A 144,179-nucleotide genomic window follows, 5' to 3' on the forward strand; every position below is an offset into this window, starting at 1 on the left:
ATTTACTGCAATTTTGGAAACAAAATAAATGGCAGTTTATTACATTACGTATAGCTTCCAAATAAAAAAGACCCCTCTGATTTTCATGCTAGACATGCCTTACATGCCATTTTATGATCAATGCAATTTGATTGTCCACAACTGACTATCCATATATTCCATCAGTTTAATTTCTTACCAAAACTAAAAAATGCATGCATGTTAGTTTTTACTTTTTCCCCATGTATAGCATATTTGTAATCTCTTGTCTGTCAAATTATGATTTTCACATAACAACCTAATTCTAACCTGTAATTGGTAGTTTAGAGATATAAATCGGGTCAATATGGATGATGAAAATGCTTGATAATAGCTTGTCTTCTAAAATGTTCTTGTACAACCTAAAGCTACTTCTCACACTAATTAGATGATAAAATATGTGTCTCAAAACCTAAATACAGTTTAGATTTTACCATGATAGTCCTCATACTATGAATCTCAAGAGTTTTTAGGATAACTTCACCTTAAAGTTTCTAAACATTCAATCACTTTGAAATAAATAGCTTGGATTTTGCCAAATCATCAACATTTCAACAAAATGTTTTCTATTACCATTTTTTTTTAGCATTTATTGAAATTATTAATGATGAGTAAAATTTTAATTCACAGTCCTATCACTACGCACCATTGGAGTGGTAGTCACTCTACAAGTATAAGTTCTTATGGGCAAGGACGGACTCAGGATTTTAAGATAGCGGGGTCCGGAGTATAAAGGAAAAAAAAATTCAAATAGGCATCCATTTAGTATTAAAAAATTATAAATACTCTCCATAAAAAAAATTATAAATACTCAAAATTGTTGTTTCTAAATACATTAAGATGCAATCATTTACCAACAAAGACAAACAAAAATAAAATAATGTCTTTTTTTAATACTAGGCTAGCTAAGATTTTTTTTTTTTTTTTTTTTTGATTGAAGTTAGAGCATTCACATTGATTGTGCTAAAAATTTTGGCTTTTAGCACATCAAAAAGTTACTTTATCTATTTTACCACCTCACTTTATACAATACACTTAATAGCAAATGTTCTATTTTTTTTTTTATATAACTTCATTTAAAATAATATAAACAATTCAATAAAATAATAAAAGAAGCGAGGGAATTTGATTTTTTCAATTGAAGGAAGAGATATAATCTTAATAACATATTGTATTTTATTTTTAACAACTTGCTATAGTCAACTAATATTTATACCAATTTACTGTAGTTGCGCAAAAAAATTGGTTTTAGCTTCCCCAATAACACATAATATTTTGATTTTTTGGTGGTAAAATAGTGTTTTTTGCTAAAATACAATCACCATTTTGAATATTTTTATTTATTTTGTTAAAATTTTTGGCTAGATAGTTGCTATTTGGGTGAGGGTAGTTAGGCTTATCATGGAGAAAGGTAACCTAAGATTTTGAAAGGGACCTAATTACAAAAATAAAAAATATTATAACTAAAAAAAAAAAATGGACCCAGGGGGCCCAGGCCACCATGTGGGTCTGTCCCTGCTTGTGGGGGTAGGGGTAGAGGGACAAAGACTAGAATTCAAATTTTCATAAAGGCATTTCACATACCTATACACTTAGATTAAATTAGAGGATGATTTATATATTAATTTTTTATATAAAAAAAAAAAAAAAAAAAACACAGTCCTCATAGCCAATTGATTAGAATAGAGGTTGTCTTTAATTGCTTGAAAATGACAGCATCATCAATAAGTTAGCAGAATAAATTTATTGATAAATTTGGTTAACTTGTCAAAATTGGAATCAAACTTATTAACACACCTGAATTCGAAATATATAGATAAGGGATATTTGGATCCATAAAAAAGGGCCAACCAATATCCAACTTGTTAAAACAACGGTTGGATTAGGTTGACATGTGGGCCATATGGATAAACCCATTTTCTTTTTATTTTCTTCTCCATTTAAAAAAAAAACTCAATTTCCTAAATTTTGGACTTTTTTTTTAGAAGGCCTTACTTTTAGACTTGGGGTAATATTTAGTAATTAACTTACAGAACAATCAGCCTTCTCAAAAAAAAAAAAAAAAAAAACTAACAGAACAATCATAGTCATAAAATTTAAAAAATTCATTGATGCATTTCTTTCACATTTATTAATTCTCACTTTAATTGTTTCTCCATTTCAGTATTTCACTAATATGATATCTCTCTCTCTCTCTCTCTCTCTCTCTCTCAATGTTGTCTTTTAGCATCGAACCCAAAACCCTCCTCTCTTCCTACAATTCTTCACTTTAGTCAATAAGTGATGTGAATGATATTACAAATTTTATAATATTAGCTTTATAAACTAAGATTGTTTCTTTTAAACATATGACTAAAAATGTAGTTAAAAATGTACTTATTATATTTAATTACATTATTGATGTGGTTCCAATAATAATCATTATTGCATCCCTTTGTAAGTATGTTTATAGTTTTTTCTTTTTCTTTTTGAGAGGAAGATGTTTTTATAGTTAAACCATTAATATCTTTATTCTTTAACATTTCCCCATGGTTTTAAAAACAAGAATGGACAAAAAATTGTTTTTGTCCCTGGTTTTTGACCGATTTTGCTGGACCGAACTAGTGCCCAGTACCTAATTGAACCAGTTAAACTAACAAGTTCAGTTTGATTTTTAAAATAGTGAGTTTTCCATCGTCAAACACATAACCATCCCATCTCATCTAATCTCCACATGCCACTACAAGTATATGAGTCCACTTGGGTTAAGTCATCACTTAAGTAAATTCAGCTCATCATTACTATTATTGAATGTTTTCATATATAAACACTACAAACTAGTGTTAAAATTATTCTAAGTAACATTTTTAAAACGAGTTGAAAGGTATTTGTATCTATATCACTCAAATATAAGAGTACTCATATTAATCAATGTATAATAGCAGAAAAAGTAAATTTTGCACATCCAACTTAAAAAATAACCCAAAGCAATCCATATAAAATTGTATAAATTTAGATTGTTGTTATAGTATCACGTTTCTCATTCGAGTTGAAAATTAAAAATTGGTAACATATGTATTAACCCAACATGATAAATATGTCAAGCATGTTATGCAGTGTCGTGTTCATAGTTATTAAACTCGGACCGGCCCAACCAGTTAGACCGAAAACCCAATGACCCACCCAACCTTCATGTAATCGAGTACCTCTACCCACAAAACAAAACCCAACCCGACAACATCGTACAGCGCACGTGATTGTTACTCCTCAAACTTTACTCCGGTCGCCACTGACTTCACTCAAAAGCCACGCCTAACACTTTGTGTTGTTTTGGCGGTTCTTCTTTCTCTTCTTTAGACCATGGTGCTGCTAACCTGCGCCCGTCCCTGCTTAACGTACGCACCCTCCTCCGATGAAGCCAGCATTGCAATTTGGGCTTAAGACTTCCATGATTCTTCCTGGGTTTGTCTTTCCCTTTTCTTTTTTCTTTACTTTTATTAATATATCACACTGAATATTTTTTTTTTTTCTCTTATCTTTATTGGGTAGGTTTCAGTTTTCATATATGATAAAATTATAAAAATTAAGAAAAAAAAGGTCTGAAATTTGAGTTTTCGTTCCTCAAGTTTTTAAAAAAAGTTAATAATTTTGTCAATAAAAATTTCAAAATATATTAGTTTCGTTTGAGAAAGTATATGGGCACAACATTTTAACATGAAGCTGAGGTGGCTTGTGAGTTGTGGTGGCCATGGGTTTGTGAAACATTGCTATGAACACAACAAAGTTAGTAACTTTTTCACAACTTGTTAAGGTGACAGATTGTGATCAGTGTAACATCAGTTTTGTCAAATTACCGATTTTTCCAAAAGCTTAAGCTTTCAAGAGATGGTGAATTTATTTATTTAATCTAACAAGTTTCACTGGTATCAACATGTTTATTGTGCACAAATCATAACCTGCTGCCTAAGCAGTAATGAGAAATATTGTGAAATTTATTGTGTCTTTGGACTTATTCAGGTGTGTGTGAGTGTGAGGTGATGGGCCCGGGTGTGCGATGAGCCCTAGTGTGTGAGGTGCCAGGACGCCTCAACTTGTGAAAATGTTGTGCACATAGAAGAACTCATTTTGTTATTCCGTCTATTTGTCCTTCAATTAGTTTATTATAGACCATTTCAAATTTTTAACATGTCTTTTATCACTTGGTATGTCTTCATTTGAGAACAAGGATCCTCTCCATTTGAAATGGAACACTCCATTTAGAGTTAAGATTTTATTTCTTCTTATAATGGGAATATGTCATCTAAAATTTTAAATGACGCAATGAAACTACTTTATATTTGCAATATTTAATTTGGATCTTAAAATGTTTTCATTCAAAATGTAGAGGATTTCCTCTGGAAGATAAAATTGGTATCTTTTGAATTTTTCAGAGATGAATTTTAATTTGAGGAGTAAAAATATAACTTGGACTACATTTTAGGGACAAGAAGTATATTCTAGCCTTTAAGAGAAGAGAAAAAGAAAAAAGAGCTAAATTCCTAGGAGAAGAAAGATTTACAGCTGAACTGACTCAGGAAATTGTAGCATTGCAGTACTTCCAAGGAATTTGAGAATTGGAACATTGGTTTCTTTTAGAGTAAGTGCAATGGGGTCTAAACGATCCCTCTTGAATTCATCAGTGCCTGTCTCATCTTCGATAGTTGAGGACAAGAAAGATAAGAAACTGAAAGGGTCAATCAGTACAAACCAAGATTTGGAGAAGGGTGCTGTCAAGGTTGTTTATTTTTGCCTTTGTTCTCTGTAATATGTCTTATGGTCATTCTGAATTTGTATTGATTAAGATTTGTTTGATATGTAGGAAATTGGTGTTAAAAGCTCTTTAGGTGAGATTCAGAGATTTAAGGATGACCCGGCAAAAATTGAGACAATGACAGTTCAAGAGCTTCGAAGTACATTGAGGTAAGTAGAAGTTTATGTGCTTTGTGAGTGAAATGTGGTTCATTGTATTTTTGAGAGTTATTGACTTTTGGAAATGGTCTCTATTAGTATGCTTTCCTGTGGATGATGATATTAGAAATGGGTTATTGATAAATTGGAGGAGGTACATTTCAGCTGTATGTCTTGTAATTTTAAGTGATTTATTATGATTTTGATTTGTCAGGAGTGTAGGAGTTCCTGCTAAAGGATGTAAACGCGACCTTGTGTATGCTTTGAAGTGTTTCGTGGACACGAAAATAGATGGTATTCCTACACTTTATACTGGCATCATGTATTGTGGGTGTTGAGGACATGTAACAAAAACAAGAGATTTTTTCTAGATAATCAACTAGTTATTCCAAGCTTTCTAATCTATTCATCGTTGTTCTCTAAACCCTATTGGTGTGCATAGGCAATTTGCTTATTTATAATGGTTAGAAGTTTCTTACATTTGCAGGTGAAAATTCTCTGGCGGTAGAAGGACATGTATCCTGCGTTTCTGCTGAAAGTATGTCCATACAAAGTAAGGTTAAAAATTTATCTGAGGAAGAACATGTTGAAAATGTCAACACTGATTTGGAGGTTCCCTCTCTTCCACGGCACAAGGGAAGAATAAAGAAATCTGTAGCTAAGGGAAATGCAGTTAAAGTTGATGCTAAAATGGTCACTACGAAACAAAAGCTGTCAATCAAATCTGATGGGGTTTCAGGTGCTGTAGAATTTATAAATTTTTTTTCCCTATCGAGTCTAGTAATGCTATGAAATGATAAAGATTTTTGGAGCTTATCTCTCTCTCTCTCTCTTGCCCTTGACCCTCTCAATGGTGTGCTTTATTGTTACTCTGCGCCTTCAATTCATTTAACTTAGATGGTGTGATTATGCTGGGGTTATTGTTGCTAGGTGGGAAGTTCTCACAGGCAAAGAGAACTTCAGAGATTGTTACTGAAGTTGTTAACGGTGATGAAGTTAATTTGCCCATTGTAAAGACTGAACCATGGACAATTCTTGCCCACAAGAAGCCTCAGAAAGGTTGGATCCCTTATAATCCGAGAACCATGAGGCCTCCACGTCTTACCAGGGATACAAAGTATGTGAAGCTTATGTCTTGGAATGTCAATGGATTAAGGGCTTTATTGAAGTTAGAGGGGTTTTCTGCACTGCAACTTGCTCAAAGGGAAGATTTTGATGTGTTGTGCTTGCAAGAGACCAAATTGCAGGCAAGTTTATAAATGCGTATTTTGTTTCTTGAGGTTAAAAACTTCATGTAAAAGATAAATCAAGGCCGGTATGTTCATTAGAACAAATGATATGTTTCAGTAAGTTTGAGTTTTTGGTTAATTTGCCCCTTAGATAGCTATTAAACTACCACTTATCCCAAACTTTAAGAGTTGATAGGAAATGGTGAATTTAATCACATAACCACTATTTTTTGACATTCTCCCTTACACGTGGGTCCAGACTTCCCCTTAAAATGGTGTCCTACACATGGAATTTTTGAACTTTTTAAATGGAGGTAGAGTAGAGACATGGTTTGATTTGGGACTATTTCTTTAATACCATAATAAATTACCACTTGTACTAAAAGCTTAAACTAATAGAAATGATGAATTCAATCACTTAATCATTATTTTTCTAACAATAAACATTGCAGAACATATATGCTAAGAATTTGAATTGATTACATTAACATTTTCTTGTATATAGAGGATTCACTTAGGGTAGAAGGCAGAAAGATGGGAGAAAGAATTAAGTTATGTGAATCTTAATTTACTTTCAAATTGTGAGCCATACTAATTCCTCCCCCCCCCCCCCCCCTTCCACCCACTCTCTTTCTCTGGATGGTGGTTAGATTATCAGGAACAGTTCTGAAGCTATCCAACTGTTACCAATACGTAGTACTAAGACTATTTTTGGGCACATATTTAAGGTGATAACACAAATGCACGCTTGAAAGGAGTGGTAATGGTTAATCTATTATTGGAAGAGCCAGCCAGATTAAATTTGATTAGTTCTTAATGCACGAGCTAAAAGTCTTGACTGGGCCCCTAATTAATGGCCTTTAATAGTTAAGTCATGTGTTGACTGGAGCGCCCCCCCCCAAAAAAAAAAATTTTCTGGTAAAAGCAAGCAAGGAAATGTTTAAGCACCTTATGGTGCACTGCCATGTCCTACTAGAATTAGATGAAGTATTGGCAAGTAATTCCCATATCATATGTTAGATCCATGTCAGAGCCTGAGCTTGGTAGTTAAGAGGCAGTTTCTCTTTAGGGGAACTAGAGTTTTTTCAAAAAATTTCTTACCAAAGCTTGTGTTCGTCTGATTTAATTTTGAAGTATTTGTTTGGCTCATAATTTGTTTGTAATGTATATAAATTGAAGTTTGAAAAGTAGTGAACATTATTCAGACACTTGGTGGTCTTCATTACCTCTACATCTTTCTTTAAATTCACTAAAAAAGTAAAATTGTGCTACCCTAGTAGACGGGATGTATACAAGAGAAAGCCCCAATTTTCTTTAATAAAAAAAAATTGTTATCTAAAGTTCATAATATCACAAAATTCCAAATATTTTGAGAAGAAATTAAAAAATTAGTTGACATCCACTCTTAGAGCAATCTCAAAGATAAAAACTTCAATTTCCTTACTGACAGCTCATTCCTTTCAAAAGTTCTCGCATTCCCTTTCTCTTCAAATACTCCACATTAAACCCAAAGGAATGAACTTCTTTTTTTTTTGATAAGTCCCAAAGGAATGAACTTTCAAAGTTTGATGTTATGCCATTTGCCAAAATGTCCTTTCCAGCTCACCAGTAGATCAACCTCGGTTCTTGGTGTCACTCACTTAACTCCAAATACACAATATACAAGGGTTCTCATTTCCCAAGCAATGTAAACGTAAGAAAAAATGATTATTTTATTTACCTCTACATCTTTATTTGATTGTCTCCCTTTTTAACTGCACTTTCATGGAACAGGAGAAGGATGTTGAGGAAATCAAGTATCTCATAGATGGCTATGACAATACCTTCTGGACTTGTAGTGTTTCCAAACTTGGTTATTCTGGAACAGCAATTATATCAAGGGTATGGCTTTTCTTTTCCAAGAACAGGTTGTCAATTTATTTCTTTAGGACTTCAAGTAGATTGCTATATATGTGATTTTACATTGTGCATTCCTTCTTTTAAATTTTATTATTTTAAATGATTTCCTAAGTGAATAAAATTAAATTGAAAAAAAAAATTAATAGATAACAATGAGTTTGATGATAACCTGGAAATTTCTTTTGTCAATTTGAGGTTATCATGATAAAGCTGTGACCTTGAGAAAAGAACCATGGTCTCCACTGCTGCATAGTATATAATTTTTCTGCAACCAAGGTCTTGCACACCAGTCGTTTTTTACTAAACCTGTTTGTAAATGCTAATAAATAATTAACTGGATTTATGAATGATGTTAATCATTCTTCCATTTCATGAATATCTGCTGCCTCTCTATATAAATTGCAAGAAAACCTTTTGCTTTTAATAATAATCTTTGTTTGTTGGTTTCTGATAAATTATCACTTTTCTGACAGGTAAAGCCACTTTCAGTCAGATATGGCCTAGGCATATCGGATCATGATAGTGAAGGGCGGCTTGTGACAGCAGAGTTTGATTCATTTTATCTGTTAAATGGATATGTCCCCAATTCTGGAGATGGCTTGAAAAGACTGGTATTTGACCTCAAGCATTATATCACTCGTAGTTGTTTTCTTTTCTGGACTAATGACTGTTCTTCTGATTCTAGTCATACAGGGTTACAGAATGGGACCTGTCTCTGAGCAATTACATGAAAGTAAGCATGCTTTTATGTGTCCTCTCTCTCTCTCTCTCTTATAAATATTTTTTATGTCATTCGCTGTATGCTCCATTTCCATGTCTCCTAGTTTGTTTATTCATGCCGCTCTCAGATTTTTGTTTTTGTATTTTCCTGCTTTTAGATACAAGCAGATTCCTTTGTTGTTCATGTTGGATGTATCTCACTCTGTCATAAAAATAAAATAATCCAAAAAGTAAAGTTTTTTGGCAGCATACACTAGTAGATTGAATGATGGGGATTGATTTCTCTACTGAAAGCTTAGTGCTCAACAATCATACAACAACATAGTTTTACATGTCTTGATGAGTTTTAATCAGATAAGAGTTTACCTAAGATATAGTTTTAAACAGCCTATGAGCTTAAAAGCAACAATGCATGAAATGCATACATGTGTGTAAGTGTATTATTATTGAGGTCCAAAGTTCTTTGTTGTTAACTATTATTTTACTTAGTTTTATGGTAAAACTTAATGCTTATGGTGTTTTTCATGCTTGACACAGGAGCTGGAAAAGTCAAAGCCTGTCATTTTGACTGGTGATCTGAATTGTGCTCATGAAGAGATAGACATATTTAACCCTGCTGTAAGTGATCCAGATTTTCATGTTGTGTATGAATCCCCCCTGCCTGGTATTGAAACCTTGGAAAATGGATGCAGACCAAGAAAATATTCCAAAAACACTCTAGTAATTTTAACCCCAGGCTGTCAAAAGTAGAAAATAAGGATAAAGAGATGATGTTAATAAGAGCAAGAGCCTGTATTAAAGATGCAGATAGTTCTATCTTTCTCACTCCCATGTGGTGTTTAACCTTTTAAGGGGTTGTTTCTTTAAAAGCCTGAGGCTTTTGATTTTCTTCCTCCTGTATTTGCAGTGTTTACATGTTAAATGAAGATTTCTATGATTATTTATTCATATATTTATTTAAGTTTATGACAAGTGAAAACTTGTAGGGCAAGAAGAGCTGTTTTGAAGAATTTCAAAATTAGCATATTTATTTAAGTTTATGACAAGTGAAAACTTGTAGAGCTAGAAGAGCTGTTTTGAAGAATTTCAAAATTAGCCAGAAGAGATGAGAAATATCTGTAACATCGTGCCATGAGATATATAACCTTTGGAGTACCTAAGATATATATTCCAAAATGCAGCCCAAGGGTGATTTTCAGTTTTGGTTCTTCTTTGATATGATAAACAGCAGTTACAGTCTCAACCAACTAGAAAAAGTTTGTCTCCAAACCACTTCAGAGGAAAATTCCTTCAACCCACAACATGGTGATTGATAAATCATCCACATGTACTTTTAGTCATATGACCTATTTAATGAGTTATGTAACTTGTTTAATAGAATACACATAGATGGTTTTATGTTTTGCCACGTAATGGGTTGGAGGAGATTCCTTCAAACCAGTTTGGATGAGTTTTTGTCCCATAACTATGTTGTAAACTTGCTGTGGTTGGCTTATTCTTGCATTCAGTGTCAGTTTCAATTCCAGAGTTACAATTTCTTTATTTTTGCATCAATCCATAGGGAAATAAAAGAAGTGCTGGGTTTACCGATGAAGAAAGGAAATCATTTGGAACAAACTTCTTATCAAGGGGCTTTGTGGATACATTTAGAAGGCAACACCCAGGCGTTGTTGGCTATACTTACTGGGGTTATCGGCATGGTTTACGCAAAACAAACAAAGGTATTCCTCAGCCAACATTCATAAATCTAGTTGCTATTTTTTTCTCATTGACTTTGATATTTCAGGAGTACATAACTCCATCCCTCTATGATTACATTTTGTGCGAACACATTGTTATTTCATTCCGAGGATACATATATCCTTACAAAAGTATTTTGAAACCAAATCACGGAGGTCGGGTTTCAATCTTTTGTTGCATTGAACAATGAACCTATAGCTTTGTAAAGATTCCTCAAGGTTTAATTTTTAATGTGTTTAAATCAGTATTCCTATTGTCAGTATTCCTCTAGTTAATGTGTTTAAATCAGTGTTCCTATTGTCCCAAGCCCCTTGAAAAAATTATTTTTGTTCTTGCATTTAACTGGATTGTATTTTGATACAGGGTGGCGGCTAGACTACTTCCTTGTCTCAGAATCCATTGCAGACAAGGCTTATGACTCATACATTCTCCCCGATGTTGGCGGTAGTGATCATTGTCCTATTGGCCTTATCCTTAAGCTTTAGCTCACCCTGATGGTAGGAGGGCTAGTAGCAACTGTTGCCCGCTTGGCACTTGGCCTCGTATTCAAACTTTTAGTTTTTCCGACCTGTTAAAGCCAATATTTTGGGGATGTTAATATTCTTTTGGGCTTAAGATTATGTGATCAACCTAAATCAGAACAAACAGAACTAGTAAGTAGTTAATGGTGGAGGAGTACAAGTGAAAATTTTGTAGAGCTTGTTTTGCCACTGTGCTAACAAAATTTCAGGTGTTCTAATGGTTTTTACATTAATCTAGTTTTGTCAAGAAGCTTTTATTATTATTATTATTATTATTAAGGTTGCTGTAATTTATACAGGAGGTTGAATTATGGAATATTTGTAGTGGGTGGAAATTGAAAAGTCATGAAAATTTGAGATTTCCTACTGTAGAAACCATTCATTGACAATACTTGTATCGCCCAAAAATAAACCCAGCATCTTTTGAAGTACCTTGAGAACTTGACCCAAGTGAGATCTTAAACCTAAAAAGGGGCATATTCTATGCGGTTGGTGTATGCTTTACTCTCAAGCTAGTTAATAATATACTAGCAATAATTATGTCTAAGTACCATGGTTTCCTTTCACTTTTGAAGTTGTCAAAAGTCCATTTTTTAGTGTTAACAGTTAACAACATTGTTGAGCATTCACAAAATGGCCATGTTTTCTATTATCAGATTATGCATGATTCTCTTGTTATTATTATATAAACCAAAGCCTTTGAAATTATTAATTATATGTTTTTTTTTATTTAGAATCATTTTAAATTATATGTCAAGTGTATTATTTACATGTCGAAATGAGGTAGACATGTTTTATGTATGATTGTGATTATTCTTAATCACACTTGTGCATATATAAGGAATTATAAGTTAGGCGTTGTTTTTTTTTTTTTTGTTGGAGGAAAGGAATTATAAGTTAGTTTGAATGGAAACAAGTTTTAAGCATAAAATATTGGGCAAATTACACTTTTGGACCTCCAATAATACAAGTTTCATCCTTATATAATTAAAGTGTCATCCTTATATAATTAATTTTGTTTCTCAACTATTAATTGTATTTATCTTGTTTCTTGGCAAGGAATATTTTGATTCTACTTTCAAATTCAAGTCCTTTTTAAAGATGATTGAGTGGTACATATCAAAATCTCACAATATTTTCACAACACCCTTATTTCGAGTTGTGGTGAGTTTTGATATTATCTATTTTTATTTTATTTTATTTTATTTTATTTTGAATATAATAAATAGACAAATTAACTTGTTGTAAAAATGTTATGAAATTTTGTTATTATTGTAAAAGAACTCAAATTGATGAATGAAATTTCAAAAGTTGAAATACGGAATTTAATGTATAGAGATGAAATTGAAGTCATGACAAGTGAATGGAGTATCAAAAATTGTATTTTGGCTTACAAGTATTTTGACAATTTTTTTGTTAGTCATGTATTTTGTAATAAATATTTGACTTTTTGTTAATTTTGACAGATATCCTAATGATGTGAGATAAAACAGTTATCATTATTTTTTTTTTCTTGAAAAAGCAGTTATCATTATTATTATTATTATTTTGATAACCAGCAATTATCATTAATTGTTAAGAGTGACATTGCTGATTTTTATAGTCTAAGTTACTACCTTGCAAGTACACCATATTTAATGGGAGAAAGTGACTCTAAAACCATATTTAATGGGGAAAAAGTGAATATAGAATGATACTTAGTAGTGCTCACTAAGCATTAGCAATGGCATAATAAAAATTCTATAAACACCATAACTTTTTTTTTATAAAAAAACCCATATCTAATTATTGTGATAGATTATTAGTAGTAGATAAAAAAGTAATGTTAATAGTAAGTACAAATAAAAATTAATAAAAATTTGCCAACTCAACTATTGTGAAATTTTTTATATATATAGTATTGCTTATGAAATAACAATAGTTAGTGGGTGAAAGATGACATATAATGTATTGAGCATATGTAATCATTTTCTTGTAAGAGAGGCAATATCATGTATTCTAATATGTAACATTTCTTTTACATTGTGTCAATTAGGTGGATGGTAATAAGAAAAATATATTACATATTGTGGGGAGTAAAAGGACCCAAGTGGGCATATGGGCCTTTGGACTGTAGCATGGAGGGCCGACCTGCTCCAGAGTTAAGAATTTGTTAACTCTGCGAATTGGCCCATCCGCCGAGGGTCCGAGGATACAGCCGAGGGCGAACTTCTCCTCGGACAGATCCAAGAGAACTCAAAGTTTCATTATGAAGGTCAAGGCACAGCTCTGGAAAGACTAATGGTTAAAGGGGGAAACCCTGAATCTTCGAGGTACATCGGTGTTAGAAAAATACCAAAAGAAAAGGCTACCACCTCCACATTAAAGACTCTGCACCTATCTCCCTAACCGCATTAATGGGGAAGTGACCCCTGAACAGTAGAATTGAAACTTCTGGTCATTATTCAAAGGCACTAAGAAAAGAAATATCTAGGGGAGAGGAGGTTGGAGCAACACGTGGATAAAGTATCAGAAAAGAAGTATTTAAGGGGGATGAACGCCAGAAAAAAGGGGGCGGTCGGTAACTAAGAAAGAAATTAAGAATTGTAACTTTTAAGAGAGAAAGAGAAATAATACAGAAGTAGTCCTCAGCTTACGTCCGAGGAGGTCTATTTGCAATTATCATTTGTTATTTACAAGTGTTTGTAACTCTTAGCCTGTTATCAAGTTCTCAGTACCTCTAACCTAGATTTCAAGCCCACACTCTACAAATTTTATTGTTTAAGGCTCATTGGACCTGAGCTCGTAATTGTCTTTGGATCCAGGTGCAATTGTGCACTTACAATTAGCGCCATCTGTGGGAAATCTAGTCTAGAAGGAGTTGGGATACTATGGCAGGCCTGGGTTCTCACCATGCAGAGTCACAGGGATCACAACCGGAGGATCTTTTTGAGCGTCTTGAGCGTCGAAGGAATCGTGAGAGAAGTGTCCATACAGAATACCCCGCGGCTAGCCATACTCATGTAGGGGGTAGCACCACCCATGAGGATGGTGCTAAAGCCATGCAGAAGGAGATTAATCGTTTGAAGAGAAAGCTACGCCGCGCCAGACGTAGGTCTTCACTATCCTCATCTAATCCTTCCTCAGAGGAGGTCCGAGGAGGTAGCCACAGTTCAAGATCATACTCACCCCCCAGTGCAATGTCCTCTGGTGAGGAGGACGACCAGCCAGCTCGCAGACGCAAGAAGCTTCCTTCTAGGGGCTTAGGGAATGATGCTATGAGCCGGGCGTTGCACCAACTCTCCAAATCTCCATTCTTACAGAGGATTGAGAAAAGGAGGCTTCACAGGAGGTTTACCCAGCCCACCTTTACCATCTACAATGGTCGAACTGATCCGGTGGAGCACGTGAGCCACTTTAACCAGAGGATGGCGGTGCACTCTCATAATGAGACTCTGATGTGTAAAGTTTTCTCCTCTAGCTTGGGACCTGTTGCTATGAGGTGGTTCAACGGCCTTAAATCAGGGTCTATAGGTTCGTTTGGGGAGCTCACTAGAGCATTTGCTTCGTGGTTCATTACGTGTAGCAGAGTACCTCGGCCATTGGACTCGTTGCTATCCATGACCATGAGGGAAGGGGAGACGTTGAAAGCATATTCCGACCGGTACTGGGAAATGTTTAATGAAATAGATGGTGACTTTGATGAGGTGGCGCTCAACACCTTTAAGGTAGGCCTTCCTATTGATCATGACTTGAAAAAGTCTTTGACTAAAAAGCCCGTCCGCAGCGTACGCCGCCTCATGGATCGTATTGATGAATACAAAAGGGTAGAGGAAGACCAGCAGCAAGGAAAGGGTAAGGAGAAGGTTATCCCGCAGGAGAGAAGGGATTTCAGGTCGGACAGATACCATAACAACAAGCCGAGGAGAGATTATGTCGGGCAGTTCGGCTCGGTAGCACCTCAGGCCGTGAACACTGTGTTCCGAGAACCAGTGCACCAACTGCTGGAGAAGGTTCGTAAGGAGCCCTTCTTCAGGTGGCCTAGTAAGATGGTAGGAGACCCCGCGAAGAGGAATCAGAACCTCTTTTGTCAGTACCATTAGGACGTGGGCCACACTACCGAGAACTGTCGGACCCTTTGGAACCACTTGGAGCAGTTGGTCAGTGAAGGAAAACTAAAGCAGCACTTGTGTCAACCTGGTGGATAGGGCAGCCAATCTGGCTCGAACAATCAGAAGAATAATCCATCTCGGCCGGCATTGGGAACAATTAACATTATCTTCGCTGCACCTAGCAGGACTGGCTCAGGTCCCACTAGGGTGATGGCGGTTTCCCATTCTCAGGCCGAGGAGGCAGGCTGGAGGCCGAAGAAGTTGAAGGTGACTTTACCCGTCTTGGGATTTTCGGAGGAGGATAAGGTTGGTACCATTCAACCCCATGACGATGCTCTTGTGGTCACTCTCAGGATAGGGAGCTACGATGTGAAGAGAGTGATGATTGATCGTGCGCGGTGCGGTATATCATGTACCCTTATTTATATAAGGGGCTAAGGCTGAAGTTGGAAGATCTTACCCCTTATGACTCGCCACTCATAAGCTTCGAAGGAAGGGCCGTTGTGCCGAAGGGACAAATTCGTTGCCCGTCCAATCCGGCCGAAACGGCCGAGGTGGATTTCATTGTGGTCGACGCGTACTCCCCATATACGCCATCCTCGCCAGCCGTGGCCGCACGCTCCGGAGCCGTCTCCTCTACCTTGCATGTTAAGGTTAAGTTCCCCTCGGGGGAGTATGTTGAGGAGATCCTCGGCAGCCAATTGGTGGCCAGGCAATGCATATCGGCCGCAGTGCTTCATCAGACAGAAGCCGAGTCATCAGCTTTGTCCATCCAAGAGTCATAGCAATTAACAACTCCGGATGCACCTCGGAGCGGTGACGGGGAGAGGAGGCATTTGTCGCGAGGAGTTGCAGAAGTTTTGATAGCAGATGACCCAGAGAGGTTCTTCCAAGTTGGCATACGTTTGCCACACCAGGAGAAGATGGAGTTGTTGGAATTTCTGAAGGACAATATTGATGTTTTTGCGTGGGAACCTTATGAGGCTCCAAGCGTAGATCCGAGCTTCATTTGTCATCGTTTAAACGTCAACCCTGCCATTATTCCGAGAAGGCAGCCACCTCGGTGTTCTTCCAAAGAACATTTCGAGGCTGTGAAGGAAGAGATGCTCAAACTCAAGAGGGCTGGGGCTATTAAAGAAGTTTTCTACCCCGAATGGTTGGCGCATACGGTTGTGGTTAAAAAGAAGAATGGAACGTGGAGAATATGTGTGGACTTCACAGATTTGAACAAGGCCTTCCCCAAGGATTCGTTCCCAATGCCGCGTATTGATCAACTGGTGGATGCCACTATCGGACATCCTCGAATGAGTTTTTTGGATGCCTTCCAGGGTTACCATCAGATTCCATTAGCATTGGAGGATCAGGAGAAGACTGCTTTCATTACTCCAACGGGGAACTACCACTATAAGGTCATGCCATTTGGGTTGAAGAATGCTGGGGCTACCTACCAAAGAATGATGACCAGAATGTTTGAACAGCAACTAGGGAAGACCATTGAGGTGTATGTAGATGATATGGTGGTGAAGAGCAAAACAATAACTTCACACGTCAAAGATCTAGCCGACACCTTCCAGATGCTAAGAAAATATAAGCTGCGCCTTAACGCCTCAAAGTGCTCTTTTGGCGTGGGGTCTGGAAAGTTCTTGGGATATATGATTACTCATAGAGGCATAGAGGTAAACCCAGCACAGGTTAAGGCTATTCAGGATTTGCAGCCGCCTCGGAACCCAAAAGAGATCCAGAAATTGACCGGAATGATTGCTGCATTGAATAGGTTTATCTCTCGGTTAGCCGACCGATGCCGTCCTTTCTTCCAATTGTTGAATAAGTGGAAAGGGTTTCAATGGACCGAGGACTGCGTGTTAGCTTTCCAACAGCTTAAGCAATATCTTTCTCGGCCACCCATTTTGTCTCGCCCCGAGGCAGACGAGGTCTTGTTTGCTTATCTGGTAGTGGCCGTCCACGCGGTCAGCCTGGTCCTTATAAGGAATGAAAGCGGGGTGCAAAGACCGGTTTACTACGTTAGTAAGTCTTTGAATGAGGCCGAGGTATGCCATTCCGTTTCACGGAGAAAGCACTTCGGCCATAATTCATGCCACGCACAAGCTTCCTCATTATTTTCGGTCTCACCGTGGTGGTTCTCGACCCAATTGCCTCTCAAGGCGGTGTTGCAGGCGCGGATTACTCCGGTAGGGTGGCAAAGTGGGAACCATTTTAGGAGCTTTTGACGTTAAATACAGCCTTGCACCTCGATGAAGGGGCAGTCCTCGCCGACTTGGTAGCGAGTTTACCGAACCATTGCTAGAAGAAACTCCGAAAGAGGCGCGCATGGATGAAAAATCGAGTTGGTGTGATCACGCCACCGGCATGATTCGACTTGGAAAGTGTATGTGGATGGGGCAGCTAATCAGAGAGGGTCTGGTGTTGGACTTGTTCTAATGTCCCCTGAGGGGATTGTCTTCGAAAAATCTTTGAGATTGGCGTTCTCGGCTACTAATAATGAGGCCGAGTATGAAGCAGTCTTGGTGGGCATGAAGATGGTATGTAGGATGGGTGGAAAGGACATCCATGTGTTCTAGGACTCTCAGTTAGTGGTCGGCCAAGTCATGGGGACCATGGAGGCTAGAGACCCCAGAATGCAGGAATATTTGGCCCAGGTCAAGCGTCAGCAAGCTGAATTTGACTCCTTCGTCTTAGCTCACATTTCTAGGAGTGGAAACACCCATGTAGATTCTTTGGCTACGTTAGCAACGTCTTCGGCTCAGGTTTTGCCCAGGATTATCATCGTGGAGGATTTGCTAAAGCCAACTCTTACCATTGTTAGCGCAGTTCGCATTCATCTGATAAGGCTTGGACCTAGTTAGATTGACCCGGTTATATCTTTTCTTAAGAATGACATCCTTCCTGAGGACAAATCTGAAGCAGATAAGATACGTCGAAAGGCGCCACGTTTCTGGTTGTCCGAAGACCAGAAACTGTATAAACGGTCATTCTCTGGACCATACTTGTTGTGTGTGCATCCTGAATCAACGGAGGCACTTCTGGAAGAACTGCATGAAGGGATTTGTGGGAGCCACACCGGGGGAAGGTCCTTAGCCCACAGAGCTCTGACTCAGGGTTATTGGTGGCCTAATATGCAGAGGGGGGCTCAAGATTATGCTCGAAAGTGTGATCAATGCCAGAGGTTCGCCCCTAATATTCATCAACCAAGAGGGGCTCTCAACCCTCTCTCCAGTCCTTGGCTTTTTGCACAATGGGGATTGGACATAGTGGGGCCATTTCCGAGGGCTGCAGGAAACAAAAGATGGCTTCTCGTGGGAACAGACTATTTCACTAAATGGGTTGAGGCCGAGCCCTTAGCAAATATCAGAGATGTTGATTCCAAGAAGTTTGTCTGGAAAAACATCGTCACTAGATTCGATATACTACACACACTTATCTCAGACAATAGCGTTCAATTCGACAGCAAGGCTTTTAGGAAATATTGTGGTGACATGGGCATCATAAATAGATACTCCACCCCAGCTTATCATCAGGGAAATGGGCAAGCCGAGGCCGTTAACAAGGTCATAGTCAGTGGGCTGAAGAAAAGGTTGGACGATGCGAAGGGTAGATGGATAGAAGAGCTCCCACATGTTCTGTGGACGTATCAGACTACACCGCGCAGGTCCACGGGAGAAACGCCATTCTCTATGACTTATGGAGCCGAGGCGGTGATACCTCTGGAATCTGGTTTTCCCACCCTGAAGACGAGTTCTTTTAGCCCAGAGAATAACAACGGCCTCCTAGAGAAAGGTCTTGATTTACTTGAGGAACGACGCGAGGCAGCTATGGTCCAAATGGCTTATTATCAACAGAAGCTTAAACAGGGATATGATGCCCACGTGAAACTAAGGCCACTCGCTCCTAGGGATCTTGTATTGAGGAAAGTTGTGGGCACTTCTAAGAACCCAGTTTGGGGTAAGCTAGGACCAAACTGGGAAGGCATCTATCGCATTATTTCAGTAGAGGGCATAGGGTCATATCGGCTAGCCGACCTAGATGAAAGAATTGTACCACGCCCATGGAATGTAAATAACTTTCGAAGGTATTATTATTAATAAAATGTGCTTTTGTTTGTTATCAGTTCAAAGTTATAAATACCTTAGGGGCTTACAATTACTATTCTTAAGAGTCAAACAGAAACTTGGTTAAGTGTAGTCCTCGGACCACAAACCCTGTGAAAATTGATATCTTATCATTTGTTAAACAGAACCTTAGTTATGCCGGGTCCTCGGACCTCCTACTTTGGAAAAATTAACATTTGAAGTTACTATTCATAAGAGTCAAACAGAAACTTGGTTAAGTGTAGTCCTCAGACCACAAACCTTGTGAAAATTGATATCTTATCATTTGTTAAACAGAACCTTAGTTATGTCGGGTCCTCGGACCTCCTACTTAGGGAAAATTAACATTTGAAGTTACTATTCGTAAGAGTCAAACAGAAACTTGGTTAAGTGTAGTCCTCGGACCATAAACCCTGTGGAAATTGATATCTTATCATTTGTTAAACAGAACCTTAGTTATGCCGGGTCCTCGGACCTCCTACTTTAGGAAAATTAACATTTGAAATTACTATTCGTAAGAGTCAAACAGAAACTTGGTTAAGTGTAGTCCTCGGACCACAAACCCTGTGGAAATTGATATCTTATCATTTGTTAAACAGAACCTTAGTTATGCCGGGTCCTCGGACCTCCTACTTTGGGAAAATTAACATTTGAAGTTACTATTCATAAGAGTCAAACAGAAACTTGGTTAAGTGTAGTCCTCGAACCACAAACCTTGTGGAAATTGATATCTTGTCATTTGTTAAACAGAACCTTAGTTATGCTAGGTCCTCAGACCTCCTACTTTGGGAAAATTAACATTTGAAGTTACTATTCTTAAGAGTCAAATAGAAACTTGGTTAAGTGTAGTCCTCGGACCACAAACCTTGTGGAAATTGATATCTTGTCATTTGTTAAACAGAACCTTAGTTATGCCGGGTTCTCGGACCTCCTACTTTGGGAAAATTAACAGTTAAAGTTACTATTCTTAATATCTTGTCACTGTTCTTATTCCTATCACACGTTTTGTGGAAATCAGTATCTTACCATTCATTAATTCGGATCTTAAGTTCTATATCTTTAAGTGTTAAGCAAATTTTTGTAAGGAATGGTCATCGGACCTTACATCCTACTGAGAGTAATACCTCAAATTACAAAAGTTTAACCATCATAGGAATTTTCTAACTAAGACATTGTTTAATATCCAAATTAAGTTAATCTCTGTCAGGTTCTTAAGTATTCTACTTTGCAAAGCAAATATGCGCATGGCTGTGTGGAGGTTGTAGTTGTGCAACTCCTGGAGTTAGATTTGTTTGTTCTGTTCTTCCTTTAACTATGTATTAATGAGAACTTTTACGACAAGTACAAAAAGAATAAAGTAAAACCAATGCAATATGAGCGAAAGTCATGCAAAAAGTTGTCTTTCATTAATTATTCTGGCATACATTACATGCTAAGTTCTGATTACAAAGCAAGAGAAGTCCTAGGCTGGTCCCTAAACTCTTGGAGGGGGGTCCTGCTGAGAGGTGCTGGTTGCCTCGGTGTTTCTTAGCTCCAACTCAAAGGAAGACAGAACTTGCTTCCCTTTGTCTGCTACATTTGTTGGAGGGACATTAGGCTCCACATTCTAGCTCAAGCCCTTCTCGGCATCCCCACCCCCTTCCTTCTCTTTGTTGGAACCTAAAGGTTCTGTAGGATCTGGAACGAGCTTCGGGACCACAAGAGGAAGGGCAGGAAGAGCTGCCTCAAGGGCAGGAGCAACAATAGGAGCCTCTTCTATCTCCTGTATGTCCAGGGGAAGCCAAACATTCTCGGACTTCCTCAACTCCAAGGCTGAAGGAACCCCTGCTACATTTAGAGCTTCCCCTCGTACTTGCCGACGCATCCCGCACAAGGCCGCGAAAGCCTCTCCGTCACTCGCTCCTCTCGTCGCAGCTACCCCTTCCTCATAACTCGCCTGCTTGGCGGCCTCTAGAGAGCGTTTGAATGCGTTGGCTTCCTCCTTCATTCGCGCAAGCTCCTTCTCCAAATCCGAGCGCTCCCTTTGGGCTTGGGCGAGCTCGTCATCTTTTTCACGGAAAAGCTTGCGCTGCCCTTCTATTTGGGTCTTCATAGTCTTCAGGCTGGCCTCGGCACCGTCTCTTTCTCTTTTGAGATCAGCCACCTGAGAGACGAGTTTCTCATTTTCTGCGAGGGCTTGGCCTAGGGACTTCTCAGTCTCCATTCGAATCTCAAGTTCCATTCTGGCCTTCTTCCGAGAGTCCTCTATAAACTTCTTGGCTACAAAGACTTCTTGAACGGCCTACATAAAGTGTTAGAGAATTAGATATAGCAGGACACTCATTAATAATCCAATATTATGAAGAAGGGAATATTCATAAAAAATTAAACTTACCAGGGCTAATTCCCTTTTTAAAGACAGGAATAGTTGAGGTTGGCTCATTCTCTCCAAGGTTTCCATGTCCTTGGGCAGCAGGAGAGGGCGTTCCAACGCATCGGTCAGGTGGTGGGTGTGGCCTTGTTGGATTGCCCTGATACTAGACTGGCAAGAAATTGGTGCACCGTCCAGTTTTAGGTCAGGAGACCAGATGGCTGGTGCTCAGCGCACTTCGGCCACATCTCTGATCTCCCCACTCTCGACTGAACGAGCCCTACCTTTGCCCTTGTCTAGCTTCTGCTGCTGAGCTGGCTGCGGCTGTTGTCGTGGTCTTTTTTGTTTTTCGCTAGCAGTCTCCTCGGCCTCCCCCTTTCTTTTCTTTTTCGGCTCCTCAGCTGGAAGCTTGGGTTCGGCTGGAGGAGGGGGAGGTGGCAAGGATGGAAGAGCTTGGGACCCTCCTGCCTTCTTCTGGGCAACTTTTTCGCCTCTCTTGGTCAGAAGACCGTGAAGTTTGTCCATGTCCTCCTCGGAGTCGTCTTCGGGGTGGGCAACAACGAACCCTGCAATTCCAAAGGCCTTGGTGGGCTCTTCTTCCTCGTCAGAAAGTACGACGAATTGGTTTCCTCGGAGTCTTTCGACGTCCTTGAGCTGAAAGTTATCTATTTCGTCATCTAGTGTGTGTGAAGAGGACACCTGGTCCTCCGGGACAGCAGTTGCTTGGGAGTGTGTTGAGAAGGGGATCGCCGTAATAGGATGGCTGTACAGGATGGTGTTGGGGTCGTCGGGAAGGTCGTGGTCGGCTAAGAAGTGCAGCCTGGCTACGTGAATCCTTCTTCGCCTCCAGTCACCCGCAATTATTGTGTTCTCGATCTCCTGGAGGTCCGAGGAGATAGGATTGTACCCTAGAATCAAATGAGCCGCCCTAAGTTGTAAGTCTTCGTTGACGAACACCTCGGAGCGCAGCACTCGATTCAAATAGGCAACGTTGCAATGGCTTAAACGTGGGCGTACGAGTTGCTTATCTGCAAAAAAGACATCCAAATAAACAAACATGGTCAGATTTGTAGAACATGTAATAAATTAAAGTTAGACGCTCAAGTAAATGCAAATGCACATTCCTAGATGATAGAGGGAGTTATAGGGTGGGAAGTTAAATCCTAAGATGTCGCACCTGGATCTCCCCACTCAACTGGGCAGTGGGGGCCGTCGTGCCAGTTGTCTGAGACGATGAGGTAGTCATCCTTCATGCCTTTATTAGACTTGGGTAAACAGGAGATTAACCTAACTACGCTAGAACGGGATTTGATGTAATAACCTATATTTTTAAGTTTATCGCACTCGTACATGAAAACAACGTCGTGCCAGGTAAGGTTGAGACCCATCTGCTCGTTTAGAGCGTCAACACTACCTAAGACTCTAAAAACATTGGGAGCGCACTGATCAGGACACAACCGGTGGTTGCGGAGGTACTCCCTGGTTACGGGTTTCATTAGGAGGGTCATTCCACCTTCTACGAAGGCGACCATAGGGATGATGACCTCTCCGATTTTCCTAGAACCGGCCACGGCTTCTGCCGGGCAGTATTTTAAACCTACGTCGCTGGGAATGTTATACTTAGCTCTAAAACCTTCCATCCCAGCGGCGGTATCAACTAGACACATAAACTTTCCCATCAGAAAGGAATGAAAGACTAAGTTCTAAGAGGGAAAATGGTTAGAAGGGGAGCCAAGGACAGGATCTGAGGAGAATGAGTTAAGGAAAATGAATAATCACTTACAAATTTGAAGTTGTGCGAATTTCCACGGATTTGTGCAGACAAAAGGTGATTACTGATGTTTTGATGGGATTAGCCTCTGAAGAAATAAATGAAGGCGCAGGTTCCCGAAGCGTCACGACGTGCGGGAAGCGGCCTCGAAATTACATTTGTCCCGCCCAAATTTTCATAGAGTAACAAGGGCTGTTGGATGCCCATTTCACCGTTGAACGTGGGGGACAAGGCGTAACTTACGGTAATAAATGCGCGCGTTTTTGAAAATAAAACCGCCAAGTGGCATCTTCTGGAACGCGAAACGGTCTCCACACGTGCAATTATTTACAAAACGTGTGAGGTAAGTCCTCGTTGTATCAAAACCCTATTTTTCTCCTCGGATGATGAAAAATAGAGTTTTGAGGGGCTATTGTATGGAGTAAAAGGACCCAAGTGGGCATATGGGCCTTTGGACTGTAGCATGGAGGGCCGACCTGCTCCAGAGTTAAGAATTTGTTAACTCTGCGAATTGGCCCATCCGCCGAGGGTCCAAGGATACAGTCGAGGGCGAACTTCTCCTCGGACAGATCCAAGAGAACTCAAAACTTCATTATGAAGGTCAAGGCACAGCTCTAGAAAGACTAATGGTTAAAGGTGGAAACCCTGAATCTTCGAGGTACACTGGTGTTAGAAAAATACCAAAAGAAAAGGCTGCCACCTCCACATTAAAGACTCTGCACCTATCTCCCTGGCCGCATTAATGGGGAAGTGACCCCTGAACAGTAGAACTGAAACTTCTGGTCACTATTCAAAGGCACTAAGAAAAGAAATATCTAGGGGGGAGGAGGTTGGAGTAACACGTGGATAAAGTATCAGAAAAAGAAGTATTTAAGGGGGATGAACGCCAGAGAAAAGAGGGCGGTCGGTAACTAATAAAGAAATTAAGAATTGTAACTTTTAAGAGAGAAAGAGAAATAATACAGAAGTAGTCCTCGGCTTACGTCCGAGGAGGTCTATTTGCAATTATCATTTGTTATTTACAAGTGTTTGTAACTCTTAGCCTGTTATCAAGTTCTCAGTACCTCTAACCTAGATTTCAAGCCCACACTCTACAAATTTTATTGTTTAAGGCTCATTGGGCCTGAGCCCATAATTGTCTTTGGGTCCTGGTGCAATTGTGTACTTACACATATAACATAAACATAAGATACATTTTTCTCAAATAGGTCTAGTAGAGTGAGACGTAGATAGGAAATATATATAATCAATTAAAAACAAAAATGAAGAGTCTGATGTTAGATAAGCTAATCAAGATAGGTAAGATAACCTCCTCTCCTTCTTCTTCTTCTTCTTCTTCTTTTTTATTTTTTATTTTTTATTTTTTTTAAGGAGAAGATAGGTAAGATAACTCATTCTTAAAAAAGAAAAAAAGAGAGATAGTTAAGATAACTTTTTAGATATCTAATTAAAAATTTACCATATATATATAAAAAAAATTTAATAGGAGAAAATAATTTAACTAATTTACCAAAAAAAAAGTAATTTAACTCATATTATTGTGATGGGTTTGACTGTGTCAAAGATTTACAAACCTACTGATAGGGGCTTAGCTTAATTTGTAAGGCTCGGACACTTCGTCTAACCCACTTAGGTTCGAGTCCCGCTGCCAGCAAGAGTCCATTGGTGGGCATCCACATAGGTTGGCCCATGGACTTTAACCTTAGCACTCTGCGCGGGAGCTGGCGTAATCTAACTAACTCCTATTTTTGTAAAAAAAAAAAGAAAAAAAAAGAAAAAAGAGGAGAGATTTACAAACCTTGGTGAATGGGACAAAAATAATAATAAAAAAAAAGACAGAAGAAAGAGGAAAATCAACACTGGGTGAGCAATAGCCAATCTAAGGTGAACTCATTGCTGATGTGGAGAATAAGATGACATGGCAAGCTATGATTGGGCCAAATGACACGACAATGAAAATGAAAAGAAAAATTCTTCCTCCACCTCAAAATTCTAATTCTAGCCTGGTCCAAAACGCAGAGTTTTATAAAATTGCAAAAAAATTCAACACAGAGATTTAAACACAGAACATTTTACACAGAGAGAAACAGAGTCAGCCATGGCAGCTCGCAAGAGAGCTCAAACAGCCAAAGCCACAGCCACAGCCACAGAACAAGAGAAACCCAAATCCCAAGACCCCACCACCACCACAACAAAAACAACAACAACAACAACTACTACTACTACTACTTCAAATGAACCTCCAACTGCGCCACTGAAATCCAAGACAAGTTTCATTCTCAAGCTCTCGCTTTTGCTCTTAGCTCCTTACTTCTACCTCATCTTCCACCACTACAACATCGACCGTGACCTCAAGAAATCCATCCTCATCAATGCTGTGCTCAGCCTTGTTGGGTTCCTCGTCACCGTCAAGATCATACCCGTCGCTTCCAAATACGTCCTCAGGCGCAATCTCTTTGGCTTCGACATCAACAAGAAGGGCACCCCTGGTGGCACTCTCAGAGTGTGAGTCTTTTTCGTCTTTGCTTGAGGTTTACTTGTGATTCTTTGGTGAATTTGTCATCTGGGTGTGTGTTAGATTTTTGGTTTTAAAGTTTGAATTTTGTCAGATGGGTATGTGTCAAATTTGGTTTTTCATTGACTTTTGTCAACTGGATTTGTGTTAGATTTGGTTTTTGATTGAATTTTATTAACTGAGCATGTGTTAGATTTGGTTTTTAATTGAATTTGTCTACTGGGTGTGTGCTAGATTTTGGTTTTGAAGCTTGAATTTTGTCAGCTGGGTATGTGGCAAATTTGGTTTTTGATTGAATTTGTCAACTGAGTATCTGGGTCGAATTTATGGAAGTGAGTTTCTGTTGGATTTTCAATTTTCATGGCAATTGCAATTGGAAGTGTGATTTTTTACCCCCATTTGTTTGAAGTTATTTCTTGATTGATATTAGTGATTTCTACTGGTATTTATCACTTTGCTTATCACTGTTAATGTAAAATCTATATATATATATATATATATAAAGTTAGTTAGATGAGCTGATTATCTGTAAGATCCAAGATTTGCATCTGGGTTTTTTCAAGTTTTGTTTTTTAATTTTAACGTTTTAAAATTGTTTGTTTATTGGATATTATACGAGCTGCCTTGCCCTTGTTTTGAATTGGATTTAATTTTCCTATGAGACTTCTTAAACTTAATAACCATTTTAAAATCAAATGTATGATTATGTTTGTCTTCTCCTTTTTGGTTTAATACATTCTGTTATTTCTCTTTTGTCGGACTATAGATGAAAACCTGTAAAATGCAGGTTCACTGTTTGTAGGTGCTTGCAAATGGTCCAACAACCTGAAAATAAAATTTTATGGGGTACAATTTATTTATGATTTCTGCTATTAAAAGTTTCAGGAGTTCCTAAATACAAATTTTAAAAGGTCTTAAGTAATCAATCAAATTTTGATTGTGAGGGTTTGTAAACCATAGGAGCAAATATTTCATATGAATGCTTGTCAAAGGGAAATGCTAAGTTCAAAGAAACACCATGAATATTATTGTTAAATTCTCTTCTCTCCCTTTAAAGATTCTTGTCATTCATAAGTAATAATTTGAGATAAGATTTCAGTACATATTTCTTCACCCCCACCCCCTCCCCCTCTCCCCATTGTTTCGTTTATCTATAAATCTTATGTATTTATTAAACTTCCACCATTGAACTTGATTATGATATTGTGTATGTTTGCAGGCCTGAATCATTGGGTATAGTCGTTGGAATTGTTTTCTTGGTCGTGGCCATCTTATTTCAGTATTTTAACCTCACATCAGATTCAAATGTAAGTTTATTGTCTTATTTCTAGCTCATGAACTTGTACAAAATTAAAATGGAAAAGAAGAAAAAGAAGAAGAAGTATGTTTGAGCACATGGCTTTTTTAATTATATTGTTCAATTATTGTATCTTAAATCTTCTATCATCAAATGCTTTAGTTCAAGTGGTACCTCCCCAAGCATAAGAGCTTGGGGGTTGAAGGGTTGCAGGAGTTCAGGTAGTAGTAGGAGCATCATTTCCAACCAATATCAACAGATTTCAAACTAGAAAATTCATGATAAAATTTTTACACTATGGGCTTCTAAGTACTGGTAGCATTTTGAGGGACCCCCCCCCCCCCCCCAAAAAAAAAAAAAGTATTGAGGGGCATATGGGTGCATTATGGTCCTCTAGTCAGTTTTGATTCTATCTAATTGTATCCTTCTGAATTTTTCTGTTTTTGAACTTAAGGTTAATCAGTAATGCGGTTGTTAAGGACATTTATGATGAAACTGCTAGTTTGAATATTCATTGAGGACAAATACATATGACCAGACGTTCTTGTCAAAAAATTGGCAGTGGTCTGAGATTTTAAATGGATCAAATTTCAAAATTTTCATGGCTTCTTTTATCTTGATGGAAGTGAGGTGGGGAATGTTACTGGTAGTGGTGATGGTCTGGTAATTGGTTTGAGGTGGGATGGCATTATAGGGTTTTCAGGAAGGTAGATATTATTGTGGTCCACCTTCAGCAGGCTCGCAGGAAAATGGAGAATCTTTGGGAAGCATGTGAGGGGCATATAATACTTTTATACGCAATTGATTCTTTCTCTGTCTTTGTTTCGCTTGAGAAAGTGGAAGTTTGATGGGGATTTGCTTTTCCACATTTACTTCAAATAAATGCTCCTCTTTGTTTCTTTGTGTTTTCTATTGATCATTTTAAGGTAGAGATGTTTTAAGTTTCATTTTTATAGTTACTGGGACATCCTTGGTTTAATTTTACACTCAACTTAAGTCATCATGGCCTCATTCCTAACATCATATTAATAAGTGGGTGACATGCTTTAGCTAAAAGAAAATTGAAATGTTTACTAAATCAATGATGCAGTGGCTTGTCGAGTACAACGCGGCATTAGCATCCATCTGCTTCATGACATTACTTGGGTTTGTTGATGATGTCCTTGATGTCCCTTGGAGAGTGTGAGTCCCTAGTGATCTTTGCCTGTTTTGTTCTGTAAGCATTTGTTTTAGCATATTTTCTGTACAATTGCTTAGTTAATTTCTTATATGCTTCCTTGTGATTGTGAAGAGCAGGAAATTACTTCTGCCATCATTTGCTGCTCTTCCTTTGTTGATGGCCTATGCTGGGCATACAACTATTATTATACCAAAGCCTCTCACTCCATATGTTGGCCTAGAGATTCTTGATCTAGGTATGATTTCTGATGTAGAGAAATGATATGATAGACCGAAACAAACCATTGAAACATGTCTTTATGTTATTTATTCTCTCTCTCTCTTCTTACATCAACCTATCTTTCAATCATTTTTTTTTTTTAAATTGTAGTAATATCATTATGTACTGTTCCATTCTCCATTGGTATATAAACTTTGACATTTATATAAGGCAAAAATGCAAAACTGACCCTCTAACTTTTAGCTCTTGTCATTTCAGTCCTCTAACTTTCAGTTTTATCATTTCAGTCCTCTAAGTTTCAATTTTTGTTAATGTAGTATTCTGTTAGGTTTCAGTTACTATTGCTGTTAAGTTTGTTCCCTTTTTTTTTAAAAAAATAATTTTTGTAATTAAAAAAAATTTTAAAAAAAAGCTTTAAAAAAAGGGAATCCTGACATACTCTAGTATTGACCTTAGAATGAACCAATTTACTTAAAAAATAATGAGCACATGGCACACGGTGACCTTTCTCTTTCTCACTGTCTGGTTTTTTTAGATAAAACTTTGAACCAAAGCGGCTTTGGAAATAATTGTGGCACAAAGGAGTCATTTCCACAATCAACCTCTAGGGAAGATCAGTGTTATCTCACTATCCCTCTCCCCTTTTGGCAATGGATTGTTTGTGTAACGGGTAAAGCTAATCCAGAGGAGAAAAGTCAGCAATCTTCATGTTGTGCACCGCCAGAAAAGCACATTCCTGCTGAACAAAAACAAATTAAACTGATTTTTCTATTTCCGCCAGTTTTGATTTCAGAGGAAGGGGAACAACGTCGTTCCCCTTACATTTTTTTTTACAGCTTTTTTTTTAATTACAAAATTTTTTTTTTTTTAAAAATGGTCAAACTTAACAGCAATAGTAACTGAAACCTAACAGAATACTACATTGACAAAAATTGAAACTTAGAATGTGTTTGAATAGAGATTATTGTGGCTATGTTTTCTGAACTTGCGTTTTCTCCTTCTTTCTTTCTTTTTTTTTTTTTTTTTTTTTTTTTTCATTTCTACGGCTGGGAGACAAAGTGCGCAGTGCGCACACTGTGCGCGTACTGTTCATGTACTTTTTTAGCAATTTTTTATTAAAAATGGGTCTCGCAGTACTATTCACACATTTAAAAATTATTTTGTTACAGTGTTTTCAGTTTTCAGCAATAAATTCTATCCAAACGGACCCTTAGAGGACTGAAATGACAAAATTTAAAGTTAGAGGACTGAAATGACAAAAGCTAAAAGTTAGAGGGTCAGTTTTGCATTTTTGCCTATATATAATGACCAGAATATGATAGAACTCTTTCTGTTTCTAATTAATTAGTGATCCTGAATTTCAATGAATATGCGCATATGTAAAAGTTTGACATAAATTCATAATATGCTATCACTTGTCCTAGTGAGTTCATGTCAACATTAGAGGGTTGGCAAATGATTTATAACAGATCTAGAATTTGTAATCTGATCCATCAGTTTAAGCTTATGTATAAAAGTAGGGATGCAGTCAATATTGTGAAATTCTTTCTCAACATGGTATCGCCTATTTTAGGAAGTGTGAAGTGATGTGTAGGGCCCTCCTACTGGGTGAGGCATCAGCTTCTTCATTGTTCAATTTCAGAATATTTTTCCAAAAACATGGAATTATCCATCTAACTTATGAGTGTAGTGTTTTGTGATGATGATTATTGTGAAAGGAAATTGTTTATGGTTTTTTATGATTCTAGACTCGGCTATTCTATGGTCAATGCCATAATCAATGAGAACGAAACTTATATTTCTAGACAATGCTGCTATCTATGATAATGGAACTTATATTTAATGCATCGAATTGAGTAAAGGAGTGTGCTATTGCCAGTGAGCTCTAGCTCAAATGAGACTTCCTCTTTCCTCAAGAGTGGATAGAGGGTGATTTATCAAAAAAACAAAAAAAGAGTGGATAGAGGGTGAGGTTGTGGAAAAAAAGAAAAAGATTATACAAAGTAAGAAAAAAAAAAAGGAGTGCTATTGGAAATGTTTGTATCATTATGATCATAATTTCTTGTGTCCTATTATTGAAGTACTTGCATAGAATAATATGATTGAGAAGTACATGTAAAGTGGAATTTAATGAAAGAAGAAGAGGTGAAACCACCTTCTTCCACTGAGACTTCTGATGTCACTAAATGCATTGTGGCATCAGGGAAGAGACATGGGAACAGTAAGGATGCAGTGGGGTTTGAGGAGATGCAGATTATATTTGCTGTTAGGTATCTGTTTTTCCATGCACCATTGAAACAAGGTTTAATAGCGTAGAGTGAGCACAGTACCAATGAAATATCCTTTTCTAAGTGGTTGTTTTACTCTTGTCCTTTCTCTTAAACGTATGATAAACAAATAAATTTTTTTGAAGACAGGATAGAAAAATCTATTATAGCACTGCTTGAATTGAATTTATGATTATGCAGTAAACTTCAAAAGTTGGATCCATTGTTTGAATGAACTTAATAAGTGGCTCAGTCCCCACCTCTGTTTGGGGGGAGGGGGGGGGGGGGGGGATATTATCATGGTTTGATTGGATTGAATAGGTTCTGCCTGCTTGACTGTGCAAATGCTTTTTACTTGAAATGTTGGTTGTTATTTTAATTGTTGAATTCTTTATCTTTCCAGTCTGTCTTACCACTATCTCCCCATTGTCACAGGATGGATATATAAACTATATATGGGGCTTTTGGCGGTTTTTTGTACAAACTCTATAAATATCCATGCTGGTTTGAATGGACTTGAAGTTGGCCAAACAGTTGTCATTGCATCTGCTGTAAGCACGAAGACTTATAAAACAGTTGGATTATAACTTTGTTATGGAATATGACACATTTTACCAATTTGCAGATTTTGATACACAATATCATGCAAATTGGAGCATCTACAGATCCTGAATATAAGCAGGCCCATGCATTCTCAATTTATTTAGTTCAACCCTTCCTTGCAACGTCATTGGCTTTACTTTCTTTCAACTGGTAGCGATACATTATCTTGTTACAGATTTATTATTTTTTTAAGCCTTATTTACACTTGCTTATGATCATTCTTCGTGCAATTTCAATTAATTCTTTGTAATCTGTAGTTGGTTTTTTGGACCATATGAATGTCCATTTGTAATTCTTTAAGGAAGCTCACCTTTTTCAGCTTTCCTATCTTTTAATAAAAGATCTCACTTATAAAAAAAGTAATTATTCTTCTTATTTTTTGTTGTCTTGCTTATGATAGGTACCCTTCTTCAGTTTTTGTTGGAGATACTTACACCTACTTTGCTGGGATGACTATGGCTGTAGTTGGGATCTTAGGCCATTTCAGGTTTGTTATCTTATGTTCCCTTCTGAAGTGTATGTGCTTCAGACAAAGTTGGGCGTTTCTTTTTCCTTGTTTTAGCCCAAATCATATGTTGCACTCTTGTCTTAAATATAGGAGAGAGAATATTTTTGTTTTCCTTGATGTGTGTTTTGTAGAAGGCATAGAAAAATGGAAGGATGGAAAATTAATATACAAATTTTCTTTTTTTTGGTTCCGAAGAAAATTGTAAGGAAAAAAAAATTGCAATTGCTATATACTGCCATGCCGTTGTAGTAAATCATACTAACATTTTTCAATTTTTATTTTTCATACAATGTAAATGAGCAAATACTAAGTTACTAACAACAACAACAACAATAACAATAACAACAAGTGGCATTCGTTCATGAACCCCTTGTTCATATCAAACCCACCGATTTCTTTTGAGGACTCCTCTGGTCTAGCTGATCAAGCACTTCAGAGCTTATCTCAGCATCAAGATTTCCAATCTCACTCCAACACTTAATTCGTACTTCTCCTTTTTCTCCAAAATTTGTGGCGAATCAGATTCCTATTTCTGTCCCTTCTTCTCTTATTTTATTTTATTATTATTATCATAATCTATCTATATATCTTGTGGTGTTCTTCAAAAAAAATTGTTCTTTAGTTTATGCTCTGATTTGTTTTTTCCTCTTTCATTTGGTACTGTTTTGAAAGTTAATTCAGGCTTTAGGTTACTTTTTGATTATGAAATTATGGGTTACTCTTTTATATACAATTTTAGCTCCGACCCCATCTAAGCATCATCACCATTGATTATAAACCTCTTTCCTCTTTTTCATAATTATCAGGTTTTCGTTGTCTGAATTTGAATTATTTTTCCTTGGTTAGGTTGGTGTAGCCCTGAAGGTAGACTTAATTTGATGCCAAAATGAAATGTTAGAAATGGGTAGAAGAAGGGAAAAATTGTCATTGTCTTTTCCTTTCCTTTCCTATCCTATTTCCTCTCCTCTTTTCTCTCCAATTCAAGCAAATTAGATATTGTGGGCTCAGGTGGAGAACACTTGGTCATTTTATTTTCTTATTTATTTATTGTTAAATCCATGACATTACCCATTTTCTCTCATACCAAACACAGGAAAAAATCAACCTCTTGTCCATTTTCCTTCCCCCCTCCCACCAACCAAACATTGTAGAGCTCATTTGGTTGCTGATCTAATGTGCTGTTTATGCATTCATTGGAGGAAAAAAATGCTAAGTTGGTGGATCCTCTCCTGTTTGCATTTCATCTAAATCAGTGCTACTTTTATAGAGTTAATCAACATGATTAAAAGTTCTCTAATCTTCAATACTGTTTGTATTACTATGCTTATCTACTCCTAATAATGGATTTTTTGTTGTTTTTTCATTTCCAAATTTTTGTTGCAGTGAAACTCTCCTGGTTTTCTTTGCTCCCCAAGTTTTGAACTTCCTCTTATCACTCCCGCAGGTATGATCTAATAAGCTCTCTCTCTCTCTCTCTCAACACACCAAAAAAAAAATCCTGATAGTTTAGACTTTAGAACTCTACTACATAAGAAATAAATCTAACCTTTTTTTTTTTTTTCAGCTTTCCGGTTTGGTTCCATGTCCACGGCATCGTCTGCCTAGGTAGGTTCATGTGTCCTAAGGATTTCTGCTCTAGGAATTGGCATATCTTTTCCAATAACATCTGGCATATCTTTTTTGATCACCAGGTTTGATCCAAAGACTGGACTACTAACTGGGACAAATGATGGGACGCTTGTTAATTTGACTTTAAGACTACTTGGCAGGAAGTCAGAAAAGTCACTTTGCATTGTTCTTCTTGTTTTCCAGGTGATTTATTAATGTTGTATGTTTTTTGATCTGTGGATTTATTAGTAGTAATCTTCAAATGCAAGAGCTCTTGCCTAAACCACCTGAATTGTACGCAATCAGAAGTGAAAACCCAATTGTTTGTTAGTTGATGCAGAACGGATTTGAAAAAATAAGAAATGTAAGGTAGAAACAGAAAACCCTAGGCTTTACCAGATAAGGGTTCTTGGCATCACCTTAAAATCTGAGAATTTAAAATTTGAAATAAATTTGCCTGCTGTTCCTGTATCAATGGTCCTGACTGTGAAACCCTTTTAGGCTTGAATGATTGTGAAATGTGTGTGGAAAGATCTAACCAACTCTTGCCAATCCCACCCAGTAAACTTTGGTTCTTAAGTTAGTGATTTAGAATATGTTGATTAATTTAATGTTATGCAAACATGCTGCTTTAACTAGGCTTCCAATACCAACAGAAAATGATTTTGTTCTATTTTTAATGTTACTCGTGCTTTTACAAATTGGTTGCTTACCAGTGATAAAGTTGACTGGATTTCACTACAACCCAAACGTTGAGTTTCAGCTTTTCTAGAGATATTGGGACAATTATTGGGGAAGAAAATATTGTATGTGTTTTTTCTAATCAGAACTCATGCAAGACAGTCTATTGGGTGCTACACATGTTTGCATGTGTTTTTATGACTTGTGCAAATATGGCTCATATGTGCATTCATATCCATTTTCAACAGGCTATTGCGTGCTGCCTCTGTTTCGTGCTGAGGTATTTCCTCACTGGTTGGTACAAATGAGGCGGCAATGTCAAACAAATGATCTTCGTAGTTATATTTATTAACATCTGGTTAACTTTGCTTACTTGCTGGATATGTAGTAATATGACCTCCTGCTGTAAAGGTGGTTAAAATACCAAACGTACTGGAGTACATCTTTCACCTTAAATGCAAGTAGCTTGCAGTTTTGACATTTTTGGAGATCAGTCTAAATGACAATGTACCGGTTAGATTGATTTATAGTTACCTAAATGTATTGTGGCCTTGTGGCCCTGGGAGAGAGTAGAGGACCAACTGGCCGAGTTTATCTTTCTGGAAATCCAAGATAGAGTAAGTCAATGTCATTGCTGATATTTCTCTTGTTATACAACTACACCTTTCTTATATGATTATTGCTGATATTTCTCTTGTTATACAACTACACCTTTGTTATATGATTATTGATGACGAATCCATATGCTATGCTGGTTTATAATTTAGGATTAGACAGTGGCTGATGCATCTCTTTTTGAAAAGATATGAAGATTTTTTGGCTAGACAATTGAACCTATTTGATGTGGGTTTTTTTTTTTTTTTGGAATGGAATATGGGTTTGTATCTAAACTTGACATCCAAAATTGAGTAATTGTTCTGGAAACTCTGTTGCTTTATGGTATTTTTAAACTCTACCCCCTCCAGTGAAAGGAATAGAACTATTGTTTATGTAGTGCTATGGCGTGACAAAGTTTATGGTGCACTCACAATGAATCGCCAGACAAACTTTCTGAATATTGTGATTGTTAAGCCCAAAACAAGAGTAACAATCAACAACCTTGACGCAAATCTTAAGGATAAAGAGGAAGACCCTTAAATTTTTTACCTAGGACATTGAAAATTGCCCCCAAAAAAAAAAGCTTCATTTTCTCTTTACCAAAGCCATGAGAGACAGATTGAATCAGCTTTTACCAATTCCTCCTTGGTCAAGGTTTTCTCATCACCCGGGACATTTGACTGAAAAAAAAAAATGCATAAATTCTTCAATCATTTTCTTAACATTTTGATTGTGTTATTTTTTTCTCTCTTTTGTTTCTACCATTTCAAAAGCAACCAAATTTGAGCAAGAATATCATATTTAAATTAAATGTTTCTCATATAAATCTTTAAATAAATAATATTGAAATTGTATTATACTTACATATTACATGTCACTGGGGTTGTCTAGACCAACCCAACACCAGACGAATCCAACTGACTTGGCCCCATTTGAACTTAAAAACAACTCAATTTTGAGTAGTTAGTGGTCGACGACATGTCTCTAGTATTAGAAACTTGAAGGGTGTGGGTTGAGTGGCAGTTTTGGGTTTTGAAACCTAACGGAAACCTTATGTGATTTAATATATATTTTTGTGATTTAATATATATCACAAAAGGTTTCAGTTTTAAATCACAAAAAATATCACAAAAAATCACATAAGGTTTCAGTTTTGGTCCCTAACCTTTCTTTACCATGTCAATTTAATCCTTACAGTTATCATACCAACAAAAAAATATATTAAATCACATAAGGTTAAAAAAAAAAAAAAAAGTATCCATCCAACATTTGATACAAACAAATGATATCATATGGAAGAAGAAAGAAAAAAAAAATCCCAACAATTTTGTAGTTTATTTTGCTCACTACTCACTAGATCACAACAATTTTAAGCAATGAAAGAAGTGTTCAAGGACATTTGGGTCCTCCTCTCTTGGTCTTCCAGTTATTGTAGCAAGGGCAGAATTCCTTGTTCCCATAAGTTCCTGGAGGAACACACAAGCATTTGGCACAGCACTTTTGGCAGAAGAACATGCATGGCTTTTTGAATGCTGTTTTTGAGCATCTTTGGGTGCAACGTGGAGAACACTCTGCAATATTCAAGTATATACAAAAACAATATGGTGAGTCTCTTTTCAAAAATTTATTCCAAAGAATAATCTAAAGAAAGTGCTCCACCGGAAAATTTTTCTCTCTTCCTGTTAATTTAATTTATTTGTAATTTGATTAAGAGAAAAACAATTTTCCAAAAAATTATTGAAATTTACTTCGAAACTTTTATCAGTCATATTTAGTACATAATGTTGCCTAACATAATTCTATTAATTTGATGTGACTTCAAGGTGCTTTAATTAATTAAGCCGCCATTACCTTGAGGTTGAAGACTGCCTTGGGTTATGCCATGCTGAATTTCAATGAAAAAAAAAAAACTAACATAAGAATTTCACAAAATTTCTTAAAATAATTATGGGATTTTCGGAAATCATATGGAATGTCCATCTACAAATACATCCGGATAAAATTTTGTTTATTTTACAAAAAATCTCACCATGGGAAAGGGGCTAATTTGATGTGGCTGTGGAGTTGGAGCCTCAGTGATGATAGCCGCCTGAAAAAGCATCATAAGGACATGTTATTAGTAATAAATAAATAGGGAGATGCTTAGCAGAAAAAGAAAAAGAAAAAAAAAGTATGATGGATTTTAAAGAAAAGACTCTTATCGATTAAATTAACTGAAATTCACAAATTTGAGAAAAATATTTACAATGATGCATTTGGGAACAAAAGACCAATGGTACAATGATACAAATACACAATGGAAAAAAAGGGGCAATCATGAAATAGATGATGTGAATGTCCGAGAACAAAATGGGACTACCAAAATAATTCTTAATATGGTCTCACTATTAGCATAACTTTTTCTACCACAAATCATAACACGTTATTTCAATACTCGTGAAAAATAATAATAAAAAATGTATGTGTATCTGAACATATTAACTTTGAAGTTTGAATAGGTGAAATCTTGCAATAGTGGCTTGTGAAATTTAGTTCTTAAAGATAGCTTGTAGCATAGTGGAGGTTTTTCCCTACAAATGGTCTTTCATCAACTCATCATGCATAGCAACATACAAAGAAGTGAATGATGTAGTTCACTAAACTACCATGTTATCGACTCATGATCACCTTGTCACCCAATGACTCTTATACTTTCATTCTTCTTTTCAGTTATTATTTAGGCAAAACTGCAATTTTTTTTTTTATTGTCGTGTATTTATTATAATTTTGATTTCACTTATTCATTAAATTGTGTTAAGTTTCATCCTTCAATTTTCAAAATAAAGTTTCTTTAACTATTAATTATATCAAATTTATCCCTCAACCTTCAATACCAAGTCAATTATATCCTCAAAAGTTAACTTATTAAGAACAAAATTAACTTAATTTTGAAAGTTGAGGGTCGATATTGACACAATAAATAGTTGAAGAATAAAATTGACATAATTAAATGTATAGAAATGATATTGAAAAAACCCCATTACAAAGAACTAAAAGTGTAATTTGACCCTTTTATTTACCAAAAAAGCAAAAGAGATATAGAATTGTCCAATTTTTTTTTTTGCAAATAGCTAACACTAAGTAGAGTCTAGAGTGAGAGGAATCTTCTCTACAATGTCTCTACTTTAAGTCTTAATCACTCTTAAATCAAAGAGAGAAATGTTGAGGTAAAAGAAAAAAAAAATCAAAAAGAGTTATAAGATTGTAGCTTACATGGTTCTCTTCTAGTAAATGCAGCGTCATGATGACTACAGAGAACATTATAAGGCATAGCTTCACTGCCATTGTAGAGTAGAGAGAGCGAATTTTAGTGATTATGTGAAGATGGATGGTTATCATTTGTCATGGAAATTTAGAGTATATATAGGCAATTTGATTACTAGTTCACTACGGTTTGGGATTTGAAATATTTAATCTATTTCACATGCATGGAAGTTATAGGTTAGTTTCTGTAGCAGTTACAGACAGCAACATAGACAAAATTTGTAGCTTCCAAAATGACATATACAACTATTGCAAAGGACAAAATACATAAATATAGAGTATCAACTGAAATGACTAATTGTACCCTTCATCTTGTTTATGTTTAGGCAATAATAATGAAACTTTACATTGAAATTATTGCATCGCTTTCTTCCCTTATCCATTGTATGTAAAAAGAAATAATAACAAGGAGGGAAAGTCATTTCATTAGTTCTTTAGTTTGTTTATTTTGTGGATAAAGATTTAGATTTTTGGTAAATAATACTCTTCATCTCTTAATTGGGCAAGTATCTCAAATTTGAAAATTTAGCCCTTGAAATAAAAAATAAAATAAAAAAATATTGCAGATCTATCTGTTTTTCTATTTATGTGATTAACAAGATGCTTAAATACCCCATTTTTAGGGATGGAGTCAAACAAATCTCATACTTAAGGTCCAAAATCAAACAAAACCTCTAAACGGATGAACAAATCATTTCATTTAATTTTTTAGAAACCAAATCCTAACTTTTTAAATTTAAATCACCAACATCAAATTCACCCCAAAGTTTCGAGACCATCGAAATAATGGACAATGTTTTGCTACAAACTTGGTTGTAGTCATTGGCTACAACTTTCACTAAAAAAATTAACATGACTACACATTTTGAAAATCTCATTGTCGGATTGCAAGTTCTTTACGTTCTTAACAAGTATGCGAAATTCTGTCTCAATTGGATGTCATTTACTATTCAATCCATAAATTTATTTTTATGCATAATTTTAGATTACAAAAACATGAAATTTAGACATTTAATTGATCACATAGCTAGTGACCTTTGATTTTCTAGAAATTTTGCAAGCATAGGAGATATAAGAAAAAATATATAATCCAATGGTGAATTTGTCTAAATTTATATCCAATAAAAAGATATTGAGTGGAATACAATAAAGATTATAACCAAACTTTGTCCAAATATAATTTATCCATAATTTTTCAACCAGGTTGTTTCAACCTAAATCATGCTAGTTTCATTATTAAAAGATGAGAGAGATAAAATGGGTTATCATACAGCTTAGCTTAAGATTAAGGAGATTTTTAAAGGGGCCGGTTTGGATTTATGCCTTTTGAACCTTAGAGTAGTGGGTGAGATTCAGGATAAGCACATCTATTTTATTATGCTAATCAACTCTAGGCACCAATAGTTTGAGATTGATGTTTCTTTTTAATTTGCAATGGCATCGCTTTATGCATATAAACCATAGACAAGGATACAAAAGTTTCACTAAAGAAATTCATATATTTTGTGTTAATTAAGGAAGGCCAAATTGGTCATGTACATAAAAGCATGGGTTTGTAATGGTGTTCATTTCCAAAGCTTCTTTTGATTCTCATCCATGTGAAATGGGTATGTTGAAAATGATGTGAAGCCAACTCACATAGCCACATGTGCATTCACATGCCCAACTTTAGGTTTACTAATGCCCCTCAGACGCAAGTAACAAAACAGAGAGTGATTGAAGAACTAAGCATAAACCATACACTCAACACTCAATCTCTCTTCTTTGTCTTCATAGGTGGCAGCTGCCTATTGTGAAAATGCTTTCTCTTAGTCTATTCCACTCCCGTGACTACCTTGTTTTGTTGCTATCTTACTGTTGTAATGTTGGAAATCCATCATCCATGTGTCTATGAGAGAGAGAGAGAGAGAGAGAGAGAATATGCCATATTGGCTATTGCCATAGCCGCCCATCTGAACCATTAGGATCCGATTAGGTGTTCAGTTGGTTATGTTAGTTTCCTCTTGTGAACTTTGCTTTTGTTTCTATTCATTATTTAAATACCCAATAACTATTTGAATGTTGTTTGAGAAAATGAAAAAAAAATTTCCTCTCTTTTTTATGTGTGTACATATATAGTTTAGTTAATTGTAAGAATAATTCATGAACCCCACACCACTCAATGATGACATGAATCTTCAAGAAATCAAGACTGGTATAGTGGATCCTTGCATATTAATTATAAAGAATCAAAGGTGTAAGGAAATGTGCATGGATTAGTGTGATAGGTACATGAAAATGCATCAGTACCTTGCAGACTTAGATTATGTAAATTGCAAAGGCATACATGTAGAATCGTTATCAGTGTGGATCAAGCTTACCCAACCGAAGACCCACAAAGCATCCACATGGGCTAAAGATGAGTGAAAATTTTAGAGAGAGAATGCATATAGTAATAGAATACATTGTTTCTGGTATGAAATTAACTTAAGCATCATTATTTAGCCCATAAACAAATAATGCAGCACAACCGTGCAATACATAATATAGTATCAATAACTCTACCAACAGATGAACACACATTTAACATTGTAACTGCACAATCGAACAAGGTAGTCAAAATTGAAAATACAGAATTTCCTTCTTCTGTTTCCTCATTCTGGCTCAGCAACAAGCGACATGGGGAAGACACATAGCAATCCCCTTTTTCTAATTTTCAACAATTTTACTATGTGTTAATCTCCTTAAAAATTCAAACAGCCTATGTTTGCTATTTACTTCCTTTTTTGTTTCTCAGTAAACTTAAAATTGAAAGAGTAGAGTGGTTAAATAATTCCCCTATATCGTTTAAAGGGCTTCATCCACTCCCATTTTCCTTTGATTATTTACTGAGGCTCACATACCATTTGATGACATTTTCTTCTCTACCAAATTGTTAAGGGTGATTTCAAGCAGGGAAGGTGGATTAGCATGCATCAATGCATGTCAACTTAGAAAATATAATAAGTGAAACTGTTAGAATTAGTTGTCTATCAAGAGAGGTTGTTAAAGAGCAAGAATTAGGTTGGGTATTAGGACGACCAGCCTTCTAGAGAATAAGAAAATAGAAAAATGAGGAAACTTTCTCTGTTTTATTCAATGAACTCTGCTGCTAATATTGCAGCTGCTACTTGTCTTGATAACCACGACATTCACTACAGAAAAATCAGATAATCAAGCCTAATCTCAAGTCCTACTCTAACAAACTACAACTCTTATCATATTCTTTGTTATCTTATCACAAACTACTCCACCACATTATTCTTATCAGCAACATTATCATTAGCCTCAAGCATCGATAATCCACGTGTGATCCTATGTCAACGTGATCACTCATGCAACATGGATCCTTCATGCAAGTCTAGCTTGAGCTCTCCATGTAACTCAGTGGGTCCAACTTCCTGGATCATAGAAGAAACCTCAAGGAGAAAGCTTCTTCAAAGTTTGATGGTTTGGCTAAGAACATCCTTGAGTCTTCAACTAGCTTAGTTATTAAAGATCTTAATCCTCCTACAACAGACTTTAAATCAAATTCTACCTACACCTAAGGACTTAAGGAATAAGAGAGGACTATCTCTCATAAAGTAAATGTTGATTCAGAGTAACTGTTACGCCTGCAGCAGAAATTGAAGTAATAACAAGCCAGCTTTTATTTATTTGGAGTTTGAGGCAGAACTGAGGAAGAAGAAATTGAGAAAAAGCATTTCTGCACATAGGTAATCCAAACAATGGACAAAACTCATAGGGGCCAATAACTCTCAAGTGCCCAAAAATAAACAGAGAGAAAGAGGGAGAATTAAAGGCAACTAAATATTTTATTATATTAGGTCAATCTAAAAACTCTAATTTATGACTAGCCTCGTCATATGCATTTCATCTGTGCTATGATGCTTTTTTTTTTTGTAGCCAAAAAAAAAACCTATATTTTTATTTTATATATATAATTTTTATTTTGAGAATCTAATTTATAAATGGATAAAGCAATTTGAAAATCAATAGGATAGTAACCTTATTTTTTAGGCAATGTTTTAGTGAGAGTTATAATTTGTAATTTATCGAATTGTCTTTTAGTTTTACCTCTACTTAAACATAGGGGTGTAGAGACTTTTTTGTATAAAAAAATGAGAATCCCAAATAGGAAAAGCTCCTTCAATAGCAGTATAAATATCGTTTTTATACTCTAAAGCCACAAAATGAAAATGTATTTATAACTTCCCCACCAAGACCTATTCCCCAATTTAGAGTTGGGTGAGGAAGTAAAATCAATCCTTGTTCACACATCATATTGTTTTTATTTTATATATATATATATATATATATATATATATATATATATTTTGCATAAGGAATATAGAATAAACATATAAATAAATAAATAAACGACAAATTTAAGCGAAGCAAACAGTAGTGATATATTCTGTATTTTGGATATTTTTCCCAAACAATCTCATATTTTGCCTATGACACTTATTTTTGGCCAAGTGTGCCTAAGACATCTGATCCAGTCTTGCTATTATATACCGTTTGTTTCCAGTCTCCAAAGGCACTTGAACACTATTTTTATTCAACCAATTATAAATCTTTTGCAGTTGCTTGGTTATGAAGTCATGATCAATTGTGAAGGAGCAATACGTGTTGTCTACAAGTACAAAATTTGATCAATAAATTTTGAATTAAGGAACCAGTGCATACAAAATAACCAAGCATAGATCCTAAATAAACCAGAAGGCTTCAATAAAAGCATAAACAACCTAGAAAGGAACCAATATTCTTAAATCAACTCATTCCTACAACAATCCAAGAATTGAATCAGGATGGACAATCATGTGATGAATAGCCCGCAAAATTCTAAATGCAACTGACGAGCAGCATGAAATGGTTGCAGGGGAGAAAATGCTAGTCAAAAAGTGGAAGAATCATTGAATATGAAGACAGTCACAATCTGCAGCAGGCAAGAATTGAATCACAGCAGATATACCAATACTCTTTGTAGGGGATGAACATCCATGGCAATGGTGACGGAAGAGCAGTACCCAATGTAGATGCTACCCTTAACAAATAAAAAAGTGATAGATATAGATAGATAATAGATAGAGGAACTAAGTTTGAATTTCAGAAAATATGAAATGATAGAGCAGCAAGAAGAAAACTAAATAGGCAAAGAACACCTTTGCCAGTGAGGACACCACAAGTAGATTTAGCAAAAATAAATAACCAAAACCCCAGAAAGGACATTTCTATAGTGAGGCACGACTGGCTCTCCTAAAATATAGTTTCCAGTTATAATTAGCAAAAAAAAACACCACATACATTAACAGTCAAAGATAGATGTGACATGGTGAAATATAAACTTAGATGTGCGTGCGTGTGTATGAGAGAGAGAGAGAGAGAGAGAGAGAGAGAGAGAGAGGGGCCGTGGCCCCTGCAAAAAAAGAAAAAAGTCCATCAGCATATATGCAAACTTTAATTGGGCCCCTCCATTGATGTACATTCGGCCCCTCTCCTATTTCTGTTCAATACTTCAACTCACTCCCAGCATGCTCTAGTTTCAATTGTAGGCCTTTTTATTCTTTGATTAAACAAAACATGGCCCATAGCTCACTTATATTTAAATACCAAAGCACTACCCAACAAAACAACACTTTTATCTCAACACTTATATTTAGTGTTTTTTTTTTCTCAACTATCTACACTTAAATATTCACATGCTCTTTAATTTTTCATAAAATTTTTAGAGAAATATATGGTTGAAGGCATGGGCATGGAGAGGTTGTTTGTGATGAGTCTTGAAGGGAAGATAAAGTTTGCACTTTGTGAAGATAAAGTTTCTAAGGTAAATTTTTTTTGATTTATTACCTATTTTTGATTAGCTAGATATCATGTGGCAGTGAGTGTTATTAAATTGTTTGGTTTATGTTGTGTACTTGTGTGTTTTATTTTTGCTTTTGTTTGAGGGGTTATTCTTAATTAAAAAAAAATAAAATACAGGAAAATTTGGATAATAGGAATGATGGTGGGCTAACTGTTTAAATTATAGTGGAAATTTTATTTTTTTTCTTGAGTATGAATAACATCCATATAATTAAGTAAAAATTTATCCTATAACAAAAAAAAAAAGTAAAAATTTCTAATTAAGATTTTATTTTTAAGTTCTTTTCAAGTTAATTTTTGACTCATATTCTTAAAACTAAAAGAATTATGAGCAAACAAAAAATAATTGATGCGTTCTTAAAGAAAAAGATTTTAGTAATTCAAAATTTATGACACCTGTGGCTGTAGAAACAAATGTGGTTGTAGAAATTAATGTTGATACTTCAATGATGAATACCCCTCCAAATGTTCAAGAATTCAATCTGAAGAGATAGATCGTGATTCAGGATCACGTAAACAAATATGTGAATTTCCTATCAGCGAACAAGATGAAATCCGACGAGCTTATCTCAAAGAAGGTCCATATCAACCTAAATATATGGACTGTCCATATAACGATGATAATCATTGTCATCGAAAATCGGCCCCCCCATGTAAAAAATCCTAGCTACGCCCTGAGAGAGAGAGTAATTCCTTAGCAAAGCCCAGGTCTTGAAATGAGAGGCTTTGTTAAGACTCATCCCTACAGAAACATCACTAAATAATATCACGAGTGATAATATAGCTAAAGGCCTCCCTCACCTACTCAAGAAGCTTCTGTGTAGGAATGAAACCAGAATACTAGGGCACCGTTTGGTCATAGAGTTTAAACACTAGTGTTCAGTGTTTAAACACTGAACACTAGTGTCCAAAATCAAAACACAATGTTTGGTGGACCATCTTTGTTCTCAGTGTTACGTTGTTCAAAAACCCATATTTTGAAATGCCTGTTTTGAAATCACATCCGACCACTTTTTAAACTATAATCACTAGTTTTGAGTGGCAATTGAGTAATTATCTGAACAATGAAATGGGCCCACCTGGTAAGCTTTTTTCCCATCTTGTCTCCTCTCTTCTGAAGATTCACGCCGAATCCACACAATCAAGTACCAAATCTTGATTAAAAAATTATTTTGTACTTTAGTCGGCTTTTTTCACAAAATTAAATTCACATACCAAACACATATTTATGTTTTTTAACAATGAAATATGTTATTTAAACCATGATACCAAACACATTTTTTGTTTTATAAACATCAAAAACACGTTTTTCAATAATACTTCTTAAACCATAATTTTCACATCTTTTTAAACAACAATTTTTGAACTCTATGACCAAACAGGCTCTAGATTTCTCTCCATTTTTGATTACAATGCAAATTCTCTGATGGAGAATCAAATTTATTAGGACTACAAACCATATCCCATAAGGAAATCCTTTTCGCATTGCCAACCAAAGGAAAATTTTGATATAAGGTGTGGCATGAATAACAGAGATAGCGACTTCAATCAGTATACATATAAGCCTGATGGTTGTGTTCACAATGCTAACGAAGGAATAGAAAATAGAAGTCAGTAAGACTAGTAAGAGTGGTGTAAACAGAAGAGATCCAACAACATGTTGTTTCACGGTGTAGTCGTAGCTATCTAATCTCTGAAGAAGAGGATTCCATTTTTGGCCACTGCCAAAGAATCAGCAATTACATGAATAGCTTGAAACAGGGAAAGAAAATATATGATCTCTGAAATAAGACATGATATTATCAATGACGTAAGGAAAAAGATATTTTACGCCTTAAAGTTCTGTCTTGCAAAGAATATTGAATCTAGCAAAGTGCACAAGCTGATCTCTTTTAGAGAATAGAATTTCTCATCAATCAAATAAAGAGGAATTCTTCTTAACTGTCAACAAAAACCAAACCTATTTAGCATAGGAAGTCTCCCAAAACTTAAAATTATTTCCTTCAAAAGTAACACTTCTAACTTTCTAAGATATAAGAATATCATCCTTCCATTAAGAATATCGTGGCTTTAGACCTAATTTTAGGTGCAAATCTATAATCTTCATCAAAGACTGAAACCCCGTATTAAGCATTTAAAACCTGATGTACAAATAAAAAGTATACTTCAGAAACCTCATCTTACCTCAGGCCATTATCTTGAAGGAAGATTGGCCAATACAAGATCTGATAGCAGCGGATTCGAATACTTATCCACGTAGACCTGAATATCTTTGCTGATTTAATACATATCCATGACTGTGATCCAAAACTCAAAAGGATACGGAGAAGCTGAAGAATGAAGTAGAATAAAGTTGAGAATGAAGCCATGGACATTGCAAATAGTTGCCAACTAAAGGTTAGATACCTGAAAGCCAAAATATAGGCCATCAAATATTGCAGACCAAGTGGGAGGGAAGAAGGAAGGTGGGATGCAAGACTAGAGTGTTCAAGAGAAATACCTGCAAGCAATAAAAAGCCAAAGAAAGGGCCTCCTAGGGAATGAAGTTAAAAGGGAAAAAAGTAGTGGGGTTTCTTTTAGAGGGTTATAGCTCAATCTCTGGAATGAAGCTTCTCAGGAATGACCACTGCTAAATATGGAAGCACAAAAGATAATTTTATTACATATTTGCTCAAAACTTCAATGATCAATCAATAACAGAATCTATAGTTTTTGTTAACCCAAATAAACTAAGAGGATTCTTGAGAATCTTAACATATAAAAAGGAAAAAAAAAATCCTTTCTAAAGTGCTTGGCCTGCTAATTGAGCTCACATTGGACCTAACTATCAAATTATCAGAACTAAGGATCCAGAAACAAAAGAAAACACCATGTTTGTGCTCTAGTGCCATTATAGGGTTACCAGCCACCCCCCCTGAATCTGTCTTGTGCCTCTGCTGCCTTCTCCTCTTTCAACTTCTGCACAATTTCAAGTATCTTAGGGTTAAAGAAACGGTCACGAACGTACTTCCTCTCCTCAGCTTGAATTTCTTTGATAGCACTAGGATATGGGTTAGGAGGAGGTTTCTTCCCTTGAAGACGTGCAATCTGCTTCAAGCGAGAATATGCCTTTTTCTTTGCTTTTTTCTCTGCTCGATATTCCATCTAGACACCAAGAAACAACAGCAATTAAAAATTTCTTCACGGGAGGAGGGGGGGGGGGGGTTGCAGGAGGGGAATAGAAACAGAGGAAGAACAAAGTGCAGCAGTTTTTCTGAATTTATGAGTCAGGAATACATACATCAGCTACAGCCATTGCTTCTTCCTCACTAACTCCCTGCTCCTTCAGGTCAAGCACCCGCAAACCAAATATACGAGCTGGAGGGGGATCGAAACCACAGATCCTGTAGAAACACAAAGCCTAAGTGAATTAATTTTTGACTTACCATTAAAAGTCCAGAAACCAATTTTAATGTTGCTATAGAGATCATGAAAAGACTTGAAAACAAGGCCTATATGCAAATTACTTGATACTCAGCAGGTTCATACAGGAAATAGGCTCACTTATTATCAAGATTCAGTCTGAAAACTTAGCAAATCTTAGAATCCAAAGAAGATGGAATGAATTCAAATTCAATATGAAAGGAACTAACAAAAATTACTAGAAAGAAGACAATTAAAATAATGAGTCACTTGCAGCTTGTAAAAAAGAATTATTCTACAACCATCAATGCTGCAGTAAGCAAAGTGTTGGGTGCATGGCACCAAAACTTCCAGCCTACACTGGATTAAATGCGAAATTTTTTGGATAGTGGCCAAGTGAGCAACGTGACCTATTTTTTTTTGTGATTTGGAGTTCTTATTTTCCTAGGAGAAGTACTAGGCAGCTAGGGTTATTAACTTATGCATATAAAAGAGATTTGTATATGTATTGTGATGTGTGCGTGCCACTGAAAGCCACAGAGAGCAGGTTGTGTGAAAAAGAAAAAAGAAGAGGGGTGCTGCATAGAGTGAGTAGCCAAGTGTGTGATGCATCAAGCGCAGTGAAGAAAGAAAATTTGTGTGTGTGAGAGCAAAGAAAACGAGGAGATTTCCTTTAGCCATGAGACGTACACAAGGAAGATAAATTGAAGTTTTCTCTAGGGAGAGGTTTTTTGGGTTTTACAACTAAGGAATTGTTATATTCAAGTGAGTGAAGATCTCATGTGAGCTCACATAAATTCCTAGACATAGATATATTTGTAATTTGGTGTGGATCTCAAGTTAGACATAAACTTGAGAGGATATTACCTATCAAAAAAGATAGGGAAATTGCTGCAACTCTGTGGATGTAGCCGAACCATGTAAAATTTGTGTCTATGTGATTGTTTCTTTTGCATAATTTCTTTCTCTATTTTTGGCATCTCACAAGTTCTAAGAACTAGGGTAAATTCCTAACACAAAGTCACAAAGAAAGGAAGACTGATATAAATAATTAGGCATCCAAAGCAGGAAGAAAAGCAATGAACAGTTCTTCATCAGAACTGTGAGTCAACACTGAATTCAAAAGAATTTCCATCTTTCAAAATCAAGTAACAAGTAAAGGTTTTATGCCAGAGTAGCCTTTTTGAGTGGTCTCGTTGTTGGGGTTTTACTGATTCTTCGTCTCTTTCAGAGTTTATGTTTTCCCTTAGTTTATCTTTCTTTGTCTCTTACTGTTCATCATCATGAACATCCTGTACTATTCTTTTTTTCTCTCATTAATATTAGTTCTTTCATTATCTATAAAAAAAAAGTAACTAGTCTACTTATGTGTTTTCAGGAATATAACTTATGCATGCATGCAATCACAAACCCCTGAACAGCAAAGAAAAGTAAGGTCAGCAACATGCAGGATGCATCTTAATCACACAGATACCCAGTGCATGCAGTATTAAAATGTTAGCAAACATTCAAGGCTGCCGACCAATAGAACTAATGTGCAGAACAAACCCAGAACGTTTTGTTCCTTTGTTTTGCTGTTGTTGTTGTTGTTCACATATAAAAATTTGGGCCATCAATTTTCTTCAATAACATACTGCTAGCACCATAAGAAAACCAAATTTTAACAAAATAGATATGTTACAAACATATCATAATAACTGAACCAAGAAAATAGATAGCAAACACTGCAAAGGACAAATAGACATATAGAAGCAACTTAGTACTTGATGGCATCTTCATGTTTTGAATCCGGATGTTTCTGAAAGAACTTTTTTATATAAACGTCCTCTGGGAGACTGATCCTCTTCACTTTCCCATCAGCACGAGGAAATGTTGCAGGTGGTGCACTGCACATAAGTTAGCAACATAATCAATATGCTATTTTCATCAGTAATTTACACAAGCACCCAGTGGGTCTTGAACCTATGATCTCACTTGCCACCTTCCTCTTGCAAGGGAAGGAGGTGCCATTTGAGCTAGAGCCCATTGGCGCAACATATTCAAAGCATTAACATTTATGAATAAGAGCTTAAACAGATTCTTAATATGGGCATCACAGGCATCAAAATCAAAATTTTGATAATAATAGATTAAGAATGCTGGAATTGAATGTATTCATTTGAAGAAAAGTTCACACTTATGAAATACTTTATTCATGCGGTGAACCAAATTGCTCTTCATTATCGTACTAGGACATCCATTGCTTTTTGGTATAAACAGAGTTCGAACCCCGGTCCCTTATTACCAGTTGAGCTAACTATTCTATTATAATTTATACTATTCACCCCATTTGTTCGTAACTAATTTAACAAGTAATTTAACTCAAAAAAAAAATCCAAAACCAAACAAATAATGAAGAGACTTGACAAATCAATTTAGAAATTACAAAAATTGAAATTAGAATCAAGCAGAATTGAGACCATAACAAATTAAGCCTATTCTCTTAAACCCCACCACATTTTCAACAAAATAATGAGGATTAAGTAATACCCAGAAGCGAAATGGGATTACAAACAGCACATATATACTGAATCATATATAAAAACAAAAACAAAAAAACTACAATTTGAGAAAACCCAGATAAAGGTAAATACTAATAAGTTAATGAATGCAATAGAGAGAGAGAGGCAAAACTGTTCCATGGCTTTGAGCCAGATAGGCTCGGACTTGGCCAAGCCCTTAACGAGCTTTCTGGTACGAGTAAGCAAATCTCCTTTGAGGAACGACATGGCTTTGCTGATCTCTGTCTTCCTGGTATTGTCAGTTGTGCACTACCTTGGTCTTTTATGTTCGTGTTTTTTGGACTGAGAAATTGGGTTTTGAGTTTCTCGTGAAACGGCGTCGTTCTTGGGCGTGGGTTTTTTTTTTTTTTTTTTAAATGTGAAAGACAAAAAGAGCAGTTTTGGAAACAACTACTATATAAAGCACCATCGTTGATCAAAATTATCTCTCTCTCTCTCTCTCTCTAAACTCACTCTCTCTGATATACGAAAAAATTCAACATGTTCAAGTTGCATGTTACCTTCCTCTCTTAAGGGGGTGGACTCCACACCTCTCACATGCAACCAGAACATGTAATAACGCCTCCTGAAATACCCATTAGGCAAATTAATTAAAGCATCCTAATGTCACTTCAAGAAGTTAATAGCATCATGTTAGGCAACATAACATTATGTACTAAAATATGACTACAAAAGTTTTGAAAAGAAGGCTTCAACAATTTTTTGGATATTGCTATTGTCTTAATCAATTTACAAATAAATTAAATTAACACTAAACAAATTAAAGTTTTCAAAAGAAGGCTTCATGTTGTATTTATAACTTATACATTGCAAGATAAGTTTTTCTATTGATATGTGAAGTTCATCTTGCAATGTATAAGTTATTCAACATACCATGGCAAAAATTCATTTATAAATAAATTTATTGTCCTCTCTATTTTCTAACAATAATGATTATATATTTTTTCATATGAACACTCAAAATAGTTGATATGACAAAACAAGGCCGCATGAAACAAACTCCTTATGTTGATGACTATATTGTGTGATTGGAAGAAGTACCAAGCTTTTTATTGATCAAAAATTTATAAAAAAAATATTGTCACAAAAAATTGTAACTGTCTCATGCATTGCATAAGCCTACAACTAGTCGTACACCAATTCTCACACTATCACACGTCTTGATGAGTGATGTTCACTAGTTGCATTCAAAAGAAACTAGTTGATCAAATTGTTCTAGAATCCCTTTTGAATGTATGTGCTAGTGTCATAAACGCAAAATCCCGTGAAGTTTGCATTAAAGAGGGGCAAAATTCTTTGCAATTGGTATGAGTTTGAGACCAATATCCACCAAGACTTTTATTCTAGTTTCATAGAGTAAACCTCAAGATGGGTTAGTTAAACTCGATACTAATGGTTCATCTCTTGGAAATCCAAGCAAATCAGGTGGAGGTGGTATGCTAAGAAGAAGCAATGGTGATTGTAGGGGTGTGCAAAAAACCGTAGACCCGAAACAACCGATTGAAACCGACCGAACCGGGACAAAATTTTCGGTTCGGTTCGGTTCGGTTTCGGTGTTGGTTTTGTATTGTAAAAAACCGAAATATTCGGTTCGGTTTTCGGTGTCAAAATTTTGTACACCGAAACGACCGAACCGAACCGAAACATTATTATATATTATTATATTAAATATATAATATAATATATATTTAAATAAGTGGCAAACGGGCAAACTTTGGCCCAATTTTTTTCACTGTGGGCCTTGAGTCTGGAGACTCTGGACTGATCCGGCCCTTTTGTTTTTTGTTGTTTGTTTGACTTTGAAACACTCCTACAGAATACAGATAAGTGATCCGGCCTAATGGGAATTGGCCCATAATTAAAATGAAATTTATTAAACTAATTACCAATAATTACCTAACATTAAACTAAATAAATATTTAAGATTCTAATTAAACTAAAACTAATTACCTATATAATGTAAAGATGAAACCCTACATACCCCACAGCCCACATTTTCACCAAACAATCAAAGTGTCAAACACTTTCCACTCTCTCCTTTCAGACTTAGCCGCCGCTCTGCCTCTCCAATCTCCATCTCCATCGCTTGCTTCTCTTCACAGTTCACACTTTCCGGTCTCCACTCTCTCTCTCTCTCTCTCTCTCTCTCTCTCTCTCTCACACACACACACTGACTAACACTCACTCATGCACCGACGGAGTGACTGACCAAACCGAGCGATCCAGCCATGACTCGGCCATGACTCAGTCTCTCACTCTCGTCTCGATCCAGCCATGACTCGGCCATGACTCAGTCTCTCACTCTCGTCTCGATCCATCCGTGACTCGGCCATGACTCAGTCTCTCACTCTCGTCTTGATCCAGCCGTGACTTGGCCATGACTCAGTCTCTCACTCTCGATCCAGCCTTGACTCGGTCTCGATCCAGCCAAGACTCGACATGACTCAGTCTCTCACGGTGAGGGTTCTCCACTTCTCCATATTTGCCTATTTGGTCCGATTTAATGGATCTAACTTCTAAGTCTAACAGATTCTAACTTGTGTTTTGTTGGGGCTTTGGAAAAAAATAAAGGACTATTTGGTGTCCAAAAATTGGTTTTTTTATTTTTATTTTTATCAAAGTGTTTGAATTGGTTGTCATCAAAAACCGGTTGTTGTAATATTTTTATAAAAAAATTTATTTAATTATTTAAAATTATTTATTTAAAATTAATTATTTTAATTTAATTAAAATAATTTATTTAAAATTAAAATAATTTATTTAAAATTAAAATTATTTATTTAAAATTAAAATTATTTATTTAAAATTAAAATTATGATATGAATCTGACCATATGAGTTTTTGCCTTTCTAATGAGTTTAATGAATATGTTTTGTTTATCAAGATTTTGTTCTTCAATTTTTGATTGCTATATTATAATATATTTTATCTCTCTATGTCATCATTTTTTTAAGTTGATTTTTTTTTTGTATATATCTATAGTAAACTAAATAATTGTTGAGAATGATGATATATCAAAATTGATAATTCAAAATTCAATAAATATTTGAATTATGATTATTGTATTAACACAACAATTTTTGTTGTGGATAGATGCATACTTGGACATCAGTCTGAAATCTCAAGGTTGAACCAGGACCATCGCTTGCTTCAGTGTGTGCTGCACAATTTGGATTCCAGCTCTTCAAAGCAGTTTATCAAGGCTCGATCTTCACTTGATGCATGGAGACAGCATATTAGTTCAAAGAACCCCAAACTGAGATTGAGGTGAACTCGTGAATTCTCTCCTCTCTTATTCTTTTTTTATTTTACTTTCTTATAAGTTTCTTTCAATGTGTTGTTCCTTTGAACATGTTACTATACAATCTCATGTTCGATTTTTTATTTATAGATTCTGGCTAAGGGCATTTTTTGGATTGATTTGGTTCTCTTCTATTTGAGTGCATTCACTTATTGTTGGCTGGTTGGTAATTAAGGAGTTAAAAATTTGGAATTCACTTTTAAATGAAAATTGGTGTGCAGTATTTGTATTTCCAAATCCATTTGTGTAGTTTTAAGTAATTTCAGCACTAGTCAACATATTTGTTTTGTGAGGAATGTTTAATTGTTTTAGTGTTGATATGTTTAAAGGAGATTGCATTTGTGATTTGGACTTTGCGACAGAGTTTGCACTATGTTGAGTTGTTGACTGCAACAATAAGCTAAATTCTTTTCTTCTCTTGATTTCACCTTTTGCTTATGTTTAAGTGTTGATTCCAGGTTGGTCATTCTTAGAACAAGTGTGTCTTTTTTTTTTTTTTTTTCGGAGGTCTCATTCATGCCCTAGGTTTAATCCCATATGCTATGGTTTTATTTACAATAAACAACGTATTAACATGTTGTTGTTGTTATAGACAGTTGAAAGAATATATGTTATTTGTTAATGTGTGCATGAAGTGCATTGGTAAAGACTATATTTTTAATTACAATCAATCAACTTTTTTATTTGGTCACATAACATTTAGTTAAAGAAATATAAGTTTTTTAGTTTTTGTAACTTTTTTTATGGAAAAAAAAAGTAACAATTGAAGAAGATCATTTTTTTTTTAGTTTCTATGTTGAATTATTTAGAATTTTACTCTATGATTATTAGTTTCTTGCTGTTTTTCTAGTGTTGAATCAGTGTGCATTCCTTAGTTAGCAATGTGTCTGAGTTGGGATCAAGTTAAGTTGGGATCAAGTTAAGTTGACTTGTTGATGCAAAAAGGTAGTTTGATGAAGTGTTTGAAAATAGGAATGATACTATTTGATACTTGTTGCTGTATACTAGATTCCTTTTCCTTCTTTTTTTTTTTTTTTTGGTTGCTGACTTTTATTGTGTTATTGTTTTATTGTTATTGGGGTTTAATTTTTAATTTTAATTTTTTACTTTTTATAGTTGCTGACTTATTGTGTTTTATTTTTTATTGTAGATGAATGAGACAACGGAAATTCCAGAGGGTCAAGACCTTGAAGCGGGTCAAGGCACAACCAATGTGCAAAAAGACAAAGGCAAACCCCCACTCCCACCAAATTCAGGTAATACTGGTAAAAAAAGATCTTTTGTTTGGGGTCATTTTACTGTTATTGAAGGGGGGGATAAACCTAGGGCAGCTTGTAACTACTGTGGCACAACCTTTGCTTGTGACACTAAGCAAAATTGCACTACAACCATCAGAACAAAAAAACAAACAATATGTTTGAAATATCCTTATAGTGAATAAAAAAAAAAACAAACAACCCTAGCATTCAAACCTAAAGAAGAACGAGAAAGTAGTGTTAAACTAGTGTCATGGGTGTTTAATTTTGAGGAATGTAAGATAGCATTGGCAAGAGATGATTATTCTAGATGAAATTTGTCTTTTAGGTTTGTAGAGGGCTATGGTTTTAAGAGGTTTATGTCTAAAACCCAACCTAGGTTCAATCCAATCCCTAACCGCACAACAATTGCCAAAACTTGCTTTAAGGTTTTTTTAGATGAGAAAAAAAGTTGAAAGAAGCCCTAAAGAAAAGCGGGTACGCCTTACCACGAATACATGGACATCCGTTCAAAATTTGAACTATATGTGTCTCACTTTGCCCATTTTATAGATAGTGATTGGAAAATACACAAGAGAATTCTTAGTTTTTGTTTAGTGGAAAATCACAAGGGTGAAACACTTGGGAAGGCAGTTGAGATGTGTTTACTTGATTGGGGGATAGATAAGATTTTAACTATTACAGTTGATAATGATGCTTCTAATAGTTGGATGATTTCTTTTATTCAAAAAAAGACTAAGCATAGGAAGGCAACAATTTTAGGGCATAAATACTTGCATGTGAGGTGTAGTGCTCATATCTTGAACTTAATTGTTCGTGAAGGGTTAGTTGAAATGGATGAGACAATAGTGAAGGTGAGAAAATCTGTGCGATATGTGAGATCGTCTCCGCAAAGACAAAACACATTTAAGTTATGTGCGGAGAAGGAGAAAGTTGAGTTTAAAGGTCAGTTATGCTTAGATGTGCCCACTAGGTGGAATTACACCTATATTATGTTGGAGAAGGTAGAAGTATAAAAAATCTTTTGAGAGATTGGAGGAAGAAGATCCAAATTATCTTATGACAATTAGAGAGGAGGAAAAGGAAGATGGAAGTGATATAGATGAGTTTGCTTGGGGAATGGGTGATGTGGATTGGGAAAAGATTAGGATATTTTCTAAATTTCTTAAAAATTTTTATGATGCAACCTTGCGGTTTTCGGGTGCTAATTATGTCACTAGTAATTCTTTCTTTTTGGAGCTCATGTCAATTCATGACACAATTGATTTGGAGTATGAAAAAGATAGTTATTTGTTGAAAAAAATGGCTGGTTACATGAAGACCAAATTTGAAAAGTATTGGGGGAACTTTGATAATATGAATCACTTGTTGTATGTAGGGCTAGTTCTTGATCCTCGATACAAGATGAGGTATCTTGAGTACTGTTTTGGTACTTTGTATGAGAGTCAAAAGGCTGTTGATATGGCAAAAAGAATAAAGGCTGTTTTGATGGATTTATATAATGCCTATGCTCAAAATCAAGTGGGGAGTAGTAGTGCAAGTGTTGCTGCACAAGGCCAAGGCCAAAAACCAAGTGGATCAATGGAGGGAGATGATTCTAGTGTGGTTGATGCGAAGGCAATGAGGATGATGGGATTTAAGGAGCACTTGAAGGGTATTGATTCTTCAAATATCAAATCAGAGGTTGATAAATACTTGTTAGAGAGTTGTGAAGATGTCTTTGATGATAATTTTGATATTTTGGCTTGGTGGAAGGTTAATTCTCCACGATACCGTGTCCTTTCAAGAGTTGCACAACATGTTCTTGCAATTCCGGTATCCACTGTGGCCTCAGAATCTGCCTTTAGTACGGCTGGTCGTATCCTTGATCCCTTCCGGAGTTCATTGTCTCCACTTATGGTGGAAGCCCTCATTTGTGGTCAAAATTGGCTCCGTCCTTCATCGGCTCTAATCTGCCTTTGTGCTGCCATGGATGATGTTGAGGAGTTTGAAAAGCTTGATGGAGGTATGACTATTATTTGTTATATTAAAAAAATTTTATTTCTATTTCTTTATTTATTAAAAAAAATTCTGCATGTCTGTTATTATTAAAAAAAACTGCATGTCTTGGATTCTTGGCATATATATTGTTTTATTGTATAAGTGACATATTTTTTTCATTTTTTGTTTGTAGAACTTGTGAATGATGCTGCTACATCGGAACTAGGCATGTCCACACCAACACCTATTGACATTGATGGTTGAAGATTGCTTTTTGCTCTTTGGAAGGGTGGTATAATGGTATATGATATTCACATTTTTTGCTATTAGGCATTAGTAGATAGTGGCCTACGTATAGATATATAGGTATGGGCTTTTATTTTGTGCTTTGACAGTGCCCTATACATAGAAAATATAGATATTAGTCAATAGGCAATGACATATGGCCAATTTATTTTGAATCTTTGGCCAAATATTAAATATGAATAGTATATGTTGACATTGACATTGACATTGACATATGGCCAATTTATTTTGAGTCTTTGGCTATAATGCTATTATGTAAGTATTGACAAATGGACTAGTTAGTTTATTATGTAAGTATTGACACATGGACTAGTTAGTTTATTTTGTAAGTATTGAAATCAACACCAGTAATTTTGGTGTTATGTAAGTATTTTGGTGTTATTTTGTTATAATGTTATTATGTAAGTATTGAAATCTGCACTAGTTATTTTATTGTGACTTGTACAGTTTCTTTTTTAATCTTGTTTGTATTACAGGTTGTGATTTATGAATCTGCTATATGTGTTTGTATTTTTGGATTTATGAATCTGTGACAGGTTGAGGTTGTGATTTTTTTGTTTTTTGATGAATCTGTGTAAAATACAAAGCTGGTTCAGGTTGAGTTTGTGATTTTTTTTTTTTTTTTTTTTGATGAATCTGTGTAAAATATAAAACAGGTTGAGGTTGTGGTTGTGATTGTGATTTTTTTTTTTTTTTTTGATGAATCTGTGTAAAATATAAAACAGGTTGAGGTTGTGGTTGTGATTGTGATTTTTTTTTTTTTTTTTTGATGGATGAATCTGTGTAAAATACAAAGTAAGTTCAAAGTTGAGTTTGTGATTTTTTTTTTGTTTTTTGATGAATCGTGTAAAATATAAAACAGTTGAGGTTGTGGTTGTGATTGTGATTTTTTTTTTTTTTGATGAATCCGTGTAAAATATAAAACACGGGTTGAGGTTGTGGTTGTGATTGTGATTTTTTTGTTTTTTGATGAATCTGTGTAAAATATTTAACAGGTTGAGGTTGTGGTTGTGATTTTTTTTTTTGTTTTTTGATGAATCCGTGTAAAATATAAAACGAGGTTGAGGTTGTGGTTGTGATTTTTTTGTTTTTTGATGAATGTGTGTAAAATACAAAGCAGCAAGGTTGTAAAAAAGGCCCAAAAATGGCCAAAATAGGAAAGGCCCAAATGCGAGGCCGAAAGTGCCAAAACAGAAAACTTAAAAATTTCTACAGATGGCCATGGGCCAAAATAGACAAGGCCCGAATTTGGGCCACAATTGGTTCCTAAAATAAGCCCAAAACATGTTTTTAAAATAGGCTTAATTAGAGCATAAAAGGGCCAAACTAATTTTTTTTAAGAAGCCCAAATAGAATTTTTAAAAAAAAACCGAGAGGCCCAAACTCTAGGCCCAGGCCCAAAACTGTGCACTCACCGAAAAACCGACCGAAATGAACCGAACCGAAACGAACCGAAACCGACGGTGTTTCAGCTATTTCGGTCGGTTTCGGTTGACAATATTGAAAACCGAAAATATCGGTTTCGGTTGGTCAGTTTAAAAAAAACCGACCGAAACCGAACCGAAACACCCCTAGGTGATTGGATCAAAGGCATTGCCAGATATTCCGGTCGCTAACTAGGGTTATGGTTGAATTTTGGGCTCTTCAAGATAGTCTTTTTTAGCCAAAGACCTTGGAATTTTTAACTTGGATGTTGAGCTCAATGCTTTGATTCATTGATTGTTGTTCATCTCATAAAAAATTTTATGGCCAATCATTCATTAGAACCTTTCGCATACCTCCCTAACAGCCAAATTAAGCACACATTATGCAAAGCAAACTACTGTGTGGATGCTCTTGCTAAACTTGAAATTTCTGTAATTAGTACTTATGTTTTATCCGATAACCCTTGATAAGAGGGCAAATCTTGTAATAGACTCGTGACTATTTAATTTCTATGCATATTCCTGTTTTACCAAAAAAAAAATGTATCCTTTTTTTAAAATTCCGTCAAAGCTAATTAGTAAAAAGATACTTGAAACTCATGTCATAAGTTTCGAGATTTGATTTTTGTTTTCATTTAAAGCTTGGTCTTTGACAATTAATTTCATAATTTGTTTTCATTTTCAAAAGAATTATTCAAGAACACAATACGTGTAAATGTTAAACCAAAATTTGGCCCCCAAAGAGTTGCTTGGGTCATGGAAGAGATGACTTTAAAAGCTTCAGTTCCCCAAAGATTGTGGATTAAAGGTTTCAAAATTTGGGATTTTGGATTTAGACAAACATTTTTTGGTTAATCCGGTGTTCTGATCACAAGGTAGGGGAACTCTACATTTGGTAATTGTGGGAAAAGAAGTAAATAAAATTTCCTTAAAAAAATAGGGTGATGTGAAATTTGCCTCTCATGTTTATGTGTACACACCAATGGATTTGAGAGAGAGAGTACAGAAAAGCATGGGATTAAACAATAAGTAGCCAAATCACAATACTCAATTAACTCTCTTTATCCTTTCCAAAATTTGCCAACTCAACCAAAATAAAATACAAAAGCATTCATAAGACATGCAATTTCTAGTCTTCCATCACTCATCAGTGAACTCAATACCAGACATAGGCACCTTACCAATTATTTGATTACCATTGCCCTCATCACCAACATCCATGGCAGATCCTTTTTTGACATAATCTACTTTGAAGTCATAGTCATCGTCCATGGCATCTTCTGGGATTGATTTTTCAGCTTTCTTCCTTCTCTTCTTCTCTGCTTTCTTCATCTTTGTATTAAGCATACCTTCAACGGCATATAACTTCTCATTCTGCCTGCTAGTAGCAGTTTTTCCTTTGTTCCTGCCTTCTTCATTGTCTTCACATGCCATGGACACATCGTCACCATCGTTATCCATGTCTTTGGGGCCTTCACCACTTTGGATTGAATGTTTTGGTTCATCATTCTAATGCATAAAAATGCAAAAAGAGTTGGACATTAAGGTATTAGTTTCATAAATTTAAAAAACAACGTATAATGAAAATAATGAGGAGGTGTGCTCCTCTCAGGTATGGAGATTTGGAGCACCCAAAGTCACTTCACTGCCTAAGACCATAAATAGATGCTTAAAACTAAGAGAGATCACAAACCTCTAATAAATCCTCATCGAAATTGAGGGGGCAACTCGGAGGAACTTCCACAGGGTTGAGATCATCAACAGACTTGAGGCTTCCAATGAACGAAGATTCAGTGTCATAAACCTCATCAATGCTAAATTCTTTCCCAAGCTCAGAAACAATCTTGGCTTCTGAAGGCTCTCCTTGATTCCTAATTGGGGGCATAGTGTAATATGGAATCTTACCTACAAAAAATCAAATTATTAGCTTACTTTTTTATATAAAACAATAGATAATTAGGGGCATTCTGAGAATCAAACTCAACACCTCTAACACCCAAATTATTAACATCACTTTCTTTATATATTACAATTTGCTTTTCTTGTTATCCCTTTGTTTGTTTGCATATTCTCAGGGCACATAAACCATAAATGCCTAACACATACCTTGATTCCAGTCATGCAGAACAATTCTTGCAGCAGCTTCCACATCCACAACACCACCCTTTTTCAGCTTACCCCTAACAGTAGCCACTTTTTGAAGGAAGTCATCGACCGAGTCAAAGCTAGGGAGCTTGTACAAAGTTACCAACATGCTGGGTGGGCAACGCCTTAGAATCTCCTTCACTGCACAGATGGGACAGGGGCAGTATAATATCATAGTCCGCTGATATAACTTAATATAATGACACAGAATCCACAAAAATTTTACTATCCAAAGGACTTCTTCCTAAAGAAATATGCTCCAGAATTTCTATATAGATAGTTTTTCCTTTTTGATTTGTAAATAATTTTGTTTGATAATTCAATAGTTGGGGGTGGGGGGAATTTGAACCTGGGCGTCTCCGTTAGAAACACTAGGAGGCGCCAATTGAGCTTAATAGATAGTGGAGAATACATATTAATAGAATTTGACATCACTGTAGCTTCTTCAATTAACATTTATTGTCCTTGATTCTATATATGCAATCTCCTTACATACAAAGGCAGTTGGAGGGAGAATGTGAATTAATAAAGGAATAGCCTTGCCACATGAAAAGGTACTCAAGCAGAATAGCAAATAAACCAGCACAAGGACAAAGGATGAGTTCACTCACCTGGACCAATCGGGTCATCCAACTTCTCGATTCTTTTGCAATTACGAAGAGTTATAGATGCATCATTTGCTCCAGATTTAAGCATCACAACACCAGGGCAGTCTAACAATTTTACATTCTTGTCTAACTGAACCTCTTGCATAGATCTTGTTAAGCCAGGAGTAGAACCAACATTGACAACATGGGATCTCTTTAAGCTATTAATAAGACTACTCTTACCAACATTGGGCAAGCCAATAACACCAACTGTAATTGATTTCTTGATCTGCCATAGATAACAGAGCACAATTGTTAATATGGCTGGCACTATTATTCGAACTCTAAAACCCAAATTCAGAAATATGGCATAACAAGTACCATTCAGTAGTAAAAAAAATGGTAAAATAATCTTCACCATGGTTCCTAATTGGGAAGCTTTAATATGTGGAATAAAAACACCATTAACACAGGTTTTGAAGGCCATACTTTGAGACCCACTTTGAGAACAAAACTTCCCTAAAGAGAACATTAGGTTTTGGTCAACTAAGCATATATTTGCCTGATGTCCACTAGAACAAAAGAAATAAGTATTGCATAAACAATGATCTAACTGACTCATATCAACTGAATAATCTTCAACTTTTCAAACCTATTTCACCTCATCCATAATATTTACTTTCCAAACAACTGCACCAAGACTCTTTGTAACAATAACTAACGTCCAACCAAGTAGAATGAGATATAGCAAGTCAAGCAGACTCCACATGCTATCATATAAACTAATTTGTTCAAAAAAATTCAATGAATACATGTTGCATGCATGCAGATCAAGACAACACAAGCACAGGTACAATAAAAAGCATAATGCTATATCACCAATGGGACACACGCAAGTCACTGTGAATTAAATATATGGTCATTGCTTGGTAGACTTACATCATGGCTTCTTGAGTAATTCTTCAACAATTTAATAAGCGTTTCAGCTCCTAGACAATCACTAGTTTGTAGAAGATTGCTTGGTTTTGCTGCCTTTGAGCTTGATTTCCACCCTAGGTTTGATCTTTGCTCTTGTGTACTGCACTTAAATGCAACAGCTGGTAATTCTTCCCTAAGATACTTAAGCCACTTCTCAACAGCTTCTCTAGGAACAAGATCTGAGACACAAGTGACAAAGGTAAATAAAACAAGATGAAACCATATGGACAAGGAAAATAGGTGAGATATCTCTCGGTCATTGCATGTAACATAGTCTATGAACTTAAATGGCAGCCATTATATGATTAATTGCTGTTTGATTGTGAATATACAGAGCAGACTCAGAGTTATATTTGTCTATTATTAGAATGATGGTCCTCTGATATTTTGGTCATGCTATTCCATTACAAATCTAATCATAATGTGCTTTTTAACTGTTTTCATTTTCTAACTTATCCAATAAACATGCATGAGAGAGAGAGAGAGAGAGAGAGCAAAAGATTACCAATTTTATTCAGAAGCAATACTAGATGCTTATTAGGGCCTGCTTTCATCACCAAGTTCTCCATATCAACACAACGAGTACCTAGGGGATCACGAGCATCAAGAACTTCCAAAATGACATCTGATGCTTCAATGACCTTCACCAACTCCTTGTAAAAAGCCCTATCGGAGTTATCTGTATTAAAATAAGAGACGTTAAAAGTAGCACAAAGATAAGTGGACAAAGACAGTAGATCCAATGAAAAAAAACTTCCACCAAGAACACATATTTAAAAAAAGAAAAAAGAAAAAAAAGAATCAACATACCCCGGTTTTTCCCAACTCCAGTGGAAATATCTTTAACATTCAGTTCTCCAGGAGAAGCGGATGTAGCCAATTTAGAGCTATCATCATCCTCTAGTAACCCCAACTTTCTCTTTTGAGCCTGTAGAATACACCGCTATGAATTTAAGGATTGAAGGGACGAAGCAAAAGTGATAACTAGTTGCATTCCATATACATTAGAGGAAGTACAACAAGGTTCATAACTAATCAGTAAACTATCACAGTTTAAGTTTCACCCATGAGTGATTGTTAGTCCCCAAAGTATGAATTGATAAACTTTTTTTTATAACACAAAATTTTATTAGAATGAAAAACAAACCCAGTACACCAGCAGTGTACTAAAGGAGAAGCACTATCAATTCAAAATACAATGCTCAAACAATTCTAAGAGCAAGAAACAAGGCGAAAAAAGAAAAGCAGCACTCCAATCCAACAAAGTACAAAGGAAGAAGGCTTTAATTTCAAGGATAGTCTGCTCGCATCACTGAAAACTTCTGAAATTCCGTTCTTGCCAAAGGCACCACATAATGCAATGTGGCACAGCCTTCCAAAAAGCATGTTTCTATGCTTGCCGAAAGACCCCTGCCAAGCTGTTGAATTAATAACCTTTAGTCCCTAACAAACTTAAAGCAATCACTCTTTGAGATAGGTAGATAATGGTGTACCACAAAGGATGTCATTACCTCTTGACAATCACTTGAACCCCTAAAGTCATCATTTCTAAAAAAAGGTAAAGGTGATCGATTTTAGTCCCAATGGAATCAACCAAATTATGTATGGGACTAAAACAGTAATGCTACAGACACCACAAAGTAAGCAGGTTTCGCTTGGTTCTCATTTGGGCCCACTACTAACATTACTTTATCGCGTATTTTATGAAAATCTGTGTCTCTAGCTAATTGAGACGAAAATCTTAGCAAACTGTATTCAAGTCTTTATTCTTCCATGAACCCAAAATTTAAAAAATCTTACTTTATTCATAAAGCAAATGTATAGCTCCAATCAAAATCTAAGCATGTCAATGAAGTTTAGCAAAAATGAAGCATACCCTTTCTTTGCGCAGGGCTTTCTTTTGTTCCAATTCCTCAATAACACGGGAGCGGCGAGCTTCAAGGGCCTTGAGCTCCTGCTCCTTGAAAGGCCAATCATTGGGAATTCCAGGGTCTTTCTCTACCTTAGTCTTGCGATTAAGACCCAATTTCTTCGCCTCCTTCGCTTTCTTCCTATGGTGCTCCTTCACTTTCCTTATGATCTTGTGCTTCTTCTTCAGAGGAACCCTCTTGCTCTTGCTCTCTGAAACACACAAACAAAACAAAACAAAAGGGAGATTTTTGAGAAAAAAATTTAGGGAATTTTAAAACTGGGTATTGTGCGAAAATTTTCAATTAGCTTACTTTTGCTCCTCTTCACCATTTTTGAGAGAGCTTGGAATTACCGTACAGAGCAACCAAAAAATAAAAACGAAACCCTAATTTCGTTTTTTAGGGTTTTAGCTAGGGTTTAGGCGTTTAGAATGAGAATAATATTCGGGTTCGGGTCCGGAGTCCGGACCAAACAAAAAATAACAAAAAAATAGAAGTAGTTTTTTTTTAATAGGAAAGATAGATAGTGGTTGAATTTGTTATATTGGATTAATGAGGTCATTAATAATTAGCTAATAATAAAATTTAAAAAATATATATATATATATATACTTAGAAATAATATTATAATAATAGTACTAAATAAAAAAATAAAAATTTCAAAAGCAATTAAAAAATTTTCATAGTGTTTTAATTTAGATTATTATAGTTACTAATATTTAGCCTGTACTTTTATTGTTCGGGTGGTCCCACATTATGTCAAATTTGGGTTTAAATGGGATGGGATCGTAACCACACACGTGAACCCTTTGTGTCATTAGAAAAAAAAATGTTATAATATTTAGTCTTTAATTTTACTTTTTAAAGTCTAATAATAAAAAAATTCCTACGAATAAAACTCTAATAAAAATCAATTATGATGTGTGTATATACTATATATTTATAAGCAACAAATGCATAAATGCCAAATCTGTAGCTGAGCGTTTAAGCCTCCCTAGCCAATCGGTTGGAGAATGAAAATTGGGAAATAAAAAATATTTAATTTTTCTTCACATGTGTTTGGTTAGAACATGGAATGATAGAAAAATTGAGAAATGGAAAAAAAAAATTTCTTTAATTGGGTAGAAAAATGAGAAGATAGAAAATGCAGTTTGTATGAATTTTCTCTTATGTCCCGATTACATAATATATGGGAATAATTTTTTTTTTTTTTGAGAAAATGTATAAGATATAATTAGACACATTATAAAAGTGACATAAAACAATTATTACTTTATTAAAATTGCTTTCTCTATTTATTTATTTATAAAAAAATGTGATTAATTAAATTGGTTAAAATAGTATATTAAAAAAACACAAATTTTAGATATTTTCAAATTAAAAAAAAATAATAGTACACATGATGTTGCCTAATTGGGATATTAATGGGCAACAAACAGCGAAACAAATGTGTTTTTTTTTAGAATATTAAACTTGGTACGTTGAGTATTAACCATCCAAACTAACCATTAAAGGTTATAATTATTTCTTGACTTATTTGATACAAACAATTTTTTCTACAGTAAGAGATAAATGGCAATAATTTTGCTACAATAAGAGATAAATGGCAATAATTTTGCTACAATAAGAGATAAATGGCAAAGGTAGTGTAGGGACCGGAGAATAATTACAACATCCCTCTTTTGCTCCCACCAAAAAAGAAAAAATTTATGACTTGCTCAACCGATTCCAACCAGTCTAGTGATAGGTGTCCTCCACCAAAACCCGAGCTACTCTAGTCAACCAAAACACACTACAAGAACTTTTGAATCTACCTAGATACGATATCTATTAAGCCTTTCATAGCTCAAATCAGGCCACATTTGGCTTTCTGCATTTAAATCTGCTTAGATCCGCTCAAATTCGATAATGATTGACTTTGAATTGCTCAGATCATGCAACGTTTGGCTCAGATTTGCTCAAATTTGGCCAAATCTCTCTCCTCCACTCAGATCTGGCGAACATCTAACACCTTCCACCCACCACCACTCCTTCATTGATTTTGACCAAACTGGCCGATCATCAACCAAAGCCTAATTTGACTTGACCTGTGGTGGTTGCTGGTCAACCTCGAGTCTTCACTTCTTCCACTTGACCTGACAGGTTGGCAGTTTGATCCTAAACTCAATCAGCTGACCAGTGGACAACCCTAGTCCATATTATCGACATTCCCAAACAATGGGGCAGAAGTACCAATCACCTCTCCCAAATATCAACCTCAATACTTATTAATTGCTCACATCATTTGAAATGACACGCAACTCATTCTTACCTACACATAACATAAGAATTTTGCTCATTAGATAAATTGTATTTCCTGACATGAGGTGAGTGTGTTATTCTCTTCTTTGTTCTTTAATTATTATTAGCATTAATTTTGGGTAACTTTTAATTGGGAACATTATTTCAATTACTAAGACTCATTTGGTAAGATTTTGACAAATTATAACTTAGAAAAAAAGATAGATTTCAAAAAGTTGTACATAAATAAGTTGGGCAAAATAAGCTAGCTAATAAGGGATTGGCCCGGTGTGTACATCTTTTCTTCTTTTTTAAATTTTATTTACGTAAAACTCTTTTACCAGAAAATTTCAAACCCTTTGTACTTCGTAAGCTTGGTTATTATTTTACCATGATTGTTTTAAAATCAATTTTTTGAGAGTGAGTTTACAATATTTTATTTTTTGGAGTTTGAATTCCTAATCAAGTGAAGGCATAACAATTTGGATATTCTAACCATCTTCAATTATATCAAATGACGACATTAGTTGAGTTGCACACCTCTAATAATAGTGAGTTATGAAAGTTAGTAGAGATTTACAGTTGGTATTAAGAGAGTTAATTTCATATCGGATATTGTTTTGGTTTGGTTTTTAGTAGCAATTGATATTTGTGTATTGTTTTTGGAGTTACCGCTACTTATATACTTACACATACACATATGTGTTATTATTATTTATGTATATATGTATTTATTTATTTTTACGTTGGGTATATTACAAATTACATCCTTTAACATTGAAGGTGTTTGAATTTTATACCCTAACATTTCAGAATTTGAATTTTACACTCCTAAAATCTGTAACTTCAGAGTGTAAAATTCAAACACTCCCAAACTTTAGAGAGTAAATTCAAACACCCCTAAAACTTAGGGGTAAAATCTAAATTCTAAAATGTCAGGGTATAAAATCCAAACACCTCAAAACTTCAGGGTTAAAATCCAAATTTTAAAACTTTAACCTGTAAAATCTAAACACTTCCAAACTTTAGAGGTGTAATTTGCAATTTATCCTTTTATGTTTATTAACATATAATTCAAAATCCATATATTTTATAAGCACAAATATTTGCTTAAATACAATAATCCAATATATTAGTTTAAATATAATGTAATATATATACATAGTTAAACTGTTAGTATTAGGTGCCTCCAATCAATAATTTTAAACTTAGCTGAAGCAGTTTTATTAGGAACATAACTACAGCAGAAAATCAAATATTTCTTCTTTTGGGCAAGATACAGAGATGTGACATGTAAGCTTAAATTTGATTGTATTATTACTCCTTTAAAAAAAGAACTACTTTGAATTGTATAATAGTAAAAGTACAGCAAGAAATCATGAGTTTCTCATTCGTCTCCTTAATTGTTAGAGAGCAAGACGTAAAAATCATCAGGGTAAAAAAGAAAAAGAAAGGACAATATCCCCCATAAAAAAGAAAAAGAAAATAATAAGAATAATAACAACCAAGCTTTAGCCTCAAATTTTAGGATCGGTTATTGATCCTCAACAAACTAGTTAAATTGGCTCCATTTATTCAAAGAAAAAAAAAACACCGAAAAAGAGTTGCATTATGCAAAAAGTTGGGCTAAGATTATTACCCAAAACCTATGATAGTTTTCGTTTACTTCATCAGGTTAGCTCAAAATGTCATCGGATGAACAAAAGGTTACAGGCGAGAAACCTTTTATGTAAAACGTTTTCACTACAGTTACTAAGAAATTTTCTCAATTCTCATACATGAAAAAATATGGTACATTTTTCTCACCGCTAAAGACAAAGAGCAGTATATAACCTTCTTACCTACTTTTGGTAGTGGACTGAACATTGTACCTACAAATTTTCATATTTTTAGCAGGTATCTCTGTGAGCATTCTCCAAGGCACAACTACATCAACCCCAAGGTTGGTTGGTTTTTTTTTTTTAATTTTTGTATCAGTCTTAAAAAGAAATGATAATAATAATAATAAAACAGTTGGTTTGTCTTGACAGTTTTCTTTGAGAAATTCCACCTTTTTCATTGATAGAACATTATTCAATAAATATTGAATCTCATGCCAAAAATGGGATTCAAAACTTCAGTTTATGTAGTTGATGTTAGATTAGTGAATCATCTCTCACTGAAGAGCGCACCCAGCCAATTGAGCTAGCAAGACTTACTCAACCAGACTATTCATCATGATACTCACATTTCAAGTTGCAAGAACTTTCATAAGAGAATTGTCTTGGATCAGCTCCATGATGCTATACTGCTTTCTGGTTGCGACCTTTGTCATTTTATGAAGAATGGCATTACAAAAACTAAAACTGACATTTGAAGGGTCATTAACCAGTCAGTTATACAAGATTCCAAATGACAACCACTAGAAGAAATGGTGCTTGCAATAGAGGAAAAGTCTGTCGTCTCCTGGGAATACATGCGGAAATTTCCATTTATAACCCAGATCAAAGCTTACTCAAAGGTGAACCAAAGCATTAAAATGGACTTATACTGTCCCTTTTTATCTGCAATCTCACTCAAAGAAGGAGAATTTCATCTTAGGAAATCTTGTAACCTAAAGCATATGACAGCTGCAGTCAAGATGTTCAAGCATACCAATTATACTGGTACTGATGAATGAATCCTTTTTGCCTACTTGAAGAAACATTCTTATAATGTAACATTCATCTCTTCAGGATCTTAATAATTCTAATAAATTTCATTGAAAGTGTGGTCTGCGGGTATGATAACCATCAGAACCAATTAATACACAACTGAAATCTTAATCATAGATTATTCTGAATAGCGGTTTTTAGATAAAACACATTCCTGCATAGGTAATGTAAAGAGATGGATTAAGAATTTACGAATGTAGCAAAAGGAAACTTGTTTAATAGAAAAAGTGAAAACAGAAAGGTTAGGTGCAATGCCCAAACTTTGGCCAAGAGATACATAATTAAAGTCAGTCAATAACATTAGAACTTGTAAAAATAAGATATAAGGGGAAAGTTCTTAATTCTACAAGCCCTAACTTATAGAAACACCTAACAAAAAACTGCTTCTAGAGCCATAGCACATGCAAAAAATGAAGAAATACAATATATGGCAAGAAAGATGAGCCTGAAATCACAATTTGAACTGACAAAAGCAGTCAGGCAAAGCAGACCCTCTCCCCATGACATAATCCTCTAGATGAGCCTTCCATAGGGCTTGCATCAGATCTCTCCCACTAAAACCCTGTGAAGTGAACTCTGCCAAAGCTCTTCTGCTTAAGAAAAGGGTTTTATACAAGCCATTAAAACCTCGCATTGCTGCAACCATCTTATCCATATTTCCAAAATATGTAGCCACATAAAACAAGACATTTTATTCATATACAGTCAATTCACAGTGAACAAATTCTTGAAACTTAAATAACAATTCTATCAGAGTTCATAGCTATCCCATCAACCTTGATAATTATAACCATAAATTACCTTGATTCATTCCAATATGCAGCCATTTCAAACTTTGGCAAAACCAAGGTTGCATTTAACAAACGGGCAATACCAACACCATCACATAACTGCAATCATCATAAATAATAAACCTTCTTTTATCAAAGAAATAAAATTGAGAGTTTTCAAAATAGATCTCAAAGTTGCAAATACTAAATTCTCATAAGCACTCACATCTCTTCTCATCTGATTGAACCCATCATAGCAATCAACTCGGATATATCCATTACTCTCAAATGGCAAAGCTGCAGCATTTCAACAAAAACCAATGCAATTGTCTGCAATGAACGTCAATTAAGATTGACTCAGAAAATCACAAACCAAATGGAAACCCTATACCAACCATAATTTTTCTCTCCTTCACAAACTCAAAGATATACATGACAAAACAACTATACAAGGTCCAAGAACCCTTATCAAGTTCTCCATGTAAATTGCTTTCCTTCCTCTTCAATTTTAAACTATGAAGCACGGGTGCGTTTCGAGATTCGGGTGCGGGTGCGGTGATTAAAAAATTATTAAAAATATTTTTATTTATATTTTTAATATATTGCTAAACATACTTTTTTCACATTATATAATTTAAGAATAATAGTAAATAATAACTAGAATACAACTCCATTATATAAACATTCCATGATGTTCAAAAATTAAAATACAACTCACAAGTTTGAAACTAAAACAAAATAAAAGATACATGAACAAGACAATCAACAAGACAATCAAACACCAACTTCATCATCATCAAGATCAATAGCTTCACTTCGAACTTCACTTTCACTAGTAGTAAAACTAGTGCTAACATTCCCAATAACCATGGCCTCCAACTCTGGCTCATCAAGTGTAAGAGCTGCATTCTCAAGAATTCCAGTTCCTCCATGTATGTCGCTCTCATTCCAAGAGTCTCCTGCAATATCCCACATCTTTGTATCTCTATTTATGTACTCTGGATTGCGCCTTGACAAGAGTCGAAGATTAGAATGCACATATACCAAATCCTCAGTGCGTGTAGGAGCCATTTTGTTTCTTTTTAAGGAATGAATAAATTTGTATGTGCTCCAATTCCTCTCAGCACATGACGATGAACAAGGTTGTCCAAGAAGTTTAAGGGCAAGGGTTTGAAGAGTTGGAAATGCGGAGCCATGGTATTGCCACCAAACCAAAGGTTGTAAGACCCACCTATCTGTCAAGACAGCTGGTGAAGAAAACCTCCCTCCTGAAAATGCAGCAAACTCAGACTTCACCACATTTAATTCATTCATATCTTCAAAGAATCGATCCAAACACTTGCTCATTTCCATAGAAATTTCATAATCTCGATGTGGAGGGATGCATTTTGAATTCTTCGAAAGCCATTCAGTGGAGTAATACTTAGAGTTAAAGATTAAAAAACAAATATAAATGAAACGTGTGTTTTACTAGAAGGAGGAACTAAAGAAAATAGAAAATAAATGTACTTACCTAGGATTTAAGGAATGAGCCAAGCAGTGTAGCGGAGTACAATTTTTAGTCCAACGATCAATAAGTATATCATACACCACACTCCAAAATGAGCTATAATCATCATCTTCCAAACCTTCATGCCGATATATTGCTACCTTCACATTCTTTATCATTGAATCCCACATCTCATACACAAGATGAAGACAAGGCTTTTCAGTGTCAGCTACTCGCATCATATCATAAATAGGTGCTGTGAATTCAAGGATATAATCAACCCTATCCCACCAATAGCCATGGCTTGAAGGCATCTTTTTATCAACTTCAACCTTTTTAGTATTATAACAACCGAAACAAACCTAGTATCAGCAACTTGGAGCAATTTTAATGAACAAAATTCATTAAACATTGCCAACCTTATTGAATGTTTCATGATAAAAACACGTATGAAGGATGCATCATCAGCAATACGTGTAATCCAACTACATTCCTTATATGTAACTTCATTCTTTTCAGTGTTTTTTGTTGCACAAATATTCTTTAAAGCTAGATTGAGAGTGTGGACAACACAGGGTGTCCAAAATACTTTAGGATACTCACCCTCAATAAGAGCTCCAGCAGACTTCATCACATTAGCATTATCAGTGATGACTTGGACAACTTTTTCATGTCCAATCTCTTTTATAGCATCCCTCAACACCCTAGCAATATAATGTTTGTCTTTGAACTCACCTGACCCATCAATTGCCTTAATATATACTGGACCCCCATCTGATACAGCCATAATATTAATAAGAGGCCTTCTTTGTGGATCTAACCATCCATCAGAAACTATACTTACACCATTTTTAACCCAAAAGTCCTTAATTGGTTTCAAAAGTCTATCAACATGAGCTTTTTTTCTTTGCAAAAGTGTTGTTCTCAAGGCATTGTATCCAGGAGGAACATAACCTGGAATGCTATGAGTAGCGGCATATGAATAGGAACTACGATAATATGGGTTCCTTGAAAAGTTAAACGAAATCCCACCGGTGTAAAACATCCTAGCAATTTGACTATCCAATTCATGTCTAGCATTATTCTGGAATAATTTCTCCACCGTAGGATTCACAACCTTCCTCCTCTTATTACCATCAAAGGATTTGTACTATCACTCTCTTCTTGTGTCCGAAATGAGGGACTACTCCCAATAGGCCCACGGCTTGGGGGAGATGGGGGTAAGGGAATTTGTCTTCTCCGTTCTCTTTTTAACTTATCATTCTCAACCTGATTATGCATTCACTGCATTTCCAACCTATGGCTCGGTGTCACACTAGGGCATACTTTAATACCTTTATTAACAATTCTTAATAAATGAGCCTTAACCCTAGAATAGGATCTCAAATAAATATTACCACAATAGTTGCACTTAAATTGTGTGTTTTCACCTGATTTAACAGTAGAACCAGATGGTTTTTCTATTTTAGTCACATATTGCCAAAGAGGAGCTTCATCATTTGGCACTCCTTCATTAGATGAAGGTGAACTTTTTGTGCTAGTAGCTTCATTCATTGCAAATTCAACAGATTCAATTTAACCTACAAATAATTTCCAAATATATAATAACTATTAACTAAATAAAAAAATCAAACCCCAGTATCACAAGGCTCACAAAAAAAAAAAAAATTAGATCATCACAGATTCACAACACAATCACAAATCTGAGTAATAATAACTATTAACTAAATAAAAAATTAAACCCAGTGTCACAAGACTCACAAAAAATAAAATAAAATAAAATAAAATAAATCAGCTCATCACAGATTCACAACACAATCACAAATCACAATGAGTAATAATAACTATTAACTAAATAAAAAATCATCTATTAACAATTAACTAAGAGTGTCAGTGTGAGAGCTATGATACCTGACAGTGAGGGGAGACGGAGAGCAAGGGAGACGAAGTGGAACGCTGAAAAATGAGACTAGCACAGCTGAAGAGTGAAGGCAGAGAATGGGAGAGAGCCAGCTGAAGAGTGAAGGCAGAAAGTGGGAGAGAGGCGCAAGAAAAATGAAGATTGAAGAGGCAGGGCTGGGTCGGCTGAGACTTGAGAGCAGAACCGGACTGAGTGAAAAAATATTGAAGAGAAATGAGATTTTTGGCTGAGAGTGAGAGCTATAGGGTTTTTGTTTTTTTCCAAACGCACCGTTTGCACCCTGTTGTTTTTTTGTTTTTATTTTTTTTTTTTTTTTTTTTCAGCCAAGTAAAATGGTACGTTGGGCACCTTTTGTTTGCTTTTTTTTTTTTTTTTTTTTTTTGTGAATTTCGGCCGTATCGGCCGATTTCACCAATATCAGCCGGTATCGGTGTTGCACCCGATACGGACTGATTTTGGCCGAATCGGCGCAAATCGGCCCGATTTCGTGCGCGTCAGTCCGAATCAGCGCTGTATCTGCGCGAATCGCGCCGAAAAAATTATTTTTCTAATGTCCGACGCGGCACGGACGTGCAAGCAGTCGCGTTGCCTGCGCGTCCCCGCGTCGGATGTGGGTGCGGCGGCCCAAACGCCGCACCTGTGCTTCCTAGATTTTAAATGACTATGCTCCATATTTGGCAAACAATTATTATATACCCAAAAATTCATTTGTAGGCTATCTCCTAAATCCTATATGTATCCCATAGATCCACTTGCAAGGCCTCCACTCCACCATCCTTCGGACGCTCAATATGTCAGATTTCCCTCTACATCCACAAATTCATATATCTATCAGATGAAAAAAAAAAATACAATACCAACAAAACTGTGGAAATATTTTTTTATTTTATCTGATGCCTTATCCTGCTTATCAATTTCTAAACAGTGACATCATGATGCTTTAGGTGCAAGGCTGTGAGCCTAACGGCTATTTTTTTAATTAATAATATTTTAATAATTATAATTTATTAAATAAAAATTTTCAAATCATACTATCATAGTACAAGATCTGACAGCAGAGGATTTGTATACTTATCCACATAGACCTGAATATCCTTGTTGATTTAATATAAAAATTAATTCTAAAAAAAAAATATAAATTAATTTTCAAAATAATTATATAAAAAAATAGTCGTTGGGCTCACCCCCTTGCGCCAACTATTATATAAGGCATCATCGTCATTCTTTCCATCAAAATTCTCATTCTCTCTCTAAACTCTCTCTCTCTGAGATACCCAGAAGCGATGAGTCTTCTCCGGCGGAGGCTTCCTTTGCCTCTGCCGTTGGGGGCGAGGTTTGAGCACTCCGATGCCGTGTTGATTTCGAGTTACCTTTCTTCGAAGATTCGAAAGGAGGGTTTGGGTTGGGACGTCATCGGCTTTTCTGATGAAGTATACAATAAGCCTTCATGGGATTTCTGTACGGACTCAACGGCAGTGTTGGATGATGAGAAGCATTACTTCTTCACCATGTTAAAAAGGGGGAAGAATCGTGTGCTTTGTTCTGTTGGTTCCTATGGGACTTGGCATGAAAGTTCCACCAAGAAAATCTATGTTTCTGGGTCTGGGAAGACGATTATTAGGTTCAACAAATTGTTGAATTTCAGGGTGAAGGGTGAGGGTAAGGAGATGACGACCACTGATTGGTTAATGCATGAGTTTAGTGTTGCTGAAAAGGGCTCCGACTTGGTTCTCTGTGTAATTTACAAAAAGAATAAGAAGAAGGAGGAGAGGGGTTTGGCTTTGGCTTTGGAAAGACCACCCTCCATTGTTGATTATGATATTTCGGGTTCTCCAAAGAGTGTTTTTGTTTAGGTGGATTTCTCTGATGACACGGGCATAGGGGGTGAAGACCCATATGATGATTAAGACCTAGTTGTTGATTCTGGTATTTTGGGTTCTCCAAAGAGTGTTTTTGATTAGGTGGATTTCTTTGATGGAATTGATGACACGGACATGGGGGGTCAAGACCCATTTGATGGAAATCCCAAATTTGCTGCTGAAGGGGAATAAAAATGAACATGACGGATCTACATGGCTGGATGTGATGATACAAGGGTGACGGGTTCATATTTGACATAGCCAAGGAGCGCGGATCCACAGTGGACGGATGAATATGATGCAGTAGTCATCCTTCCAGGTTCGGTTCCAAGAAACCCTAAATGGGATTTACGCTTTACGATTAGGGCTGATGTGGCTTTTCTTGATCTCCACGTGAACATGTATAAGAAGAATTCTTACGTCACAAGTTTAGCCTTGATCAAAGGACTCCTATAAGGAAAAGAACTCTAGAAGGTATGCAAAAGGAAAGAGTTCCAATTCTAGAAGGAAAGGACTTCATGATCAAGGCATGGATGTTAACCCTACATCACTATAAAGACTCCAAAACCCTCACAAACCAAGGTACGCATTATTGATTCAACTCTGGCACTCTAGGGTTGTGAAAAATTTTAACTTGACTTTCGGAAGGTTTTTGGCCAACACCACACCGGTGCTCTCTGTTAGGTCTTTTCTTTTCGTTTTGTAGGTTTTGTTTAGATTTGGGAGTGCGTGCAGCTTGTTGGTGATTTTTCGGCATTATCAGTTGGCGCCGTCTGTGGGAAACCAGCGAGTGATCAGCCTTTGCTTTCTCCCTGAGACAAAAAGTTGCATGGTACTCACATGATCGATGGCAACAACCAACAATCAGGGCGGCGAACCGCATGCCACAGCCTTGGAGAAGCAAGTCTAAATGCTTGTGACAGTGGTTGAATGCCTAACCAAGCAGAATCATGATTTAGAGGAGCAGTTGCGACAGAGGAATGCGCATCTTGGCACAAAGGAGGAGGACCCGAAAGGAACGAGTGCTGAGAGGAGAAATAAGGAAGGACATGAAGGTAGCCACGCTCCGAGTAGACCGGAGAGGCAGGGAACCAACCGACCATCTTTCTCGAACACTCTCCCTCCTCACATAGCCGCTGAGATACAGATGATGAGGGAACAGATGCATGTGATGATGAATGCCCTCAAGGGTCAAGTATCCAGCGACTCGATGACTTGGTCCAGCGAACCGATTCGCCTTTCATAGCACTTGTTAGTTTATGCCCCCTTCCCCCAAAGTTTCGCATGCCTCAGGTGGAGAGTTATGACGGGTCCAAGGACCCCTTAGATCACCTAGAATCTTTCAAGACCATGATGCATCTTCAAGGTGTGTCAGATGAGATCATGTGCAGGGCCTTCCCCACTACGCTGAAGGGACCTGCAAGGATATGGTAAAGCAAACTGACGCCGAATTCGATTAGCACTTTTAAGGAGTTAGGCGCTCAATTCGTTTCGCACTTTATTGGAGGCCACCGATACAAGAAGTCCACAGCCTGTTTGATGAGTATTAAGCAACGGGAAGATGAGACGCTAAGGTCATACATATCCGGCTTCAACAAAGAGGCTCTCTTGATAGACGAAGCGGACGACAAGATACTGGTAGCAGCCTTCACAAATGGGCTACAGAAGGGTAAGTTTTTATTCTCCTTATATAAGAATGACCCGAAGACAATGTTAGATGTGCTCTACAGGGCAACAAAGTACATGAACGTAGAAGATGCATTGCTAGCTCGAGAGGAAAAGCCTAGAAAAAGGGAAAGGCAGGAAGATACACGATCGGATAAGGGACGGAAGATGGCTAGAACTGGAGAGCAACGGGAAGATCGATGATCCAAACCACCCGCAAGAAGATTCACGAACTTCACCCCTCTCACAGCCCCAATTGACCAAGTATTAATGCCAATCAAAGATGAAGGAGCCCTGACGTTTCCTGGCAAGCTGAAGGGAGATCCGAACAAGAGGCCAAAGGACAGATACTGCCGTTTTCATGGCGATCATGGCCATGACACGGCGGATTTTTATGACTTAAAACAGCAAATTGAAGCCTTTATTAGGCAAGGAAGGTTGTAGAGGTTTGTAAGGAAGGAACGAACGGATCAACTCTAGGAACAAAACCCCCGACGGGAAAACGAGCGTCTCAAACCACCCGTAGGAGATATACGGATGATTGTAGGGGGCATTACTTCTGCAGGGTCATCTAAAAAGGCTTGAAAAACATATTTGTGGATGGTTCAAAGCGTCCAGTTGACGGGTTCCTCACTAAAAATGGTACGACTTGATAACCCCGGCATCGGGTTTTCAGAAGAAGATGCACGACGCCTTCATCACCCACATGACGATGCGCTTGTCATCAGTATACGGGCAGGGGACTACAACATGCATCGAGTTTTGGTTGATAACGGAAGCTCAGCAGATATCCTCTACTACCCCGCGTTCCAGCAAATGGGGATTGGTAGAGAGTGACTGATCCCAACAAATGCACCACTTGTTAGCTTCGGAGGAACAAGGGTCTACCCTTTGGGCATCGTTACGTTGTCTGTGATGGTCGGAGATTACCCCCAGCAAATAACCAAGGATGTAGTTTTTCTTGTGGTCAACTACTTTCTGCCTATAACGCCATCCTCGGACGGCCCACTCTCAATGCATGGAAGGCTGCAACCTCGACCTACCATTTAATGGTCAAATTCCCTACCGAATACGGAGTTGGATAGCTGCATGAAAATCAGGTGGCCGCACAAGAATGCTACGTCACCATGATGGAAATGGACCACCACCTGCAAGCAATGAACATCGAGGAACAACAAACAATAGCACCACCTGCAAGCAATGAACATCGAGGAACAACAAACAATAGCAGAACCGGTGGAAGAGTTAGAAGAAGTACACCTTAACGATTCTAGGCCCGAACGGACCACAAGAATCTGCACCTTGGCTAGCCAAACAGTCCAACAAGCGCTTATAATATTTTTCAAGGAAAACCAAGATGTTTTTGCATAGAGTCACGAGGATATGTAGGGGATTGACCTGTCAGTCATGGTCCACAGGTTGAACATATCACCCTCATTCTCTCCTGTCCGATAGAAGAAGCGAGTGTTCGCCCTTGAACGAGATCAAGCCATAGCTGAAGAAGTACAGAAGTTACAAGATGCAGACTTCATACGCGAGGTGTACTACCCAGATTGGTTGGAAAACGTAGTAATGGTTAAGAAGGCCAATGGGAAGTGGAGAATGTGTGTCGACTTCACGGATCTGAATAGGGCCTGCCCTAAGGATAGTTACCCACTCCCACGTATTGACACCTTGGTAGATTCCACAGCAAGACACGAATTCTTGAACTTCATGGATGCCTTCTCTGGCTACAACCAAATTAAATTGGATGAGGTTGATCAAGAGAAAACCTCATTCGTAACGAGTCAGGGGCTTTTCTGCTACAAAGTAATGCCTTTCGGGCTTAAAAACGCCGGAGCCACATATTAGAGATTGATGAACAAGATGTTCACGCACCAAATTGGCAGAAACGTGCAGGTTTATGTAGATGATATGTTGGTGAAAAGTATTCGGGAGTCCGATCACATGAGCGACCTCTAGGAGACTTTCGATACTCTTCGATCATACAAAATGAAGTTGAATCCGAGCAAGTACGCGTTCGGGGTAACTGCAGGAAAGTTCTTGGGATTTATGGTATCCCAAAGGGGCATTGAGGTCAACCCAGAGAAGGTGAAGGCGATCGTGGAACTATCTCCTCCAAGGACGGTAAAGGAAGTACAAAGTTTGAACGGCAAGATAGCAGCCTTGAACAGATTCATATCAAGGGCAACGAACAAATGCCTCCCCTTCTTTCGCACGCTCAAAAGATCATTTGAATGGATAGATGAGTGCCAAAAGGCATTTGAAGATTTAAAGGTGTATCTCTCCGCTCCGCCATTGCTCAGCCCATCTATGTCGGGGGAAGAATTGTTCCTATACCTTGCCGTCTCCTTAGCGGCCATCAGTGCAGCTCTTATTAGAGAAGAAGATAAGGTACAAAGACTCGTATATTTCATAAGCCGGGCACTGAGAGGAGTAGAAGAAAGGTACCCTCAGATGGAAAAACTCGCATTTGCACTAGTGACCGCAGCATGGAAACTCAAACCATACTTTCAAGTGCATACCATAAATGTCCTGACAGATAAACCCTTACGAAGAGCAATGAGCAGTCCCGAAGCTGTTAGACGGATGGCGCTATGGGCGATCGAGCTGAGTGAGTTCGATATTCGATACCAACCACGAGCAGCCGTGAAAGGACCGATATTGGAAGACTTCATCGTTGAATTCACTATCATAAAAGATCAGGGGGCAGAGGAGACGCCCATGTGGAGAGTCCATACAGATGGATCTTCCAATAAACATGCTGGAGGGGCCGGAGTTGTACTCCACACCCCTGAAGGAGATAAGGTCGAATGCATGATCCATCTGGACTTCTCTACCACCAACAACGAGGTAGAATACGAAGCCTTGATAGCAGGACTGGATCTCGCAATAGCTGTAGGAGCTAAGAGTATGGTCGTATACTCCGATTCTCAAGTTGTAACCAGTCAGGTTAATGAGAGCTATGAGTGCAAGAATGAAAGGATGAAAAGGTATCTCGAGGAAGTGAAGGGTCGAACGAATAACCTCCAAATCAAGACGGTTCAAATCCCAAAGGAGGAGAACCAAGATGCTGACCGACTCGCAAAAGCAGCTTCAGCAGAACCTATGATCATCCCCGACCAGGCATTATCCTTCGTCCAGCTCTCATCATTATTAGATGGCACTAACATGCAGGAGGTAAGAAACGAGCGTTGTTGGATGGCTCCAATAGCGGTGTATCTCAAGGATGGCAAGCTGCCAGACAACAAAGAGGACGCAGCAAAGTTGAAGGTTAAAGCTGCTTGGTTCGTTTTGATTAAAGACGTCTTATACAAAAGAGGATTCTCCCGACCATACCTAAGATGCCTCGGCCATGAAGAAGCGGACTATGTGATGAGGGAGGTCCATGAAGGAGTTTGTGGAAACCATTCTGGATGTAACGGATCTACATGGCTGGATGTGACGATACAAGGGTGACGGGTTCATATTTGACATAGCTAAGAAGCGCAGATTCACAGTGGACGGACGAATATGATGCAGTAGTCATCCTTCCAGGTCTGGCTCCAAGAAACCCTAAATGGGATTTACGCTTTACGATTAGGGTTGATGTGACTTTGCTTGATCTCCACGTGAACGTGTATAAGAAGAATTCTTGCGTCACACGTTTAGCCTTGATCAAAGGACTCCTATAAGGAAAAGAACTCTAGAAGGTATGCAAAAGGACAGAGTTCCAATTCTAGAAGGAAAGGAGTTCATGGTCAAGGCATAGATGTTAACCCTACACCACTATAAATACTCCAAAACCCTCGCAAACCAAGGTACGCATTATTGATTCAACTCTGGCACTCTAGGGTTGTGAAAAATTCTAACTTGTCCTTCGGAGGGGTTTTGGCCGGTACCACACCGGTGCTCTCTGTTAGGTCTTCTCTTTCGTTTTGTAGGTATTGCTTCGATTTGGGAGTGCGTACATCTTATTGGTGATTTTTCGGCATCATCAGTTGCCATTGATGGTCATTCGCAACTCCAACTCTTAAATTCATAAGAAGATAGGTTAACCAAGAACATGTGTTCTGAATTTGAAGGATTTGATCAAGCAAGGAAGGGCATGGAGTGTCTACCACTGCCACTGTCTTTAGTAGATTTCATTGATGCTCATCACCTATTTGATGAAAATCATAGCCCTGCTGCCTCTGGTGATCAAGAAGAGATAGCTGAGAAGATGGCCTATGAAGTTGTTGATGGAATTGATGAATCTGAGGTGGAGGGCCTTTTACTAGATCTTGCTGATGACACAGAGCCTTATTTTGACCCACTGTGTTTTCTAGATCTTCTGGATTCATAAGAGGGAGCCCAGCCGAGCAAGAAGATGCACTATGACTATGAATTTGATGATGGACTCAACCTTCTTGATGACACATTCTATGGCCTTTCTGATATTAGTCATCAGTCACAATCTAGTTTAGAGTGTACACTTGATTCATGGATGGGATTGTGTGTGGCTGACTTTTCTGGTAGTGTATTTTTTTGATTTACTTACTTGTACTGGAGAGCAGAACTCCTGCCAACTCCAAGTCCAAGCATTATTTGATAGAATAGGACAGTATCTTGTACTTATATTGTTTGTTCATTTTAATGTAATTCTTTCTATTTCTTTTATTTTGAAACAAAGTTACTGTTTAAAAATAGCATGCAAGGGTCACTTTACTTCTTGAATTTGAAAAATAAATATTCATATTTCTTTTACTTCTGTCCAATTAGGTCAACTCTGTCCATTTCGGTCCAATTAGGTCTATTTGGTACACTTCGATATAATTTGGTACACTTCAGTCTAGTTTTTTTTTTTTTTTTTGATGGGTACACTTCAGTCTAGTTAGGTCCATTTCAATTCAATTAGGTATCATTTGGTCCATTTCGGTCTAATCCTGTCCACTTCAGTCCATTTAGGTCCAATTCTGTCCTTAAGGTCCATTTTTGTTCATTCGGTCTATTTCGGTCTACTTTGGTCTAATTCAGTCTACTTTGAGTGAATGGATGACCATCACCTTTGAAATTCTGACACTGTCTCAATTGTGCAGTAGTGAAAATAAAATGCCACTTGACTAGAAGATACATTTGGATCTTTAGTTGCTAATGTAAATAAATAACTATGCAGTCATATCATAAAATGAGTATAACTGAGGGTAAGAAATCATTCTTAAAAGTTCAAATATAATAACTATCTGTGATGACACGTTCTTATTTAACTTGATGTCGGAGTGACTTAAGCTGCATTTGTAGAGAAAACCCTCCACTAGTCAAATCAATTAAAGCATCCCAATGTCACATCAACTTAATAGCATTATGTTAGGCAACATAACATCATGCACTAAAATATGACTACAAAAGTTTTCAAAAGAAGATTTCAATAATTTTTTGGAAATTGTTATTGTCTTAATCAATTTACCACACCAATAAAAGTCCACAATTAAAATTCAAAACAATTAGCCTAGGAAGCCTTTTCGAGCTAAAAACCTTAAGCCCAGCCACAAAAAAAGAAATAAATAAACCAAGCCTAATTTGAAAATAATGCCTTCAGCACAACACCAAATTTTTCAAAAATCAAACTTTGGCCCCCAAATATTTCAAATTTACACTTTAGGCTCCAAAACTTCATAAATTTTATTTTTACCCTCAAACTTTCATAAATTGCACAAAAACTCTTAAGTTCACCAAAAATTTCTTTTCCACTCAGATAATTGAAGTGTCTATTTTGTCAATAAATTCACATGCTTGGTTGATTGAGTTTACATGATGTTCTTTTTTGAATTCACATGCTTAACTTGTCAATATTATCCCATGTTTCCTATTTTAATTTAATGGTTGTGCTTATATCAATTTTCCTTGGATTTTTGTAATTTTGTATGCTATCTACATAGATTAGTAATGTGAAATCCCAATCCAAAAAAAAAAAAAAAAATTGAGAATTTTTCTAAAATCTTTGGAAGATATTTTCCAACAAAAAATCATGAGATTTTCGATAAAAACCATTAGAGTGTATTTTTCAACAATATAATGATATTTTCACTCAAAAAATAAATTGGAGGGTATTTTCCAACAAAAACTCATGACATTTTCATTGATATTTTTCAACAAAATCTTATGAGATTTTCACTCAAAATCCTTGGAGGATATTTTATGACAAAAATTCGTGATATTTTTCACATTGTTTTGAGATCTGATCATAAGTAAAAATGTGTGAAGACCAATTTTGCACATTATTTTGGGTGTCCTTATCATGACCATTCCCAAACAATGGGGCAGACGGGGAGTTAGTCACTTGCATACCAATTACCTCTCCCAAATATCAACTTCAATACTTATTAATTTTTAGTTTCCTCCACTATTTCAAGTAAAGTTAACAATAAGAGGAAGAAGAAAAAAAGAGTACATCTTCTATTGTTAATTGTAAAAACATTATGAAAAAATCTTGCATACAACAATACCCCTCATTTAATTGCTTGCATCATGTGAAATGACATTCAACTCATTCTTACTCACACATAACATATGAATTTTGCTCATTAGGTAAATTGTAAATCCTAACATGAGCGTGTTATTCTCCTCTTTTATTATTAGTATTAACTTTGGGTAAGTTTGTTTTGGAAACATTATTTCAAATATTGAGACTCATTTTGGTAAGGTTTTGACAAATTATTACTAAGAAAAAAGATGACATTTTTAAAAGTTGAACATAATTAAGTTGGGCAAAATAAGCTAGCTAATAAGTGATTAGCCCTATTGCACGTGCTATGTGTGTGTTATGTCTTTTTTTTTAATTTTTTAATTTCATTTATGTGAAACTCTTTTACCATAAAATTTCAAACTCTTTGTAATTCTAGGTTTATATTAAGATTTAAAATTAAATGAACCAAAAAAAAAAAAATATCATTGAAAAGATTTTAATGATTCAAAAGTAAAGTAACTGCCACTTGCTAAACGTAAGCTTAGTTATTTTCTTTACCATGATTGTTTTTAACTCAATTTTTTGATAGTGAGTTTACAATATTTTATTTTTTAGAGTTTATATTTCTAAACAAGTGAAGGCATAAGAACTTAGATATTCTAAACCATCTTCAATTATATCAAATAGCGACATTAGTTAAGTTGCATACCTCTAATAGTGAGTTATGAAAGTTATAGAGAGTTGCAATTGGTATTAAGAGAGTGAATTTTGAATCTAAGGGCTTTGCTTCTCCTTCTTCACACGCTTAATAGTTTTAGAAAGAGGGTTCAGATTGTGTATGGTTGGGTGGCTGCCCCTCTTTGAACCCAATAATTTTTATCAACTTAGCCCTTCAAATCAACCACCCATGAACCTTCTCTTCTAAACCCTATACCCAAAGATCAATATCAAAAGAAAAAAAAGAAGTCAATTTCATATCGGATGCCGTTTTGGTTTGGCTAGGAGAATAAAATATTTTAGTAGTGATTTATATTTGTGTACTACTTTTGGAGTTACTACTATACACATATACGTTTGTATTATTTATGTATATATGTATCTATTTATTTTTATGTTTATTAACATATAATTAAAAATTCATATATTTTATAAGCCCAAATATCAACTTAAATACATTAATCCAATATATCAATTTAAATATAATGTAATATATATATATATATATATATATATATATATATATATATATATATATAGTACTAGTGAGTTCCAATTAGCTCAACTAGTAAATTCTTTAATGGTTGAATAATAGATTTGGGTTCAATCTCCGCCTATACCAAAAATCGATTGGTGTCTTAGCTGACTTCATAAGTTTAAACTTTTTTTATTTGCACAATCGCTCATTCAATCTACTTTAAACATTGTTTGAGTACTTTATTGTTTTATCTTCCGATGAGGTGAGTTGGCTCTCTACCCTAATTGAGTTAAAAACCATCTAGGTTCATATGATAAAATATTAGGTGGATCCTTGAATCCCTAATGTTTTCTCACAATTAATTTCTCATAGATTTATTTTTCTATTTTAATTGTAGTTTCAATATTATCTTGCTCCATGTTTGGTTGGAAAAACAAACAAACAACTATTTTTATTTACTACTTAATAATAAAAGTTTTTACATTAGTGTCACTCATTCCCTGTGGATTGACTTTGAACTCACCGAAATATGCACTTGGGTTTGCATTATTTTAATTGTAAGATGCCTCCAATCAATAATTTTACCCTTAGCTGAAGCAGTTTTATTCGGAACATAACTACAACAGAAAAATAAAATATTTCTTCTTTTGGGCAAGATACAGATTACAGAGATGTGACATGTAAGCTTAAAATTGATTTTGTTGTTACTCCTTACAATGGCTTTCACACCAAAAAGAACTACTTTGAATTGTATAGTAGTCAAAATTCAAAAAGAAATCATGTGAGTTTCTCATTCTCAAGTTTGTTAGAGAGCAAGACTTAAAAATCATAGGGAAAAAAAGAAAAAGAAAGGACAATTACCCCATAAAAAAGAAAAAGAAAATATTAAGAATAATAACAACCAAGCTTTAGCCTCAAATTATAGGCTTGATTATAGATCCTCAACAAATTAATTAAATCGGCTTCATTTATTCTACTCCTCATGAGATATAGGGAGGTTAAAAACAAAAAACAAAAAACAAAAAAGGAAACAGAAAACCAAAAAGAGTTGCTATTTCTACATTTGGAAGCGACCATGTGGCATTATGCAAAAAGTTGGGCAAGAATCCAGAAGTTCTAAGTCATGGTCTACTGATCTTGATAAAGTCAGCTATATATCGCACGCCTCTAAGGAAAGAGGTCATGTTGTTTGGACACAAACAACTATTGAAATCTCGATTTTCCACATTACAGTACATTAAGGACTACTAACTTCAAAATGCTCTTTAAATCACACCTTCGTTCATTTCTGGAAGCTAGGAATTGGCATTTTGCCGTACAGATAAGATAAGGACCTCTTTTTCTGATATTTTGGGTTACTAGCATTCTCTTTGGTGATTGTCAATCGTCAGTATTAGCATCATTTGTTTTGAAATGTCAATGAGAAAATTTGGCAGGTCTAGAGTCTAGTCTCATGTGGGTTGGTCTCCACTCCTTAGCCACCTCCTTCAATTCTGTAGCACATATCCACTCTCTTTATTTTTTAATTATATAGTTTGTGCACATTGAAATGCCTCATGGAAATACTTTTCCATTGTATTTTCCAAGATTTATAACTCAAGGCCAAGTGTTTGTAATTCAACTGGTTAGCATCTTTTGGTGTTTTTAATGAAAACATTTAAGGTTCAAATCAACGGTGTAGGATTCTGTGTGCATTTGGTCAACTTATCTACAATTAGTTTATTTGCTTAAATATGTGACCAAAGTTTTTAAATAAGAAATGAAGTAACTTGTTACATAAAGTCGTTTTTTAACTCACATTCTAAGAAAATAAATTGACAACAAATAAGTTAGTCAAACGCACTACTCCAACTTATTTGCTTAAAGGTGAGACAAAAATGTTTCATCAAATAACAACTTATATTGTTGTTTAAAGTTAATTTTTGACTCACCTTTAAGAAAATAAGCTAACCTAGCGCAATGATGCATCAAATAATTTTCACACCCTCATTTCACTTCTACTTTTCCATGACTTTATTCAAATTTCTAGAAGTGTATATTTGTTTCAATGCTTTTTTTTACCAAAAACAAAAAAGAAGAAGATATTTTTATTGTTACAAAATGACTAAAATTTAGTTTATTGACTTTTACTTCAATTGTCAAATGACAAATGAGCCCTTCTAGTTTAATTTTGCCAATTTAATTCCATACTTTGTCAAAATGAGTCAATAGAGCCCGGTCTTATTATCTATCCAAATCTGCTAGTAAATTAAGTTGCACTACAAAAAAATTGGACTATTGCGGTGGGTCAAAACCACCGCTAAAGGACCATTTGGCCTATTGTGGTGGGGGCTATTGTGGCGGTTCCTCTTGCCAGCCTTACACTTCCACAATAGTTCTATTGCGGTGGTAACAAAAAACGCCACTATAAATACACCTTTTAGTGGTGTTTTTGGTTTTTTTGCGGCGGGCAGAAAATCGCTGCTATAGGGCTTCATTTAAATCATAATATATGCACCTTTAGCGGCGTTTTTTGACCACTGCTATAAGTTTTTTTTTTTCCTTTTCCAACAAGTATTAAAACCACTATTTTTTTTACAAACCTGTTACAAAGAACCTATAATAATTTTAGCTCTACTAACACAATACCACAAATGCAACTAATTAACAACACCACAAATGTCTCCAAACTAACGTAATATTAACATAAAAATATATTATCAAATAGATATAACATTGTCTGTAGCCATTATCCAAGTTCCAAATTATTTAAACAAATCCTTCAACACTTTTGCAAGAAGATGCCCTTGGTACACTTTTGTAATAACAACTAAAGGTGTCAATGTTCGACCCAACCAGCGAACACGACACGAACCTGACACTGGTTTTTCCAGGTTAGGGTTGTGCCTTAATGGGTTTGGGTCATAAATGAGTCGACCCGAAAGTGACACGATAAGAAACGTGTCATAAACGGGTCAACCTGCATAACCTGCAATAAACACGTTTGACACGCCAATTTATTTGTGTCAACTCGAAATGACCCACTTAACACAACTCGTTTAACTCGTATAACAAATAAATATTTATTTTATTTTAGATTTTTCAAATACCTTTTATATCAAACATATATTTTAAATTTAAAAAGAAAAGTGAGTAATTACAAAAATTTACAAGGGATATAATTGTAAATTGAAATTTTACAAACCCAATATCTCTAAACCCTACAAACCCTAAATAATTTCTAGATGGATGTTATATTTAATATTATGCAGGTTGAAATGGGTTGTATTACATTCACATCAACCCAACACGACTCGTTTATTAAGCGTGTCAAATGGGTTGGGTTAGGTCAACCCGCCTTATTAACAGGTCGGCTTAGGGTTGAAGGATCATGACACGATTATTAAATGGGTTGGGTTAGGGTTGAACCATTTAGTCGAATACCCCTACCTCGACACGACACGAACCAGACACGCTAACCCGAATTGACACCCCTAAGAAGAACCAGTAGTCCCAACTCCATGTCTGCTGGTAATAGTATATTTAGTAGTGGTCACTCGTTCTGCAACTTTTTGCTTCAACCTGGCGAAAATAACAATATAGCGAGATCAATATCTCATCAATAATCTGAGCAAAAATAAATAAATAAATAAATAACTAAAAAAAAGAAGAACAAAAAAGGGAAGAAACATGGAACTTCCTCTTCAATACAACCCTTTAATCAGTGCAAGCACCTCAAGCCACATAGGCTCTCGTTATAGACTACAGTTAATGACTGTAAGGCCAAAGCAATCTAAAAGATTTGGATTGGCCTCTATCTTTTCAAATCTCATATGAGTGTTTTTCAACAATGTGCAAGAAACAATTAAACAAAGCAGAAACTAATTAACTTAGCAATGTGCAAGAAACAAAGCAGAAACTAATTACCTTAACTATTGCAATAGCTTCCACAGCATCTGAGGCACCTAATAGGTGACCAGTCATGGATTTTGTAGAGTATACTCTTAGTTGCAAGAATTATAACTCAAACTAAGTAATCTCATATTGTAAATTTGATAATAAGAACTAGATAAATTTGATATTTAAGTAATCTCATATTGCTTGCTGTGTCTCATAGAAGAATAGCTGTATTTAATTTTGATGGATAGCTTATTTGACAGCAAAAAACTACAGGAGAAGGGAAAATATATAGAAACAGTCAAAAGGAAAAGATGAGGCTAATACACAAGTACCAGCATTATCAAAGTAATCTGAATGACCAGACTACCTACCATTAGGATGATGCTTAGTCAAGTGATAGGCATCACAAGTGTATCTTCCACCTAAAAACTCTACACATATTTTTGCACCTCTTCTCTGTCATATAAGAAATAAGAAAAGTAACCCAAAAAGGAAAAATGAAAGAGTTTAAGCAACTAAACTCAACATATAAATATAAAGAGCGTTTGGGGAAACTAGAGAAATTAATTTTACGGATATACCTTAGCATGTTCTAGGTCTTCTAAGAGCAATACCCGAACTCCATCTCCAATAACAAACCCATCCCTATTTTGTTCATATGCAAAATTATATCTCAAGTCATGACTTACAAGTAGGTGAAGATATGGGTGAAATCTAGAATTCTAAATTGGAGTTAATGGTAATGTGACACAGAATAATTCAAACCAATTCAACAATTAGATGGGATATTTTCTTTTTACTTTTTTATTTATTTTTTTTCTAAAATTATATATATATTTTTTAGTTTTAAAAAGCTGACCTTCAAGAGCAAGAGCTAGTTGGCCTTGAGGTTGAGGACCATAGGCATCGTTTCCTACACAAGGAAGAAGAAAAAGGTCAAAAGTAGAATAGTATCTCATAAGAAACTAATGGCTAGCTTCAAAAGTTTGGTACTAGAGAGATACTTTCAAACAATTTCAAACAATTTTAAGGAGAGGAAACTAACCAAAGAGAGGTTTTGAAACTCTAAGACTCATCATCACTAGACTCATCATCATTGGACTCATCATCATTAGACTCATAAACATCATTGCTAAGCTCTTCATCATTGATAAAGTCTTGTTCAAGCAATTCATCCTCATTGATCAACGGTGTATCATAAATGGTTCCTTCTTCATTAACTCAAGCCCAAGCATGGTTGTCATTTGCATCATCACATGCATCATGAGTAGTTATATTGTAAGGTACATTCTCAAGATAGGTACCCACTTCATCATCATTATTATCATTATCACGTGAAGCATTAATACCAACATCAAACACCTCACTAGGTTTTGTTTTGACAACCACCGCCCAAACTTTATGTCTCCCATCTTCCACTTGAGATACTAATACATAAGGCTCGTCAATCAATCGACCACCCGTGTGTATCAATCGTGAAAAATTGACAAGGAAAAATTCAAACTCATTTTTTTGCATCCTCTCCCACTAATAACGTCAACCCATTGACATTTGAATAGTACATATTGATACTTGTCAAAGTAGTTTAACTTAATAATATCGAGTAGTACACCATAATAAGTAGCACCACCTTCAATAACAACACAAACTCCACTGTTTTGAGTTTTCCTAGTTGCCTCAGAGTCTTTGGTGTGAAGCTTCACATCATTTATAACATAACGCTTGAACTGTTTTGCTTCATTATCTAGATATCGAGCAAGCCATATGACTTTATCAGAGAGTTTCTTTTTCTCAGATGCATCCATTGACATCACCTAATATAGACAATGACATTTATTATAAGTATGCTATCTAAAGTGTTACAACCAAGTTTTATATATATGCTTTACTTATATAGTTCTTAAACCAGCCGCAAAATTTCTCCATGTGCTTCTTTTGAATAACATCATCGGTTACATGAAAAGGGAAATCAACCTTGATCTCTTCTATGTGTACACTATGTAGACAAACGTGTTAGTGTTAAGTTAGAATATTGTACTTGAATGCCATGAAAGGATACGCAATGACATATTACTTACTCGCGAAATGCGTGATTTCTTCACAATTGAATAGCACATAACGATGTGCTTGGATCCATGAATTTGAATCTAGTGTAATGCTCACCACCGCACCCATGGATTCCTCAACATTCCTTATAGGCCGATTGAATGCAGTTTCAACAGATTTAAAATAGCATGAGCAGAATGCTAAGCATTTATCTGCTATATACCCTTCTGCAATGGAGCCTTCTGGATAAGTTTTATTATGCATGTAAGACTTAAGTGAAGTCTTGAAAAGTACCTATTGGAAAACCTAAGATCAACAATAGGAAATTGCAGTGAAAAAAAATTAATTAGATAGACAAAGTTACTATACGTGTTACCTCTCTATAGGATACATCCAACGATAATGAACTGGGCTAGCAACTTTGGCTTCTCTAGCCAAATGCATGACTAGATATACCATCACTGTAAAGAAAGAGGGAGGGAATACCTTTTACAACGCACACAATGTCACTGCAATTCTCTTCTCAAGAGCCCCAAGTTTATCCACATTTAGTACTTTGAAATATATCTCCCTAAAGAAGCAAGATAAGCCAATTAAAGGCCTACTCACTTCAGGGGGCAATGATCCGCGTATTGCTATCGGAAAAAGTTGCTGCATTAAGATGTGATTATCATGGCTCTTCATCCCACTAATCTTGCGTTCTTTGAGTTTAACATAACGTGAGATGTTTGAAGAATATCCATCTGGCACTCTTACATCCTTCAAAACTTGCAGAAAACCATCCTTTTCTTGGCATTCATATGGTGGCAGGCATGTGGCATACGTGTCTTATCATTCCTAACCTTTTCCAAGTGAAGTTCACTTCTTATACTTATATCCTTTAAGTCTTGACGTGCCTTCAAGTTATCATTTGTCTTGCCATCCAAGTTCAACAATGTGCCGATTATATAATTGACTACATTCTTTTCAATATGCATCACGTCAAGATTGTGGCGCAACACATAGTCCTCCCAATAAGGCAAGGTGAAAAATATACTTCTCTTCTTCCACACAGTTACGACTTCCTCCCCTCTTTTTCTTTTATTGGGCAAATTAACTGTTTTCTTCCTAAACACATGATCGACTATAGCATCCGTTTGTAACTTGATTTTCGCTCCAGATACCGTAATAGGAGTTGATCTCGTATCAACATGCCCATCAAATGATTGTTTTTGCTTACGGAATTTATGATCACTATCCAAGAATCGCCTATGTCCAATGTAACTAAATTTCCTTCCATATTTCAACCTACGAGACTGACTATCATAATTACAAGGGGGACATGCAAGAGCACCTTTGGTACTCCAACCTGAGATATCATCATATGCAAGAAAATCATTTATGGTACAATAATGCAGCATACATTTGAAATGATTTTTTGGAAGACACATCAAACGTTTTTACTCTAACATCCCATAACTCCTTCAGTTCTTCTACTAGGGGTTTTAAGTACACATCTATATCGTTCCCAAGCGAGGTTGGACCGGGAATCAATAATGATAGCATGAAAGAAGACCTTTTCATGCACATCCATGGAGGGAGATTGTATGGGATCAAAAGGACAGGCCATGTACTATGAGTACTACTCATATTTCCATACGGGTTAAATCCATCGACTGCTAATCCATGCCTCACATTACGGGGCTCAGATGAGAACTCTATGTACTTAGAGTTAAATGATTTCCAAGCTTCAGAATCAACAGGATGCCTCAGTAACCTGTCATTCACATGACCTTTGGCATGCCACTTCATATAATTAGCTGTTTCAGGAGACAAATAGTCATTACAATCTTGGCTTTAAGGGGAACTACTGTAGGATCTTTGCAAGTTTCTTCTTCTTCTTTTTTTTTCTTGGAGGAAGCATTAGTAATTTGTTGACCTTTAAACTCATTACTTTCCCATCTTGAACGGTTACAATTCGAACAAGCTTCAAGATTGACATTCTCCTTTCAATATAAAATACAATCTTTAGGACAAGCATGAATCTTCTCATAGCTCAAGCCCAAATCCTTAATAATCTTCCAAGCTTCATAACAATCTTTTGGCAACTTAGCATTTAAAGGAAAAAAATCAAGCATATTTGCAGCAACATGGCAAATGATTTATTGGTCTAACCATTAAGACACTTCATGTGGTACAAATGCACAATGGTTGACAATTTGGTAAAATGCTTACAACCTTCATAACAATGTTGATTAGCATCTTTCAAGCAATTTCATAAACCAAAGTGCATCTTCATTAGGACCTTCTGTGGGTTGTTGAACAATAGGGACTTCTTCCATTGGCCTAGACGCCATATCTTGTATGGGGAACATGTCATGCAACATGTCACGAAGAACGGCATACTCTATCGGGTTTTCTTAGACGTGATTATTAGAAATTTCAAAAGAAGTCTGTGCAAATGATGATTCCCCATTAAAAACCCAGAGGTTATAACCCCTACAAATCCCTTTTAACACTAAGTGAGCCTGTACGACATCTATAGGCCACAAATTTGTAAGCACACATTTTTTACACGGACATGAAATCGTTCCATTTGGGTGTGCATGGTTAGATGCAAAATTCAAAAATTGTTGGACTCCATCTAAATATTCTCGCGACCTTCTATTCGTAAGTTTCATCTAACTCCTATCCATTGTTATAAAGTGGTTTACAAGAAATACCTATAATGTCATTTAATGAAAGCACAAAGCAAGAGTTAACACACATTTCATTTACACAATTTCACTTTAATTTAAGAAACAAATCATCTTTAATCATTCACTTTCAGCTATGTTCCTAACAAAACAATGAATTTAAACGCATAAAGAAGTTATCAATACATTTGGTAACCATAACATCATTACTAGCAATAGCCTCAAATGAATTAATCAAATAAAAACAACTCAACAAGAATCATCCAGTATTACACAAAACAATCAACACTCTCAATATCAAATAAAACCACCTTATTACTCCATGCAAGCCACCTGCTTGCCCAATTCAACAACCAACCACAACCAGAGAGAGAGAGAGAGAGAGCACCTTAATTATTTCACCAACAGGGATTGATATCCTGTATCTTCCCAACAGTACTACTGCAATTTGCTCTTCTACATATGCCACCACTCATCTATAAAAAGCAAAGGAGACTTGACAATGACAAGACACTGTATAGATATCATATGATAGGATAGTGATTAATGACATAAGCTGAGAAAGCTGAAGACTTGAGAAAAGATGCACATGGGAATGGAGTCTTGTCTAGTCTATTAGTGTACAGCTCATAGATACAATACATACAACCTCATCTTCACCACACACTCATTCACTGAAAAACCATATATGGCTCCTAAATCAGTTAATACCATCTTATATCACATACTTTCAACCAACGCATAGCACAATTATAGGAATTTTTGTTAATCAATAATGCTAATTTATATTATAGTGAATTCAATGCAAATTAAAATACTTAAACATGTTACTTAGCTAGTTGATATTATAGTGAACAATATATTCAAAACACAAGTAAAATACTTTGTAACGCAAATCCTAGCTCTACATTTACTTTAGGAAGAGGAGAAAAGTTGGAAAATAGATTTACTAGATTTACTTCAATATTTATTTAGAGAAATAAGTACATTAACAAAAAACAACTTAGACTTAACCACAACAGAATTTTGATTTGAAGAAAACTGTTAGCTAAAACAACTACCATTACACTTATTAAGAAAACCACATTTTGAACAAAAGCAAAACCAAATCCAACTCCTCAAAATTCTATCTAGCAAGCTTATGATTTTAGCAAATGCAAAATAATTGAGGTAATGAGAAATACTGTTTTCATGTGTACCAAGTAATAGAAGTTTCTGGATATGCTTTTCAACTTTAGCTTCTTTCTCAATTCTCCTTCCAAGTAATAGAAGACGCACCCGTCAAGCTTGGTCAGAAGTCAAATGAAACCAAAAAAAAAAAAAAGATTTTAGGACATCAGGATTACTTGAGGAAATCTTTAATTAAAAAAACGTGCATATATTTTTATCCAACTTGTTATAGAATGATAGCTCAAGTGAGATCACAAGTCACGATACAATCAGCCAGCTATATAGTGTGATATTTTTATCCAACTTGTAACAAGATTGCAAAAGTGAGATTACAGAACATGGGATGAATCACCCAACACATAGTCAAGCTTCATAAGAAACACTACCAATTAAGACAACATAGATAGGCACCACCACAACCAAAAGATTATAAATTTAAAACAAATTGGTTCACTTAGCATAAGAAAATGAACTTTCTTCTAGTCCACATGGTCAAAATAAAATTCACAAGAAACACAATCCCAAATGCTATAACCCATATACAATCAAACCCAGAAATCTTTTTTCATTTGTTTTTAAAAAATTCATGTACAACCTCAAAATGGGTGCCTAGGATTTTGGCAAACCAAGCCAGATTTCATGGTTTTCTCAGCATAAAAAATTTTGCAAATCTCAAACGGCACCAAGAAGAAGAAGATAGATGCATACCTGAAAAAGAAGAGGCTAACTCTAACTCTGTCCATGACTCAGATTCAGCAATTGCACAATATATGTCACAAAGGGTTAATACACCTAATAAAAAAAACACTTAATTACTCTACATTTTCTGCATTGCCTCATCAACCAGGAACCACCAATATAGCTTTTTCTTTCCCACATTTTCTCAATAACCAAACAAACCCACATTTTCTCTTTCTTTTCTTGTTTTCTCGGAAACCAAACAGGGAGTATAAACTAAAATGCTGTCAAGTTCATAGTTGAGATAATCTACCTTTACCTAACTAACCTGAAATGATCTAGCACCATTCACCAAAGCTCAAAACCAAATCACTTACATGACACTTTTAAGCTCATTCAAACTTTCAAACAAAACTTAGAACCATCACATTTTTGTATAGTATTCACCATCATATCTCCAACATAACAATTCAAACACCAAAAAAAAAAAAAAACAATAAATTAACCAAATAAATCTAAGAAAATTAACCAAATAAATTAACCAAAAACACAATAATTTAATACCAATTCAAACACCCAATGAATTAACTAAATTCATAAAATTATCAAACCCAAAAAAAAACCTAAACCTTGAGTGGGATGGAACTGAGAGAGAGGGAGAGTACCTTTGGATTGGGAGATGGAGATGGATCTTGCACAATGAGTACAATTCAATCAACAAAAATAAAAACTTACTGATTGGAATGATGTTGGCGGCGGAGGGTAGTTTTGTTGAGCTCGGGGACGGAGCGAAGGGTGGAGATGTTGGCAGCGGAGTAGAGGGTGGTTTTGTCGAGCTCGAGGACGGAGGGGAGGGGGGAGATGTTGGTGGCGGAGCAAAGGGTGGTTTTGTCGAGCTCGGGGACGGAGCGAAGGGTGGAGATGTTGGCAGCGGAGTAGAGGGTGGTTTTGTCGAGCTCGAGGACGGAGGGGAGGGGGGAGATGTTGGTGGCAGAGCAAAGGGTGGTTTTGTCGAGCTCGGGGACGGAGCGAAGGGTGGAGATGTTGGCAGCGGAGTAGAGGGTGGTTTTGTCGAGCTCGAGGACGGAGGGGAGGGGGGAGATGTTGGTGGCGGAGCAAAGGGTGGTTTTGTCGAGCTCGGGGACGGAGTGGAGGGTGGAGATGTTGGTGGTGGAGCGGAGGGTGGCGAAGCTCAACGAGGATTTGGGATTGAGAGTTTGGAAAGAATGAGAGTTTTGGATTGAGAGAGAGTAAGAGTGAGAATGATAAGTGGGAAAAGTGTATCAATGGGAAAAGTGAAAACCTAAGACAGAAGATGAAAATAACAGAGGGAAATTTTGGGGTTGGAAATTTAAAGGTCTATAGTGGCGGTCTAACCCGCCACTATAACTAGGGAAAAACGCCGCAAAAAAGAGTCCCTATTGCGGCGGTCATACGAAACACCACTACAGCTCGCATATTGCGGCGTTTTTCTCTATCGCCGCTATAACATCTACGCAAAATGATATATTTATTGTGGTGGGTTTTAGGAGTGCCGTTATATCTACATTACCACCACTAAAACATATATATGGCGGCGATCCCAAAAAATGCCACAATAGTGACATATAGAGGCGTTTTTTGCACCCGCCGCAATAGTACAAATTTCTTGTAGTGTTGTTTAAATATAATATTTTTTAAGTAATACTTATCAAACAATAAGATTTATTGAATGATGAATCTCATCTGCTAATAAATTTGGACAAATGATCGTATCAACTCATTTCCAATTTACAATTAAAGAATATTCAATTTGAGTGGCAATCATATCAAATACAAGAACATGGAAATTTGAATTTCCTTCATATATGAAGACTAAAAAGTACTCACAACAAATAGAATTGTATTCAACAAAATCCTGCTAACCATCACAAAACCAAAATATTCAAATTTCTCCAATCCTACTTGCTAAATACCGCCATAGGGAAGAGTTTGTGTAGCAATATTGGACAGCTTATCCCCAAATTCCCTCAAAAACTTTTCAATGATCCTCTGCAGCGACCTAATTAAGTTACTAAATGAAATCAACGAAACAACAAACTTAGGGACTAAATTGACAAAAATTAAACTTTAGAGAATAATTTAACAATTGAAGTAAGAGTTAAGTAACTTAAGCAAATTTTAACCATGATATAACTAATTGTACAATTGCAGTAAAAGTTAAGTAACTAAATCAAATTTTAACCATTATGTAACTAATTGTACAATTGAAAAAGTCAAGGAACTAGATTAAATTTTAACCATTATACAGCTAAGGACTTCAAGAGCCGAGTTCTCAGAACTCCCATCGAACTTGATATAAGCGTCGGAGGAAAGTCTACCCATCAAATTGACATTTAATGCTCTAACCTACCACCACTTCTACATTAAATCTACCATACAACCTTGGGACATGCACCTTACAAATCCTTCCTTTTAATCAACTGGAGGGGAAGTGGACATCAACCCTTAAAAATAATAGTAATAAATAAATAAACTTATATACGTCCCATAGCTGAAGGAAGAGAGGGAGGTATGTTCATCACAACTATTCAACTCATGTTCTTATAAAATGTATAATAATGGCAAGGTTGGCTCAAAGGAGACTGAGGCAATTGCCTAAGCCCCAAATGGAAGAAGGTCCCCTCTATTAAGGCCTTTTCGCTTAGGAAAAAAAAAAAATTTGTCCCAAAAAATTTAATCAATAAAAATTAAGTTTTTTATAAAAAAAAAAAAAACAAAATAATGCTAGGAACACTAAAAAAAAAAAAAAAAAAAAATCCACAACACCTTTTATTTCCTCATTGAATGTTGTGCATTCTCTTAAATTTGAATTCTATCTACCGTAGTTAAGATTGTACAAATTTTTACTCTCCCAAGAGCAGAAGTTGAAGAGTCTAACAAATCCAAATTCAAAATTAAAATTAATACTAGTTTTATGGAGTATGGACAAGTTAATTAATGAAATCCAAAGTTCAATACTATCTCTAAAATTAAATAAATAAACTTTATATTTATCTTCATTATATTCTTGAAGGAATATCTACCCTTCTCTTCTCTGCTTACCTCTTGCTGCTCTCCATCTTGATTTTCTTTTCAGCTTTCCTTTTTTTTTAGTTGCTTATAAATCAGTTGTACATTGATTTCAAGTTGACTTTTGTTTACACTCCTTCTCTTTTTGATCTTCTTCTTCATGTTTTATTTTACCATTGCAAAGTTTTCTCCCTTTTGTTGTTCTTGGTGGTGAATGGAAGAGTAACTTTATCTCTATATTTTTATTATTATTTATTGCTCAGTATGAGGTCCTCTAAAACTCATCAATATATATATAAAAGCAGAGACCTCACGTGGGAGAGCACGAAGTTTTGCCAAGTGGCACTCTCTTTGAAATGATAATTGATTTTTTTTTTGAAATAAAATACTTCATTTTTAATTTATTACACTTATTAGATGCCACATCAATTATTTAATAACTCAACAGATTTTAATTAGTAATAAATAGGACTAATGGATAAGATAGAGGGGTGTTAATCATCAAAAACTCTTTGTTTTCCTTATTCCTCCATCCCAAGGTTTTCTTATGTTTATGCCACTCATCTTCTCTTATAACTAAATGCCTACTCTTCCTAAACCACTACATGCCTTCTCCTATGCCTATGTTTCTAAATTACCGATTCTATGTTCTATAATTTGCACAAACTAAAATAGCATTTAGATTATTTAAAAACACATGAAATCATATAAAAATCACCAAATTAGAGTTTAAAATTATAACTAAATTTTTAAAAGAAATTTAGGCACATTTGCACAAAAATTCCATATAACTAAGTCACACTTAGGAATATTGGACCAATTTTCCTTTGTATAAATAGAAGGGTCCCAATGGGATGAGGGTGCTAACAATTTTCTCTCCAAAACATTTGTTGTAGGAACACAAAAGTTTTCCATTGTAGATTTTTCACGATTAAAGAACATGAATTGCCAACTAATCAAACTAGAGTTTATAGTACCTACAGCAATTTCAAAACATCAAGAACAAATCCCAGTGTATACAATGTCAAATTTCATAGTCACCTGTTACATCAAATGAGTGTTTAATTTTTCTCGCAAAGTATTAAATAGTAAAGCTTCTGGGCCTTAGTCTAAATTACAACTCTCAATTATGTTGGATTTGGATGATACCTATCAACAACGTATCATTATGAGATGCAGAAAAAATTTGGAGTGTACACAACGTTTAGTGTGAATGGGAAAAAATTTCATCCAATTCTAATTGGTTAGGTTAGTAAGGGACCTATTCCAATTTAATGCTTCTAGAATTTTGTATACAAGTAATAACCAAGGAAAATTGATGTCTAGACAAATCAAGCTAAGGTCAACCAAAATGGACCATATTCTTAATTTCTTATCTGTATTTGTTCCATGTACAAGACTTATAATCAATGCTTGGCATATAAAAGTTGAACATCTTACCTAAAGTCCATCCTCTGAAAGCTTGAGAAAAAATTCATTAAAACTAACACAATATATAAATTATAAAGGAATCAAAGAAAAATTGTCAAAAATAATGAAAATTCAATCTATGCTTAAATTCTTATAAGGATGAATACAATAGCAATATCCTTTTTAAAAAAAATAAAGATAAAAAAATATATTCTTATTTTGTACGTACGATAAAGTCCTATCACAAAGTTTTTTGAGACTCATGTTGATTAGTGATTAGAAATTATAAAGGAATAATCATAAATATATATATATATATATATATATATATATATAACTAGAGATTTCATGTGGGAGTGCGCGAGGTCTTGCCAAGTAACGCTCTAATTTTGCATTTAGCATTTTTTTTTACCTCTTTCATTAAGTGTTTTTTACTATTACTCAAAAGTTTACATTAACTTATTTTACTGTTATCTCATTAGTCCCTCATTAATTGCCTAAGCTTACATCATACATTTCTCTCTTTCTCATGTCTTTTAGCATCCCCACCATTTTAATATTTTTTAAAAAAGTAAAAAAATAACAGTTAAGAACTAATAGTAATAACTTACCAGATAAGGCCTTGGAGAGAGATAGTGAGACATAAAAATGTTGTGGATTGTGAAATAAAACGCATTGTTTCACTATAAAATACTTGAGACTGACAAAAAATTTGAAAGAGAGAGAAAGACAAATCTGAGGGGACGTCGCCTCCGTCATATTGGCCTTCCACCACCATCAAGACCTTAAACCTGTACGGTATTTTTTTTCTTTAAAGTGGAGATTAAATATGATTTAGGTTTGGGTAATTTGGTTGGATAGTTTTTGTTTTGAGTATATAAGTAGAGAGAATATTTGGTACACAATGTAAAGACATACTCTAAAATGGTTTGAAAATATCTATAAGACACGTGCATACACACTTGATCACAACATGTTTTAATGTTTATATATCAATAAGTGGAAGACGGTGAGAGAGTTGGACATACTTTTATTTCATAGTATTAAATATGTGAACATAACACAAATTATTTGATTTTCACGGTCCTATTACTCTTTTGCATTTATTTTTTGTTTCATGATTTTAAAAAAACTTAATCTTACCTTTTTTTTAGGGTGAAAAATTAATATTCCCTTGAGAAAGCTATAAATATGCAGTGAAACAACAATTATAAATTGCACACACATAACCATTATAATTATTCAATTCAAGGAATGAGTAAATATATATATATATATATATATATATATATATATATATATATAAGCAGAGACCAAATGTGAGAGAGCACGAAATTTTGCCAAATGACACTCTATTTGAAAAGATAATTGAATTTTTTTTTTGAAATAAAATACTTCATTTTTAATTTCTTACACTTATTAGATGCCACATTAGTTATTTACTAACTCAACAGATTTTAATTAGTAATAAATAAGACTAATGGATAAGATAGAGGGATGTTAATCATCAAAAACTCTTTGTTTTCCTTATTCCTCCATCCTAAGGGATTCTTATGTTTATGCCTACTCTTCATCAAATTCCAATTGGTTAGGTTAGTAAGGGACCTATTCCAATTTAATACTTTTGGAATTTTGTATACAAGTAATAACCAAGGAAAATTGATGTCTAGACAAATCAAGCTAAGGTCAACCAAAATGGACCATATTCTTAATTTCTTATCTGTATTTGTTCCATGTACAAAACTTATAATCAATGCTTGGCATATAAAAGTTGAACATCTTATCTAAAGTCCATCCTCTGAAAGCTTGAGAAAAAATTCATTAAAACTAACACAATATATAAATTATAAAGGAATCAAAGAAAAATTGTCAAAAATAATGAAAATTCAATCTATGCTTAAATTCTTATAAGGATGAATACAATAGCAATATCCTTTTTTTAGAAAATAAAGATAAAAAAATATATTCTTATTTTGTACGTACGATAAAGTCCTATCACAAAGTTTTTTGTGACACATGTTGATTAGTGATTAGAAATTATAAAGGAATAATCATGAATATATATATATATATATATATATATATATATATATATATATATATATATATATATATATAAGTAGAGATTTCATGTGGGAGTGTGTGAGGTCTTGCCAAGTAACGCTCTAATTTTGCATTTAGCATTTTTTGTTTACCTCTTTCATTAAGTGTTTTTTACTATTACTCAAAAGTTTACATTAACTTATTTTACTGTTATCTCATTATTCCCTCATTAATTGCCTAAGCTTACATCATACATTTCTCTCTTTCTCATGTCTTTTAGCATCCCCACCATTTTAATATTTTTTAAAAAAGTAAAAAAATAACAGTTAAGGACTAATAGTAATAACTTACCAGATAAGGCCTTGGAGAGAGATAGTGAGACATAAAAATGTTGTGGATTGTGAAATAAAACGCATTGTTTTACTATAAAAGACTTAAGACTGACAAAAAATTTGAAAGAGAGAGAACGACAAATCTGAGGGGACGTCGCCTCCGTCACATTGGCCTTCCACCACCATCAAGACCTTAATCCTGTACGGGTATTTTTTTTTTTCTTTAAAGTGGAGATTAAATATGATTTAGGTTTGGGTAATTTGGTTGGATAGTTTTTGTTTTGAGTATATAAGTAGAGAGAATATTTGGTACACAATGTAAACCATACTCTACCATGATTTGAAATTATCTATAAGACACGTGCATACACACTTGCTCACACCATGTTTTAATGTTTCACTATAAATGAGTGGAAGACAGTGAGAGAGTTGGACATACTTTTATTTCATAGTATTAAATATGTGAACATAACACAAATTATTTGATTTTCACGGTCCTGTTACTCTTTTGCATTTATTTTTTGTTTCATGATTTTAAAAAAACTTAATCTTACCTTTTTTTTAGGGTGAAAAATTAATCTTCCCTTGAGAAAGCTATAAATATGCAGTGAAACAACAGTTATAAATTGCACACACATAACCATTATAATTATTCAATTCAAGGGATGAGTAAATATATATATATATATATATATATATATATATATATATATATATATATATAAAAGCAGAGACCTAATGTGAGAGAGCACGAAGTTCGGCCAAATGACACTCTATTTGAAAAGATAATTGAATTTTTTTTTTGAAATAAAATACTTCATTTTTAATTTCTTACACTTATTAGATGCCACATCAGTTATTTACTAACTCAACATATTTTAATTAGTAATAAATAAGACTAATGGATAAGATAGAGGAATGTTAATCATCAAAAACTCTTTGTTTTCCTTATTCCTCCATCCTAAGGTTTTCTTATGTTTATGCCTACTCTTCATCTAATTCCAATTGGTTAGGTTAGTAAGGGACCTATTCCAATTTAATGCTTCTGGAATTTTGTATACAAGTAATAACCAAGGAAAATTGATGTCTAGACAAATCAAGCTAAGGTCAACCAAAATAGACCACATTCTTAATTTATTATCTGTATTTGTTCCATGTACAAGACTTATAATCAATGCTTGGCATATAAAAGTTGAACATCTTACCTAAAGTCCATCCTCTGAAAGCTTGAGAAAAAATTCATTAAAACTAACACAATATATAAATTATAAAGGAATCAAAGAAAAATTGTTAAAAATAATGAAAATTCAATCTATGCTCAAATTCTTATAAGGATGAATACAATAGCAATATCCTTTTTTTTTAAAAGAAAGATAAAAAAATATATTCTTATTTTGTACGTACGATAAAGTCCTATCACAAAGTTTTTTGAGACTCATGTTGATTAGTGATTAGAAATTATAAAGGAATAATCATGAATATATATATATATATATATATATATATATAACTAGAGATTTCATGTGGGAGTGAGTGAGGTCTTGCCAAGTAACGCTCTAATTTTGCATTTACAGTTTTTTTTTTACCTCTTTCATTAAGCGTTTTTTACTATTACTCAAAAGTTTACATTAACTTATTTTACTGTTATCTCATTAGTCCCTCATTAATTGCCTAAGCTTACATCATACATTTCTCTCTTTCTCATGTCTTTTAGCATCCCCACCATTTTAATATTTTTTAAAAAAGTAAAAAAATAACAGTTAAAGACTAATAGTAATAACTTACCAGATAAGGCCTTGGAGAGAGACAGTGAGACATAAAAATGTTGTGGATTGTGAAATAAAACGCATTGTTTCACTATAAAAGACTTGAGACTGACAAAAAATTTGAAAGAGAGAGAAAGACAAATCTGAGGGGACGTTGCCTCCGTCATATTGGCCTTCCACCACCATCAAGACCTTAAACTTGTACGGGTATTTTTTTTTTCTTTAAAGTGGAGATTAAATATGATTTAGGTTTGGGTAATTTGGTTGGATAGTTTTTGTTTTGAGTATATAAGTAGAGAGAATATTTGGTACACAATGTAAAGCCATACTCTACCATGGTTTGAAATTATCTATAAGACACGTGCATACACACTTGCTCACACCATGTTTTAATGTTTCACTATCAATGAGTGGAAGACAGTGAGAGAGTTGGACATACTTTTATTTCATAGTATTAAATATGTGAACATAACACAAATTATTTGATTTTCACGGTCCTGTTACTCTTTTGCATTTATTTTTTGTTTCATGATTTAAAAAAAACTTAATCTTACCTTTTTTTTAGGGTGAAAAATTAATCTTCCCTTGAGAAAGCTATAAATATGCAGTGAAACAACAGTTATAAATTGCACACACATAACCATTATAATTATTCAATTCAAGGAATGAGTAAATATATATATATATATATATATATATATATATATATATATAAAAGCAGAGACCTAATGTGAGAGAGCACGAAGTTTGGCCAAATGACACTCTATTTGAAAAGATAATTGAATTTTTTTTTTGAAATAAAATACTTCATTTTTAATTTCTTACACTTATTAGATGCCACATCAGTTATTTACTAACTCAACAGATTTTAATTAGTAATAAATAAGACTAATGGATAAGATAGAGGAATGTTAATCATCAAAAACTCTTTGTTTTCCTTATTCCTCCATCCTAAGGTTTTCCTATGTTTATGCCTACTCTTCATCCAATTCCAATTGGTTAGGTTAGTAAGGGACCTATTCCAATTTAATGCTTCTTGAATTTTGTATACAAGTAATAACCAAGGAAAATTGATGTCTAGACAAATCAAGCTAAGGTCAACCAAAATGGACCATATTCTTAATTTCTTATCTGTATTTGTTCCATGTACAAGACTTATAATCAATGCTTGGCATATAAAAGTTGAACATCTTACCTAAAGTCCATCCTCTGAAAGCTTGAGAAAAAATTCATTAAAACTAACACAATATATAAATTATAAAGGAATCAAAGAAAAATTGTTAAAAATAATGAAAATTCAATCTATGCTCAAATTCTTATAAGGATGAATACAATAGCAATATCCTTTTTTTTAAAAAGAAAGATAAAAAAATATATTCTTATTTTGTACGTACGATAAAGTCCTATCACAAAGTTTTTTGAGACTCATGTTGATTAGTGATTAGAAATTATAAAGGAATAATCATGAATATATATATATATATATATATATATATATATATATATATATATATAACTAGAGATTTCATGTGGGAGTGCGTGAGGTCTTGCCAAGTAACGCTCTAATTTTGCATTTAGCAGTTTTTTTTTTACCTCTTTCATTAAGCGTTTTTTACTATTACTCAAAAGTTTACATTAACTTATTTTACTGTTATCTCATTAGTCCCTCATTAATTGCCTAAGCTTACATCATACATTTCTCTCTTTCTCATGTCTTTTAGCATCCCCACCATTTTAATATTTTTTAAAAAATTAAAAAAATAAATGCTTAAAGACTAATAGTAATAACTTACCGTATAAGGCCTTGGAGAGAGATAGTGAGACATAAAAATGTTGTGGATTGTGAAATAAAACGCATTGTTTCACTATAAAAGACTTGAGACTGACAAAAAATTTGAAAGAGAGAGAAAGACAAATCTGAGGGGACGTTGCCTCCGTCATATTGGCCTTCCACCACCATCAAGACCTTAAACTTGTACGGGTATTTTTTTTTTCTTTAAAGTGGAGATTAAATATGATTTAGGTTTGGGTAATTTGGTTGGATAGTTTTTGTTTTGAGTATATAAGTAGAGAGAATATTTGGTACACAATGTAAAGCCATACTCTACCATGGTTTGAAATTATCTATAAGACACGTGCATACACACTTGCTCACACCATGTTTTAATGTTTCACTATCAATGAGTGGAAGACAGTGAGAGAGTTGGACATACTTTTATTTCATAGTATTAAATATGTGAACATAACACAAATTATTTGATTTTCACGGTCCTGTTACTCTTTTGCATTTATTTTTTGTTTCATGATTTAAAAAAAACTTAATCTTACCTTTTTTTTAGGGTGAAAAATTAATCTTCCCTTGAGAAAGCTATAAATATGCAGTAAAACAACAGTTATAAATTGCACACACATAACCATTATAATTATTCAATTCAAGGAATGAGTAAATATATATATATATATATATATATATATGTATATATAAAAGCAGAGACCTAATGTGAGAGAGCACGAAGTTTGGCCAAATGACACTCTATTTGAAAAGATAATTGAATTTTTTTTTTTTGAAATAAAATACTTCATTTTTAATTTCTTACACTTATTAGATGCCACATCAGTTATTTACTAACTCAACAGATTTTAATTAGTAATAAATAAGACTAATGGATAAGATAGAGGAATGTTAATCATCAAAAACTCTTTGTTTTCCTTATTCCTCCATCCTAAGGTTTTCTTATGTTTACGCCTACTCTTCATCCAATTCCAATTGGTTAGGTTAGTAAGGGACCTATTCCAATTTAATACTTCTTGAATTTTGTATACAAGTAATAACCAAGGAAAATTGATGTCTAGACAAATCAAGCTAAGGTCAACCAAAATGGACCATATTCTTAATTTCTTATCTGTATTTGTTCCATGTACAAGACTTATAATCAATGCTTGACATATAAAAGTTGAACATCTTACCTAAAGTCCATCCTCTGAAAGCTTGAGAAAAAATTCATTAAAACTAACACAATATATAAATTATAAAGGAATCAAAGAAAAATTGTCAAAAATAATGAAAATTCAATCTATGCTCAAATTCTTATAAGGATGAATACAATAGCAATATCCTTTTTTTAAAAAATAAAGATAAAAAAATATATTCTTATTTTGTACGTACGATAAAGTCCTTTCACAAAGTTTTTTGAGACTCATGTTGATTAGTGATTAGAAATTATAAAGGAATAATCATGAATATATATATATATATATATATATATATATATATATATATATATATAACTAGAGATTTCATGTGGGAGTGCGTGAGGTCTTGCCAAGTAACGCTCTAATTTTGCATTTAGCAGTTTTTTTTTTACCTCTTTCATTAAGCGTTTTTTACTATTACTCAAAAGTTTACATTAACTTATTTTACTGTTATCTCATTAGTCCCTCATTAATTGCCTAAGCTTACATCATACATTTCTCTCTTTCTCATGTCTTTTAGCATCCCCACCATTTTAATATTTTTTAAAAAAGTAAAAAAATAACAGTTAAGAACTAATAGTAATAACTTACCAGATAAGGCCTTGGAGAGAGATAGTGAGACATAAAAATGTTGTGGATTGTGAAATAAAACGCATTGTTTCACTATAAAATACTTGAGACTGACAAAAAATTTGAAAGAGAGAGAAAGACAAATCTGAGGGGACGTCGCCTCCGTCATATTGGCCTTCCACCACCATCAAGACCTTAAACCTGTACGGGTATTTTTTTTTTCTTTAAAGTGGAGATTAAATATGATTTAGGTTTGGGTAATTTGGTTGGATAGTTTTTGTTTTGAGTATATAAGTAGAGAGAATATTTGGTACACAATGTAAAGCCATACTCTACCATGGTTTGAAATTATCTATAAGACACGTGCATACACACTTGCTCACACCATGTTTTAATGTTTCACTATCAATAAGTGGAAGACAGTGAGAGAGTTGGACATACTTTTATTTCATAGTATTAAATATGTGAACATAACACAAATTATTTGATTTTCACGGTCCTATTACTCTTTTGCATTTATTTTTTGTTTCATGATTTTAAAAAAACTTAATCTTACCTTTTTTTTAGGGTGAAAAATTAATATTCCCTTGAGAAAGCTATAAATATGCAGTGAAACAACAATTATAAATTGCACACACATAACCATTATAATTATTCAATTCAAGGAATGAGTAAATATATATATATATATATATATATATATATATATATATATATATATATATAAGCAGAGACCTAATGTGAGAGAGCACGAAATTTTGCCAAATGACACTCTATTTGAAAAGATAATTGAATTTTTTTTTTGAAATAAAATACTTCATTTTTAATTTCTTACACTTATTAGATGCCACATTAGTTATTTACTAACTCAACAGATTTTAATTAGTAATAAATAAGACTAATGGATAAGATAGAGGGATGTTAATCATCAAAAACTCTTTGTTTTCCTTATTCCTCCATCCTAAGGGATTCTTATGTTTATGCCTACTCTTCATCAAATTCCAATTGGTTAGGTTAGTAAGGGACCTATTCCAATTTAATACTTTTGGAATTTTGTATACAAGTAATAACCAAGGAAAATTGATGTCTAGACAAATCAAGCTAAGGTCAACCAAAATGGACCATATTCTTAATTTCTTATCTGTATTTGTTCCATGTACAAAACTTATAATCAATGCTTGGCATATAAAAGTTGAACATCTTATCTAAAGTCCATCCTCTCGAAAGCTTGAGAAAAAATTCTTTAAAACTAACACAATATATAAATTATAAAGGAATCAAAGAAAAATTGTCAAAAATAATGAAAATTCAATCTATGCTTAAATTCTTATAAGGATGAATACAATAGCAATATCCTTTTTTTAGAAAATAAAGATAAAAAAATATATTCTTATTTTGTACGTACGATAAAGTCCTATCACAAAGTTTTTTGTGACACATGTTGATTAGTGATTAGAAATTATAAAGGAATAATCATGAATATATATATATATATATATATATATACATATATATATATATATATATAAGTAGAGATTTCATGTGGGAGTGTGTGAGGTCTTGCCAAGTAACGCTCTAATTTTGCATTTAGCATTTTTTGTTTACCTCTTTCATTAAGTGTTTTTTACTATTACTCAAAAGTTTACATTAACTTATTTTACTGTTATCTCATTATTCCCTCATTAATTGCCTAAGCTTACATCATACATTTCTCTCTTTCTCATGTCTTTTAGCATCCCCACCATTTTAATATTTTTTAAAAAAGTAAAAAAATAACAGTTAAGGACTAATAGTAATAACTTACCAGATAAGGCCTTGGAGAGAGATAGTGAGACATAAAAATGTTGTGGATTGTGAAATAAAACGCATTGTTTTACTATAAAAGACTTAAGACTGACAAAAAATTTGAAAGAGAGAGAACGACAAATCTGAGGGGACGTCGCCTCCGTCACATTGGCCTTCCACCACCATCAAGACCTTAATCCTGTACGGGTATTTTTTTTTTTCTTTAAAGTGGAGATTAAATATGATTTAGGTTTGGGTAATTTGGTTGGATAGTTTTTGTTTTGAGTATATAAGTAGAGAGAATATTTGGTACACAATGTAAACCATACTCTACCATGATTTGAAATTATCTATAAGACACGTGCATACACACTTGCTCACACCATGTTTTAATGTTTCACTATAAATGAGTGGAAGACAGTGAGAGAGTTGGACATACTTTTATTTCATAGTATTAAATATGTGAACATAACACAAATTATTTGATTTTCACGGTCCTGTTACTCTTTTGCATTTATTTTTTGTTTCATGATTTTAAAAAAACTTAATCTTACCTTTTTTTTAGGGTGAAAAATTAATCTTCCCTTGAGAAAGCTATAAATATGCAGTGAAACAACAGTTATAAATTGCACACACATAACCATTATAATTATTCAATTCAAGGGATGAGTAAATATATATATATATATATATATATATATATATATATATAAAAGCAGAGACCTAATGTGAGAGAGCACGAAGTTCGGCCAAATGACACTCTATTTGAAAAGATAATTGAATTTTTTTTTTGAAATAAAATACTTCATTTTTAATTTCTTACACTTATTAGATGCCACATCAGTTATTTACTAACTCAACAGATTTTAATTAGTAATAAATAAGACTAATGGATAAGATAGAGGAATGTTAATCATCAAAAACTCTTTGTTTTCCTTATTCCTCCATCCTAAGGTTTTCTTATGTTTATGCCTACTCTTCATCTAATTCCAATTGGTTAGGTTAGTAAGGGACCTATTCCAATTTAATGCTTCTGGAATTTTGTATACAAGTAATAACCAAGGAAAATTGATGTCTAGACAAATCAAGCTAAGGTCAACCAAAATAGACCACATTCTTAATTTATTATCTGTATTTGTTCCATGTACAAGACTTATAATCAATGCTTGGCATATAAAAGTTGAACATCTTACCTAAAGTCCATCCTCTCGAAAGCTTGAGAAAAAATTCATTAAAACTAACACAATATATAAATTATAAAGGAATCAAAGAAAAATTGTCAAAAATAATGAAAATTCAATCTATGCTCAAATTCTTATAAGGATGAATACAATAGCAATATCCTTTTTTTTAAAAATAAAGATAAAAAAATATATTCTTATTTTGTACGTACGATAAAGTCCTTTCACAAAGTTTTTTTAACTCATGCTGATTAGTGATTGAAATTATAAAGGAATAAGCATGAATATATATATATATATATATATATATATATATATATATATATATATATATAAGTAGAGATTTCATGTGGGAGTGCGTGAGGTCTTGCCAAGTAACGCTCTAATTTTGCATTTAGCAGTTTTTTTTACCTCTTTCATTAAGTGTTTTTTACTATTACTCAAAAGTTTACATTAACTTATTTTACTATCTCATTAGTCCCTCATTAATTGCTTAAGCTTACATCATACATTCTCTCTTTCTCATGTCTTTTAGCATCCCCACCATTTTAATATTTTTTAAAAAAGTAAAAAAATGATTAAGACTAATGAATAACTTACATGAATAAGGCCTTGGAGAGATAGTGAGACATAAAAATGTTGTGGATTGTGAAATAAAACGCATTGTTTCACTATAAAATACTTGAGACTGACAAAAATTTGAAGAGAGAGAAAGACAAATCCTAGGGACGTCCTGCCGTCATATTGGCCTTCCACCACCATCAAGACCTTAAACTTCGGGTATTTTTTTTTTCTTTAAAGTGGAGATTAAATATGATTTAGGTTTGGGTAATTTGGTTGGATAGTTTTTGTTTTGAGTATATAAGTAGAGAGAATATTTGGTACACAATGTAAAGCCATACTCTACCATGGTTTGAAAATATCTATAAGACACTTGCATAAACACTTGATCACACCATGTTTTAATGTTTCACTATCAATAAGTGGAAGACGGTGAGAGAGTTGAGGACATAATTTTATTTCATAGTATTAAATATGTGAACATAACACAAATTATTTGATTTTCACGGTCCTATTACTCTTTTGCATTTATTTTTTGTTTCATGATTTTAAAAAAACTTAATCTTACCTTTTTTTTAGGGTGAAAAATTAATATTCCCTTGAGAAAGCTATAAATATAGCAGTGAAACAACTATAAATTGCACACATAACCATTATAATTATTCAATTCAAGGAATGAGTGAACATATATATATATATATATATATATATATATATATATATATATATATATATGAAGGAAAATCCTAATGGTAGAGCATATAAATTTTGGCCAAATGACACTCTATTTGAAAAGATAATTGAATTTTTTTGAAATAAAATACTTCATTTTTAATTTCTTACACTTATTAGATGCCACATTAGTTATTTACTAACTCAACAGATTTTAATTAGTAATAAATAAGACTAATGGATAAGATAGAGGATGTTAATCATCAAAAACTCTTTGTTTTCCTTATTCCTCCATCCTAAGAGTTCTTATGTTTATGCCTACTCTTCATCCAATTCCAATTGGTTAGGTTAGTAAGGACCTATTCCAATTTAATACTTCTTGAATTTTGTATACAAGTAATAACCAAGGAAAATTGATGTCTAGACAAATCAAGCTAAGGTCAACCAAAATGGACCATATTCTTAATTTCTTATCTGTATTTGTTCCATGTACAAAACTTATAATCAATGCTTGGCATATAAAAGTTGAACATCTTATCTAAAGTCCATCCTCTAAAAGCTTGAGAAAAATTCATTAAAACTAACACAATATATAAATTATAAAGGAATCAAAGAAAAATTGTTAAAAATAATGAAAATTCAATCTATGCTTCAAATTCTTATAAGGATGAATACAATAGCAATATCCTTTTTTTAGAAAAGAAAGATAAAAAAATATATTCTATTTTGTACGTAAATTATAAAGTCCTATCACAAAGCTTTTGTGACTACATGTTGATTAGTGATTAGAAATTATAAAGGAATAATCATGAATATATATATATATATATATATATATATATATATATATATATATATATAGATATATATATATATGTGGGATTTCATGTGTGAGGTCTTGCCAAGGAGCGCTCTAATTTTGCATTTAGCATTTTTTGTTTACCTCTTTCATTAAAGTTTTTTTATTACTCAAAAGTTTACATTAACTTATTTTACTGTTATCTCATTAGTCCCTCATTAATTGCCTAAGCTTACATCATACATTTCTCTCTTTCTCATGTCTTTTAGCATCCCCACCATTTTAATATTTTTTAAAAAAGTAAAAAAATAACAAGTTAAGGATAATAGTAATAACTTACCAGGATAAGGCCTTGGAGAGAGATAGTGAGACATAAAAATGTTGTGGATTGTGTGAAACGCATTGTTTTACTATAAAAGACTTAAGACTCGACAAAAATTTGAAAGAGAGAGAACGACAAATCCAGGGGACGTCGCCTCCGTCACATTGGCCTTCCACCACCATCAAGACCTTAACTTGTACGGTATTTTTTTTTCTTTAAAGTGGAGATTAAATATGATTTAGGTTTGGGTAATTTGGTTTGGATAGTTTTTGTTTTGAGTATATGTAGAGAGAATATTTGAGTACACGAATGTAAAATATCTCACCATGATTTGAAATTATCTATAAGACACGTGCATACACACTTGCTCACACCATGTTTTAATGTTTCACTATCAATGTGAGTGGAAGACGGTGAGAGAGTTGGGACATACTTTTATTTCATAGTATTAAATATGTGAACATAACACAAATTATTTGATTTTCACGGTCCTGTTACTCTTTTGCATTTATTTTTTTGTTTCATGATTTTAAAAAAAACTTAATCTTACCTTTTTTTTAGGTGAAAAATTAATCTTCCCTTGAGAAAGCTATAAATATGCGAGTGAAACAACGTATAAATTGCACACACATAACCATTATAATTATTCAATTCAAGGGATGAGTAAATATATATATATATATATATATATATATATATATATATAAAAGCAGAGACCTAATGTGAGAGAGCGCGAAGTTGCCAAATGACACTCTATTTGAAAAGATAATTGAATTTTTTTTTTTTTTGAAATAAAATACTTCATTTTTTAATTTCTTACACTTATTAGATGCCACATCAGTTATTTACTAACTCAACAGATTTTAATTAGTAATAAATAAGACTAATGGATAAGATAGAGGAATGTTAATCATCAAAAACTCTTTGTTTTCCTTATTCCTCCATCCTAAGGTTTTCTTATGTTTATGCCTACTCTTCATCTAATTCCAATTGGTTAGGTTAGTAAGGGACCTATTCCAATTTAATGCTTCTGGAATTTTGTATACAAGTAATAACCAAGGAAAATTGATGTCTAGACAAATCAAGCTAAGGTCAACCAAAATAGACCACATTCTTAATTTATTATCTGTATTTGTTCCATGTACAAGACTTATAATCAATGCTTGGCATATAAAAGTTGAACATCTTACCTAAAGTCCATCCTCTGAAAGCTTGAGAAAAAATTCATTAAAACTAACACAATATATAAATTATAAAGGAATCAAAGAAAAATTGTCAAAAATAATGAAAATTCAATCTATGCTCAAATTCTTATAAGGATGAATACAATAGTAATATCCTTTTTTTTTAAAATAAAGATAAAAAAATATATTCTTATTTTGTACGTACGATAAAGTCCTATCACAAAGTTTTTTGAGACTCATGTTGATTAGTGATTTGAAATTATAAAGGAATAAGCATGAATATATATATATATATATATATATATATATATATATATATATATATATAAGTAGAGATTTCATGTGGGAGTGCGTGAGGTCTTGCCAAGTAACGCTCTAATTTTGCATTTAGCAGTTTTTTTTTACCTCTTTCATTAAGTGTTTTTTACTATTACTCAAAAGTTTACATTAACTTATTTTACTGTTATCTCATTAGTCCCTCATTAATTGCCTAAGCTTACATCATACATTTCTCTCTTTCTCATGTCTTTTAGCATCCCCACCATTTTAATATTTTTTAAAAAAGTAAAAAAATAACAGTTAAAGACTAATAGTAATAACTTACCAGATAAGGCCTTGGAGAGAGATAGTGAGACATAAAAATGTTGTGGATTGTGAAATAAAACGCATTGTTTCACTATAAAAGGCTTGAGACTGACAAAAAATTTGAAAGAGAGAGAAAGACAAATCTGAGGGGACGTTGCCTCCGTCATATTGGCCTTCCACCACCATCAAGACCTTAAACTTGTACGGGTATTTTTTTTTTCTTTAAAGTGGAGATTAAATATGATTTAGTTTTGGGTAATTTGGTTGGATAGTTTTTGTTTTGAGTATATAAGTAGAGAGAATATTTGGTACACAATGTAAAGCCATACTCTACCATGGTTTGAAATTATCTATAAGACACGTGCATACACACTTGCTCACACCATGTTTTAATGTTTCACTATCAATGAGTGGAAGACAAAGTGAGAGAGTTGGACATACTTTTATTTCATAGTATTAAATATGTGAACATAACACAAATTATTTGATTTTCACGGTCCTGTTACTCTTTTGCATTTATTTTTTGTTTCATGATTTAATAAAAACTTAGTCTTTCCTTTTTTTTAGGGTGTAAGATTAATCTTCCCTTGAGAAAGCTATAAATATGCAGTGAAACAACAGTTATAAATTGCACACACATAACCATTATAATTATTCAATTCAAGGAATGAGTAAATATATATATATATATATATATATATATATATATATATATATATATATATATAAAAGCAGAGACCTAATGTGAGAGAGCACGAAGTTTGGCCAAATGACACTCTATTTGAAAAGATAATTGAATTTTTTTTTTGAAATAAAATACTTCATTTTTAATTTCTTACACTTATTAGATGCCACATCAGTTATTTACTAACTCAACAGATTTTAATTAGTAATAAATAAGACTAATGGATAAGATAGAGGAATGTTAATCATCAAAAACTCTTTGTTTTCCTTATTCCTCCATCCTAAGGTTTTCTTATGTTTACGCCTACTCTTCATCCAATTCCAATTGGTTAGGTTAGTAAGGGACCTATTCCAATTTAATACTTCTTGAATTTTGTATACAAGTAATAACCAAGGAAAATTGATGTCTAGACAAATCAAGCTAAGGTCAACCAAAATGGACCATATTCTTAATTTCTTATCTGTATTTGTTCCATGTACAAGACTTATAATCAATGCTTGGCATATAAAAGTTGAACATCTTACCTAAAGTCCATCCTCTGAAAGCTTGAGAAAAAATTCATTAAAACTAACACAATATATAAATTATAAAGGAATCAAAGAAAAATTGTTAAAAATAATGAAAATTCAATCTATGCTCAAATTCTTATAAGGATGAATACAATAGCAATATCCTTTTTTTTTAAAAGAAAGATAAAAAAATATATTCTTATTTTGTACGTACGATAAAGTCCTATCACAAAGTTTTTTGAGACTCATGTTGATTAGTGATTAGAAATTATAAAGGAATAATCATGAATATATATATATATATATATATATATATATATATATATATATATATATATATATATATATAACTAGAGATTTCATGTGGGAGTGCGTGAGGTCTTGCCAAGTAACGCTCTAATTTTGCATTTATCAGTTTTTTTTTTTACCTCTTTCATTAAGCGTTTTTTACTATTACTCAAAAGTTTACATTAACTTATTTTACTGTTATCTCATTAGTCCCTCATTAATTGCCTAAGCTTACATCATACATTTCTCTCTTTCTCATGTCTTTTAGCATCCCCACCATTTTAATATTTTTTAAAAAAGTAAAAAAATAACAGTTAAAGACTAATAGTAATAACTTACCAGATAAGGCCTTGGAGAGAGATAGTGAGACATAAAAATGTTGTGGATTGTGAAATAAAACGCATTGTTTCACTATAAAAGACTTGAGACTGACAAAAAATTTGAAAGAGAGAGAAAGACAAATCTGAGGGGACGTTGCCTCCGTCATATTGGCCTTCCACCACCATCAAGACCTTAAACTTGTACGGGTATTTTTTTTTTCTTTAAAGTGGAGATTAAATATGATTTAGGTTTGGGTAATTTGGTTGGATAGTTTTTGTTTTGAGTATATAAGTAGAGAGAATATTTGGTACACAATGTAAAGCCATACTCTACCATGGTTTGAAATTATCTATAAGACACGTGCATACACACTTGCTCACACCATGTTTTAATGTTTCACTATCAATGAGTGGAAGACAGTGAGAGAGTTGGACATACTTTTATTTCATAGTATTAAATATGTGAACATAACACAAATTATTTGATTTTCACGGTCCTGTTACTCTTTTGCATTTATTTTTTGTTTCATGATTTAAAAAAAACTTAATCTTACTTTTTTTTTAGGGTGAAAAATTAATCTTCCCTTGAGAAAGCTATAAATATGCAGTGAAACAACAGTTATAAATTGCACACACATAACCATTATAATTATTCAATTCAAGGAATGAGTAAATATATATATATATATATATATATATATAAAAGCAGAGACCTAATGTGAGAGAGCACGAAGTTTGGCCAAATGACACTCTATTTGAAAAGATAATTGAATTTTTTTTTTTTGAAATAAAATACTTCATTTTTAATTTCTTACACTTATTAGATGCCACATCAGTTATTTACTAACTCAACAGATTTTAATTAGTAATAAATAAGACTAATGGATAAGATAGAGGAATGTTAATCATCAAAAACTCTTTGTTTTCCTTATTCCTCCATCCTAAGGTTTTCTTATGTTTACGCCTACTCTTCATCCAATTCCAATTGGTTAGGTTAGTAAGGGACCTATTCCAATTTAATACTTCTTGAATTTTGTATACAAGTAATAACCAAGGAAAATTGATGTCTAGACAAATCAAGCTAAGGTCAACCAAAATGGACCATATTCTTAATTTCTTATCTGTATTTGTTCCATGTACAAGACTTATAATCAATGCTTGGCATATAAAAGTTGAACATCTTACCTAAAGTCCATCCTCTGAAAGCTTGAGAAAAAATTCATTAAAACTAACACAATATATAAATTATAAAGGAATCAAAGAAAAATTGTTAAAAATAATGAAAATTCAATCTATGCTCAAATTCTTATAAGGATGAATACAATAGCAATATCCTTTTTTTTTAAAAGAAAGATAAAAAAATATATTCTTATTTTGTACGTACGATAAAGTCCTATCACAAAGTTTTTTGAGACTCATGTTGATTAGTGATTAGAAATTATAAAGGAATAATCATGAATATATATATATATATATATATATATATATATATATATATATATATATATATATATAACTAGAGATTTCATGTGGGAGTGCGTGAGGTCTTGCCAAGTAACGCTCTAATTTTGCATTTAGCAGTTTTTTTTTTACCTCTTTCATTAAGCGTTTTTTACTATTACTCAAAAGTTTACATTAACTTATTTTACTGTTATCTCATTAGTCCCTCATTAATTGCCTAAGCTTACATCATACATTTCTCTCTTTCTCATGTCTTTTAGCATCCCCACCATTTTAATATTTTTTAAAAAAGTAAAAAAATAACAGCTTAAAGACTAATAGTAATAACTTACCGAGATAAGGCCTTGGAGAGAGATAGTGAGACATAAAAATGTTGTGGATTGTGAAATAAAACGCATTGTTTCACTATAAAAGACTTGAGACCGACAAAAAATTTGAAAGAGAGAGAAAGACAAATCTGAGGGGACGTTGCCTCCGTCATATTGGCCTTCCACCACCATCAAGACCTTAAACTTGTACGGGTATTTTTTTTTTCTTTAAAGTGGAGATTAAATATGATTTAGGTTTGGGTAATTTGGTTGGATAGTTTTTGTTTTGAGTATATAAGTAGAGAGAATATTTGGTACACAATGTAAAGCCATACTCTACCATGGTTTGAAATTATCTATAAGACACGTGCATACACACTTGCTCACACCATGTTTTAATGTTTCACTATCAATGAGTGGAAGACAGTGAGAGAGTTGGACATACTTTTATTTCATAGTATTAAATATGTGAACATAACACAAATTATTTGATTTTCACGGTCCTGTTACTCTTTTGCATTTATTTTTTGTTTCATGATTTAAAAAAAACTTAATCTTACCTTTTTTTTAGGGTGAAAAATTAATCTTCCCTTGAGAAAGCTATAAATATGCAGTGAAACAACAGTTATAAATTGCACACACATAACCATTATAATTATTCAATTCAAGGAATGAGTAAATATATATATGTATATATATATATATATATATATATATATATAAAAGCAGAGACCTAATGTGAGAGAGCACGAAGTTTGGCCAAATGACACTCTATTTGAAAAGATAATTGAATTTTTTTTTTTTGAAATAAAATACTTCATTTTTAATTTCTTACACTTATTAGATGCCACATCAGTTATTTACTAACTCAACAGATTTTAATTAGTAATAAATAAGACTAATGGATAAGATAGAGGAATGTTAATCATCAAAAACTCTTTGTTTTCCTTATTCCTCCATCCTAAGGTTTTCTTATGTTTACGCCTACTCTTCATCCAATTCCAATTGGTTAGGTTAGTAAGGGACCTATTCCAATTTAATACTTCTTGAATTTTGTATACAAGTAATAACCAAGGAAAATTGATGTCTAGACAAATCAAGCTAAGGTCAACCAAAATGGACCATATTCTTAATTTCTTATCTGTATTTGTTCCATGTACAAGACTTATAATCAATGCTTGGCATATAAAAGTTGAACATCTTACCTAAAGTCCATCCTCTGAAAGCTTGAGAAAAAATTCATTAAAACTAACACAATATATAAATTATAAAGGAATCAAAGAAAAATTGTTAAAAATAATGAAAATTCAATCTATGCTCAAATTCTTATAAGGATGAATACAATAGCAATATCCTTTTTTTTTAAAAGAAAGATAAAAAAATATATTCTTATTTTGTACGTACGATAAAGTCCTATCACAAAGTTTTTTGAGACTCATGTTGATTAGTGATTAGAAATTATAAAGGAATAATCATGAATATATATATATATATATATATATATATATATATATATATATATATATATATATATAAACAGAGACCTCATGTGGGAGTGCACGAGGTCTTGCCATATGACGCTCCAATTTTGCATTTAGTTTTTTTTTTTACCTCTTTTCATTAAGCGTTTTTTACTATTACTCAAAAGTTTACATTAACTTATTTTACTGTTATCTCATTAGTCCCTCATTAATTGCCTAAGCTTACATCATACATTTCTCTCTTTCTCATGTCTTTTAGCATCCCCACCATTTTAATATTTTTTAAAAAAGTAAAAAAATAACAGTTAAAGACTAATAGTAATAACTTACCAGATAAGGCCTTGGAGAGAGATAGTGAGACATAAAAATGTTGTGGATTGTGAAATAAAACGCATTGTTTCACTATAAAAGACTTGAGACTGACAAAAAATTTGAAAGAGAGAGAAAGACAAATCTGAGGGGACGTTGCCTCCGTCATATTGGCCTTCCACCACCATCAAGACCTTAAACTTGTACGGGTATTTTTTTTTTCTTTAAAGTGGAGATTAAATATGATTTAGGTTTGGGTAATTTGGTTGGATAGTTTTTGTTTTGAGTATATAAGTAGAGAGAATATTTGGTACACAATGTAAAGCCATACTCTACCATGGTTTGAAATTATCTATAAGACACGTGCATACACACTTGCTCACACCATGTTTTAATGTTTCACTATCAATGAGTGGAAGACAACAGAGAGTTGGACATACTTTTATTTCATAGTATTAAATATGTGAACATAACACAAATTATTTGATTTTCACGGTCCCGTTACTCTTTTGCATTTATTTTTTGTTTCATGATTTAAAAAAAACTTAATCTTACCTTTTTTTTAGGGTGAAAAATTAATCTTCCCTTGAGAAAGCTATAAATATGCAGTGAAACAACAGTTATAAATTGCACACACATAACCATTATAATTATTCAATTCAAGGAATGAGTAAATATATATATGTATATATATATATATATATATATATATATAAAAGCAGAGACCTAATGTGAGAGAGCACGAAGTTTGGCCAAATGACACTCTATTTGAAAAGATAATTGAATTTTTTTTTTTTGAAATAAAATACTTCATTTTTAATTTCTTACACTTATTAGATGCCACATCAGTTATTTACTAACTCAACAGATTTTAATTAGTAATAAATAAGACTAATGGATAAGATAGAGGAATGTTAATCATCAAAAACTCTTTGTTTTCCTTATTCCTCCATCCTAAGGTTTTCTTATGTTTACGCCTACTCTTCATCCAATTCCAATTGGTTAGGTTAGTAAGGGACCTATTCCAATTTAATACTTCTTGAATTTTGTATACAAGTAATAACCAAGGAAAATTGATGTCTAGACAAATCAAGCTAAGGTCAACCAAAATGGACCATATTCTTAATTTCTTATCTGTATTTGTTCCATGTACAAGACTTATAATCAATGCTTGGCATATAAAAGTTGAACATCTTACCTAAAGTCCATCCTCTGAAAGCTTGAGAAAAAATTCATTAAAACTAACACAATATATAAATTATAAAGGAATCAAAGAAAAATTGTTAAAAATAATGAAAATTCAATCTATGCTCAAATTCTTATAAGGATGAATACAATAGCAATATCCTTTTTTTTTAAAAGAAAGATAAAAAAATATATTCTTATTTTGTACGTACGATAAAGTCCTATCACAAAGTTTTTTGAGACTCATGTTGATTAGTGATTAGAAATTATAAAGGAATAATCATGAATATATATATATATATATATATATATATATATATATATATATATATATATATATATATAACTAGAGATTTCATGTGGGAGTGCGTGAGGTCTTGCCAAGTAACGCTCTAATTTTGCATTTAGCAGTTTTTTTTTTACCTCTTTCATTAAGCGTTTTTTACTATTACTCAAAAGTTTACATTAACTTATTTTACTGTTATCTCATTAGTCCCTCATTAATTGCCTAAGCTTACATCATACATTTCTCTCTTTCTCATGTCTTTTAGCATCCCCACCATTTTAATATTTTTTAAAAAAGTAAAAAAATAACAGTTAAAGACTAATAGTAATAACTTACCAGATAAGGCCTTGGAGAGAGATAGTGAGACATAAAAATGTTGTGGATTGTGAAATAAAACGCATTGTTTCACTATAAAAGACTTGAGACTGACAAAAAATTTGAAAGAGAGAGAAAGACAAATCTGAGGGGACGTTGCCTCCGTCATATTGGCCTTCCACCACCATCAAGACCTTAAACTTGTACGGGTATTTTTTTTTTCTTTAAAGTGGAGATTAAATATGATTTAGGTTTGGGTAATTTGGTTGGATAGTTTTTGTTTTGAGTATATAAGTAGAGAGAATATTTGGTACACAATGTAAAGCCATACTCTACCATGGTTTGAAATTATCTATAAGACACGTGCATACACACTTGCTCACACCATGTTTTAATGTTTCACTATCAATGAGTGGAAGACAGTGAGAGAGTTGGACATACTTTTATTTCATAGTATTAAATATGTGAACATAACACAAATTATTTGATTTTCACGGTCCTGTTACTCTTTTGCATTTATTTTTTGTTTCATGATTTAAAAAAAACTTAATCTTACCTTTTTTTTAGGGTGAAAAATTAATCTTCCCTTGAGAAAGCTATAAATATGCAGTGAAACAACAGTTATAAATTGCACACACATAACCATTATAATTATTCAATTCAAGGAATGAGTAAATATATATATGTATATATATATATATATATATATATATATAAAAGCAGAGACCTAATGTGAGAGAGCACGAAGTTTGGCCAAATGACACTCTATTTGAAAAGATAATTGAATTTTTTTTTTGAAATAAAATACTTCATTTTTAATTTCTTACACTTATTAGATGCCACATCAGTTATTTACTAACTCAACAGATTTTAATTAGTAATAAATAAGACTAATGGATAAGATAGAGGAATGTTAATCATCAAAAACTCTTTGTTTTCCTTATTCCTCCATCCTAAGGTTTTCTTATGTTTACGCCTACTCTTCATCCAATTCCAATTGGTTAGGTTAGTAAGGGACCTATTCCAATTTAATACTTCTTGAATTTTGTATACAAGTAATAACCAAGGAAAATTGATGTCTAGACAAATCAAGCTAAGGTCAACCAAAATGGACCATATTCTTAATTTCTTATCTGTATTTGTTCCATGTACAAGACTTATAATCAATGCTTGACATATAAAAGTTGAACATATTACCTAAAGTCCATCCTCTGAAAGCTTGAGAAAAAATTCATTAAAACTAACACAATATATAAATTATAAAGGAATCAAAGAAAAATTGTCAAAAATAATGAAAATTCAATCTATGCTCAAATTCTTATAAGGATGAATACAATAGCAATATCCTTTTTTTAAAAAATAAAGATAAAAAAATATATTCTTATTTTGTACGTACGATAAAGTCCTATCACAAAGTTTTTTGAGACTCATGTTGATTAGTGATTAGAAATTATAAAGGAATAATCATGAATATATATATATATATATATATATATATATATATATATATATATATATATATATATATAACTAGAGATTTCATGTGGGAGTGCGTGAGGTCTTGCCAAGTAACGCTCTAATTTTGCATTTAGCAGTTTTTTTTTTACCTCTTTCATTAAGCGTTTTTTACTATTACTCAAAAGTTTACATTAACTTATTTTACTGTTATCTCATTAGTCCCTCATTAATTGCCTAAGCTTACATCATACATTTCTCTCTTTCTCATGTCTTTTAGCATCCCCACCATTTTAATATTTTTTAAAAAAGTAAAAAAATAACAGTTAAAGACTAATAGTAATAACTTACCAGATAAGGCCTTGGAGAGAGATAGTGAGACATAAAAATGTTGTGGATTGTGAAATAAAAAGCATTGTTTCACTATAAAAGACTTGAGACTGACAAAAAATTTGAAAGAGAGAGAAAGACAAATATGAGAGGACGTTGCCTCCGTCATATTGGCCTTCCACCACCATCAAGACCTTAATCTTGTACGGGTATTTTTTTTTCTTTAAAGTGGAGATTAAATATGATTTAGGTTTGGGTAATTTGGTTGGATAGTTTTTGTTTTGAGTATATAAGTAGAGAGAATATTTGGTACACAATGTAAAGCCATACTCTACCATGGTTTGAAATTATCTATAAGACACGTGCATACACACTTGCTCACACCATGTTTTAATGTTTCACTATCAATGAGTGGAAGACAGTGAGAGAGTTGGACATACTTTTATTTCATAGTATTAAATATGTGAACATAACACAAATTATTTGATTTTCACGGTCCTGTTACTCTTTTGCATTTATTTTTTGTTTCATGATTTAAAAAAAACTTAATCTTACCTTTTTTTTAGGGTGAAAAATTAATCTTCCCTTGAGAAAGCTATAAATATGCAGTGAAACAACAGTTATAAATTGCACACACATAACCATTATAATTATTCAATTCAAGGAATGAGTAAATATATATATATATATATATATATATATATATATATATATAAAAGCAGAGACCTAATGTGAGAGAGCACGAAGTTTTGCCAAATGACACTCTATTTGAAAAGATAATTGAATTTTTTTTTGAAATAAAATACTTCATTTTTAATTTCTTACACTTATTAGATGCCACATCAGTTATTTACTAACTCAACAGATTTTAATTAGTAATAAATAAGACTAATGGATAAGATAGAGGGATGTTAATCATCCAAAACTCTTTGTTTTCCTTATTCCTCCTTCCTAAGGTTTTCTTATGTTTATGCCTACTCTTCATCCAATTCCAATTGGTTAGGTTAGTAAGGGACCTATTCCAATTTAATGCTTCTGGAATTTTGTATACAAGTAATAACCAAGGAAAATTGATGTCCAGACAAATCAAACAAAGGTCAACCAAAATGGACCATATTCTTAATTTCTTATCTCTATTTGTTCCATGTAGAAGACTTATAATCAATGCTTGACATATAAAATTTGAACATCTTCTCTAAAGTCCATCCTCTGAAAGTTTGAGGAAAAATTCATTAAAACCAATACAATATATAAATTATAAAGGAATCAAAGAAAAATTGTCAAAAATAATGAAAATTCAATCTATGCTTAAATTCTTATAAGATGAGCACAGTAGCACTATCCTTTTTTTTAAAAATAAAGATAAAAAAATATATTCTTATTTTGTACGTATGATAAAGTCCTATCACAAAGTTTTTTGAGACTCATGTTGATTTGTGATTAAAAATTATAATGGAATAATCATGAATATATATATATATATATATATATATATATATATATACATACATATATATATATATATATATATATATATAAGTAGAGATCTCATGTGAGAGTGCGTGAGGTCTTACCAAGTAACGCTCTAATTTTGCATTTTGCATTTTTTTACCTCTTTCATTATGTTTTTTTTTTACTATTACCCAAAATTTACATTAACTTATTTTACTGTTATCTCATTAATCTCTCATTAATTGCCTAAGCTTACATCACACATTTCTTTCTTTCTCATGTCTTTTAGCATCCCCACCATTTTAATATTTTTAAAAAAGTAAAAATAATAATAATTAAGGACTAATAGTAATAATTAACCATATAAGGCCTTGGAGAGAGATAGAGAGACATAAAAATGTTGTAGATTGTTAAATAAAACGCATTGTTTCTCTATAAAATTTTAATGCATTGTTTCACTATAAAAGACCTGAAACTGACAAAACATTTGAAAGAGAGAGAAAGACAAATTTGAGGGGACGTCGCCTCCGTCATATTGGCCTCCCACCACCATCAAGACCTTAAACCTCTACGGGTATTTTTTTTTCCTTTTTAAATTAGGAGATTAAATATGATTTACGTTTGGGTAATTTGGTCGGATAGTTTTTGTTTTGGGTATATAAGTAGAGAGAATATTTGGTACGCAATGTAAAGCCATATTCTACCATGGTTTAAAATCATCTATAAGACACGTGCATACACACTTGCCCACACCATGTTTTAATGTTTCACTATCATTGAGTAGAAGACATTAAGAGAGTTGGACATACTTTTATTTCATAGTATTAAATATGTGAACACAACACAAATTATTTGATTTTCACGGTCCTGTTAGTCTTTTGCATATTTTTTTTTGTTTCATGATTTTAAAAAAACTTAATCTTACCTTTTTTTTAGGGTGAAAAATTAATCTCACATTGAGAAGGCTATAAATATGTAGTGAAACAACAGTTATAAATTGTGCACATATAACCATTATAATTATTCGATTAAAGAAATAAGTAAAAAAAATTTTTTGGAGGAATATTGTAGAATAAAAGTTGTTACAAAATGTCTTTCTCTCGAAAACCTCATGCAAGAGTGCATGAGGTCCGGCCAACTGGCACTCTAATTTTGCATTTAGCCTTTTTTTTTTACCTCTTTCATTAATTTTTTTTTATTGTTACCCAAAAGTTCACATCTAATTTTACTATTATCTCATTAATATCTCATTAATTGCCTAAGCTTATACCACACCTTTCACTATTCTTCATGTCTTTTAGCATACCCACTGTTTTAGTGTTTCAAAAACAATAAATAAATAAATAAATAAAGGTAGGCTAATAGTAATAGCTAACGAGATAAGACTCTAAAGAGAGACAAAGAGATACAAAAATGTTGTGAATTGTTAAATAAAATGCACTATTTTACTATATATTACCAAATTAAAAGACCTGAAACTAACAAAACATTTGAAAGAGAGAGAAAGAGAAATCTGAGGGGTCACCACCTCTGTTATACTGACCTCCCACCACCATTAAGACACCGAAACCCCTACGAGTAATCTTTTTTTCTTTTTAAATTAGGGGCTTAAATATGATTTAGGTTAGGTAATTTGGTTAGTTAGTTTTTGTTTTGGGTCTATAAGTAGAGAGAATATTAGGTGCTCAATATAAAGTCATATTCTACCATGGTTTAATTTTAAATCATCTATAAGACACATGCATACACACTTGCTCACACCATGTCTTAATGTCGCCCTATCAATGAGTGAAAGATAGTCAGAGAGTTGGGTATACTTTTATTTCATAGTATGAAATATGTAAATACAACACAAATTAATTTATTTCATGGTCCCATTACTCTTTTGCATTTTTTTTGGTTTAATGATTTAAAAAAAAAAAAATCTTACCTTAAGAAGGCTACATATATGCAATGAAGTTACTAAACCAATTTTTAATATCTCAAAATATATATATTTCTTTACTCTAATTTAGTTTTTTTTTTTATAATTTATGTACAACATTATTCAAAAGTGTTTTACATAAAATATCATAAAATTATCTGTGCATCGCACGGGCAACTTACTAGTTGACTTAATGTTATCTACTCAATGCTTATCCTAATTTATCAATATTTTTTATTTAGATTTAGGTTTTCTCTTTTTTACACACGTGATGTACGTGTATAGAAGCCTCTCTCTCTCTCTCTCTCTCTCTCTCTCTCTCTCTATATATATATATATATAATATTTTTTCTATTTAGTGTGAGTTTAAATACTGTTTATTTTGCTTAAAACTGAAAACAATAAAAAGTCATTTTTCGGTTACTGTTCACTTTTAAAACTATTGTTCATATACCTAATTGCACTGTTCATGTCTCATGAACAGTGCAAGAGGCGCTGAGCTGGAAAAAAAAAAAAGAAAAAAGAAGAAGAAAAAGAACCGCAAAACGCGTAAAACATGGACATAAAATGCGCAAAACAAACGGACCTTTAGTACAAGTTACTTGTGTACTAATCTTTATAGCAAAATTGGATATGCTGCTAGGCCGGATGTGATTACAGTAGAATGTAAAAGATTTTTTTCATTTATCACATCAAAAACTAAATTATTAAATTTATATTTTAAAAGAAGCAGAAAATAGTTTAATTATTAATAATAATATCAAAAATTAAATTAATATTATTTAATTAATATTTAAGTATAAAAAGCAGGGAGTTTGCTATCAATCTTGGCTGGTCTTTCATTCCGAAACTTCTTACCACCACACATTTCACATTGGTGACATATTTTAGCTTTATCTTTGTGAAAGCAAATATTATATGACATGTACGCTATATATGAACGTTTCACATTATATTAGTGACATATTTTGGCTTTATCTTTGTGAAAGCAAATAGTACAACCTAAAATCCCCATCAGTTATTACATGACATGTACGCTATATATGAACGTTTCACATTATATTAGTGACATATTTTGGCTTAATCTTTGTGAAAGAAAATATTACAACCTAAAATCCCCATCAGTAATTACACGACATGTACGGTACGCTATGAATTAATCCAAGCCAAGACCTTGTGGGACAGAGATTGTTTAATTTTTTTTTTGTAGAAAAACTCGTTTCATCGTCTAGCTGACTGACAGAAACTTGAAGTACCAAATATGGAAAAATGCTTTTCTCTGATTCTTCTTGTGTTTAAACCTGCCAAAACTAAAGATTAATCGTATATAGCTCTGTTACTTTCAAGTTTTCTCCTATAATTTGATAGGGAGGACCGCACAAAAGTAGGAAGAGATTGTTATTTTATCTTAAATATTTGATAAAGAATGCAGAAGTGAAAGAATGTTGAATGCTTATGACACTTATTAATTTGTTTGGTAAAGAAGAAAAATGAAAGGAAAAATTATTTGACTATGTTACCGTAATATGAAAATAATATGTATATATTTCTCAACCTTTTTTTTTTTTTTAGGGAAGAAAAACGAGAGTTAGAACTTGAGATAACAAAGTGTAGAGAATATATATCTGTTCGATGGTAATATATGAAATACTCAGTCATTGATTTAATTTGGATACTCAAAATTCGAATATTATATAAGAAAAATTGCAAAGATTTCCTTTTACGTTTTCCGTTCTAACATTTACCTCTCTTCTAGTTTAGAATAAAATATTCATCTCCTCTAAAAATGTCAACTATTTATACTAACTTTCACTCAATAACTGAAAAAGAGTTTAAAAATCTTATATTTTATATTTTACCCTCCACTTGCATACCCCTTCTAATAGGAAATTTGAGATTTAAAAAAAAATTATTTCAATTATTTAGGGAGATCAGTGTAAATAGTTTGTAATTTAGGGGAGATGAGTGTCTTATTCAAAATTAGAGTAAATGTGAGTATAATAATAATAATAATAATGTTAAATTCAATCCAATGGTGTCTTTTGAAGGGCTATAATTCCATTGACAATAAATATTGATTTATATTGATCATATATTATGTGTACTTTTTTCACATTTTCATAAATATTTATAAGAATTCTCTCAAAAATACTACTTGAATAATTATTGGCTTAGTTTTCTCATGGGACAAATTTACGGTAACTGTTAAAAGTCTATGAAGCAACATTGGTGAAGTTGCTGAGAACCAGTACAAACAGGCTACTGACTATTGAAGATAAACACAAGTTGCAAGACTCTAAACTCTCTCCCACGTTTTCTACAAGGTTGTTTATTATTTTTTCAATAACCTCACCCTATGTTTAGATTAGGGATGACAATTCGTGTTTGCAGGTTATGTTCGTGTTGTGTTGTATCAAAGTATGTGTATTTGAATATATGGTTTAACCTTAACCTGACACAGTGAGTTCCAGTTAGCTCAATTGGTAAAGTCTTTGATGGTTGTATAAGAGATCTGGGGTTCAATCCACCTACACCAAAAACTGATTGGTATCTTAATCTGATGATGAAAAACTATTATCAGAAGTGGACACCATAAGTTGAAACTCTCTCAAAAAAAAAAACTTTAACCTGACAATTTAATAATCATGTCAAACCCCCTCAACCCTAACACAATTCATTAATTAAACGGTTTGAGACAACACGACTTATTTCAACCTGTTTAATACATAATTTTTTTAAAAGTAAAAAGAGTATTTTTTTTTTCTTTGTTTTCGGTAAAAGAGGGAGCCTTTAGAGTTCCAATGAAGAATTTCTCAATATAATCATCTAAAATTTTTTTATTACTTAATTATATTTAGAATTCAAATTAATTTTAGAAAAATTGACAATTATTTAACTAATTGTGCCTTTTTGGTTTAGTTGCAGGTTAAGCAAATCAACACAGAATTGACCCATTTGTTAATCATATTAAGCGTGTTGACCTATTTTTACACTAACCCATTCATAAATCGTGTCAAGTATTGCCACCCCTAGTTTAGATAAGAGGAGAGTGAAAGGTGGCTACATTAATGAGAAGTTGGCATAAGCCATAAGGCCCAAAACTATTGACTTAACTTTTAGGTTTATGGGAATAAGACCTCTCCCATGTTATGAACAAGGTTGCTTATCAAATTTTCAATAATCTTACCCAATGTTTAGATGAAAGGTCGGAGTGAAGGTTGGGTAGTGAAAGTATATACTTAGAGTGAGCAAGACTTGTTTATTAGCCCAACTAGAGGTCCAGAAACCCACACAGGCATAAACTCATACATGAGAGGGAGAGTTTTAGGTATACCATTGTTTTGAATATTGTTCTAGCTGAAATGGCTAAAAAATCTCGTTATGGTATGTAAATTGGTATGAGAACCTTCCTTGTTCTACTTTGGATAAAATTTTGGCTCATTTTGAAGCCTTTCAAGCATTCCAGGTCGTTTTGATTAAATAAGCATACCAAAATATTTAAATTAATGATTGTGGTGGGCTCGTGTGTGAATTGACATGCTAATTTAGAAATGTTGTAAAATTGTTGTAACAGTTTGTTTTGTTAACTTAAATTCTTAGGATTCTCATGTGAGGATGTTCAATATATTTTTAAAGGAATTTAATTTTTCTTTTGCAAGTATTATTTTATTATTCCTAGTAAAAACACTCTAGTATTATTTTAGCTAATTAATGCTAATCAAGTCTAAGATATTTCAAAATTGACACGTTTGGCCCCTAAGCTGTTACTCATTTTCTCTCTATCTCTCTCTCACAATAATTAAGGATTCAATTTTGAAATATCTTATAACATGTGCTCAAATCTCTTAACCCCACACACACACACACACACATATATATATATATTTCGTACATTTCAGGTGTTCATTTTGTTTTTTTTTTTTTTTTGATGAGAACATTTCAGGTGTTCATATGAACACGACTTCCATGTGGAGTCTATCCACTAGTAATAAATGAGAAACCAAAAATATATTGAAAAGTGGTGCGTCGGATGCCTATAAAAGGACGTTCAAATGTGGGCAATATCATCATCCACTTCAAACCTTTTCTTTGAGAAAAAAGAAAAAACAAAGAAAAATGAAAGTTTTCATTTGGTTTCTTTTTTTTCTCCCTATTGTCTATGCCGCTGAGCCTTACGACTATTTTCAACTTGTGCTACAATGGCCCCCGACAGTTTGTCATGGTAATTGTACCCCCCCCGTGCAACAGAACTTCACAATACACGGGCTTTGGCCGAGCGACTCTACCAGGCCTGGATTTCCAATAAATTGCCCTGGGAGTCCCTTCGATCCTAACTTGGTAAATTTTTAGAAATACTATAGGGTGTGTGGTATATGTTTTCAAACAACAATTTTCAGTTTTTAAATAACATTACACGTATTTTCACACGATTTTTCACTTACATAAAACTAAAAACTGTTGATTAAGTACATGTACCAAACACCCCTATATATCACAGTACTCTTCCGGTTTTACTTATTCTCCGTGTGTGGGTGTGTGTGTGTAATGCATTTTCTTTTAATCATGTTAGAATGCTTGATACTATTATGGTTTAAATCTTGCAGATTACAGATTTGAAAGACCGTTTGGAAAAATTTTGGCCAAACTTAACAGGAGGAGATGAAGATTTTTGGAAAAATCAATGGGAAACCCACGGTACCTGTTCAGAAAATACGTACAATGAGCATGGATATTTCTCCGAGGCGTTATTATTGAACGAAAATGTTGATATTTTAGGCTATCTACATGACGGAGGAATCAAGCCATTGCCACGCAGGGTAGTATACAGAAGAAGTGAAATCAGTGACGTCATTGAACTGTTCAATGGTCATAAACCACGCCTGTGGTGCAGCGGGGACAACGAACTTCTCGAGATTAGTGTTTGTTATGATTTGCACCTAGTCCTAATTGACTGCCCACCAACGCTACTGAATTATCCGATAAAAAAGTGCAATGAAACCGTGGGTTTTTATCCGTTTCCTCCTCCTCCGGCCTCCTCCGAATCCTATTAAGAATGGAATTGAATAAATAAAAGACTACAACTACTGTGGTTGCTATTTCCTATCCAGAATTAAAATAAGAATAGTAAAGTTCTGCTAATAAATAAAAGACTACAACTACTGTAGTTACTATTTCATATATGTATTTGTCCAATTCCACGTTCTCTATCTTGTGTAAAACTTGCGGCCACCAATAAGCTGATGATATTGAATCTCAGTTATATATAGTCATAATTTATTATATTTGAATTCTAAGTTCTTGTTCAGTCTCTAGAATTTACTGTAATCTCCTTGTTACCTATTGATCGCACGGTAACGTCATTCTTCATTCACTTGAGAGTGAGTGAAGTGACTAATAGGTATATATATGCTTGAGTATTGTTACCCATGGGAAATATATGCAATATATTAATTGTAGTGAAAATATATGCAATACAATGAAAGTAACAACAAAGTAATTGGAGTGGGTTTTAGTTAGCTCAACTGGTAAAATCTCTGATGGTTGTATAAGAGATCTGGAGTTCAATCTCCGCCTACACCAAAAACTGATTGGTGTCTTGGTTTAATGATAAAGAGCAATCATTAGGAGCGGACGTCATAGGTTGAAACTCTCTCAAAAAAAAAAAAAAAAAAGTAGTTGGATAACAAAATGGCTTAGAGACATGAACACTACGCTGCTTTTAGACAATGTTTGCCCCACTGAAATGATACTAATTTATCAATGGAAAACTGGAAAAGGAAACTGATTTACTAACTCCAACTAATAAGCAACCAATAAATTAACGATAAGTGTCACTAAGCACTAACAGAACACTAACAAAATTCCTAATTAAATTCTGACTAAACTATATACAAGTAGTATATACAAAGCTATACTAAACGACTGTAGTTTAGAGTCTTGCAACTTGTGTTTATCTTCAATAGTTTTGGTTAATGTCAATTTCTCATTAATTAATTTAAACTTCTATGGACCATAGTTTATTATCACATTCTTTGAAATCAGAAATTGGTATAGGTAAATTACGTGCGTATGTGGGTATGTGTTACTTGAAATATAGGTATATACATATAGTTTAAGTTTTGATAATACCCAAATAACAGATTCTGTAACATGACATTTTTATCATTTTTACATTATAATATTTTCATTGTAAACAGAACTTGATGCCCCTTTAAATGATGTTGGAACCTTTAATTCATCGGTCACCTACCCAGGGAGATATATTGAATATAAAAAGAAATATAAAAGAGAAATATGTTGGGGGAGGTAGAGTAATTGTCTCCAAATTTATATTTTTTTATTATATTTTGTAGAATTTATTTAGACCCCTTAAAACACAATTGGATTAACCTAATTAATAAGCCAAGTTATTACTTAGTCCAAAGTTCAGATCTAGGTTAACACAATCATATAATCATATCAATGTAAAGTGCGGAATATAAAAAACACAAAGATATGATGACCTAGGAAAACCAAACCGGTAAAAAACCTAGGGAGGATTTAACCTAGTTATTCTCAAGGTAAACCTGAATCCACTATGAAAGAATCGAAATTGTACAATAGCGACTTAGACCACTAACATCCTATTACTACCCACCAGTAGAACTTACTGACACGACCACGTGCAAACTCCGAGACCACGGACTCCTTTTTTCTTGGATTCTCCAGCAAGTACAAGCACTTCCGCTTGTGTATCTTTAAGCTCTTATGGCAGCAACTGAATGATCATCAAGTTCTTGAAACAATCTCCTTCTTGATAATCCTAAGCTTGTGTGCAGGCAAGCACCTCTCCGATTTCACAAGAGATTTACACAAACAGCAATATCAGCCACCTCAAAAACGTGACTAAGGTTTGCCTTTTATACCTAGGGCAAAACATAAAACCCTACACGTCATATGGGCTTAGGGCTGAGTTGGAAATTCTACAGAAAAAATAATCTGCACGACTTTCAATCGGTCAAGTTTAATTCTCGATCGATCGAGTCAGGCAGAAATGCACAATAACTTCTGTAGTTAACTCGATTCCAACTTTACATAAATCACATACTTTGAGCAAGTCTAAAACATAACTAGACACCTGTTTTGATCATGGTTTGCCAACAATACATATTAGAGTTCTAATACATTAGTTCGTAAGTACTTAGAACCTAACAAACTCCCCCTTTGGCAATCTGTGACAAAACACAAATAAAAGCTCAAAGTTTACAAAGAAAAGCCCTTTACAAAAATATGTCCATTTTAACAAATCCAATCCTAACTACTATCCATCAGTTGCAAGTGTAGACAGCAGCTTAATTGAATCAACCAGTATATTTCTTGAAACACTAAACAAAATACATAAACATATGTGTGGAAAATACAAGTAAATAAACATAAAAATCTTGATTTCACAAAACACAAAATATAGACAAATATCAATGAATAACTCATAAGCATAAGTCTATAAACAGTGAAACAAGAATCATATCCAAAAATAAAATGAAACTCCCCCTAACAAGCATACTACAAGAGCCAAAAAATAATAAGTACAAAGTGAAGCACCTAGATACAATCTAATCTTCACAAACTCTCAAAGAACAAAGTCCCAACCTCTCCAAATCTCCAAAACTCCCCCTAACAAGATATACAATCTACTCCCCCTTTTTGGGATGGAATGCCAAAGGACAAATCAGAATCCATCATCAAAAGGAGGTGACGAAGACGAACGTCAAAGAAGCGTCAAGTCTGCACACAAAGCACGGATCTCGTCCAAAATGTCCACCAAAATTTAACCATGAGCCGCCTAAACGATCACGACAGATTCCAAAGTCGATGGTGGAGGAACATCAACAACAATATCTCCTACAGGATCAGCAGACTCTTTACCAAAAGGAACACCTGTAGAAGAAGAAGGGGGTATGGTACCAGAAGACTCAACTCTAGAACGTTTAGAGCGCTCTCTCATCTGAGTAGCCCTGTACATAAGAAAAGTGGCACCAATGGGAGCAATAACATGGACGGGCTCAGAAATGGGGAAGTCAGACAAACCTAAAAACAACAAAATCCTATGAATGAAAATAGGATGAAAAAAAGTATGAGCAGTAGAGGAACTCCTATAAACTTCGTTCAAAGAACGAAGAAACAGATGAGGGAAACTAATAGGAGCATTTGTAACAAGAGCATACAAAAATACAAATCGCTCCAAAGGAATGGTGTGCAGATGCGAAATAGGCCACAAGGTATGACACGCTATCCTAAAAAAAAGATAGGTAGACTCAGTGAGCTTAGCAGAAGTGATCCGAAGATCAAAACCCCACCGGATAGAAGTACTAGTGATGTATGACATGATGTCGTCTAGAGGAGAAGACACATCATAGGGGTAAACAGGATGCTGAACAAGAGGCACCCCAAAAGCATCAGCCACTACCGAATGGGTAATGGTGTACTCATCACCACGAACCCAACTTCTCACAAGAGTGCTGGAATCATAGGGGTGAACAGAGAGGTTTGAATAGAACTCTCTAATCAAGATGGCTGGAGGAGGAGAATCAAAATCCAAAAGAGACAACCAGCCTCGACGCTCAAAGTTTGCCCTAATGGCAGGATCAATCTCATCTAACAGAACCCTATGCTCAGCCCAAATCTTTCTCTTAGTGTTAAGGGTCTCAAAAGTTGCTTGGTGCTTCTCACTCAAGAACCTATCATTCTCAAAGGAAGGATCAGAAGTAGAGGTGGATGACCTATTGGCTCTAGTCTTTCTAGGCATGGTACTAGAGTAAGAAACAGAGACACAAGAGAAAAGAACAAAAACAAAACACAAGGGCAGATTGCAAGTTAGCACAACAAAAAAGATCTATATGATGCATGAATAAATAAATGTCATGATGCATGCACTAATGCAGTGACAACAAGTTCAAATTTTTTTTTTAAAAAGTTTAGAATCACAAAATTGGCTTAAGCAAAGAGTTTAAAACAAAAACTCCAAAATTCCAAAAAACCACTTGTTGAAATTTTACTCAATTTACCAATTGATCATCACGCAAGTTAGATAACAGTTTAGAATGATCAATTACATCAAACCAACAAGCCAATTTCATCAAACAAACTCAATTTGAACAAAATCCCCAATTCGAAACAAAACAAGCCCTAGAATTTTCCATTCTTGACAAAACACCAAATTGATCAAATTAAACACCATAGATCATGATTATAGCATTGTATGACAAAAACCCATTGATCAATTTCTAAAAATATGGCTTGAATCATCAAAAACCCCAAAATATGCTTAAGTCCGAAAATTTCCCTTAAATGCATGAAATATGAAATAAAATGCAAAAGAGAGGGTATAAAGGTCTTACCGGCCTTTGGAGAGAAAAACCTTGCAAAAAGAACAGAGGAAAACGAAAAAAATTTGATTGAAGCCTTGACCGAATCATATAGAAAGAGAAAGTTTCAAAAACTTTTTGAAAAGTGAAAAGAACACGTGAAAAGAAATCCCTTTTAAAAAGTCTCTACACGATTTTTAATCGATCGAAAAATAGATTCGATCGGTCGAAAATGCTTTGATCGATTGAAAACCAATCGAGCATCGATCGAAACAGACAAAGGTTGACCAAAAATTTAATCGCAATTTCAATCGATCGAAAACATATTCGACCGGTCGAAATTCTAGAAAACACAGTTTTTTTGAAAAATAGACCAATTTGATGCAAAAACTCCTCAAAGCATTGAAAAGTATGTAAAATACATGAGTATAAGATGAAATGCTTTTCAAAAACACAAGTTTTAAACCCAATTTTCCAAAATTAAGATTTTCCAAACATTTTTCTTGAATTCTAAAGCATCAAAATGATTTTACAGAATACTCAAGGCATTTTCAAACTTGGTTGGTCAGACCAAAAATACACACAATAACATGTACACAGTTTAGAAAAGAATAACTTGTGTAATGTGTGCAACTAGCAAAAAACTTGAGATACATGTGAGGTGATATGTAAGTGAAAATCAACCACAAAGTCTTCAAAATTCATCACAAAGAATTTGAAAGAGATTATCACCTAAAGAGTTACATCATATAACTCCCACATCTCCTAGATCATAAGCTTGCAATCATGTAAGTTTCTTGAGTTTGCCTCATAATGTACACACAAATTTTAAGTTTTTCAGAAACTTATTAAATACAAGCCGGGATAATGTACACACCAATTTTATTTATTTGATTTAGCATTAAGTCCAATAATGTACACACCAATTTTAAGCATTTAAACCGAGGCTACACCTTGTGTTCTTTTTGTGCATGTGCTATACTTTCTTAAGCACAAAATCTTACGATATGCACTAAGGTGTTCATGATTGGCTAGTGAATAGTGGTGAGATGGTTATTTATGCCTTTCTCAAAAGGTTCAAGTCCGACAGTCAAATACTGGTGACTTCAAGATCACGACAAAGTAGTCAAAAACTACAAATATCTTCCCATACAACATGCACTACAAAGCTTTAACTAGTAAAGTGCAAGAAATAAGCTCATCCAAGCTAAACATGGTACATAGACATGTTATGTGTAAATAAATTGACCAACCTAGCTTGTTTTCAAAAACTAAGAAAATAAATGCAAAAACACATTTTGATTCCCCCTTTCCCTTTTTTTTTTAATTAAAAAAAAAAAAAAAAAAAAAAACCTAGAATGAAATGCATGAATGTTATACAATGCAAATCCTAAAAAAAATGGTCACAGAAAGTAGAGTAATGAAGCACAAGGACCATGTTAGAAAGACTCACTTAGATTGAGCTTTTTACATCCAAAGTCTTTTAGATGCACCTTGAGCATTGGAGTTCTTATTCATATTAGAATGATTTCCAACTCCAGAATTGGAATAAAAGTTTAGAGCCTTTACCAACTCACCAATAAGTATCATAGGATCTTGTGCTTAAGGCATATGTACTTTTGGTTTGTTTGCTCTCTTAGCAGCTTGAAGCTTGTAACAGTTTGAACGAATGTGTCTAGACTTTCCACAAAAATGACAAACCCATGCAGACTTATCATGTGTCTTGTTCTTAGAAAGGGTAGACTTCTGAGGTTTAGACTCTTTCAGATCAACCTTAATCTTCTTGAGAGGAGAAACTTCTATGGGTTTGACAACTTCACTAACAACCTCACTCACAGAGGGTTCAGAAGAAGATGAAGGAACAAAGATTATGGAATTAGGTGCAGACACATTGATACTTTCTACAAAACCTAAACCAGTTTTGTCGGAAAGAGACTTTTGAACACTCAACATCTGATCAAGTTTGAACTAGCAAACCTATTCGTTTGTTCTCTAGTAACAGATAGTTCATGTTCCAAAAATTTAACTTTATCAAGCAAAAGCATATTCTCAGTTTTCACATTATTCAAAAGTTTAGAAGTATCAAACAAATTCACAAACAAATTTTTCTTATCAAGCTCAAGAGAAGCAATTTTCTTTAAGCCTAATTCAACATTCATGGCATCCTTTGTAGCAACTTTGAAAAGTTTATTGTAGGTTTCTTAAAGATCTGCATCCTCAAAGAGCTCCCCATCAGAAGGGTTCTCTTCAACAATCACACTCTCATTGACTACAGCAATAGCAGTGAAAGCAATGAAAGCAATGAAGTTTCCATCCTCATTACAGCCAGATTCATCATCAGAAACTTCATCATCACTAAGGGTTACAGCCATAGCCTTACCCTTAGACCTTAAGAATGTTGGACATTCAGATTTCATATGACCATACCCTTGACATCCAAAACATTGAGGACCCATAGAATTATTAGAAGATTGACCTACTTCTTTTCTAGGTTTATCATTTTTGTTAACCTTAGTGGGATCATTCTTCCTAAAATTTCTAGGTTCGTCAGTATTTTTACCTCTTGCCCTTCTGTTGCTATTTCTAAGAAAATTCCTAAAATTCTTGGCAAGATAAGCAATCTCTGTAGCAGAGAGTTCATCCTCAAATCCACCAACCTCAACATCATCAACAGACTTAAGAGCGATTGATTTGGATTTGCTAGTTTTGGGTAGGTCCAACTCATAGGACTGAAGAGATCCTACAAGTTCATCAACAGGGATTGAGTCTACATCCTTGCTCTCAATGATGGCAGTCACTTTGGGTCTAAAATCTTCAATTAAAGATCTAAGATTCTTCCTAACAATTTTAAGTTGATCATAGATTTCACCCAAGTTGTAAGCAGAATTAACAATGTCATTTAGTTTAGCATAGAATTCATTAAAAGATTCATCATCAGACATCCTAATGCTTTCAAATCTAGTTGTTAATTGTTGCAACTTATTGATCTTAACTGCCTTTGTACCTTCATGCACAGTCTGGAGGATATTCCAAGCAGTATGAGCAACCTCAACATTAGAGATTCTCTTAAATTCCTCCATAGAAACAACATTAAAGATAACATTCATAACTTTGCTATTGAAGGCTACTGCTTCTTTCTGAGAAGTTTGCCACTCACTCACTGGAGTAGTGGACTTCTCCCATCCGTATTCAACAGAGTTCCAGACTCTCTCATCTATGGATTTTAGGAAAGTTTTCATCCTTACTTTCCAGTAAGCATAATTATTCTCATCAAAGTGAGAAGGAATAACAAGAGAGTGTCCGTGTTCCATAACAACAGGGGTCAAGGATCAGCTCAGAGATTAAAAGATCTATACACAAGAGCTACCTGCTCTGATACCACTTGTAGAATTTATTTAGACCCCTTAAAACACAATTGGATTAACCTAGTTAACAAGCCAAGTTATTACTTAGTCCAAATTTCAAATCTAGGTTAACACAATCATATAATCATATCAATGTAAAGTGCGGAATATAAAAAACACAAAAATATGATGACCCAGGAAAACCAAACCAGTAAAAAACTTGGGGATGATTTAACCTAGCTATCCTCAAGGTAAACCTGAATCCACTATGAAAGAATCAAAGTTGTACAATAGTGACTTAGACCACTAACATCCTATTGCTACCCACCAATAGAACTTACTGACACGACCACATGCAAACTCCGAGACCATGGACTCCTTCTTTCTTGGATTCTCCAGCAAGTACAAGCACTCCCGCTTGTGTATCTTTAAACTCTTATGGTAGCAACTGAATGACCATCAAGTTCTTGAAGCAATCTCCTTCTTGATAATCCTAAGCTTGTGTGAAGGCAAGCACCTCTCCGATCTCACAAGAGATTCACACAAACAACAATATGAGCCACCTCAAAAACGTGATTAGAATTTGCCTTTTATACCTAGGGCAAAACATAAAACCCTACACGTCATATGGGCTTAGAGCTGAGTTAGAAACTTTGCAGAAAAAACAATCTGCGCGACTTTCGATCGGTCGAGTTTAATTCTCAATCGATCGAGTCAGGCAGAAATACACAGTAACTTCTATAGTTAACTCGATTCCAACTTTACATAAATCACATACTTTGAGCAAGTCTAAAACATAACTAGATACCTGTTTTGATCATGATTTGCCAACAATAGATATTAGAGTTCTAATACATTAGTTCCTAAGTACTTAGAACCTAACATATTTCATTATTTTGAATGAGAAATTTTAATTATTGTCATTTTTTAAAAATTTTATTTATTGAAGAACCTTCATTTTACGGTGAGTATTTTATTTCATTCCTCTATTAACTTCCAGAAAAAGTGTAAATAAAATATACTATATTGTTTAAAGTTCCATTCCAACAAACCAAAGAATACTAATTGATTTTAAATGACACGGCTCTATATACACATTTAGATTGAAAAGTACTAAATCTTCACGACCTTCATTTTATATATAAAAAATAATAATAATAATAATAATAATAATAATAAATATAGAAGAGAATTTTCTGATTTTATTACAAGATAAGTCCTACAATATTTCAAGGTTGCCTTGATGGCAATATTGAAGCAAACAATTGTCTTAAAAATTTAGAAAACGACCTAGATAATGTAATGGAATCCCGTGTTTTTTTCATTGATATTCGTTTCAAGTTTGGAAGTCTTTATTCAAATCATATTTCAACTTTACGATCTGTAAAACTCAAAATTATAATGGGAGGAGAAAATGTAATTGAATACTCCACCATTAGTATCATTTTATTGTCTTTATTTTTTTTCAAAAATCACATACACTTTATGTTTTTATTTGTAAAATTACAAAAACATATAATTTTTATTATTATTTTGGAATAATGTATAGTAATTTCATTAAAACAGGGTGAATGCTGGGTTACTCTATCCAACTCTCCAAGAAACTAAATAATGCCATTGCCATTATAACACGAATTAGAAATAAAAATTTTCCGACTATTTGTTAGTGGTATGATTGGAATAGTGTATATACTAGCCATCTTATCATCTCCCCTCCTTCCATTCCCTCCCATCCAAACAAAGGATAAAGTTGTTGGAAATGAGACAAACAACTTCCTATATATAAAACGTGGGAGAGAGGTACTAATTTCCCACAAACCTATGAGAAAATGGGTGATGAAGCAGAAGCTCGTCAGTTGCTTTGGGTCCGTCCAGAAGGTGCCGTTTGCACTCCAGCGACGCGATGGAAGCAAGAACTCACTGAAATGGACACCGGTGTGGTGCCTGCCACAACGTCTCCGATGCCAAAGTTAGTGTGAAAGAAGGTAGCAGTCCAAATATCAAAAATAACTTAGTATATGTTGTGATTCCGTGTGTACCTTGTATTAGTGTTGTGAGGGCTTTATATATCCTTCTGGGCTATAGCTGTTGTGGTGTTAATGTCTCCCTTAATAACGTTTCTAGCGGAGTAATGGGTTTTAATGCGTTTCCACCGGTTTGTCCAACTGGTCTTGTAACGGTTGGGAAATTATTGGCAGCATTGAATGGCATTAACGTTCTCACCAATGACTCAGATAATCGGTCAGGTCCGTCCATGGAGGCTACCTCGTTCGTGTTCAACTTCGTCAGTCCCATCAGTGGCCGAGACCCTTGCATTCGAGGTGGGTGTGGCCAGCACCAGGCGAGAAGTATTCCACGAGGAGGACAACAACGACCAACTTCGAATCAACCTGGACTGCTTAGACGAAGTAAGAGACAAGGCCTCCAACAAGACGATGGAGTACCAGCGGAAGTGACCGAATACTATAACAAGAGGGTCAAGCTCAGAAGACTTGAAATTGGCGACCTCGTCCTACGCAAGGTCACCATTGCAACCAAAAATTCCGCCCATAGGAAGCTCAGTCCCACATGGGAAGGACCTTAAAGAGTCGTGCACTACTCCTGGCAAGGCAGCTATCATTTGGAGACCCTAAACGGGCAGAAGCTCCCACGGCCCTAGAACATTGAACACTTGAAGAAATACCATCAACAAATGTAACCAAAGAATGTACCCATTCCTGAAAATTAATGAAATAACGATTCAAATAATGTGTTCATGCAGGTATCGTCAGTAGGAAATCCCGGAAACCCATTACGGCGTAGACGGATGTACATTACTGACGAAGGCAAAAAGATAAAGAAAAATGCCTAAGTAATAAGATTCCGCGTAGACAGATGTACATTACTGACAAAGGCAAAAAGATAAAGAAAAATGCCAAGGTAATAAGATTCCTCCTAGACGGATGTACATTACTGACGAAGGCAAAAGGATAAAGAAAAATGCCTAAGTAATAAGATTCCGCGTAGACGGATGTACATTACTGACGAAGGAAAAAAGATAAAGAAAAATGCCTAAGTAATAAGATTCTGCATAGATGGATGTACATTACAGACGAAGGCAAAAAGATAAAGAAAAATGCCAAGGTAATAAGATTCCTCCTAGAAGGAAGTGCGTTACTAACGAAGAAAAAAAATGAGATCCCGACCCTGATGGATACGAAGAAGTTGACGGGTTTCGATGGATGCACACAGGGACAACATGTGTAAGTAAATACGATATTATAAAAGCCTAAAAACCAAAGGCATTTACCATTGTTTTTACATCTAAAAACCCATAAACACTGGGCTAAAGATATACATGACAAAAAAAAAAATTAAGATGTTCTGGAAATTGAGTCTCAAACATATTAGGCACCTTAAAAAAAAAAAAAAAAAAAAAAAAAAACAAAGAGAAAAAGAATTTTTTCTGAACAATAATAGGATTAGGCATCCGGGATGGCATCGTCCTCGGCTGGGGCATCAGGGGTAGGAGCTTCGACGATTAGGACATCAACAATAGGAAGGTCTCCAGGAACGTCAGCAGCCATGGCTTGGGCAGCTTCATCAGCAGAGATCTCCCTGTCCACCTCCTCCATGTCCAGTGTCTCCAGATCTATCCTAGAAGGGTGCTTGATGCAGTACCTCCTCAAAAGCTCGAACCCTTTGAAATACCAGCTGAAGAACACAGAGTCGTACTCCTCAGTCTGCTGGAAACCTTCGATAGCTCTGGAGGCAACGACCTTGATCTTTTCCTTCGCGGCTGCAAGCTGCTCGTCCTTTTCCAGAACCAGCTGCTGCTCAACCTTTAGCTCGTCACTCAACTTCTTGACCTCCTCCCTGGTGTGGTGAACGTCCTCCATTGAAGCTATCAGATCTCTCTTCAGCTTCGAGTTCTCCATCTCCAAGACCTTGATCCGAGAAAGCAAGGACTCAACCTTAGCCTCCTGAGCAAGATACTCAGACGAAAGGTGAACGGTCTCCCCCAGCACCTAAAAAAAAAAAAAAAGACACGCAAAGGAATTCAGCCTTAGCACACCTATATAAGGAATATATATATATATATATATATATATATATATATATATATATATATATATATGGTCACTTAAAACGAGCAGGTTACTTGGACGAGCTTATGGAGGTGACGACTCATCAACTCATTCGGGGGCATACCCGAGAACACCTTTAGGTCTTCTGCGTTCACAACCCCATGAGCCCGATCCATTGCCAACTTCTCGTCATCCCAAATGGTGGACGAGCAAGCAGCCTCCTTCCCCCTATCTGATGTACGAGGCATTTTTGAAGCAAGGGTCGGGATCTCTTCAACCGAAGTGGCTGGAGAAGCCGTCCTCGTCGTCTCGACGCTGGAAACCACGGGAGTAGCCGAAGCAATCGGAGTGACGGAGGAAACCTTCCCTTTGACACGGACCACCTTCTTCCCAATGTTGGACAGCGGTTCGTCCTTCTTAGAACGCATCTTCTCGTACATGCCCTTGTTAAATTTAGTCGTCATCTCTGCGAAGAAGGTAAATCTTATAAAGGGGCAAGGCAACTAAATACAGGTACGGGATCGAGTCTGACGAACTCAAATGCTTACTCTTCTTTCCTTCAATATCGAGGCTCCGTAGGACGTAGGGGGACAGATCGGGGCCGAGGTTGTAAAAGGTGAGCATCTGTGGATCAACTAAGTTGTCCCAGTTTTCGATGGACTGGGAATACACAATGGCCATCTCAACACGCTCCTTGTACCTGCTCTTGAGCTTTGGCCTTCTTTTAACTGCACAAGAACGAAAAAGTTAGTGAAGATAACATCGAGTCCAACAAAAATAAAAAAAAAATAAAAACAAGAAAGGATACTGACGCACCTAAAGTCGGGGTTCCCCACCGACGAAGCAATCTGGGGATATCACCCCAATCCTGGCTAGAGGGGGTCTCAAAATCGTCCCCAGACACAAACACAAATCTGGACTTCCAGTACCTGAAGGACGAAGGTAAGCCCTTGACGATCCTGGTTCTTCTCTCCCAAGGTACTAGCTCATAATACCCGTACTTTTTGGACTCTTTTAAACGATACAAATAAACAAGCTCATTTTCCTTGATCATATCCCCGTTTGCAGCCAACCATATTTCCATACAGTTGACCACTATTCTCCATGAATTGGGCATAAGCTGCCCAGGAGCGATACCCAAATAAGCTAAGAGCCCCATCACAAATGGATGGACGGGAAGCCTAAGTCCACAAGTAAAAGCGGCCTCATAAAAGCACACTTCACCTGGAAAAAACTGACAAGCCATCTCC

General features: G+C 34.3%; 8 protein-coding genes across 10 annotated transcripts; 4 read left to right on the top strand and 4 right to left on the bottom strand.

The window, feature by feature from the left end:
• The first annotated feature begins 3,241 nt into the window (after positions 1-3,241).
• LOC142609480 (DNA-(apurinic or apyrimidinic site) endonuclease, chloroplastic) lies at positions 3,242-11,343 on the top strand. Of its 3 annotated transcripts, none has more exons than XM_075781075.1 (12): positions 3,242-3,459; positions 4,590-4,771; positions 4,856-4,956; positions 5,159-5,238; positions 5,432-5,683; positions 5,875-6,191; positions 7,947-8,054; positions 8,546-8,683; positions 8,758-8,805; positions 9,330-9,410; positions 10,354-10,513; positions 10,896-11,343. In XM_075781075.1, exons 2-12 carry the CDS (start codon positions 4,643-4,645, stop codon positions 11,015-11,017), a joined length of 1,536 nt encoding a protein of 511 aa, XP_075637190.1. In that variant the 5' UTR covers positions 3,242-3,459; positions 4,590-4,642; the 3' UTR covers positions 11,018-11,343. The 3 variants fall into 3 exon arrangements, with proteins under 3 accessions (XP_075637190.1, XP_075637188.1, XP_075637189.1); XM_075781073.1 differs by having other exon boundaries at positions 3,287-3,459; positions 4,582-4,771; XM_075781074.1 differs by having other exon boundaries at positions 3,301-3,459; positions 4,478-4,771.
• Positions 11,344-25,389: 14,046 nt separating this feature from the next.
• On the top strand, positions 25,390-34,954 carry LOC142610769 (uncharacterized). Its single transcript, XM_075782698.1, has 11 exons — positions 25,390-25,876; positions 27,106-27,193; positions 28,274-28,365; positions 28,480-28,598; positions 31,285-31,400; positions 31,475-31,602; positions 31,853-31,939; positions 33,344-33,404; positions 33,525-33,565; positions 33,652-33,772; positions 34,498-34,954. The coding sequence occupies exons 1-11, from the start codon at positions 25,470-25,472 to the stop codon at positions 34,555-34,557; spliced, it is 1,320 nt and encodes a 439-aa protein (XP_075638813.1). The 5' UTR covers positions 25,390-25,469; the 3' UTR covers positions 34,558-34,954.
• A 1,089-nt stretch (positions 34,955-36,043) lies between these two features.
• Positions 36,044-38,293, bottom strand: LOC142610945 (protein GAST1). The gene is made up of 4 exons (XM_075782934.1): positions 38,099-38,293; positions 36,876-36,935; positions 36,698-36,731; positions 36,044-36,417 (listed from the first exon to the last, which is right to left on the bottom strand). Exons 1-4 carry the CDS (start codon positions 38,222-38,224, stop codon positions 36,236-36,238), a joined length of 402 nt encoding a protein of 133 aa, XP_075639049.1. The 5' UTR covers positions 38,225-38,293; the 3' UTR covers positions 36,044-36,235.
• An 8,383-nt stretch (positions 38,294-46,676) lies between these two features.
• LOC142609451 (uncharacterized) lies at positions 46,677-50,274 on the bottom strand. Its single transcript, XM_075781033.1, has 4 exons — positions 50,114-50,274; positions 49,204-49,326; positions 47,319-47,421; positions 46,677-47,182 (listed from the first exon to the last, which is right to left on the bottom strand). The coding sequence occupies exons 1-4, from the start codon at positions 50,206-50,208 to the stop codon at positions 46,937-46,939; spliced, it is 567 nt and encodes a 188-aa protein (XP_075637148.1). The 5' UTR covers positions 50,209-50,274; the 3' UTR covers positions 46,677-46,936.
• LOC142609237 (zinc finger BED domain-containing protein RICESLEEPER 2-like) lies at positions 50,207-55,574 on the top strand. The gene is made up of 3 exons (XM_075780831.1): positions 50,207-50,233; positions 54,453-54,558; positions 55,111-55,574. Exons 1-3 carry the CDS (start codon positions 50,207-50,209, stop codon positions 55,572-55,574), a joined length of 597 nt encoding a protein of 198 aa, XP_075636946.1.
• A 3,695-nt stretch (positions 55,575-59,269) lies between these two features.
• LOC142610745 (guanine nucleotide-binding protein-like NSN1) lies at positions 59,270-64,367 on the bottom strand. The gene is made up of 9 exons (XM_075782670.1): positions 64,201-64,367; positions 63,855-64,099; positions 62,789-62,906; positions 62,484-62,657; positions 61,940-62,157; positions 61,025-61,289; positions 60,375-60,554; positions 59,962-60,173; positions 59,270-59,777 (listed from the first exon to the last, which is right to left on the bottom strand). Exons 1-9 carry the CDS (start codon positions 64,217-64,219, stop codon positions 59,409-59,411), a joined length of 1,800 nt encoding a protein of 599 aa, XP_075638785.1. The 5' UTR covers positions 64,220-64,367; the 3' UTR covers positions 59,270-59,408.
• Positions 64,368-70,862: 6,495 nt separating this feature from the next.
• On the bottom strand, positions 70,863-72,165 carry LOC142609238 (uncharacterized). The gene is made up of 3 exons (XM_075780832.1): positions 71,710-72,165; positions 71,145-71,482; positions 70,863-70,899 (listed from the first exon to the last, which is right to left on the bottom strand). The coding sequence occupies exons 1-3, from the start codon at positions 72,163-72,165 to the stop codon at positions 70,863-70,865; spliced, it is 831 nt and encodes a 276-aa protein (XP_075636947.1).
• Positions 72,166-77,204: 5,039 nt separating this feature from the next.
• Positions 77,205-80,024, top strand: LOC142609239 (uncharacterized). Its single transcript, XM_075780833.1, has 3 exons — positions 77,205-77,398; positions 78,632-79,517; positions 79,623-80,024. Exons 1-3 carry the CDS (start codon positions 77,205-77,207, stop codon positions 80,022-80,024), a joined length of 1,482 nt encoding a protein of 493 aa, XP_075636948.1.
• The last annotated feature ends 64,155 nt before the right edge of the window (positions 80,025-144,179 follow it).

This window comes from Castanea sativa, chromosome 9 (assembly GCF_040712315.1).
Source record: "Castanea sativa cultivar Marrone di Chiusa Pesio chromosome 9, ASM4071231v1".
NCBI lineage: Eukaryota > Viridiplantae > Streptophyta > Magnoliopsida > Fagales > Fagaceae > Castanea > Castanea sativa.

What these genes read in the sequence shown, in the direction of transcription:
- LOC142610945 (XM_075782934.1), bottom strand. Translation starts at nt 38,224, where the DNA reads ATGATAACCATCCATCTTCACATAATCACTAAAATTCGCTCTCTCTAC. An exon ending in AAATTAGCCCCTTTCCCATG is followed by an intron (nt 36,732 to 36,875) that starts GTGAGATTTTTT and finishes ATTGAAATTCAG; the next exon opens with CATGGCATAACCCAAGGCAG. An exon ending in AGGCAGTCTTCAACCTCAAG is followed by an intron (nt 36,418 to 36,697) that starts GTAATGGCGGCT and finishes TGAATATTGCAG; the next exon opens with AGTGTTCTCCACGTTGCACC.
- LOC142609238 (XM_075780832.1), bottom strand. Translation starts at nt 72,165, where the DNA reads ATGTTTTACACCGGTGGGATTTCGTTTAACTTTTCAAGGAACCCATAT. An exon ending in TTGAGGGTGAGTATCCTAAA is followed by an intron (nt 71,483 to 71,709) that starts GTATTTTGGACA and finishes TGCTGATACTAG; the next exon opens with GTTTGTTTCGGTTGTTATAA. An exon ending in GCTCATTCCTTAAATCCTAG is followed by an intron (nt 70,900 to 71,144) that starts GTAAGTACATTT and finishes CTGCATTTTCAG; the next exon opens with GAGGGAGGTTTTCTTCACCA.
- LOC142609239 (XM_075780833.1), top strand. Translation starts at nt 77,205, where the DNA reads ATGGTACGACTTGATAACCCCGGCATCGGGTTTTCAGAAGAAGATGCA. An exon ending in CAAATGGGGATTGGTAGAGA is followed by an intron (nt 77,399 to 78,631) that starts GTGACTGATCCC and finishes GGTATCCCAAAG; the next exon opens with GGGCATTGAGGTCAACCCAG. An exon ending in CTCAAGTTGTAACCAGTCAG is followed by an intron (nt 79,518 to 79,622) that starts GTTAATGAGAGC and finishes CAAATCCCAAAG; the next exon opens with GAGGAGAACCAAGATGCTGA.
- LOC142609237 (XM_075780831.1), top strand. Translation starts at nt 50,207, where the DNA reads ATGGCTTTGCTGATCTCTGTCTTCCTG. An exon ending in TGCTGATCTCTGTCTTCCTG is followed by an intron (nt 50,234 to 54,452) that starts GTATTGTCAGTT and finishes TTTTTATTGTAG; the next exon opens with ATGAATGAGACAACGGAAAT. An exon ending in CCCACTCCCACCAAATTCAG is followed by an intron (nt 54,559 to 55,110) that starts GTAATACTGGTA and finishes CCCATTTTATAG; the next exon opens with ATAGTGATTGGAAAATACAC.
- LOC142610769 (XM_075782698.1), top strand. Translation starts at nt 25,470, where the DNA reads ATGGCAGCTCGCAAGAGAGCTCAAACAGCCAAAGCCACAGCCACAGCC. An exon ending in ACCTCACATCAGATTCAAAT is followed by an intron (nt 27,194 to 28,273) that starts GTAAGTTTATTG and finishes TCAATGATGCAG; the next exon opens with TGGCTTGTCGAGTACAACGC. An exon ending in CTTGATGTCCCTTGGAGAGT is followed by an intron (nt 28,366 to 28,479) that starts GTGAGTCCCTAG and finishes TGTGAAGAGCAG; the next exon opens with GAAATTACTTCTGCCATCAT.
- LOC142609480 (XM_075781073.1), top strand. Translation starts at nt 3,410, where the DNA reads ATGAAGCCAGCATTGCAATTTGGGCTTAAGACTTCCATGATTCTTCCT. An exon ending in TGGAGAAGGGTGCTGTCAAG is followed by an intron (nt 4,772 to 4,855) that starts GTTGTTTATTTT and finishes TTTGATATGTAG; the next exon opens with GAAATTGGTGTTAAAAGCTC. An exon ending in CGTGGACACGAAAATAGATG is followed by an intron (nt 5,239 to 5,431) that starts GTATTCCTACAC and finishes TTACATTTGCAG; the next exon opens with GTGAAAATTCTCTGGCGGTA.
- LOC142609451 (XM_075781033.1), bottom strand. Translation starts at nt 50,208, where the DNA reads ATGTCGTTCCTCAAAGGAGATTTGCTTACTCGTACCAGAAAGCTCGTT. An exon ending in AAACATGAAGATGCCATCAA is followed by an intron (nt 47,422 to 49,203) that starts GTACTAAGTTGC and finishes GTGTTTCTACAG; the next exon opens with GATCTGTGGTTTCGATCCCC. An exon ending in AAGCAATGGCTGTAGCTGAT is followed by an intron (nt 47,183 to 47,318) that starts GTATGTATTCCT and finishes CTTGGTGTCTAG; the next exon opens with ATGGAATATCGAGCAGAGAA.
- LOC142610745 (XM_075782670.1), bottom strand. An exon ending in TGGAGTTGGGAAAAACCGGG is followed by an intron (nt 62,658 to 62,788) that starts GTATGTTGATTC and finishes ATTTTAATACAG; the next exon opens with ATAACTCCGATAGGGCTTTT. An exon ending in TCGATGAGGATTTATTAGAG is followed by an intron (nt 59,778 to 59,961) that starts GTTTGTGATCTC and finishes TTTATGCATTAG; the next exon opens with AATGATGAACCAAAACATTC.